This window comes from Schistocerca piceifrons, chromosome X (genome assembly GCF_021461385.2).
Source record: "Schistocerca piceifrons isolate TAMUIC-IGC-003096 chromosome X, iqSchPice1.1, whole genome shotgun sequence".
Taxonomy (NCBI): domain Eukaryota; kingdom Metazoa; phylum Arthropoda; class Insecta; order Orthoptera; family Acrididae; genus Schistocerca; species Schistocerca piceifrons.
The window spans coordinates 204778834-204923012 of NC_060149.1; the positions used below are offsets into that span (position 1 = coordinate 204778834).

Consider the following 144179-nt stretch of genomic DNA (forward strand, 5'->3'; position numbering starts at 1 on the left):
TTTTTGCGAATAGCATCTGGCTGCTCGCTGCTATTGCGTATACTGCCACACTTCTGTAGCCAGACGCGGGAGAAGGTACTACACTTAACGCGACTCAATTGCGCATACGCATGAACTCGTTCGCAACCGCTCAAAGGAATCTAATGTAAACAGTTGTGACGTCACGCTCGTCGGAGGTAATTTGCTGTTACGAAGCACTGCATAGTCTTCCTAAAGCCATCGACGCATTTTGCTGTAGGCAGACGCTTGTATGAGCACAGTGTTTTGTTGTTGTATATGATGCATTTCCCTTCCAACTTAGGTTTTATTTTATTTTTGTTTTTTCTTATTCATATTTTATTGCTGCATAATTATTCTGCAGTAGCGAGATACAGTAATATCCTTTGTTAGAGAACTGGTTCTTACCAGTCAAAGTCAAAAAGTTTAATTGAAAACAAGACAATGAAAAATTTCCAGAATTCTAAAAAAATCCCGGAATTCTCAAAAAATTCTCTGGTTTTTCCCGAATCTCCCGGGTCGTATACACCATGATCTTGTCAAAATCTGGGTCACTTTGGACAATGGGGATGAAATCATCTTCCAAAACCTTCACGTAAGATCCGGCAGTCACTGTGCCATCAAGGAACATCACATCGCTTATTCTGTAACTGGACATTGCAGACCACACAGTCACCCATTGAGGGTGAAGAGACTTCTTGATTGCGAAATGCGGATTCTCAGTCCCCCAAATGTGCCAGTTTTGCTTGTTGACGAACCCATCCAAACAAAAGTTGGCTTTGTCGCTAAACAAAATCATATATGCTCATACTAGTTCCAATCATGGCAGTTTGAACGTCCTACTACAAACCGTTCAGAAGTTATGACAATTTTATTTCATATATTTTAATAATTGACAACCTGTACTACATAGCACTCATGAATCTCTCTACTGCAGTTTTGCACTGCTGTTGGACGTAATGTATTCAACTTCACAGCTGAAAAAGAAATGCTGTAAGACACTAGAAGCGGCAGTTTATGGTGCTCAGTCTGAACACATTGTTCATTTTGTGATATGAATGTAGTTCTATAATTTTGAATCACATCATTTCTCAGCCATTCCAGTTTATTTATCTGCATCACCAGTAAATACGCAACCTGAAATATTTAAGAATAAAAAATTGCCAATGAGCCTTACATATAAACACCTGTTATGAAAACAAATGTGTAATTATTCCTGCTGGAGATAAAGGATAGAAACTGAAGATGGATGTACTAGTGAAAACAAAACACACATTACTTGACTAATATTAAACAAGTCTTGGTTAGAATGTTCTAATTGACAGCATACAGTAGTGAAGTTTTCACTGACCCTTCTCTCGCCCCCCACCCCACATATTTCACATTTCACGGTATCTCCCTTTGCTGACCTTTTACTGTAAGTAGCATTAGCACCATCACCACTAAGGGTGTAGATGCCCTGCTTCAAATTTCTTTTTGTTGTACTTTTTGATTCCACATCACATACCACTTCCATCAAAAAAACCCAACCTACATTGTTTCAGTTGCAGTTGTTCATTCAGCTTCATCTGCTTATTAGGTTGCCAAATACAATCATTCCAGAGTTGTCACAACATTGCAGGCTTCAAGAGAGCAGTTTTACTCAAACTAACAACTCCTCTCAGTTTTATCTGTGAGCATCAAAATAAATCTGAAACCAAACTAGTTTTCATTCTCTATGAAACTGTCATGGAGTAAACAGACAAATGTTCCACCTGTTGCTGATAAAGAGCTTTTCATGTGTTCTTTGTTGTTATTAATCCATAAAAGCATTTGTTTATCAGATTAGTGTCTCCTAACAAACCAGCAGTGCATTTTCATTTTCACACACAAGTAAGGTCATGTACAATGTGACAATTTGGTGAGCTGGAATGAAAGAATGAGAAGCTGTGTCAGGACTGAAAACTGACACTTCTTTAACGATATTCAATAAAAACCCTTTTTAACAAATCTCTGGAAGCCCAAATACTTAAAAAAAAACACACACCCACGCGATTTCCGTAAATGGGAGTTTCATTAGGGTACATTGAAGGAGCAAAACAATCATAATTCAAAAGTGTTTGTGCTATTTACCCATAAAATTACCAATATCTGGTGCTACAAATTTATTATGCTTTCTGCAGAACATTTCATTTTTTTTAATTAAGAAGACTTATTTTGTCTTTCCAGCATATTGTAGAGGAAACAAGTTTTCACTTTAGTTTGTTGACATGGTATTAGGTACACCCAATTCATCTTAATTTAAAGATGCAAGGAAATTCCTGATGGTAACAACTCTTTGCATAGCAACAACTGAACCTGGTGCAACAGTCTCTTCCTCCTCTTCACCATCAGCTCTTACCTCAGTGTTTATTGCATCAGTACCAAGATGTGAAAGTCAGGATGTCATCATCGCAACACAATCCAGGAATGAAACTTCCTGACAGATTAAAACTGTGCCCTGGATGGAGACCTGAAGTCAGGACCTCTGCCTTTTGTGGTCAAGTGCTTTAACAACTGAGTTACCTAAGCACGACTCTTGACCAGTCTTCACGGCTTTACTTTTGCCAGTATCTTATCTCCTACCTTCCAAACTCCACAGTAATTCTCCTGTGAAACTTGAGGGACTAGCACTTCTGGAAGAATGGATATTGCAGAGGTACGGCTTAGCCACAGCCTGAGGGGTGTATCCAGAATGACATTTTCATTCTGCAGCCAACTGTGTGCTGATATGAAACTTGATAGATTAAGACTATGAGCCAGACTGGGTAGTTCAGTTATAGAGCACTTTCCTGCAAAAGGCAAAGGGCTTGAGTTCGAGTCTTGGACCAGCACACAGTTTTAACATGCCAGGAAGTTTCGTATCAGCACACACTCAACTGCAAAGTAAAAATTTCATTCTGAAGCCCTGGAATGTCACTTTTTTCAGAAATATCAATGATCCTCCTCCAGAATACTTCTGGGACAGTTGTCTTCAACAGCAACTGATATATCTTAGCCAATCCCCGTGAAATAATTTAACAGTGTCTGGTGAGACACAGAATTCCAGACAGCAACAAACGTATGCACAGTACAATGCTAAATCATCACTGTCTTCCCCTCAACGAATGAAATTGATTTCTGCACTACTGCTGCTATAGATTTGGCTGTAATAGAGTGTGGCACAGGGAAGGCTCTAAAGGTCAAGTGAAGCCAGCTTCCCGGGTTCGATTCCCGGCGGGGTCAGGGATTCTCTCTGCCTCGTGATGACTGGCTGTTATGTGCTGTCCTTAGGTTAGTTAGGTTTAAGTAGTTCTAAGTTCTAGGGGACTGATGACCATAGATGTTAAGTCCCATAGTGCTCAGATTCATTTGAACCATTTTTTGAAGCCAGCTTCCCTATGGGAGACAACCCCAGCAGAAAATCAGGCACATTGCAACACCTACAGGTAGCAGCTCCATCACACAACTTAACCTCGTGCAGCACTCCTAACACAGCCGGAGGATTCTAAAATTACTGGTAAACTCACGAACAGCCTCAGATACAGGACTGGATCAACTGGTGACAAGTGGAAAATCTTTAAGACCAAACAATTTGGTATTACTGATTCCATGTCTTTGGCTATGTGGTATGTTTGAGGATTGAGAAAGAGAGCAAGTGAAATTGTGTACTCAAAGAGAGGAAAGTAGACATTGCAATAATAACAGAAACTAAGAAAGAACAAAGGAACAAAAGATTTGACAGACTGCTGGATGGCTGACAGTGGCATTCCATGAAGAAAACGAGATAGTGCTGGACTAGCAATTTGTCAGTGGTAAATGTGGAGGAAAGATTCATGAAAACAGCTTCATAAATTAAAGAATAATGCCATTCTTATTTCAGATTCCAAGAGATCACCTAACAGTTATCAGTGTGTAGGCCCCAGGAAGGAATGATTATACTGACACTTTATGATGATCTTCTGAAAGAAGTGAACAAAATTAAAAAGACAAACCATGTTGTCACTTCTGGTGACTGTAATGCAAAAGTCAGAAACCTGTCTATACCAGGAATAGGACTACAAGAGAAAATACACTTAATAACAGAAATGGATAGGAATTTTGCCAATTTGCCTCGTTTAAAAATGTTAAAATTAGCAACACATTTTACAGAAAGAAAGACTTTCACAAGTTTACATGGAGTATATGAGGATTAAGGTCTGAATTCTTATATATTAATTAATGATAAAATAAAGGATATTATGCAAGATATACAAATTTATGTAGGAGGGACATAGGTAGTGACCACTTCCTCTAAGACACAAAGATCAGGCTACTGTCAAAATAGAAGGAAAGAAACTCCAAGAGAATACACAACATGAGTTGTTCACACAGTACAGACTCCTAGAAAAGCTTGCTGCTCTGCCAGTCAATAGAGAGACTGATCTAGAATGGAGTAATATTAAGACCCGCATCATCAAAGCAGTCTCAAAAGCACTTGGCAAAAGGAAGGAAACGGATGAGAAAGAGCAACTCTCAATTTAGAACACAGAAATTAAAGAAGCCTTTAGAGAAAAACATGTAGCTTACTTGAAGTTTCTACACACAGAAACACCAAAGCACTGGGAAACACCAGAGCACTGGGAAACACACAAAATATAAAGGGATGCTGCAAAACAAATAGTGTGCAAATAACACCAAGAGTCATAGGATTCATAAGTGTATTAGAACATGATGTAACAATAGCCAGCAATGCGCATGCAAAGTCATGAAGGTCCTGAACAAGAATAATACACTGCCCCACTGAACATTATACCCAATGACCAATGGATAAATGATTATACAGACACGCGGAGTACACACAAAGCCAAAAATGAGGGTAGTGAAAGTACGTACAATGAAACATTACATCCAGTAATTGTCAAGGGGGTACAAGAGGGGTTAAAAGCTATGAAGAACAGAAAAGCTACTAGAATACATGAAATAAATGCAGATGTAATTAAATATGGAGGGTTATCAATAGATAAAAATTACTTTTGCAAATAATAAATGAATGTTGGATGAACTGCAAGGCAACACACCCTTGGTACGCAGCAGAAACTCTCACTCTTTTCAAAAAAGGGGAACAAAGTGACTAAAAACTACCATGGCATCAGTCTTTTAAACACTGGCTACAAATTCTACCCAAAGAGAATCAATAATCACACGAAGAGTATCACAGAAGCTATTATTTCTGAACAACAAAATGGATTTAGAGGATGTCATTCATGCACAGTGTGTTTGTGATTAAAATCATCATAGAAAAACACACAGCATACAGAAACCCATATGGCCTTTATAGATCCTGAGAAGGTCTTTCACTGTGAGAGCTGTGATTGCCTATGGATGATTATGTCTGATTGTGGATATCCGTATCAGCTAATACAGGTAGTGGAAAGTCTTTACAAAAATACATGCATTGCAATACACACAGGTTGGAATCAATTAGGAGAAATAGTTAACCAAGGATTAAGACAAGGTTGTGGACTATTACCTGCCCTTTTTAATATTTGCATTGACATCATTCTTCACAAATGGAAATGTAAAGTTAACAAAGCAGATAAGATATGGAATAAGGAGTACCCAAATGTGTTTCTGTTTGCAGACAATATCATCATTAAAATGAATGAAGATGGCATCCAGAGATAAGTATACCAGCTAAGTGAAATGTGCACTACATAGAACTTTAAAATTTCTGGTAATAAAATTAAAATAATGGCAACCCAAGGAAATTATCCAGTCAGATCAAAAATTGTTTTAAATAATCCAGTTTTAGATCAAGTCTCTCAAATCTCTTATTTAGGCTGCACAGTAAGTTTTGATTTTGACTGATACTAAATTTAAAAAATTCCAAGCTGTCCATGGTACGATCAGCAGAACATTGGGCCATCAAGTGCAAAACAAGACCATCATGAAATTCTACAAAGGGGTGTCAGTTCCTGTGTTTCCTACATCTGTGAAAGCTGGGCAAAAAATAAATTCAAATGGCAGATATGATTAGAAACAAAGATATTATGCCCAAGGCCAGAGGCTGCAGATGATTTGAGCAATTCAGAGGAATGAACACAACATTTACATCCCTCAGATCAGGTTTCTTTGGGATGTACCAGGCAAAGGTCAATAAGTACAATTTTCCTTCCTGCTGCACCATCTTGGCACTTTTAACACCTGAAAAATCTCAGATTTCTGATGTCACCCACACACAGCTGTTGTATTCCCAAGTATTTTTACATGTTCCTTTTATTAGTGGAAGAAACTTTTCACTTCCATCACTATTTACACACAATTGCATAGTGACCCTGTGTTTACTTTTTTTACCTCCGCAGAATTTTTCTCCTCTCGACAGAGTGGGGTTTTGTGGGACATGAGTTATGAAGCATGCCAATCTTCAGGGTGATTTCATGTCCTTCCTTTTAGATATACAGGTATATTTAGCTTCGGCATTTACGAATGCTTCCTTGCCCGAGAATGCCACACAGGTAACACTGAATTTTATTTCTTTTCCATGTCGAAGTTTTAAGTTACAATTGTCATCAACATCACAAATGATTGCTAGCTTTTGAAGAACTAGATTTTCTATGTTTGCAAGCCTTAACACCACAAAATGCATAACTTCAACAGTTCAGTAAACGACTACACTTCTCACACTACATACACTCAGTGATGGACATCAAATCACATGGTCTACGTAGTTTCATTAGGCAAGGCAGAAATTATTTTTGATTCGATCTGCGTATCTGTTGGTACCAGTATTTTAGGGCTTTAATTACCTATCATCATGCTCTGATATGAGGTACATCCTACCCAAGATCCTTCCCACACCTCGTTAAGTTGCGTTCCGTCACCCACCCAACCTCCACAACATCCTAGTCCATCCCAATGCCACTCTCAACACCTTGTAACGTGGCAAGGTGCAAGACCCATTCAATCCACGTACCAAGCACCTCTTACTCCAGTCCTGTCACAGGCTTACTTTACTCCACACATTGAGCCACTTGTCAAAACACACATTTAACCAAATCTGCTGCAAATACTGCATAGCTTTTTATTTCAGTATGACTGCCAACCAGCAATCCACTTGGATGAATGGCCCCCACCAAACTGTTGCCAAGAATAAAGTTGTCACCGCAGCAGTACAACACGCAGCTGGGCATAAAATTCTCAATTTCAATGGTTGCTTCACAACCTGGACCATCTAGATCCTTACCTCCACCTACCTCTGAACTAAGCAGATGGAAGATTCCTTGCAACATATCCTTCATTCCTGTAATCATCCTGGCCTGAATCTCCGGTTGATACATGTTCCCACACCATGTTTTCCCTTCCTCTGTGAAATTGCCTCCTTCCAATTCACATTCCCACATCACTTACAGTGTGCACCATACCAGACCTACTGTGACACCTGCATCACATGCCTAACCCGTGCACCTGCCGACCCACCCTGTCCCATTCCTCAGTGACAAACTGCCACTCTTTATCTCACCACCACAGCCTAGTTTGCCAGTAGCACTAGCATTGTGCATCCAGTTTGCACCATATAGGGGCATATGCACACGTGTGCATTTGTACTCTACCTCAGGAAAGTACTTACTCCAAAAGCTAGCAACTGTTCCTTATTTTTATGCACAAATCAACTCGACGCTTGCTTTGTGGTGAGTAGTCTCCTTTACTCCCTAAGTATGTTCTCCCATAACTTTCCTACTATAATCACTACAAATGTAATTGCATTATTGACTATGATCTAGGTATGCGTCAACTGATTGTGTCATGTGACGCACTAAATGTTAATTGTGGGAATGAAAAATCAGAAACTCACTTTGACATTTTAGGAATTGTGTAAAAACTGGATTTTAATTTGTAGCCAGTTTCATGTTAACTCCTTAAAAAACAGACTTTCTTAAAGGGGGAAGGTATAATATTTTTCTTACACAAGTTTTGCCGGGACTAACGAATATATTCATTGAAAGTGCATTCCTTAATTTGGGGTTTCACACGAACCATATACTAGGTACTGACAACCTAGGCTTATGTAACCCATGAGTGTATTTTCAGTACCTGAGAAAGATAAAAGAAAGGAATGAATGGAGGTAAGGAATTAGAAATAAAACACACTTTTACAAACCAAGTGTTATATGTACAAACATAACTTTGTTAACAAATTTAAACAGTGCAACCAACAAAATTGTCTCCCTTTAAATGCATAGTGCTTCATATTTTTAATCTGAAAGTATGTCACATTTCAAAGCTAAGTTGTGTTTAATTACATGTATACTATTTTTCAACGAAAGTATGATTACTGTTCAATTTGCAAATGTTCACACTGATTAACACAAAGCACTTAGAGTAAAAGTAATGAAACTAATCACAAAATAAAAATGTTACTCTGTGCTGTACCTTAGATCGTGCTGTCAAGTTAAAAATACTGCATTATTATAAAATAAATCTCCAGGCATAAAGCTTTTATTTGACAGATTTGAATAAAGGATTATGTGACAAAACGAGTTGCTATATTAACTGCCTGAATCAGTTTTTCATTTGACCTATGTAGAGGATTGCCAGTACTAAAAATATGTTTCTCAGCAATTGTATGATAAATACACAGACCAGAGTTAGTAAAAATACTAAACTCCATTTTATAATTTGCAGACAAACACACATTTATATATAAGACTGCTAAAATATATCAACAGCTGTGTAGTATTATTAACCTTTCAGTCCATGTGAATCGTTTCAGGTTTTTGTGGACCATATTTGATCATAAACAAAACTTTCTCCCTGGCTTTTCATATTTTCAAGATCAAGGAAAGAGGTACAATATCTTTTATAAAAAACACTATGCTTAATGACACTACCATTTACAGCATAATTCTGTAATGTGTCATTTCCCTCCACAATACAAACCGAGTCTCTCCATTAGATACCATTTGTAAGTGAAATTTGACAAATATCAGTTTTCTGCTAATCAAAGATTTTACTAACATACGACTCACAAAGAAGTTTTAAACTCACTAATCACTTTACTAGTCATCCAAATGCTGCCTTCCTCTGGCCACACAAAAACAATTCAAATACATAGCACACTTTTTTGATATGAAGCTATTTTATTATTAAAAATCAGCACATTATACTTCAAATGAATATGAAAATACAAAACCAATGAATGCTAAATCTTAGTATTTGGCATGTTAATGACTTGCTGAACATAACAGAAGCAACACTTACTCAACAGGCATCATATCACTAGAATTATGACTGACACACACACACACACACACACACACACACACACACACACACACACACACACAGCAAGCAATTAGAAAAACAATTTTAAAATTGTTACATATTCCGAAAATTCAGACCACTATATTTTCCACCAACTGTAACAAAGTCACATACAAATTTGCAACCCAGTCTATTCATGTAAATCATTTTAAAAGAACAATGATATATATCAATGTAATATGAAAATTGTCATTTTTTGCAACCTACATTAATATCACAAGTTAAACTCAGTCAAGAATTTCAGCATACAAAAATTAATCTTCACAAAACAAAAACACACACACACACACACACACACACACACACACACACACACACACACACACAGTGGTCCATTATAATACCTGCTTTATTGACTCAGTTTCATTAGGCACTGGCACAGCCTCAAAGCTAGAAATTGATCACATACACAGTTTCAGTTTTACTGATAAGCATCTCAACAGTAAGATAATGCAGAAAGCACAATGTTTTTAAGTTTCATACACATGCAATTTTAATTGTCCACAGGCACTTCATAAAATAATTAAGCTAATCAATGCAATGAATTGCTTGCAAAGGGGAAAATGTTTTACTGAGGTGTCACCCAGATGAGATTAAATTGTTTTGAGGATTCTACACTTCTAATTAAATCCCCCCAGTCCTAAAAGCACTTAGCAGAATAAGTATGTAAACCTGCAAACAATCATTCCTGGTGTGAGAGGTACTGGAGTTCAAGTTATCATTACTGTTCAAACTACTGTTTTGTTGCTTCACTACAGTAAAACAGCTTGATGTGTAGCAACAAACCAAAGAAATTTATGGCATCTGACATTTGTGTATTCTAACTTCCAAAAAGTTAATAGACATTCAGCACACCCTGTCTGAAAGTAATAACAGATATGACAATCCTTTCATTCATTAATAGTGTAACATATGACTAATATCTCTGCATTTGAATGCAACTATTAACCATGTAAATGTGGTCAGTCATGTAAAGAATGGAAATTCAATTGTTACAAAAATTTTATAATGATTCAACTTGACAGTTTTATTTTCCACTTCAATAAAATGTAGTGAAAACTTGTTTATTTAAGTTTCTAATATATTTAATGTCTAGAATAACATTACTAGCTCCTGCATCTGAATTTCATTACATGACCAGCATGTGTTTCTGTTTCACCACTTAGGTGAGACATAAGGCATAATATAACAATACTGACAATTGTCAGAATATATTTTTCATGTTTATTTTGAAAATATTTTACAGTGTCAATGACCAAACGCCAATGAAACGGTATAGGGATGACCAATTGGGGGAGGGCGGGGTAGGAGGGGGGGGGTTAGGGGGGGGCGCATGTAAGAGCACTCATTTAGCCACAATTTTCTTTTTGCACTTCACATTTGGATTTTAAAGTCTTCAATTAAGTGCAGCATGTTATTTCAAAAACAAAAATTGAACTGAACACAGTTCCTTTCTCCTACAACAATAAAAGCAACTTAATCTCAATCAACATTCTGCCAGTTAAATATTTTTATAAATATAAACTCATAAAAAAGTCTTTGCTCTTAAACACACAAAAAATTACATTTATATTGTACCCTGAGACGTATTATGGGAATCACGAAAAATATTGAAATTTTACCATACTTCATGAAAAAATAATAATTTGCTGTGGGTTTACAAGAATATACTGAAATTCATTTGTTCATTCTCCTCAAGTTAATGAAGAGAAGTAATAAAATGAAGTAGTCATTTATATTAAACTCAGATGCATATTGACTAAAATCACTGAGAAAGAATTTCAGGATGAAAAGCTTCAAAATAATAAGGTAAGAGCAATTTCATAAAATGTGCCAACTGAAAATCAGTAATTTACTACACTTGTAAGGAATTTACAGTTATTTTCCTCCAGGCATTGCTTGAACAGTATTACTCTTCATTAGCCACTCTAGTGCACAAGCTAGATAGTAACAAACTGTATGCCATACTACTTTAAAAAGGGAGTACCACTTTTTTGCCAGCACATTCCTCTAGATAATGGAAAGAAACTTAAATAAGCATAAACCATCTTTCAAGTATAGTTTGTTACTGAGAATCAAGCTCTTGCTCATAAAATACAAAAGGTTCATCTGTGTTAACAAAATTAAAGAATAGTATCAAAATGAACATCTCAGACAGCATTAGCCTTTTCCCCTCCACAGCTGAATCTACCACATTTCTGCAGATACTTCTGTGTACAACCAACTAAATATCCAGCAAAAAAATCGAAATTTTAAGTAAATTTCAATCACCTTAAAAATCAAAGTTTTCATCAAAACTAACATATGGCTCTTCCAAAGAAATTAATGATTACCACTACACACTACATTGCACCATGTGCATAATCAATGCACAATTTAAACCATCCAGAGGCAGAGATATGGCACTATTTTATAAACTGAAACAAACATATGGAACATAGATACGCCTGATGCCAAGAGAAGACATTTTCCAGTACTTTGGTGTTTTAACTGCATATTTCATTAATGTATTTTAAACTCTAGAGAAACTTTCCTACATTTCTACATATGTTATAACAAATATTTGTAACTGAGGAGAAGAGCTTATTACTCACCACTGGTAAGTTTCACTTTAATAGCTGAAATAAATACTACTACTACTACTACTACTACTACTACTACTACTACTGCTGCTGCTGCTATGAGTGGATAGCATGAAGAACTAACATCAGAACAGATTGCTTAAAAATCAAACCTGGTTAATAAATTTTGCACAAAAGATCTACATTCTTCACCCAGTAATATGTTTCAAGTCAACTTTATTGTTTTATACATGCTGCTGTAGCAGTGTGCACATAAGAAGGCAGGTGGTGGGGTGATGTGCAGTGGCAAGGAGCAGTTTGCCATGTGATACTCCTGCCAATAGTATCTTCAGATGACAAAGCAAACATGATAAGTATTATATTAAGGAGCAACAACTAAAGTTTTTCAAGCATATAAATTTTGCTAGGCAGAGTCTGAAGCAGAAACAGTGGACAGGTGTAGCTATCACTCCTGCATTGCCAGTTACCAGGACAGGTGACAGCTGCAGTGTGAAGTGTGGGACAGACAGAACCTACTGGCGCCGCCACAATGCCTCATCTCGTCCCCCCCCCCCCCCCCCCTCTCTCTCTCTCTCTCTCTCTCTCTCTCTCTCTCTCTTTCTCTCTCTCTCTGCACAGAACACAGTGCTGCCACCTGCTTACATACAGCACACTATTGAACTTAAGTTTGTCTTTCTTCAGACTTATGAGTCAGTTCTTTTAACCCTGTACACAGAAAGCACGTACCACACACACACACACACACACACACACACACACACACACACACACACACACACACACACATACACACACAATTTCACTGTTTGGCAATTTCAAATTACATCAAAAATAAGTTGTGTACATTAAACTACATGTGCAAAAACTTTACTAGAGATAGTACATACAGTACATAAAGAATTAACAAATCCAACTGCATGAAATGTACATCTGAAATCATCTATTTCAATAATAATTTAAAATACAAATTATCAGTCTTTATATAGCTTTTTATATTAACAGCATAAAAATAATCTGAACTGTGTTTTCATATAAAACAGTAACAATGGTAGGCTCAACCAACCAATTTCTTATAAATTTAAAAATTTGTGTTTTATGCCAGTATGTTTCAACACTGTGTACCAATAGGAAAATTTGTTTAAATCACTGCAGAAGATCTAATAACAATGGTAGTAAGTTATGAACAATACAACTTTTTGCTTTTGAACAACTACCAGAGAAATTACGTAAACTGAATGTTGAACAGTATTCCACAATAATAAACAACTGCTCAATCCATTTGGCTGAATGTACCATCAGATACTTGCTGAAGATCAACTGTTAGCACAGAACATGAAAAAGCATAACAGCAAATAAACACGTTTCATCTATTTCTCTCACATTACTGCAACCTCTTCAACATTAATGTTAGTTTGAACACTGCAGTACTAATGGAGGTGGTATGCTCTTACTAGCCTGCTCCTGCTCCAAACTTTGGACTGATTCCTTCAGCCAATTAAAGGGGAACCTACAGTGGAACAACGATTCTGAAATAGTGCAAATCAGTACAAAAATTATTTCCAGATATGAAAGAAGTGATGACAAATATCCAAGGACCAACAGGGAACTGAAACCCATACCTCCAGATTCCTAGTCTGATACTCTCCCACCTCTGCTAAAATCTGAGAAATCCATATCTATGACTCCAATCTAAGAACCAGTCACACGAAGTCAATATTCTGCAAACTGTAAGTATTAACAAAAATGTAAAATATTAAAAACAGAAAATTATTTTCAAAACTTATTTTCAGTTATCTCCCAATTTTTCAGTTTTTCACTGAAGAAATTTGATCAAGTTTAGGTTGCCAATTAAAATACCCAATGAAGAGGGAGAAAACAGCCATACTAAATGCCTGTATGGTTAATGAAAAAAATTATTAACTAGAAGGCATGCTAGATTTAGAAAACTTAAAAGCAACTATGAGCTGGTTCCAAGAGTAACTACCAGTGCCATATTGTGTTACATTTAACTGTCAGGGTTGTTCCTAGCAGTCTCGTCTGCTCCCCTCCCCTTACATTCCTCCCCAAGGAAATTATATACACACAGGAAAAATATCTGAGTATATCACGAATAACATTGTTCCCATAAATAATTCATTTCAGAAAGATCTCCCAGTTAACAGCCATCATTTAGAAAAGATAGAGTACTTCACAAATTTCCTGTTATATGCCTCCATATTTACAAGTATCACATAACCATCTGAACAAAACTGATTTTTAACTCTAAAACAGTGATACTATGTTACTGTCAGACTGGCTGTAAGAGACATCACAGAAGTTTCTGTAAAAATCAACAGGAAATAGACGGAAATATTGTAGCACTTAACCCTACCTGGGAAAAGTGTTTAATAAGCTGACAACTAGACTAAAACTCTGTCATTTTCGTTACATATGCAAAAAGAAAGAACTAATGCAGCTGTTATTAGGAATGAGACAAAGCACAAGGGAATGTGTTATTATCACAGATGTTTCCACGATATTAAAATGAACTGACCAAAGGAGTGAAAATTCTATCTAGACTGCTCAGTGAAAATACCATAAATTCCAGTCAGTCATATCCTACTACATTATGTTATTAAAATCATCGTTTCATAATTTTATACATCTTCATCTCTCGAAATGGGCACAGACAATTTTCACTTTAAAACAAGGCCACATATACAGGGCATCCCTCCTCAGAGTCATAATGCACATTTTCTCCGCTGTTTTGGCAGATATTTGCAATTTCATTTTTGCAATGTGTAGTAGAGGTCAGCCAAAACAAATACTGCTCATCACATCTTTCATGCAATGCACATTGTCAACAGAAAGTGACCATTTCCAATCACAACTAAAATTATTTTTTTAAGTGGACTTTTACATGCCTATTCAATAGAGGCTGCAAATTAGTCTAGCGCAATATTTGTTTTATCAATATGTGTTAATATCAACAATACAACACAAAGGATAACCAGTCCTCCAGTAGTGACAGCAACACCCTCACCAACTGCTACTACCACACAGCAGCACTTCTCATTCACTGCTAGAGTACTGCTACTTCTGGTTTTACTATCACTGTTAATATGTATCAATAAAACAAATGTCACACTAGACTAACTTGGGACTGCATTATTGAATGGGCAAGTAAAATTCCGCTAGCTCCAATATTACTGTTTTCATTACTCATAGGTCCAGTTTGTTAATTACCCTAAGACATAACATTTCAGTAGAGGTTAGTTACCATTCCCTTCAACACTTAATCAGGGCAAAAGCTATCACCTACTCAGTTTCACACCACTTAATGAGTTTCACTGTGTTCATCTTCAGAAAGTGTGGTATTTTAATATACCATACATTCTGATAATAAAGAAAGTGAAACATGTAGGGCCATACACAGTTCTGACAACACAGCAAATTGGTGGGGGCAGACATAATGAGAGCAGCGTAACTACACTTTTTGGGAGCTTAAATAATAGCTAAAGAGGTAAGAGGAACTGTGAAGTGACCTACTAAATTCATGGCAACAAATACAGGGTCACACATCAGTAGCTGGCCTATGGGTCAACATCATTCATTAGGCAGTCCTATCAGGGGCAACAGTAAAGACCGCAACCAAGAGCACATAACATACTGTGTTGTGAGCAGTACTGTGTTACTGTACTGGCTTGTCCCTCATTTGTCAATATCACCAAACAAGCATTTAAATAAAAGATGTCAGTACCCACTTCTCCAATTCTGCTATCCAATTGAAAATTAAGTTTCAATTAGATTCTTGAAAGAGAGACACTAGGAGCACATAATGCAAATGGATGGATAAAAATCCACCCACAAAGTGGCAGCAGGAGAACACACACATATAATGGTTAAGGAAATCTGCAAGATTTCAGACAAAGTGGCTCCTTCTGGCAGAAATGTTGGAGGGAAAGAGAGAGTGATAAAGAAACAGGACTGATGAGGTTTACAAAACGGAGTGTGTTTACAAGTCATCCAGAACCCCAGGTCAGGGGAGACTTACCTGATGGGATGAGAAGGGAATACTGATTATAACAATAGTAGATTATTTATATATCCAGTTACATTACATTACATTTTCAAAATTTGATTTTTTTTTGTATATTTAACTAGGAGCAGGATTAAGCAACACTACAAAAGATGGACATTTGCAACAGTGGCAGAAACGTTGGTCCGTATAACATGACGACCCTTTTGCTCAGCTTGAAAAGTTTCATTGAAGGCATAAAATGATCATAAATAAATTTATTGTGCAATCAAGACCTTGCCATCATTTAAGTGGCAAATTTTTAGTATTTATTAGCTACTCTTCTAACAGCACAGGTAACAGAATCCCTATATTAACAATAATATTGAAGGGGGGAGACATTGGCCCAAAAGTTCAGATGTAGTAGTCCCATAAAATTTTATAACATGTACACAATTTTAAAAGTGACCTCATTTCTGCCATCTACAGTAATTTCTCACATGACAGGATGACAATATGCTTTATACTATGTCTGGACATGTACCAATTTGTGACGTTATTTGTGAAGTTAATTTTGGTTGTTGGATGATTAATGGTTTACATGCCTTTCAAGATATTGGCAATATATAGAGTCGTTGCATACAATACATTAATACTACTCAGCATTTACTTGAGAATGACCCAAAGTTTGAAACTGTCCATCACCGATACAAATAAATAAATTTATTGGTCAGAGTGGAAAATGTCTTTTCTAAAAATTTCAAAGTATTTCAGTCACGGGTGGTCAAATTTAAACTTTACTACACTACCATCACAAAATAAAGAAAACCCTATATTTGTACTAATTGTTTATGTAATTTTTCTCTAGATCACTACATACCTGAAGTGATGTTTCATGGACAGTGAAAGAATAAAATCACTCAGCACTGCAGTTAGACTATTTGTACCTACAATGCCAACAACCCCACTGAAAGCTGTATCATTACAATAAGATTTTTTTGCCACAAACATTTTTTGCATTTGCCCCAACAACTTTAAGTTAAATCCACATTCAGGTTATAGCCACAATATTGGTTAGCATGATTGCTATTACCCAACTGTGGCCAAATTAGTCTTAAAAAAAATGCATTTTGAAGCCTTTAAAGACAATGCACCAGTTTACAATGAAAAATATTACTTTCTTCTTTATAATATAGTCTGGAACATGTCAAATCTCTGCAAAATGTGGAACCACACATCTGCCCATCTTTTCTGCCAACAAACACTGAAAAAGTAAATGAAGTGATAAGGTTTCTGACTTTTCCACAAGCTTCCTCAATTCGTCCCACTTTAACAGGTTATCTGTGTTTATCCCTGTGACCCATATCAGAACTGAAACTATTGGGAGGCTTAACAAATACACAGTTGTAGAGCTATATATATGACGAGAGTAACAAAACGTTCGAACATGTACCGTATTTCTAATCAGATTAATGTTTTTAAGAATTTTAACAGCAGATTTTGGCCTGGAAATAGTGTGTCACTTATTCAGCAGTCTGGCAGACAGAATGCTAATAACAGTCTTACAGCACAGAGCAAACTTGAACCAACAACAACTCATGCAAGATAAATGTATTAATAACAGAAATAATAATTAAAAAATACAATGCCAACACTCAAAGCATTAATGATACAGTCATGTAAAAGGACAATGTTTATAATTTAACAATATGTGACTTCAGCTGGGTAATAGTTTTGCATTCCTTTTGCAAGGCTTTGCTTACACGCAGTCTCAAAATAAAAAAATTAAAAATACTGTGTGACACCACCGCATTAATCTTTAACATTACAACAGCTGCCGAAAAGAGAAAGTGGATCATAAATCACCAGCTAACACATTCCTAAAACAGAAATTAACAGCCACACAACTCCAGTGAAAACTTCACTACGCAACTGAAATTAACAGCAAGCCATATTACAACACAAATAATACTGTCAGCCTGTGTTGCTGAGACATTTAGCCCCCCCCCCCCTCCCCTACCAAATAAATCCACTTTTATACACAAAATAAAACAGCACTCTCCTCACACATTATATCTTTTCCATATTTAACACATTAACTCAACAGTCTGAAGACAGGTTCTGGTTAAACAGATACTGTATGAGAGCTGAGAAATTTTATTGGAAGATTTGTACTGGTGCATCATCCTGTTGCTGGCAGGCACGAGCAGCTGCAGCAGCAGCACGGCGACGATCTTCCATCATCCTGCGACGGGCATCATCTCGTGCCTTACGGATTGCTTCTACAGTTCCACTCGAATCAGCAGATCGTGCAGTTGTCGTCGAGTTGGACTTGCGCTGTGTGCCACGACGACGCTGAGTTGCACCCTTCACCACTGTTGGTTGTTCCTACAAGATAAATTTTTGTACTATGTGATATACTGAGTTTAAAATAGAACAGATAGGAGTAGAGTTTTAGGGGCCACTGAAATTATTACTATACTGTGGTGATTATGAATGCAATGTATGGGGAAGGAACAAAGGAAGGCAGGAAAGAAGAACAGAAAGAAAGGAAGAAATTTAAGTAACTTTAAGGAATATAATGAAAATGTTTTGCCACTCATCTAATTTTCAACTAAAAATCATTTAAGGTTTGTATGAATATATCACAGGCACTTAGCAGCAATTACAAACACAAAGTTAGCAATTACAAACACAAACCAATAAAATATTTGAAAAATTCACTGTGTACAAAATTTAACGTGATCATAAAACTTGTGACTAATAAACTCTTATTGGTGCCCACCCTGGTCATACACCCATTCAATTAACTGCAGTACAAACATAAAATTAAGGACTGTATTGGATTTTATGTGCCTAACCCCCCCCCCCCCCCCCCCAGAGAGAGAGAGAGAGAGAGAGAGAGAGAGAGAGAGAGAGAGAGAGAGAGAGAGACCCCACTTTTTATAACCTACTCCAAACTTCCACAAATGATGATAAATTATTATTGTTTTTAATTACAAATCCCATTATTCTGGGACTATTACAGCATTAATATATACCCAATACTTAAAAGGGCCAAGTTCTTGATACAACATACCTCAATCCAGTTGGCAGCACGAAGCCTCTCAATGTCTTCAAAAAGGCGGTCAACATGATCCACCTGAAGTTTTACCATATCCCAAAAACCCTCCAGGTCTTCATTTGTAGTTGGGAATTGCTCATCTGAACTTTGTGTCTGCAAAGTAGTAAAGAAAATATCAAATTTATTGCTATGCCTACCCATATTTGTCGGCAGAGCAGTACATAAAAGGTACACCTGAATACACATGAGTACACACACTCTTGTGACTTTCAATAGGTCAATCTAACCACTGATTTAGTTTATAATAGGTTGCAGTCACACCATTCCCTGCCAAAAACAATGGACAGTAAAAACAAGTTGTACAGTTACAATTTTTGCAGACAAAGAAGCACACTGATGTTTTGTTCAACTGATTAATTGAAAGACTGTTCACAACAGAAAGAAGAGGGAAGGCATTTCTGAAGACCCAACTTTAGAGACTTACAAACTGAATGCCAATTTACTGAAAATAGCATTCACAGGAAACACTGTACTACCACTGGACAAGAAATACCTGTTTAACTAACTTTTTTCCTCTTTTTTGCTAAGGTTCAGCAATAACATAAAATTGAAGTAGTTCTGTTAGGACTGGTAAAGGAATCAATTGACTTAACTGAATGAGCCACACACACTACCATCTGAAGTGATTTAGGGAATCCAAACCAGGAAGACAGTATCATGAATCAAAGGTGGCTAATTCCCAATAGAAGTAGTTTAACACAGAAACAGCTCATTATTCTTAATGTTTCTGAGCAGAGGGGATAACAGCTGAAAGCTTATTGGTAGCTAAATCTCAAGCATGTGCTACTGCGCAATCTCAAACAGGTTTAATCTCCCAAACACGTTTATCTGGATTTCCACATGCCAGTACTCAAAGGAATGACCCTTTTTCAAAGCAGTTATGGATTGATGATGATGTCCTAATACTATGCACCAATTTACATACCAAATGAAAGTGATGACTGGTGCACACTTCAGGAAATTTGCAAAACTGTGACAAACTGTAATTGTAGCACCAATAGCCTTAACTGTAGAATCCAGCAAAACTAAGATTAGTATTCAAGACAACTGACCAATATGCGAACTTTAAACAAGAGTGTACATGTTGAAAATAGTAATGAAATTGAATTACAGTCCCATTTAGTAACTAAAGTACAATGCAGTGGTGATGAAATGAAAGATGTTCCTGACATAGATAACTAAAGATTACCTGAACTGTCTAGGCTAAATAAACTTTCAACACCACTTTCCCAAAACTGTACAGTCTATCACTTACGAAACACCAATGTGGAGAAAACTGTCTGAAATTTTTAGAAACATATATTTCTGAAAAATGATTACAATTTTACGGTTGGTTACAGCTTAATTGGTGGACAATTTATCAAAACAGGTTTCATTGTCAGCTTACAAGTGTGTGTGTGTGTGCGTGTGTGTGTGTGTGTGTGTGTGTGTGTGTGTGTGTGTGTGTGTGTGTGCGCGCGTGCGTGCGCTACAAACACTATGATATTTACAACCACTGTTTTGACATATACGAGGGCGGTTCAGAAAGTAATCTCCGATTGGTCACAGTGCAGGTTGTGGGGGGAGTAGCGACGCCATCTGTGCGTTCACGCACTCAATAGGTCAGTCGGCATCAAGCTGTGGTCGAGTGAACGTCGTACCCGCGCTAGTTTAGTTTTTGTGGCAGTTTGAAATGTGAGCTGCAATAGAAAACCCCGCCAAATGTGAAGTGCGTGCTGTCATAAGGTTTTTTACAGCCAAAGGATATTCTGCAGCAGCTATTCATCGTGAGCTTTGTGCCGTGTACGACCAAGAGTTATGAGTGAAGGAGTTGTCCGTGAATGGGTACGTTTATTTAAAAGTGGACGAGAAAACGTTCATGATGAAGAGAGGAGTGGTAGACCATCATTGGTGACTGACGAACTCGTTCAGACAGTTGATGCAAAAGTTCGTGAAAATCGACGTTTCTCAATGTCGGAGTTGTCTACTGGTTTTCCACAGATTTCTAAGACTCTCTTGTACGAGATAGTGACAGCAAGATTGGGTTACCGTAAGTTCTGTGCACGATGGGTGCCCAAAATTCTTACCGACCACCACAAAACTCAAAGAATGGCCTCTGCATTAGACTTTCTGTCACGTTATGAGGACGAAGGAGAACCATTGTTAAACAGAATCGTGACCGGTGACGAAAGCTGGATTAAGTACGTGAACCCTGAGACAAAAGAACAATCAAAGATGTGGGCACATTCAAGTTCGCCTACCAAACCAAGAAAAGCCTCGCAAGATTTTCCTGCCAGAAAACTGATGGCAACGGTGTTTTGGGATGCCAAAGGGGTGTTGTTGGTTGAATTCATGGAACGTGGTACGACCATTAATCAAGACGTGTACTGTGAAACAATAAAAAAGTTACGACGGGCTTTACAGAACAAACGCCGTGGTATGCTGACTTCCGGTATCGTTTTTTGCACGACAACGCCCGTCCTCACTCTGCTCGCAGAACAACGGCCCTTCTTGAGTCCTTCAAGTGGGACGTTATCAACCATCCACCTTACAGCCCAGACCTGGTGCCAAGTGATTATCACCTCTTCATGCATTTGAAGAAATGGCTCGGGTCACAGCGGTTTGATGGCGACGAAGAGCTCAAAGATGCGGTCACAGGCTGGCTCCAGGCACAAGCGGGTGATTTTTATGCAGAAGGAATTTCAAAGCTTGTGAAGAGATACGATAAGTGCCTCAATCGCTATGGAGACTATGTAGAAAAATAGTGCAAAGATGTAGTTGTAAGATGTATATATAAAAATATTTTTATTTAACTTGGTGTATCTTTTTAAATCAACCGGAGGTTACTTTCTGAACGGCCCTCGTATTTACAACAATGTTTTGACAGCACTTGGACACGCAAATTTCAGGGATTAATCAGATATTCAATAAACATATCTAACAAGGCTAATACTTTAACATTTACTCACACACACACACTCACACACACACACACACACACACACACACACACACACACACACAACTTACTTCTTGATTTTACAAATCATTGTAATTTATAGTTGAAAATTGCTGAGAGAGAATAAAATACCAATCTGTGAAGGTAAAGCAGTAGAAATTTGTAGTCAACAGTTACGTAGCGTGCGCTTAAGAACAAATATAAATACATCAGTAGTAGTGCACAACATCATTACAGTACCACAGTGCATTCATTAAAAAACAGAAGAAGCATCATGGCAGTCATGGTTCAGGAAAGCACCAGTGGTGTTTTAAAATATTTTGTTTCTCACAGACAATGCAAAACACTTTTGTTAATGCACATTTTTTTCACGTGTTAAGCTATACTCTACAAATGAATTTTTAGTGCAAACTGAACATTCAATATTTGACTACATGATGGTAGGATTGCTATTACACAGTATGCTTTTGTTTTTATTATGCCTTTTGTTTATGATTTGAACTATGTTACAGGATGAATCACTGATTTTATGATCTGCATAAAGTAATTAGTTGTTTTGTGCCATGTCGTCTTACTCTTGAGCTGTGAGAAAGCTTCGAAAGATAAACTTTTGACAATATTTAAAACAATATCGTGCTACTTTGAAATTAAATTTATTACGTAATTGTGGAGGTAAAAACATGTGATGTGATAAAAATATTGAAATCATGGAAAATAACTTATATAATTAAGTACACAGAGCAGCGTTATGTATCACCTGTTTGGTAAGATCTGTCTGATTATTTAAGAAGTGAATAAGATAGACTTCTAGATTTCAACAGTTTCTTCACTACCCAAGCTATCTGGATCCTCCCCTCCGCCACCAGCTTTCCTGAACTGTGCAGGTGGGAGATACTCTCAACACGTTCTCCACTCCCGAAACTATTCGTCTCAACCTACAGTAACCTACTGTTGCCCCATCTTCCACCCATCAGTGTCTACCCCTTTCTGTCCGAACACCACCTCCCCAGTCTTGTCTCTCAACCTGTGTGTTCCACCCTCTGCCAACACATCCACCTGTTTTCCCCTCCCCTCTCTTTTCCTGTTTCACTCCCCATCACCCCCCCCCCCCAAGTCTCAACCCCACAGCGTGCATGAACATTGGGGAGGGGAGCGGGGAGGGAGGGAGTGGTACTTCCTTTTCTGGAGAAGACTTCAGCCAAAAGCTTGTGTGTGTCTTTCTGTTGTGCCTGTCTGCAGCTCACATCATCTTTATGGTGAGCGGTAATTATCTTTCTCCACATACTGCTGATATTCCAAACTGGAAATAGTGCAGGCACATAACTACTACTTATTCACTGTCCTGCAATTCTTCACAAGAGCAGGATGTGGATGTATACCCATTCACCGAGCCAGTTGAATTAAGTAAAAGATACGACTTCATACAAGTTATGACATTTTGTTACTCAGAGCAACACAGATGGTCCATCACAAATGTCGGATCAATGGTCAACCATGAACTCTAATTTGCATCCTTATACACACTTACAGTTACTTCATTGTTGATATTACAATTTTTAGATATTGCAATTAATATCAAGTTAATTTGACATACGTGCAGAAACTTTATAATCTCTCTTACTCATTTCATACAGACCAATCAGCCAGAAAACAATGACATCACTTGAATTTACATCAAATATGATGACCAAACAACAATCCTAACAATTTTATCAATTACGCAATACAGTAAAACACGAATTATTGAACCCACTTTTAAGGACACCCTAAATATTTCCGTTGGTCCTAACAAACTCCCATAAGAACATTATTATTTCTCTCTGCTTTTAACAAATTTCACTTTATTCCTTAAAAGGAAACTTCTCATAAACGTTAAACATTTTGCAAACTGAAATTCAGTTTTATGTAATTCCTAACATATTCTAGCGAGTTTCTGATTTGTTTCCACTTTACAGGTCATAATTTGTCGTGTGGTGCAGTAAATGGTAATCAATTCAACATGCGCCTAGAACGTAGTCAGTAAGTCTACTTCACTTACAGTGAAAATGGCAGATGCGTTTAAACAATTTGAAATCAATTCCCATGTAGCTTAGGTCACAAGATCTTACATCACAGTCACTCAGAAGTATGAAGCACGAAAAGTTTAGTTTGCTTTCTGAAGTGTCAAAGTTGTCACTTTTATTTTTGTGGAGTTTTACAGCCTGCAAACATAGAAAACTTGAAGCTCAGCAAAAGCTGATGACAATCTTAACACGAATCTTTCCAACATGGTGAAGAAATACTATTTAGCAACACCTACATGTGCAGCATATTCAAAGATAAGGAAGCATTCTTCTATGCTCAAGCTAACAATTCCTACTGGTGCACGAAAGAACATCCTTATGTGTGTGTGTGATGTGGAAAATATTCTAAATTAGTTTTCAAGGACTGATAAGTGGAAGAATTCCTAAAAGTAAAAACATACTTTAAGAGAAGGCTCACGAAATCTTTCTGCAGATCGGCACTGAAAATTTCAGTGTATTGAATGGTTGGTTGCATCATTTTTAAAACATATCATAAATAGTCGTTTCAAAGTGTAAGTGGAGAATGTGAGGCTCTGGTCATAGAAAATGTGAACTATTGGAAGAACATTACATTGCCACGATTGAGATATGGTATGAGCTCAGATACATTTTGAATGCTGTTGAAATTTGTGTCTTTTAATTTATTTCCTGAAAAATCATATTCCATTATGGGAGAAAAATGGCATGGAGGTAAAAAGTACAGGAGGGGTGATGCTATTGTGTGTAAATAGAGACAGATGTGTGAAGTAGCCAACACCATTATATCCCAGGTGTTTCCACAACAAAAACACTACTTTGTACTTTAGGGTACAACAGCAGTCCCTAGAGATGTTAAAAGATTTCTGATGACTTTTTTGGGTGTTTAGATGCCAAGATGGTATAGTAGGAAGGAAAACTATACTTATTGACCTGCACACTGTACATACTAAGGAAACAGTTTCAGAAGACTGCAAATTTTTGTTCCTTCCTTCAAACTGCACAAGTAAGCTGCAGCCTCTGGACCTGGGCACAATACACGCTTAACTCCAAATACAAAGTATCAGTTGTATAAAAGTTAATTTCATTCCTTGAGAAGAAGGAAGTGATGAGACTCGGCATTGCTGCCTGGAATTCTGTAAAACGACAGACTTTGTTAAACTGTTTCACCATGGCTAGCTGTGGTACACCAGTTGCTGTTTAAGACAAAGTTCTTCCACAAGAAGAATGGAGTAGCAAAACTGATATTTCTGAAAATTCAACAGTCGAGAACACTCATTGCTTTTATGACGGCGTCCCGACTTCCACATGTGAGACTGATGCAAGTGAAATGCTTATGAAAGAATACAGGTAGAAGCTGGCAGCAACGACTATGAAAAAGGTGAAAAGGCAGGCAGGCTTTGCATCAAGTTTTGCTGCTGCTGTGCAAAAAGTTTATACTAACAGGAATTTCTTTTCTTCTTTTAATGTAGATGACTCGGTTTTAATACCAACCAACTGGAGCAACAACTTCTTTCAGTAAAATATGCTGGAAGGGCAAAATAAGAAAGATATTGATTTTTAAAAAAGAATTTTGCAAAGAGAGTGATAATTATATATTTGCTGCTTTAAATTTGTATCACAGGATGTTCCTAATTTTATAATTAAATAGCACTTACACCACCTATACATGCTTTATGTATGATTCTTGCTCACTGGTTCTGTGTACTCTGGCAAAACCACCCACTTAAGGAAAATCCCTACTTAAGTAAAAAACGTTTGGATCCCAGAGATTAGTTAAAAAGGGGTTTTACTGTAATGAAATTAAGCATAGTGTTCCTACCATGTTTTCGATAGACATTCGATTAGAGCTTTTGACCAATTTAACAGTCATTCTGTCTTTAACATGAAGTATCTTGACAATTTGATTGTACACACTGGGTTTCATTATTTTGCAAAATGTTAATTATTTAGTAAATTACATACATTATTTACAAAGATGGATAATAGCAGTTCTTGTGTTATTCGAAACATTTCTTTAAGTATTCTGGCCCACAAAACGAAAGTGAGACCTATGGCATAACACGATTTCATTATATGTTAAGTAAAACAATGACAATTTCAGATATTGACCAAGTTTCATAGGTTTAATGTGTTGGTATTTCATAGTCAGTTACATATTACATCACTCAAGGGCAGAGATTACTGGTTCTCACATTGTAAGTATCTTGTTAACCAGAATATTTGCAATTACTAGCCCTCAATGAACAGAGAGTTGTGGTACCTCTCTGTTCATTATGCTTTCGAAACTGGTCTGTTGCATTTCAGTACCCCCTGAAGGGCATTGTATATCACCGGTCGTGCAAGACTCTTCCAGGCAATCCATGTAAGAGCTGGCATTGAGAACACATTTTAAGGTAAACAACAAAATTTGTGAATAAAAATGTATACAGAAGATATTATGTACAAAGCATTACACAGTTAGTTACCAATAAACAACTTAGTACCACAGAAAAAAGGTGGGGTTGTGGATTCCAGTAGAACCTCAATTAACTGTTACTCTTGGGAACAGAGGGTGGTTGAAGTAATAAATCAAAACTAAGGAAAAAATTACATTTCTAATAAAAAGAAAGGAAAACAGAAAAATTTGGACACTGGAAATCTTTTTAAAAAAGTAAAATGTTTCTTGTTTCAGTTTCTTAAACCTAGACTTTGCAGCTGTGTTATGCCACTTATTTGCTCACATTATATCAATAAATGTAGCGGTTGGCTGTTGTTCCAGATCTTTAGAGGGCAGTCTCTAACACATCCTTTGCTGCAGAGTGGCTGATCTCTGTCTTCTTCCTTTTCTTCATCATCTGACTCCTCTTGCTCAACACTATATTGTTCCACAACAAGATCAACGATCTGACCACCTTGACAGGTTCTTCACCAGTAACATTTGCGATGTCACCTTCTGCTGGCCATTCCTCTACATCACCAGGCCATGTATTCGGAAGAGTTTGCGAATTAGTGACAAAATCTCCAGTGTCTGACTCATTAGTCTGTCGAAGTTCTTACTGTTGGTTTAAGCAAGGACAAACCGTCTTTCACGATTTTTGTAGAGTGGTTATCTTAAGTTCTTCCCAACCTTAAGCAACTGCATAAATTGCATGAATTACATAGAGAAAACAGAAGAGGGTTGCAGCTGTTCTGAAGCAATGAAAAACCTCTAACAAAAGCTGATTTACTTCCTCCTGTAATGTCGTTTCAACCACTCACCAGCACCCTGGTCCATTGGTTGGATTATTGTCGGCATGTGGGAGAGGGGCAAATACAGCTTTTCTGTCACCTTGTTGAAATTTAGTCTCAGGGGTGTGGCTTTGGGTGTTGTCTAGCAGTACAACTGCATGGAGTAGTAGGTTTTTTTATTTCAATTATTTGTTAATAGCCAGAACAAATCCACCGAAAACCATTCTTCAGACAAATTACCATATATCCAAGCACTTTTTTGAGCTCTGTAATAATAAGAAGTACTTATACTTTATGTTTATGAAGGCTCTTGGTTTCTTGGATTTACCAGTTACTAACAGTAGCAATTTTTGGTCACCACTTGTGTTGTGGCATGTTGCAATGGTCAGCCTGCCCTTTCCTATTTTCATGCCTGAGGCTGATTCTTTGGAGTAAGGGTATTTTGTGATAGCATTTTACAGTTTAGCCCCATCTCAATTTTATGTAACTAATCAGTTACCAGTTTATGTTCAGAGACTATTTTTTCAAAATTTTCAGCAAACTGCCTACCTGCATAGTTTTTCATCCTCAAATGGCAAGTTGTTCAATGACATGACAATTTTTCCACCATCATTTGCTTGAAATTCGTATTCTTCATACCACAGTTTTTTGTGCAAATGAAAAGTTTTTTTCTTTTATGTGCCCTTATATCCTCCCGACAAAATCAAACCTACACAATACAATCCAAGAGCTCACTTTTTTTTCCTTCAACACTTCTAGTTTTTACAGCATTTTTGCCACCTGAAGTTCATGAAGAAGCTTCAAGGTATTTTCGGTTCTTTTCCCAGCCTTTAGTGGTTGTCCTCTAACACCCAGTTCACAGGCTTATTTACTAACAGACTTACCTTTGCTACATCTTTGCACAACACAGTTTCTGTTTGACTGCATGCACAACATTTCCTTTTTTGATTCGTAGCCATTTTTAGCCTTTCAGAATTCCTTACATTTCTTAATCACAAATTAATAAACTGCATAAAACCAAACAGCAACTTTAAAATTAAAACAAGTACAGAAAAACTTGTTGAGTGCACAGATAAAACAGCAGATTAAAGAGTACAGTAAAGCAAACTGTCTGGGAGTAGAGTAGTTGGTCAAAAACACGTGTAACTAACCTGACTCGGATGGACACCTGCTCCAACAGGAATAAGATCTATCAATAATGCTGACATGCTGTTCGGTGCAGAGTGCAGACCGATAGTTGTACATGATTGGATAACCCAAGGAGTATGTTATTCAAAGGTCAGATAATCTAGGTTATATTTTATTTTAAACAACCAAGGCTTAAACCTTTCATAATTGAGCTACTCATTCACATAGTTTCTCTTCTTTCATTGTAACAGGTAACTCTCCACTAATGTAATGTATGTTATTTAGTCCTGGGAAAGATCACTTAAATGGATCACTTTTTCTAATAACACACTTGCAGCACAGGGCAACATATTTTATATATGATTGACAACGAAGGTATAAACTTAAGGTCGAAAACACACTATAAAATTATATAAAAATAAAATACAAAAAGAAACTTCAGAACAAACTACAATTATGTACACTAAAGGTAACATTCCTCGTCTCCAGTTTCAGTAATGTTGTGCATTTCCTTGCAGACTGTTACTTAGTTTCTATTGAACATGAACACAAATCTTTCCAATAATATATAGTGATTAGATTTAACATACAGAATTAATTTGTCCCTTTTTATTACTTCTTACATTATGTTACTACAGCTTAGTAAAAGCTCACAAATTCATATGCAGTAGTTAGTTCTACCACAAAATAAAAATATGCCTCTCTGTTACAATTATCTTTTCATCCTCATCTTTTCTCTCTAATAATTTCCAGTGTCAAATTGTGTGCTATCACAATAATCAATGCCAACAATTCTCTTATATGCCATCATGCCTTACTTTCCATAACATTTTTTTTCCCTTCATCAAATAAGTGCACTAATTGAACAAGAGTATCACTGCAATGAAACTATGAATTAGTAGCGACACAAATGTTAAAGCTGAGAACCTTTAAAATAAATCTGCAGGTCAGGTACCTCAAATGAATGTTACAGTTGAGTTGCTATGTTAACCAGCACATATTCTAAATTATTTGTGTAGTTGTTCAATGTTCATATACAATGACGATTACTACACAAGACTTAAAAATATAGTATTATATGATGATATTATATTATTCACATAGGGTGAGAATGTATCAATTCCCACTGATCGAATAAATAGTAGATATGAGTAAAAATACTGACAGTCTTGTCCACCCTACAGAGCACACACAGTGTGTACACCTACAGGTGAAAGTTGAGTAACAGAATTTATGTTATGCTATTTTAACAACAGTACAGTTTGATCTATCACATATAAAATAACCAGTCATAAGAAATTATACTTTCCAAGTGCTGTCAGTGAACTGAATGGCAGATTACTCAATCTATATACACCTTAAATTCGTCTATATGCATCTCTGAATCAAATGTTTAAGAACAACATATTTTAGATCAACGATTTACGTAAAATAAGTTGTATACAGTAAAAAAAAAAAAAAAGGTAATTTTACAATAAGCAGAAACCAAAAATACCAGGATTCCAAGGTAATATGGATTTCAACCCTCAGTTACAGTTTACATTAGCAATCACACTTCTTGTGCAATCTTAACATAGGTGAATACAAAATGGTATTTTCCATTTACAGAGTGTATAACAGTAATACAACAGCTCACTCATGCATTCAAATTTTGAAACAGCAACATCAGCTGATAGGCAAACATAACTTTTTTAGTGTATAAGGACAAATGTGAATTGTGTTTCACACAAAGAATTAGACCACAACAGATCTGGTGTGACTAAGTAAAAAAATAAAAAATAAATTACATAATTCATTTAGTAGATAAAGTTTTAACTGAATAAAGACATGATGGCAGCAAACAAAGAAAATGCACATAAACTTCAAAACTAAAATCATCAACTATTCTTTTGCTACCCACAGTGAAGCCAGCAATTGAAAACCAGTGATTGTTAGTAAATTTCAGTTGCCAACCTTCTCCTCATAGTTTGAAATATTTAGTCGGCACCCACCTATATAGGGAGAAATGATCATCATAATAAAATAAAGACAAATCAGAACTCACAGGGAAAGATTAAAGTGTTAATTTTTTCTGTGCACTGTTTGCGAGAAATAGCTTAAGGGTGCTTCAATGAACCCTCCATGAGACACTTAATTGTGAATTGCAGAGTAATAATGTAGATGAAGATGCTACGGAATAACCAACACTTGCTACAGAACAACCGACAAGTGATACTGAAAGAAAATGTAGATGGTGGGATGTGGTAACTGCAATAAAGTCTGTGCATGAACACACTGCATTCGACAGTTCATACAGCAGAGTGCTTGATGACGTTTGTGCAACCGATGAGTGTGACATTCCGTGTGGTATGGCAACATGTCTGCAAGACATCATTTGAGTGCTTACAATTGTGGATAAGAAGTTGGACGGCTCAAAGCCAATCAGAGTGTCACTACTGCTGTCACAGTAATGGATGTGTCCGAAAGTGTCATTTCATGATTAAAAAAGGTCGCTGAAGGTGGTTGCAGGCTGACCACAACAGTGCAAGAGTATTGATACGTAGCAAAAAGGAACAGACATCTCACTCCTAGCCAGATAAATTCAGACCCTGCAACCACTATCAGTACACATGCCTCTGTCAGAATCATTTCGCAGCAATTAAATCAGACTGGTCTGTATGCTCTGAAGCCTGTTAAACGCATCCCACTTCAACCATGCAAGCATCAACAGAGTTTGTTGGCTCAGGGAGCATGTTGGTTGGGGTTACATTCTCTCAAGGCAGTTTGCAGTTGTGCATGGCTCAGGGAGAGTGGTTCATTGAGAAACACATCCACCGAGAGCATCCCACACGAATCTCCTGTGATTCTGGCCACCAGTTAGCCTGGAGAGAGAACACATCATACACCACAGAATGTTCCTGGGATCACCACCACTATGGTCTAGGCATTACAGTGTAGGCAGCAATTATGCACAATGGCCAAACACAACAGTATATCTTTGCACGAGGTGCCATTGCAGCACAGCAGCATTGCAGGGGTATATTACTCTAGGGTGTGTTTGCAGCTGACAAGCACTCAATGCTGAGGTTATTGGCACCCTCACACATATTAAAAGAAATGACTGGGGAAAAAATTACTAAAATGTTTATTACACAATGAGGAAGGGACCTATAAAGTGACACACATTCACTCACTCTCACCTCACTTGCATTGACCCCGCACCTCACAGGCCTTAATGCAATAGAGAAGGTCAGAAGGTGCTACACATAGGATTAAAACAGAAGTAAAACCACAGAAGAGCTAAAAGAAAGGCACAGAGAAATGTGACTGGCTGACTATTTACAAAAAAGTGGGTGGGCCTGTCACCCTGTTAATACATTAAGAACATCTCCCTAAAATTTGCAGAACCAAGTTGGACAGATCACAAAACCTTAAAACTATAACCACCTTTGTTTCAATGTCACTTAAAATAGAGGAAAGATCTGCCGACAAATCTGCAATTACCCTCTGGTCCAAAAACAAAACACAGTCTAGTACAATGTGGCCCACAGTGATCTGTACGCCACCAGCACAATGGCCAAACACACTGGAGCAAGAAGCCATGTGTCATAGGACTGGGGCCTATGCAAAGGCAAGTAAGGAGGATCTCTTCCTGCCTCCATGGTTGGAAGGAATTATGCCACGGTCACGAAGTGGGCTTTACTAGATGCAGCTGACGTCACGTGCAGTCATTCGTTTTCCCATTGATAAATCACTCTGTACCTCAACAGCAAGGAGATAACATGCAGGAGGATGGCACACTGCACAAACTGAGGGAGCAGAAAGACACCTCTTTCCCCAGCCATTTTAGTTGGAGGAGGATGTCCTGGATATTATGAACTATTTTATCTGTTGGGTACAAGGGTTGTAGAGAGTGAAGTGCACTCAGAGAATCTGAAGACAAGGAATTAAACACTTTAAGCACATCACATCTGCTCCAGTGCTCCTAAGATCACATATAATTCCACATCAAAGACAGTACAGTCTCCAGACAGTCTGACCTTGAAAACACGATCAGAGAAAACAGAACAACCAATGGAGTCTGCCTGTTTTGACCCATCCATGAAGACAGCTGTAGAGTTGTAATGCTCAGTTAAAAGTTAGGTAATAACATATTAAAAAAGTATGCAGGAGTGCAATCTATCCTGTAGTGCACTGCACTAAATCCAATATTACTCTGGGCCTCTGAAGTAACCACGATGGCGAGCAGTCTGCGGTTGTACGTGCTCCATACAAAATGACTCCACCACTTACTGTACACGAGTCCCAAATGGGCTTGTTGCTCGTGGACGATTGGAGAAAACGTGCTCCTGAAGTGGATGAGTAACAGTACGATATGCACATGAAGACAGAGTTGTGCAAAACTTACACTCCTGGCACATCACGAGGAGATGCCGTCTGACGGTGAGTGGCAGTTCACCAGCCTCAGCACAGAGACTGGGTATGGGCTGGTTCTGTAAGACCCCGTGGCCAACCTAATCCCTCATGGTGGACCGAGTCAATAATCTTTTTTTTTAATGTAGTATGGTATCCTTCCTACACAAGACAGATAAATTAAAAATACAGTGAGAATCATTAACACATTAACACGCATGCGTGCGCACACACACACACACACACACACACACACACACACACACACACACTGCACACAATCTGCAGAAAACTGAAAACCTGTCTTTACAGCCCACTCCCCTGATCTCAACACTGTGAGCTGCGACTGAAAAGTCGCTGTTGCAACACTGGAGGAGGAACAGAGAACATCAAAATTGTTTACAAGTAATTAGCATTGTATGGGAAATGATCCTGTTTATGGCTATGGCAAAGAGGGTAACACTTAAAACATTGCCTGAGAAACACCATTCCCCAGCTTAAATCGATCTGTCAGCATGTCACTGTCAGCATGTCACCAACTCAGGACCTAAAAAACCAGACAGAAAAGACCATATGAAGATGGGGTGGTGTCCATGAAAGGCCAATTGTTGCAGTTGCACAAGAATACTATGTTTCCAAGTAGTATCATACGCCTTATAGATATAGAAGAATATGCCAATACATTGGTGTTTATGTAGGATACCCTGTTGAACAGCTACCTCTAGCAGGATCGGGCTGTCGACAGTGGACCGAAATCTCCGGAATACACACTGAGACTGGCTAAAGAGTTGCCTTGTATCTAAGAACCAGACAAGATGATGGTTATGCATTCACTCCAGGGTCTTTCCTACACAGCTCATTAAGGTGATCCTACATTGACTACTGGGATGTGTGCCCTCATATCCTGGTTTGAGGAGAGGTATCAAAATTGCCTCTCTCCACAAGCGGAGGAACTGATCTGTCTGCCATATTAAATTAAAACCATTAGATAAGGATTCTCTTTGATGCTACTGGAAGATGTCGAAGCTTGCAGTACTGGATTTGGATGTGACTGGGTGCATTATCACAAGTATAAGAAAGGACCGATTCCAGCTTCCACATGGAGAAAGGGCAGTTTTAAGAATTGTTGGATCTGCAAGTCCACTTGCCCCTTTCTACAGTTGCACGATAGTGGCGAAATGCCAGATACTATCTGGCACTGGCAGTAGTTTTTGCGAAACACTGCCAACGTCTGAGCGATGTCTCAGGGTATTGTTTGAAGAAACCCCCATTTCAGCACTGCTGTTATTGGTAAACAAGCGTGTTTACTGGAAATCCTCTGAATAGCTTTCCATACTTTGTAGAGAAAGTGGAAGAGTTGAGTCCACGAAGGCTTACCACAACCTTCTCTCGCTCTCCTTAATTACACATCGAGCATTGGTTCTCACAACTCAAAGCTATGAGGTTGCCTGCTTCTGGGCAGCATTTAAACCCTCTAAGAGCAGTACACCTGTTCCAGATCACTGAATGGCACTTATTAGTTCACCAAGGTAAAGGTCGCCTCCTAAGATGACCTGAAAACTTTGGGATGGGTAAGTCAGCAGCATGACGGATCAATCGTGCAAATGTGGTCCACCCATTCCTGGATCAGCTGTGGTCTTCAGACATCACCAGCTGGCTGAACAGCGTCCATTTAGCCCTGCTGACCATTTTGGTGGCTTCTGTTAAGGTAACACTCCATCCAGTAGGTGACACTGGAATGAAGGTTGTCAATAACTTCCCACTGAACAGTCCACGATGGCTGGAGAGCAGACAGAGAGGCCAATGGCTGAGAATGACCCAGTATCAGCACAGAAGTGAGTACCTGTGTCGAGGATGCACAGCTCACCTGACATCTTGAGGCTTTCCAAAATCTGACCCTGAAAGGGAGTAGAGGTCGAACCCCACAAGACATGACAGTCACTGAAGTATCCCAGTAAGAGAAATCAGGAGAGTTGTTCTATAACGTCTGTGATAGTCTCTGAGCCTACTGTATCTTGGGGAGATAAACACAGAGAGCAAACAGTGATCCTCCAACACACATGCATTTCAACTGCAACTGCTCGCAGGTCAGTAGCCAAGGGGGGAAGCAGAGGAATGGTGGGCGTTATTGATAAACACAGCTATCCTTCCCTCAACTCTTTCCGCAGTCAGATCATCCTTGTGATGTAGGATACAGCACAGTTGCATAGGGGTGTCAGTATCTTTAAAATGTGGTTCTTGTGAATACAAGTACAAGTGGTGTGCCTGTGGTATGAGCTACAGTTCATCCACATGGGTCCTAAATCTATTAATGTTCCACTACAGGATGGGCATCTATTATCATGGTGGTAGCACTTTCATTCTGAGTTTCTGCAACAGAGGGGATCCCGCAACGGGTGGAGTTTCAGTCGGGGGGGGGGGGCGGGGGTTGCACGCCCTAGTCTGTCATCGAGGTCAATCGCCTCTGAACATTCGAGAGAGGAGTCTGAGACTACAATGTCAACATTGTCTGTCTCTTTACTTCCTGTCTCAGCTTGTTGGTGATTCTTCAGCTTTAGCTTCAGTTTTGTTTGGTCTGGGGATGCTTTGGAGCCACAATCGTGGAAGTGGTAGTCGCAACACTGGACGGTGGACCGGACTGAATCTTCAAAGGGATAAGGAGTTCTGCAATGTTAGAAACCATGACCTTTCCTGAAGTTCTGGGGGAGAAAGAGACTTAAAGAACTGCAGCAGCAAAAGTGCATTGACAAACGCAGGTACTAGTGCTGACACTCGCAACCTCTGTCTGTGTAGCAGCGTCAGTTTTCTGGACTGGCTGTTTCAGAACCGAAGCAAAGGAGACAGTGAACGTGTGGGACTGCACAGCCTTGTCCTTTTTGGCTTCACTTATGGGAGCCACTTTGTTGCTTTGATCTCATTTATCTTCCAGTCTTCAAGGACAACTCAGCAGTCCCCACTCCAGACAGAGTGAGCCCTAGAGCAATTCACACACTTTGGAGAAGATGAACATTGACTCCTTTGCATGCAACCTTACTGTATTTGCCACAAATGGCTTCTCTCACATCTGAAAGTGTTGTACCCATAGTGCTGGCATTTAGAACAGTGCATTGGGTTGGGGATGTACGGCCACATGGTTAAGCGAAGGAAACAGGCTTTAATATTCTCTGGGAGTTTAGTGTCATTAAAATTGAGCATGAACAAGTCTGATTTAATCGGCTCACCTTCCACCCTTTTCATGATACGTTCTTGACCCCACTCAACTTTCAAGTCACCTTTGGCAATTTTCACCAGGTCCCTGCACATCATAATACCATTACTGTAGTTTAAGGTGGTCTGGAGCTCAGTCTCCATGGCATATTCCCCTAGGGTTTTTGTCTTCTGCAAGTTTATCACTTGTTGGTTTTGAACAGTGTCCCATTTCACAACATGGTAACATATTTTAATGTACCTGCAACTGCAATCCCCTCTAAACCCATTTAAATGTAAAAAGGCAAGACTTTTTCAAAGCTCCCATATTTCCTTTTACCTGTCAAAAATACATTTCGACTAACAGCGTGTATTCTATTGTTATAAAAACTACAATTGGGAAATATTTTTGTTTTTTGATGACTGCCTACATGAGCCCTCTAATTGGATTGGGTCTCAGTATCTTCCAGCAGCCCAAACTTTCCACTGGGAGGAGGAAAAGAAAATTTCAAGGGATTCACCTCAGTCCCAAGAGCAGCTACGGAAATAAAAGTCACATGTGGCTAGGCAAGCCTTATACAACAGAGACTCTGAACAGAGAAAAATAATTATACTGGCGGATAGTCATGTCTGAGGAATTACAAGTAGACTGTTAAAGTAAATGTGAAAGCTATAGGATTTGTCAAACCTGATGCATGTCTAGATCACTTACAAAATCTGATTGATTCTTCCGGTGTGTAATGTCTTACCAATCTTGATTTTGTGATACTTGCTGGTGGATCTAACGAAATACACAAAAATGAAACTAACAATGCATCTTCATCTCATGTTTTGAAGTTATGTCTCAGCAAATTAACATATACTACTGTGATGTTCATTGATGTGCCACACTATTATGGCCTTCCAAACTGATCATGTGTAAATGTTGAAAGAGTGTCTGATAATTAGAGATTTGCAAAAATATGTAAGTATTTGAAAAATGTTAACTTCATGAACACTTATTTCAGCAGGATATTTCACTAACATCATGGACTGCACCTAAACTGTCTTGGCAAATTAGATATATGCGATGTTATTACAGATTATGTTGAAGTACTACAGAATGACGCAATATCGGGTCATACAGAACCCATTAAGTTGGCCTTCAGACTGCGGAAATTTTTTTTATGAGTAGGTTTGACAAGCCTTATGAAACTAAAGAAACCTTCCATATTTTTTATCACAACTTCCAATCTATATGGAATAAATTTCTAGAATTTGAAATTTATTTCATGTCCGACCTTCCCACTATGGAAATTATTCGGCCTTGCTGAACGCTGGATAAAAGCTGACGAGCACTCATTTTTTTAATTTTCTGAATTATGTCACAAGTGCTAGCTACTTCAGCACCACTAAAAGAGGTGGTACTTGCCAATACTTTTAAGAGATGACATTCAGTCCAGTCAAGTCAATAAAATCATCTAAACGTAGAAAAACACTTTGAACATTATTTACTTTAACTGAAACAACAGTAGTCAGTCATCATTTGCAGCTACAGATCATCAGATGGAAACATGGCTCACTTTCTACAAAAATATGGAATTAATTATTACATTTTGAAAAGAAAAAATATTATTCTGTGCTCTGATTTCAATGTAAATTTAACAGTAGCTTCAAAGGAAGCCAGCAAATTCAGAAATGTGCTAGCAACATTCTCAGTGGGAAATATTGTAGAAGAACCTACTAGAACAACTCCCACTTCCTCTTCTTTCACTGACACAATCCTTGTAAACTCTTACTCTATCCCAGTAGTAACACTTGAGAACTTGTCAAATGGTCTTTCTGACCACCAAGACCACCTCTTTGATGTAGGCCTACCATATACAGTAAATTCCACATCCACCTAACCTAAAATAATTCACGGGAGGTGCATTAATGATCCTGATAATTATATGAAGATTTGTTGAAACAGCAGTCATGGAAAAAATGTTTACTAGGAAGAAGATACTTATAAAAAGACTAAGAATTTTCCAGACAAAGTAAAAGCAACAGAGACGCTAATTTTCATAATTATTTCAAAAAATACAATGAAGTTCTTCAGGAAGTGATATCCAAGGCAAAAAAGCTGTCAGTCAACTAGTACATTAAAAATGCAAGCAACATGAGTTAAGCTGTGTGGAAAGCTGTCAGTGGCATAACAGGAACGAAGCCTAAACAACCAATGCCTGATTTTCTAAATGAGAATGGGAAAAATATTACAACCTAAAGAAAAAGTGTTTTTTTTGTTGCACCTTTCACAAGTAACATAAGCAACCTTTCTTCAGGAATGACCAAACCGTAGAAAACTTTTGAAATAGTACTAAAAAATCAGACAGGTCACTCTGATTAACATCAACATCCATTGCAGAGATTATAAAAACAATACGAGAAACAAAAAAACTCGTGCTTTTGTTGTACTGATTGACCATTTAATAAAAAATATTAACACAGAAACTGCTGGACCTCTTTGCGATGTAATAAACAGTTCATTATGCAATGGCTGCTTTCCACAACTCTGAAAAATCTCAATGTCATCCCAGTTTTCAAAAAGTGCAACCCACTAATGTGAATAATTATCAGCCAATATCCTTCCTATCAGCAGTATCGAAGGTAATTGAAAAAGTCATGTGTAGTCAAGTGTTGGAATTGACCACAAGCATAGATCTGTTAATGATGCCTTTTTGCTCTGTGATCCAATCATCCAGAGTAGATGATATGCTTCAGAAATCAGACACACATGGCATCTGAGGTGTATGTAGTCAATGGTTTGAGTCATACTTAACAAATAGGACACAAGTAGTTGAAATATCTAGCATTAGCAAAGAAATGACTTGTTATAACAAAGTAATGATTACTTGGGGTGTGCCACAAGGCTCTGTTCCGTGCCCCCTTCTCTTACTGCTTTTTATTGATTATCTTCCCCTGAACCTTCCTAAAATTTCTCCTGTACTATTTGCTGATCATACAAATCTGTTGCTCAATAGCACATCACTGCAACAAATGAGAGAAACTGTTGCTGGATGCAAATAAAACAGCACACATGCTCATCCCATTCAAATGACACAAGTAGTAATAGGACATGGAATTGATTAAGTAAAAGAAATGAAATTTTTGTGAATGTGGGTAGATAATACTTTGAAGTGGGGTTTGTGTTATTTCATCATCATTCATGCGCGTGGCAAGATTGGACTGAGCAAAGGTTTGAAGTTTGTACCGGCGCTGATGACCGCGCAGTTGAGCGCCCCACAAACCAAACCTCATCGTTGTCAGATCCATCATCATCTTCACCAAACCACCATCACCTAGACCTTTTTGAAGTAACACTCTGTATGCTGCCTTTATATGTATGATTGGTGACTCTTACTCATTGGCAGCTACCACGAGTAGCTCAACACTAACCTAGCAATGTTTCATAAATACACATTTTCCTGAATTTTTTGAACACATTTTTATGGCCGACCATGTCCAAACTTTGAAGTGTGTACCGTATTTACTCGAATCTAAGCCGCACTTTTTTTCCGGTTTTTGTAATCCAAAAAACCGCCTGCGGCTTAGAATCGAGTGCAAAGTAAGCGGAAGTTCTGAAAAATGTTGGTAGGTGCCACCACAACTAACTTCTGTCGTCTAATATATGTAACGCTACGCAGGCACAAAGACAAATACTGGCACCAAAACCTCTGCGTCAGTAAATAAATAAAAAAAGGTGGAAGACGAGCTTTTTTTTCTCCGCCCCAAGTTTCGACCACTGCATTTTCATACATTATCCAACGAAGTAAATACAAATTCCGTATTGTTCCTCTTCAAATGTAGCAGCATTTCAATGTACTACGAAAATCCGACTGGCAGGACTGTTTGGGATATATGTCAATATGGCCAACTCTGCTTTCTGAATTTTTTCCTAACTTTGAGAAGAAATCGTTGCTAATAGGAACTTTTATGAATTGTGAATCACATACAGTACTCTCTTCACCATAAGAATAATACGAATATAAACATTTTGCCATGTATTCTTTCGTGTTTGCTGCTATCATTTAAATCCTGTCCGCCTAATAAACTACGAAACTAGAGTGAGACAACAGTAGACGCGGAAGAATATACATACCATGTCATGTTTATATTCGTATTATTCTTATGCCTAATAGTGATACAGTCAAATGAAGCACGGCAATTGACTAGATTTTTAAATCTAAGATGACTAATTTCTGGGCATAATGTAATGTACTAAAGAGGCGTCTGCAAAGATTTTCAAACGGAAAAAATTTTCGCTAAATTCTCGTTCAGAACATCATCTATCATACGCAATCTATTATTTGGTTCTTGTTGATCATTATCAAAGAAAGCAGCAGTGTAAGTAGCAACAAATAGCAATCTCTTGCCATCGTTTCGCTAATGAGACGATTCCTCTCTTTGTTTTTTTAAATTGTAAGCGGCGATAGCGTGCACAAAAGCAAGCCATGCTGCGAGCGGCGACAGGCCGTAAATCCTCATTTTCAGAATGCGACAAACAATGCATGACACAGTACAGTAATGCATTTTCAGCTTTGAGTGACGGAAACACCTATAACAAAGAGAACTGCACTTGTCAGATCAAAGAAAAATAAGCAATCAATTCAAACCAGACGAAGCACGTGAAAAAGGAAGGGTACCCGTATAAATACGGACGGAGCGCCTGACGCATAACAACGGCTACCTGGTAAAGCTTAACTGCTAAGCTTACAACTCGAACCAAACTACTACAGCTGTATCGTCATTCATTCAACCTAAATTGTGTCTCACATTACAATGGACCACCTTTGTTTCGATTTGGAAGTGCGGCCTAAAACTTTTCTCTCCCCTTGAAATTCGAGTCTCAGATTTCAGGTGCGGCTTAGATTCGGGAAAATTTTTTTTCCTCGATTTCGAGTCTCATTTTTCAGGTGCGGCTTAGATTCGAGTGCGGCTTAAATTCAAGTAAATACGGTATTTTGTAATAGTTTTAATACATTGCTCTGGCCAGCAAACTTTCCAGCTGTCACTATCAGGACTGCTTTCAAAACAAAATTCCCTTATATGCATGATATAATTTTAAAACCTCTTTTTCCATCTGCAATGCCACTCATCTTCACTCCCTTTCACAGGTAATCTAGATGAAGCATCTGAAATGACATTCTCTTTCCATTTCATATATTTTATTGTACTGTCAAACTGTTGCAGATAAACTGCCCATCTTGTGATTCTACTGTTGTAGAATTCACAGTCCTTTATGTAACATACAGCTTTGTGATCAGATAAAACAATGATTTTGCGTCAAACTAAATAATTCTGAATTTCATAAATCCCCATTCAATGGCCAAAAGTTCTTTCTCAGTAACTACACAATTCTTTTCATGTTTATGAAGTGTCAACTGCAAAGGCAGTTGGTTGATCTTTTTACCATTACCTACCTTCTCTTGGAATAGGCAAACTGCTAATCCAAAATTAATACATGCCATGGAACAAAATGGTAATGAAACACCAGGTCTGTGTAGTATTTCACTTATACAAATTTCTTCCTTTATCTCTACATGGCATTTCTCACTCTCCTCCCATACTCCATTTTTCCTTTAAAGGTTGTTCAAAAATGGTGCATGTAAGGTGGGTGTTTTTAGATATTTTCTATAAAAACTGGCTAACCCAAGAAACAATCTTAATTCTTCCTTCACTCTTCATTTCAAAAATTTTGCTATGGCTAGGATTTTATCACTGTCAGACAAACCTCCCTCAGTTATACTGTGGCCCAGAAAATTGGGTTATCTCACAGCAAATTTACACTTTTCTAGTTTTAATGTCTCCCCCCTTTCCTTAACTTCTCTCTTCTCTTAAGGTTTCAAGATGTTCCATGGTTTCCCAGTTATCAAAACATCCATATAAATAGTCAATTTTGCCAAAAGTTCACTTCCTAAAACAAAGTCTATTGCACAAACAGATTCTGCACAGAATCTAAACCAAATGGTACTACACAATATTGAGAACATCTTCCACACTGTGTACATTGACTGACCGAATGCAACCTGCTGTTATCCAGAAGTCTACTACTAATTAATCTTTTATTCTATATCTTTAAATTTAATTTAATAATTCATCTATACTTTCAGGCTGATATGTTTCTCTCTCCAAACATTTATTTAAATGTCTGGAATCTAAAACTAGTCTCACTCCCCCATCCTTTTTTGAGACTTCCATCAATGGGTTATTGTACTGACTACTACTATACTATTTTCCACTTTTGCATCTTCTGTAGTTTACAATCGCTTTCCTTTTGCATATAGGTACACCATAAGGCTTGATAAAGAATTAATGTGTTTTCTACTTCATCTCACACAGATAATTTCTTACTCTACCCAATTTTTCATCAAAGATTTCACAATATTCCCAAGAAATTTCTTTAGCTCCTCTTTTTCCTTAGAGTTCAACTTCTCACCTTCCCACACCTTTTCTGTAATCAATTCATTATACGACTCATTTACCATATTATGATCACAAAAATCCTCAACTTCATAATAACACCTCTCATCCATCTGTTCATTATCCTCAGTACAAACATCAATAATCTCAATATTCTCCTCATGAATACTATCTGCCCTGTTTTATTCCCTTTTAGTGCATGATCTGCAGCCTCACCACCATCGACCTCAAAAATTACAGGTTCAAACACCCCACCCCTCCCTACATTTTCAGTTCCCACTGATCTTACAAATCTGCATTTATCATAATTATTAGCCACTTTCTCTTCTACTGACAGATTGGCTACTTGATTCATCACAATGTTTGTCAGAAGATCTCCACCCAGTTCCGTTTCACTGCTCTTATTCCCGTCTTCCTTACCTTTCATTCTACTTAGTACAGTTTCCCAGAGTTTCCTATTAAAATCACCTCTATTTACCTGGTATGTTCTATTATTCCCATGGCCAAATATCAGTTGTGGATCATTTCTTCCCCTCCTTCAGTAGCCATCAGCCTAATTTCCGTCCATTTTTCTCACCCCAAACTGGTAGGCTCCCAATGGGGCATCCCTCTATTTTCTGTTCTCCTCTTATCAAATTGCCACTTGTTTCCTTCCATGGTCTACATCCTCTTCATGTTCCCTATTTTCATTTCTATTCCTGTCATTCCAATAGTTCTCCCTCTTATTATAATTACACTGATAATTATTCCCATAATTTCCTGGGTCTCTACTCCTACATCTTTCCTAATGTTAATTTTGAGACCACTCCCCATTCTAGTGATGACAATATTCTCTTCGTATATCTCCTAGTCTTTCATTTCTCTCTCATGTTCTGTCTAACTTGTCCACATATCTTGTAAACTGTTTAACAGAATTGTGATGCCTGTACACCAATTCCCACTGGACTGTTTGGTAATCTCTGCTTTAACACACCAATCAATCAAGTGGTTTATTCAAATGTACTAATGTTTTTCACTCTTGTTTACAAACATCTTTTTTTCACCCACTACCTTCCCTGAAATTAGGCCCATTTAGGAATTCACTTTTTATTCCAACTTACTTAATCTCTGAACAATATTTGTTTAAAAAACATTTTTTCAAATTCACTGAAAGTCATTTTTTTTTAGGGCGCAAAACTGCTATGGTCATTAGCGCCCGGTCCGTGACTTAGGAAACAGTAAAAAACGACAGTGGAAACCAGCAGCAATGGGAACGAAAGTCATAAAATTGGAGAAACTAAAAGCAGAAGGAAGGCTTAAAAATCCACTACAGAAAGGGGTTGGTTGTCCCTAAAAAAAGCTTCAAATGACTGACGTCATTTCACTGGCACTAATAAACTTGAGAACGTGGTCGGCTGAACGCGTGTCATCTGCTAAAATCGACGATATATCAGACGATAGCTGTAGACGGGAGCGTAACGGATTAAAATAGGGGCACTCAATTAAAAGGTGTCTTACCGTCTACAGCTGAGAGCAGTGGGGACAGAGTGGGGGAGGATCGCCGCTTAAAAGATGTCGATGGCTAAAAAGACAGTGCCCTATCCGGAGTCTAGATAAAATTACCTCCTCCCGACGACGCGTTCGGGAGGAAGAGGTCCAAGCACAAGGAAGAGCTTTCACGTCCCGCAATTTATTATGAGGAAGTGTCGACCAATGCGCATGCCATAAATGAAAAACACGACGACATAAAACGCTCCGTAGATCGGCGAAGGGAATCGATTGAATAGCTGGCCGAAGAAGAGAGACTGCAGCCTTGGCTGCAATATCGGCCGCCTCATTTCCACAGATACCAACGTGTCCCGGGAGCCAGAGGAACGCCACCGAGACGCCCCCCAGGTGGAGCAAGCGCAGACAGTCCTGAATCCGGTGGACCAGAGGGCGCACAGGATAAAGGGCTTGGAGACTGAGGAGAGAGCTGAGAGAATCTGAGCAGATAACGTACTGTATCCGCTGATGGCGGCGGATGTAGTGGACAGCCTGGAGAACAGCGTAAAGCTCCGCAGTATACACCGAACACTGGTCGGGAAGCCGAAAGTGATTTGGGGTGTCGCCAACAATATAGGCACTCCCTACACCTAACGATGTTGTCGAGCAGTCGGTGTAAATAAATGTGGTGTCCGTCATTTGTGCACATAGAGCAGCAAATGCCCGACGAAAAACAAGTGAAGGGGTACCATCCTTGGGAAATCAACAAAGGTCACGGTGCAGGCAAATCCTGGGACGGAGCCAAGGCGGTGCTGTACCCCAAGTTGTCAAGAAGGTTTTAGGAAAGCGGAAGGAAAGAGAATGGAGCAGTTGACGGAAATGGACTCCCGGTGGTAGTAGGGAGGAGGGGCGGCCTGCATACCCTACATCAAAGGAGGCATCGAAAAAAAGGTCATGGGCTGGATTAGCAGGCATGGAAGACAGATGGCTAGCATAACAACTCAGAAGGACTGCTCGCCGATTGGACAGCGGAGGCTCAGCAGTCTCAGCATAAAGGCTTTCCACAGGGCTGGTGTAAAAAGCTCCAGACACTAAACGTAATCCACGGTGGTGGATAGAGTCGAGACGCCGAAGAATAGACGGCCAAGCAGAGGAGTAGACTATGCTTCCATAGTCCAATTTCGAGCGCACTAAGGCGCGATAGAGGCGGAGAAGGACCACTCGGTCCGCTCCCCAGGAGGTACCATTCAGGACACGGAGGGTGTTAAGGGATCGCAGACAGCGAGCCGAAAGATAGGAAACGTGGGAGGACCAGCACAGTTTTCTGTCAAACATAAGACCCAAGAATTTAGCGACATTTGAAAACGGAAGGTTGACAGGACCCAGATGTAAGGAGGGCAGAAGAAACTCCTTACGTCGCCAAAAATTAACACAAACGGTCTTACTGGGAGAAAAACGGAAGCCGGTTTCGATGCTCCAAGAGTGGAGGCGATCGAGAGAGCCTTTAAGACGTCGTTCAAGAAGGCCAGTCCGTTGAGAGCTGTAGAAGATCGCAAAATCGTCCACAAAGAGGGAGCCCGAGACATCAGGAAGGAGACAATCCATAATTGGATTGATGGCAATGGCAAACAGTACAACACTCAGCACGGAGCCCTGGGGTACCCCGTTTTCTTGGGAGAAAGTACGGGAGAGAGTAGTGTTCACCCACACCCTAAATGTGCGCTCTGCCATAAATTCGCAAAGAAATAGGGGCAGCCGACCTCGAAAGCCCCAAGAGAACAGTGTGCGGAGGATGCCTGTCCTCCAACAGGTATCGTATGCTCTCTCCAGATCAAAAAATATTTCTACTGTTTGGCGTTTCCGGAGAAAATTGTTCATGATATAAGTGGAGAGAGCAACAAGATGGTCAACTGCAGAACGATGCTTTCGGAATCCGCATTGGGCAGGTGTTAAAAGACTGCGGGATTCCAGCCACCACGCTAAACGGTAATTCACCATACGCTCCAAAACCTTACAGACACTACTCGTGAGAGAAATGGGGCGATAGCTAGAGGGGAGATGTTTGTCCTTTCCAGGTTTCGGAACAGGAACGACGATAGCTTCCCGCCATCGTCTGGGAAAAGTACTGTCGGTCCAAATTCGATTATAAAGGTGAAGGAGGTAACGCAGACTATGGGTTGATAAATGCAGCAACATTTGGACGTGGATACCATCCGGTCCTGGGGCGTAGGAGCGAGAAGAAGAGAGTGCATGTTGGAGTTCCCGCATGGAGAAAACAGTATTGTAGCTTTCGCGATTTTGAGAGGAGAAAGCAAGAGGTCGCACTTCTGCTGCACGTTTCTTCGGGAGAAACGCTGGCGGGTAATTTGAAGAGCTCGAAATCTCAGCAAAGTGCTGACCCAACGAGTTAGAAATTGCGACGGGGTCCACTAACGTGTCATGCGCAACAGTGAGCCCAGAGACCGGGGAGAAACTACGCGCGCCTGAGAACCGTCGAAGCCGACTCCGAACTTCCGAGGAGGGAGTGAAGGTGTTAAATAAGCTAGTAAAGAATTTCCAGCTTGCCTTCGTGCTATCGCGGATGACACGACGGCATCGCGCTCGGAACTGCTTATAGCGGATACAGTTGGCCAAAGTAGGATGGTGGCGGAAAACGCGGAGAGCACGTCGCCGCTTACGTATTGGATCACGGCATGCCTCGTTCCACCAAGGAACTGGGGGGGCGCCGGGGCAATTCAGAGGTGCGTGGTATTGAATGTTCCGCAGCTGTAAGAATAACGTTGGTAATATGTGTGACCTCATCGTCGACGCTGGGAAAGTGACGGTCATCGAATGTCGCTAGAGACGAAAAGTGTGTCCAATCAGCTTGGGCAAACTTCCAGCGTCGCGGGCGCATGTATGGCAGTTGAGGCTGCAGTCTAAGGACACATGGAAAGTGGTCACTCGAGTGTGTATCATCAAGGGCGAACCATTCGAAGCGCCGAGCTAGCGGAACAGTACCGACCGCAGGGTCCAAATGAGATAAATTTGTCATGGAGGCAGACAAAAATGTAGGGACCCCAGTGTTGAGGCAAACTAGATCCGCTTGGTGGAAGACGTCTAGCAATAGTGAGCCACATGGACAAGGATGTGGAGATCCCCAAAGTGGGTGGTGGGCATTGAAGTCCCCAACCAGCAAATAGGGGGGTGGAAGCTGACCAAGGAGATCAGCTCGTGCCATTGGTGTGGATGATGGAATGTATACAGTACAAAGAGAGAACGTGTATGGGAAAGACGGACGGCGACAGCTTGGAAGGAAGTGTTTAAATGGATTGGGTGATAATGGAGAGTTTCATGGAGAAGAATCATGAGTCCTCCATGTGCTGGAGTGCCTTCAACAGAGGGGAGATCATATCGGACAGACTGAAAATGAGGGAGAACAAAGCGGTCATGGGGACGCAGCTTTGTTTCCTGAAGACAGAAGATGACCGGCGAGTAGGATCGCAAGAGGATCGACAATTCATCCCGATTGGCTCGAATACCGCGGATATTCCAGTGGATAATGGACATAGGGTGAACAGAAAATGGAAGAATGTGACCAAGGTCGCTGTCAACTCAACGACTGCTCAGAGCTTGCGACCGACAGCATGGAATGGCATTCAGCCAAAGGCAGAAGATCCTGATCCATAGGTTGGTCACGAGCAGCTCCTGCCACCAGCGATCGGCCGGTTGATCGGCCGCCAGCAGTGTGCCTCGGCGACACAGAAGACGACCGAGGGCGATTTCCGCCAGGTGGTGCTGTAGATGGGACACGCCTTGGCGGAGAAGGAGAGGAACTGGGTTTCTTTGTAGCCTTCCTGGAAGTATGATGTTTAGATGAAGGAGGAACCGATGGTTGGGAAGTTGCGGTACGTAAAAACTCTTCATGAGTATGCTCTTTTTTGGAAGTCTTTATGTCTGACTTTTGGGCTCGAGATTTAGCAGAACCCGACGAAAGGTGAGCCAGAGAGTGGGCAGGCGAAAGTGGTGAGGTTGAACGGGCGATCTTTGCGCTGGCCGATCTGACGACCGTGGTACTAAAGGTGAGGTCGCAAGTCTGCATGGCCGCCTCCTTTGTTGGCCGAGGAGAAGCAAGGACAGTGCTGTATTTTCCTGTCTGAGGCACGGTGGGCTGTCGACTGGCGAATAATTTTCGAGCAGCAAAGGTCGACATCTTTTCCTTCACTAATTTCCTGGATAAGCTTTTCGTCCTTAAAAAACGGGGCACCCATACAGTTGATGCAGCGAGGGGATGGAGGTGGACAAGCACCCTCATGGGCATCCTTGCCACATGTAGCACATTTGGTCGGATTGGAAAAGGACTGGCTGGTGTGATTGAACCGCTGACACCGATAGCAACGCGTAGGGTTTGGGACGTAAGGGCGAACGGAAATTATCTCATAGCCTGCTTTGATTTTCGATGGGAGTTGAACTTTGTCAGATGTCAAGAAGACAGTGTGGGTTGGAATGATGTTCGTGTCAACCCTTTTCATAACCCTATGAACAGCCGTTACGCCCTAGTCAGACAGGTAGTGCTGAATTTCTTCGTCAGACAATCCATTGAGGGTGCGTGTATAAACGACTCCACGCGAGGAATTTAAAGTGTGGTGCGCTTCAACCCGGACAGGGAAGGTGTGTAGTAGTGAGGTACGCAGCAATTTTTGTGCGTGGAGGGCACTGACTGTTTCTAACAACAGGGTGCCATTCCATAATCTGTAACAAGACTTTACAGGACCTGCAATTGCGTCGACACCTTTCTGAATAATGAAAGGGTTGACCGTGGAGAAGTCGTGACCTTCGTCAGACCGAGAAACAACAAGGAACTGTGGCAACGATGGAAGAACTGTCTGTGGCTGAGACTCAGTGAACTTACGCTTGTGAGCAGACATAGTGGAAGGTGAGGAAACCATTGCGGAAGAATCCCCCATGATTACCAGCGTCTCCAATGGCGCGCTCCTCCCTTGTGGGGGCCCTCTCTGAGGGCACTCCCGCCTTAGGTGATTGTTCACACCTCAGATCACACCTCCCGACAAACGGACGGAGGGACCAATCGGCACTTTCGGAAGGTATCAGCTCGAGTAATCACCCCTCCCTGGGCCTGGCCGTTACCAGGGGGTACGTACGTGTCCTACCTGTCTACCCGGGGCGGGGAATTACGCGTTACCCCGTCACAGGCTACGCATGGAAGTGCGTGGGTCGGCCTTCAGACACGCACAGGGAGGAAAAAAGAGAAAGGGAAAGGAAAGAAGAAGGGTCTCAAACGCCGCAGCGGAGAAAAGGGCAAAGAGAAGAGGGAAGGAAAAGAAGGACAGAGGAAGGACGAAGACTTGCAAGTATAGAAAGCAAGGAATTTGTAAGTTTCGAGCGTCCGTCTCCGGACGTAGGCACAAATCATACTCCCAGAGGGGGAGAAAGGGAAGGAAAGAGCCAGAGGTGAGGGGAGGGGTGGGGGGGGTGGAGAAGATGGGGGACAGGGAAGGATGTGGAAAGGGAGGGTATGCAGCCTGGAAAGGAAGGAGGGCGACATTAGCTCGGGGTCCCGTGCTCGCTACGCATGTATCCACAAAAGATTTGTGGACCCCCTGGGGGGAAAGTCATATCTGTGCTAATATTTTGACTGTTCCAAGACAATGCTTCCCCATCCAATTTTTTTTATGAATGTACTTTTAGAGGCTTCAGACATTCCAGAAACAAAATTGTCTTTACACTGCTAAATGAAATCAACAGGGTGTAACCTTTTATCCTGGAAAATTCTTTAATGTTTACATTTCCCCATCCACTGCCACAACCACTACCGAAACACTTTGTAATTTAACTTCCTTGTAATTTAAATAGTGTATTATTACTAATACCTGATTATGCTACTTTGACATGCATCAACATTACTACTTACATCTAGACTGATTAATTTTGTTACTTTCTCCTTCTGTTTTACTGACTACATCTGCAAACTTCCTATCAACAGACTCTTTACTTTAAATTCTTGCACAAAGATTTCCCTTTATGAGATTCAGTCTCACTCCGGCAAACAGTTTTAATCTGCCAGGGAGTTTCATATCAGCACACACTCGCTGCAGAGTAAAAATCTCATCCTGACTTATGTATGATCTTAAAATTTCTTGTTCCTTTCCATTTTATATAACCAAATCATTCTCTACCTAACTGACTTTATTCTTTACTGCACTAATGCGTGTGTGTGGGGGGGGGGGGGGGGCTGATAATTGGTATCGACAGAAAATTTGGAACTGGTTAGTTCCTCCACATTGTCAATCTGTGTGATTCTACTGGCTGACTGGTCTTTCACCCCTTTTACTTCTCTGCTTGCACAATTTTATCCCCTAAGAATTTTGTGAGCTGTTCAAATAGGTTGCTGTTGCTGCCCAACATTTCCGCTGATCAAATCTATGAAATGGAGAGCATACAGTACTTATATCTCTGCCCACAGCTCCCCCTTTACAACTTCAGTAATATAAATTTTCATTATTCACAGAAGATTGCTCATCACCACTATCTTGTTCTGAGGTTACATTCTCACCTACCTCCAGTTAGCGAACAACAACTTCACCTAGATCCTCATTTTTAAAAAGTTAATAATGAACAAATCTGAACAAAAAGTTTCTCCCGTGACCTAATCACACTAAGCTGACCAAAGCAGACAATATTAACTTTTTAAAATCCTTGTATTGTTTGTTGAAGTAGACAATGTTTGTCATCCCACATCTCATTTTGGTTATGCAATTCAATTTCTGTCCTCTTAGTTTGGCTCCAACATTTAGCTCCACAGTCCTTGTTTATATCTGTAGGTTCATGTTCATTCCATTTTCTTTTATTTCTATGATCAGCATACCTGAAACTCAACACAGAATTACTACTTTATCTTGTATTGACTGATCCCAGTTCATTCCACACCATTGTGGCTTAACTCCAACTAAATGTTAGTTACTTCTTGACAGTGAAAACAGTAAGTTTGTTGCAATTTAAGAGCAACAAAATAAAATCAGTTGAGATGGGCAGTGTAATGCAGGTACTTAACTAATACTAATGTGATGTCCTGGAATTCTTCACAAAAACAGGACTTCGGCGTATATCCATTCAGCATGCTACCCGAATTAAGTAAAAGATACACCTCCATATTCTTTATGACATTTTATTATTGAGAGATGAGGTAGTCCATTGTGAATATCAGATCAACAGTGAACCATAAACTCGCCATTTCACACCCTAATGTACACTTACAAACAATTACTCCATTGTTGATAATACAATTTTTAGATATTGCAATTAAAATATCTCTAGTTAATTTGACATACAAGATGCTACCCAAAATATCTGAGAATTTCATTTTACTGGTCAAACCTATAGCAGTACGATATTCTGCCACTAGATGTTTCTAGATACATCTTAGCTACAGTGGCACAAAGGTGAATCATTTTTTATGCACATAGCTGTGTGTTGTTGCAGTGCATGTCGAGACATGTTTCAGTGCTGCTATGCATTGTGAAATGGATAATGTGAAGGAACAACAGATTTGCATCAAGTTGAAGAAAACTGCAGCAGAAGCCCACCACATGCTGACAGACATTTGGCGAGAGTTTACAGAGTCAAGCAAGGACATTTGAGTGATTCAATCACTTCTTGGAAGGCCAAGAATCGCAACATGCACAACACCGGAAATGATCATGAAAGTGTGTGAAGCGGTTCACAAAAGCCGAAGGCTGGTAATTTATGATGTTTGTAACAGACTTGGGCTGTCGTGCGGTACATGTCAACAAATTCTAGGCAATGACCTGAACATAAGAAAAATTGCAGTGAAGTTTGTCCCTCGCCTTCTCAGCACCAACCGTCAACACCTCAGGATTCAGACGTGCACTGAGCTGCAACAAAGAGTTAGAGAGTCTCCAAAATTCTTATCCAATCTTAACAGGTGATGAATCTTGGTGCCACAGTTGTGACCCTGAAATGAAGGGGCAATCATTACAACGGAAAATGCCATCTTCTCCAAGACTGAAACAAGTATGACAGGTTCACGTAACAATAAGTCAATGCTGATCATTTTTTTGACACTCGGCAAATAGTTCATAAGGGGGTTTGTTCTACCTGGTCAAACTGTCAAAGGCAGTTTTAGTGTGAGGTTTTCAGGTGACTGAGGGACAATGTTCTGCACAAACGGCCAGTGCTGTGGAAAAAGAAAGACTTGTTGGTGCACCACGACAATGCACTCATGACACCTTGTGCATTGTGAAGGAATTCCTGGCCAGAAAAAACACGGAAATTCTTTTCAAATTGGAGTAAGTTAAAGATGTCAGAATTTGTCTACATCTACCATGTTTTTTATGGTTTTCTGAAGGAGACACCCTACGTTACTCTAGTAAAACTTCTAGCCACTGCCTGTTTCATACAAACTGATGTGAAAATCTGTAACAGCAGTAGTATCTTCAGTCTTTGTCTAAACTCTTCCTAGATGGTAGCCACACCAAGTGTCTAAAATCTCTCCATAACTGCAATTCATCCAATGCGTCTGTTGCCCAATGTTTAAGTAGTCAAGTCAGTGCAGGAAATCATTCTTTTTGCAGTACATTAACAGCAATGAATATCTGACATAACTGCATACTAATATACTTACAATGTTCTTTTGACACAGGCCTTCAAATTGCTGCAATTTCTGACGCACGAGAAGGCCAGCCTGACCAGCTGCCGCCCGGAGCTTGCCTTTTGCTTCCTCATTCAATTTTTCATTGTTTTCCAGCTCACTTTCAGTCTTTCTCACCAGCGACAGCAGCCTTTCCATTTCCTGATGCACTTGCTGTGACAAAAGCAGAAGAGTAAAGTACTTTCATCTCTAAAGAGCAAAAATATAAAATTTAATGTTGAATTGATAAATAAGAATTTCTGGGAATAGTTTACAAATTATGTTCAATTGTAGAAAAATCTCATTTATGGTAAACCAACAACACACTTTTCATAAATTTCAACTAGTTTGTTCCAACAGTTGGAAACTACTCGTGGGTTTACACTTTTTATTTATTGCATTGCTTCCTAGTTCACTGTTCACACATTAAGACCTCAGACCATAATTTTTTCCTTCCTCAATTTTTTGTCAACATTTGTGATTAAATGATATTAAAGTACAGTGATAGCCTTTGGTGAATGGTGTCTTTAGTTTAATTTTCTTGTGCTGTACTCTTTGCTTGTGTTACAATCAGAACATTTCTATGTTAGTTACTGCTGTCATTTTTACCTTTGTAAACACCTAATATGAAGCACAAGCACAATTCCATTTATCTCAAATGGGCACTGTATAAGGGAGCCAGAGCTTACTCCCTCCTCCTAAGCATGGGACAGAACATGCTTCCTCCACAATCTGCATGCCTCCATTTAAATGGGTCAAGATAAAGCCTGTGAGCTATATCTAGCAGTATTATACGCTTAAAGATCGGAATGTAATTTAACACTAATGAAATACATTTGAGAGGGAAGTGAAGGAAGAACACAAACATACTGACAGTAAGGAGTGACTGGCAGTCACAATGCTGGACAAGAAGAGGGAGAGTATGATTAAAATGCACATAATGTGCAGGCAGCGTGTTCTGGAAAGGAGAAATACTATCTACAGAAGCAGATAAGCAACTACTGGATGCAACAATTTTAAAATCCTGGTAGGGCAATCCTGTGTGCTGGAGTAGGACTCAAACACACAGTCCTACAATGGCAATTTACCCAGAAGTTTACAGTTGGTTGCAGAGTAAACAATTCATTCTGGAACAGGTAATTACCCGACTGACTGGTAAAAATTAAGATTGACAAGAGATAATGAAATGCACAAAAGTACTATCACTACAGTGGAAGTTTACAATGGCAGTTTTTCAGAAAGTTCAATTCTTTGGGGTGAAAAAGAAAACTAGAGATTAAGTAAGACTTTTATAAACACTGCCTATATGTATTCTGGTACTGTTAAACAAGAGTTCACTAACAAGGCTAAAGTAACTACTGAGGGAGAAAATCCTGGTTTCAGAAAAGAATGTTGTAGATATAGTGTCTTTACTATGAGTCCAGTATTGTTACATGATCAGAAGTACAACAGTAGCATCTATATCTTATTGAATTACTAAAGTTTTGATCTCGCACGAATTTCAGGTTTGCACAGGTTCTTCTAAATGCAAAATAAGCCTTACCAAATGTTGATTTGATTAAACATTTCACTCTACATAGTGTATCACAACAGTGAAGACACACACACACACACACACACACACACACACACACACACACACACACGATCCAGTAAATATGGGTCCACAAATGACCCTTTAACAAGACTATAACAAATGTGGTTATGAGCCATCACTTACTTTGGTATGAAATCTTTTCTTAGTGCAAATGTATTTGAAATGCAAACTTATTAAGTCTCCATCTAACTGGGCTCAAATTTCACCCATGGCCTACATTAACAAGAAATACAACACCACTTCAGCATGACAACATTGGTTTTCACAGAGAAATTTTGAAGAACACAAGTTAAATTCAACTCCTCTTCATCCATCTTGCTTCTTTTTGTGATCTTTGTGATCTGGCCACATGGAATCTAAGCTATTCACCTGCTAATTGATAAACACCCTAACATCAAATTCACTGCTGAGATGGGGTGAGGGAGGGAGAGAATGAAAATTACCCTTTTTTTTAGAAATTCTTCTTCAATGAGAATCAGATGAGCAGATAGGACCCCGTTTACTGGTAGCCAACACATAATGACCTATATCTCAATGTGCAGAACTTGTCAACCAACTCAAAAATGGTTCAAATGACTGAGCACTATGGGACTTAACTGAGGTCATCAGTTCCCTAGAACTTAGAACTACTTAACCCTAACTAACCTAAGGACATCACACACATCCATGCCTAAGGCAGAACTCGAACCTGTGACCGTAGCGGTCGCATGGTTCCAGACTGTAGCGCCTACAACCGCTCAGCCACCCCAGCTGGCACCAACCCTAAAGAAAGCAATTTTAAACACACTGATACACAAACCTAAAACGGTTGTGACAAGAATACATGGAGTCAGAGATTAGATTCTGAAACATATTCCACAAAATTTTGGTAGCCATCCTTAAGAAACAAACACAATCATTTGAAGATTATCAGCCTATAGCATCTCCTCTTGTCTGCAGAGCAACACATAAAATAGGCAGAGTCCTGGGCAGAAACTGAACTCGATCCATTTTCTGATTACCCAAGTACATCTAAGAGTAGCTGGAGACAGTTAATGACAGCCTTGGCCTCTGTGTTCCTGAAATTTATAAAATTACTTATGAATGTTGTAGCTGTTACACTTGTCATTCAACACGAATGGTTTCAGGACAATACAGAGCACTGGCATCACATTACATACACAGTTTCTCCAAATCTGTTGCCAAACACAGCCTCATGAACAAACATATGATTAGGTTTGCTGAATTGAAATTATACCATGCATTTATCTACTGGGATTCTGTCAACAACCAAGAATCAAAACAACTTTAGCCGGGACAGCAGCTATTCCCTAACTGGTGCATGGAAAAAGCACTTTATGATCAAGGGCAACAGAGAAATAAAACAGCGAAGCACCAAACAACAGTCACCAACACCAATGTAGTTCTATCACAGACATCTCTGGAAACATATGGAAGTTTATGACTTCGTGACATTTTCAAGACAATTTGGTCAACTAAATTAAGTATGAAACAGCCTGCAGCAAATGCTTGACGATGACAGGTGAAGTGGTTGGAAGCTTGGAGCCTGAATGTAAGTTTCATGCAGCATGAATTCCACGTAGCTTTTATTCGACTACTTCATTATGTTACGAAGGTTGGTACTTTAATGGTGGCAATTATTTGTTTACAACTTTTAAGAATAGATATGTGTTTCAAAGTTTTACTGTTCCTCAAAGTAGTCACCAGCATTCTGCATAACCTGTTGCCAGTGCTATGGAAGTCTTAGGATAGCCTTAGCAGTACCCTTTGTGTTGATAATTTGTGTGGTGTAGTCCACTGCGCAATGAATCTCTAACAATTCTGAAGCAATTGCCATGAAGTGCTTCCTTCAATTTAGGAAGCAAGTTGGAGTCACAGGAGCTTAAGTCTGGGTAGTATGGTGGAAGATGCAGCATTTCCCAGCTGAGCATATCAGTCAACTGACAACATATGCATCTGAGCACTGTCCTGCTAAATGATGGGCAGGTCCTGCAGACAGTGTCACCCATTCCTTCTCTAAGCTGTTTCCATTTTTGAAATGCAGTCTGCGACCAGCTTAGAAAAAGAAGCTATGACACTTTCTGTGTGACCCGCCCTTCATTTTGCACAACAATGCTCAAGTGTATATGACAAGTTTTGTCAGTGATTTGTTCGATCGATCGATGGGGCTGGGAAGTGCTGTACAACCCATCACACTCTCCAGACTCAAGCCCTTATGACAACTTTATTCCTAAATTGAAGGAAAATATTCATGGCATTTGCTTCAGAACTGTTACAAAGATTCATTGGGCAATAGACTGCTCTACTAACTATAAACAACTGGTACAGCTAATGGTATCCTATGACATCCATACCACTGGCAACAGGTTAAGTACAATGTTGGTGACTATTTTTCAAGGACAGTAAAACTTTGAAACATGCTTTGTGTAAGTCCTAAATAAATAGTTGCTAATATTTAAGTTTCAACCCTTGTAGATTTAACAATTTACTGTACATTTGCACAATACTATATTCGTCTCTGCCACAAGTTACAAACTCTTTCAAACACCCTGGTATATCTCAAAGTTTGAAAAGACTCTACAATCAGTTGTTCCAGTTCCTCATTTGTATCAATGTGAGTGCTGTTCATACACACTTCACAGTTCACTTTTGAGATGAACCTGGACAGGAAATTTTAGGTCCAGTACAGGCCTTTCTTGACCCATCAATCTCTGACCATATTGGCATGTTAGATGTCTTCCTACATCGGCAGAAGAATGTGACTCCTCCAACAGACACTTACCACACTCTCCAGCCATGTGCCATGGGTGAAATTTGAGCCCTGACTTTATTAAAGACCATTACATTTCCAACAGATTAGTACTAACTAGGACAATAATTCATACTGAAGCCAATGGCAACTCTTAATCACACATTTACAAATATTTTACAAATGGTTCAGTTGTGGACCCATGTTTTTGCTTCTATCATCATATACTTTCAATCATGTTAGTTATTACTATTAATTATAATACACTATACATCATTCTCAAAAGTATGCAATGCAAAATTTTTACTATACATAATGGTGTAATATGCTGATGTGTGATAACTAAGATTTTCTCACAGAACAGTTCATGTTGCAAGGAAAGCACTATATAGGGTGGTCCATTGTAGTGACTGGGCCAAATGTCTCACAAAATTAGCATGAAACAAAAAAATAAGAACAACAAATCTGTTCAAGCGTGACAAGAGAAAACAGATAGCACTATGGATGGCCCACTAGATGGCACTGCAATAGGTACCCCAATTTTTTATTAAATATTCATAAAGTACATAAATAAATAGGAATGGTTGATTTGGAACATCTATTTCACTTTGTTATGGATGGCGCTGTAAAATTCTCACAAATGTAGCAAAGTACCCAATAGTACTGTGTGCAATTCATTACTTAAATTAGGTATGATAACATGCTTGTCCAGAAATAATAATACAATCTTGTTAAAATGGAATGTTTAACAGTCACAGAAAAGGTAGGTATGGTATTTACTTATGGCTATTGTGATCAAAATGCCCAACAAGCTTGTGCTTTGTATATTGATCGTTATCCTGGCACACAGCATCCAACTGTTCAGACCTTTTGTCGCATAGTTAATGCATTTAAAGAAACCGGAAGCGTTCAGCCAAAGAAGAAGTAGCAACCAAGAACTGCAACAAATGAAGATGCCCAAATAAGTGTTTAAGCTGCAGCTGAGGCTAATCCACACATCAGTAGCAGAGAAACTGAACAAGAATCAAGACTTTCAAAAACATCTGTTTTGAAAATTCTTCATCATCATACATTCCACCCTAACCCTATTTATATGCACCAGGAATTTCACAGTGGTGATTTTGAACATCATGTAAATTTTTGCCACTGGGCACAAAATAAATTACAAGACGATAACAGGTTTCTTTCAAGAGTTCTATTTAGTGACTAAGTGTCATTCACAAACAGAGGTAACGTAAATCGGCGTAATATGCACTATTGGGCAACGGAAAATCCACAATGGCTGCAACAAGTGGAACATCAGTGACCCTGACGGGTTAATGTATGGTTTGGAATTATGGGAGGACATCTAATTGGCCATTATTTTATCGATGGCAATCTAAATGGTGCAATGTATGCCAATTTCTTAATGTTTTACTGATTCTACTGTAAGATGTTTCACTTCATGACAGAATGGCGATGTACTTTCAACATGGACGTCCGGCACATAGCATGCGTGCAGCTGAAGAGATATTAAATAGAATATTTAATGACAGATGGATTGGTCATAGAAGCACCATACCATGGCCTGCACAATCACTGGACCTTAGATCTCCGGACTTCTTTCTTTGGGGAAAATTTAAAGATATTTGTCATCGTGATCCACCAACAATGTCTGAAAACGTGCATCAGTACATTGTCAATGCATGTGCGACAATCACTGAACGCAATCTACTCACTGTTGAGAGGAATTTTGTCACTCATATTGCCAAATGCTTTGAAGTTGAAGGACATAATTTTGAGCATTTATTAATTAATGAGGTTATTATACTTGCTCATGCAGTAACAACATGCATTGCCATAATTTACGATAAGGTCACAGAAGTAAATGTATCACACTGGAACAACAGAAATAAAGTCTAAACATAACTACTTTTTGGGTTGTAATTTAAAAAACCACACTGTTACCAACTGTTTATCTAAATGGGTGAGGCATATTATAAGTGTTAGAATATTACAGCACCATCCATCATAAAGCGAAAAAAATGTTCCAAATTGAACATTCATATTTATTGACGTACTATACGAATATGTAATAAAAAAATAGCAGTTTTTATGAATTTGATTTATGGCAGCCTCATCAAGAGGGCCATTCATAGCACCATCTGTGTCCCCCCGTAACGCTTTAACAGATTTTTTGTTATTTTTTGTTTGATGCTAATTTCGTGATATATTTCACCCGGTCACTATCAATGGACCACCCTCAATAATGCTTGCACACTTAAATAGGTGAAATGAAGCACAAGGTACTTTTGTGGGTAACATTTCAAACACAAATCATCTTGTAGGATGTGATACAACAACACACATACTAAATGATGGTCAGGGTTAATACCGTCCAAGTTAAAACGTCTTAAACAGCAACATTTAACTCTACTCAAACTTACGTGCAATGAAAGTACATATCTAACCTTCAGGAAGAAATGGCCATCCCTGATAGTTGATTCATGAGGAGTCAGAGTGGGACGTGGAAGTACAACGTCAGGAGCAGCTGGTCGTAAGTCAGGAGGAGGTTGTTGTTCTGAGGTAGATCCTGCCAACTCCGACTCTTGGGGAGTCGGTGGTGGGACACGCCGGGTTCTGCCTATAGGAAGCTGAGCACGAAACTCTGGTCTTAGGTGCCTCAGCACAGGCAGAGCTGGGGGTGAAGAACTACATACCACCTTAATATCATTTTCCGAAGGTGACACCTGGAAAGAGTGTACAACTATTACAACACCTGCTACTCTGTGCTTTCTTTATACATTTAGTCACTGATACTATTTATTAGTGAGAATTAAGTTTCTCTCAGTGTGTACCATTAAGCATCACAACATAATTTTAGCTAACTAAAAGTTTACCGACACAAATTAAGGACTGAAATAGAAAAAAGGGAAGCAATCACACAAATAACGAAGGATGGGGAAATATCAGTAAAGAGGAAGGAAGAGTCATAGATTGTTCACAAAACTCAACTTGACATGAACAAATAAGATGATTTGAAAAAACAATGCCAGAATACATATAAGTTACAAAGGGTAACTCCACAAAGTGGAAATAAAAAACAGAAGAAGCAATGTAAATCAATTTCGTTTTCAAATTCATGCAGTGTTCTCTCTCTTCCTCTTCCCTCTTTAATTGGCAAGGAAAACATGAGATTTCAGTATCTCTTGTTTACTTAATCATTATTATTGTGCATTGGCAACTGTGGTGATATATCCCTCAAAAGGGGAGGAGGATTTTTTCATTACTATGGTTACAAAATTTATTTTTACCTGTTGTCAGTCATTTTAAGATCTATTTTGGACTTTACCTCAAACATATGCATTTAAAATACTAACCTGTGAATCATCATCAATGGTAGGTGATTTTGGCACTGAACCACTCATTCTTTTTAAGAAAGCCTGGGCCAGGGCACCAGGCCCATACAGCCGTTCAACTCTCTGCTGAACAACAGATTTTGCAGGAGAATCTGGCTCTTGCTGATGCTGCACAAAACCCTTTTGCTGAGTAGCCAGTTCCAATTCAATAACACGAACCGCTCCAGGCACAGCCATAATGGGATGACTGCAGTCTGGATCATCAGAATTCTGGACATGACCATTGACTCTGGTTGATGATCTCCCATCCTGTTTTATTTAATAATAATAATAATAATAATAATAATAATAAAACTTAAACTAAATGATACACTATTCAGGGCCACACCTACATAAAAATTTCAGAACAACTGCACTCCACAAATGAAGACTGTCACCTTAAGAGAGACATCAAGAGTTTTGGATCTTAAAATAGAACTAGTAATACCATTTGTACACTTATTTTTCAAAATAGTCTCACATCAGTGTTTCTTTCCTTTTCTTACAAAATATATATTTCACACTCCTTAAAAAAAACTGATGCCGTTCTTCATTTTACAAGAAACTACTACTAATCCAAATTTATTTGCTTCCTTAAAAGCTCTGGGGACTAATTGGAAACTGTATGAAACTATCATGAATATTGCAGAGTCTGATAAATTCATGTTTTACTTTCATGGAAATATACAGATTTAGTTTCAACAAAACGGAAAGGTAGTTTTCTGTAATTTTATCTTAAGTTTTCATCAAAATATTAGTGTTCTCTTAGCAGTGAATATAAATTTTATGTCTACTCTATTAACATACGTTTCTTTCTGACAGCAGAGTGTTATCGCCAGAAACACATTATATAATAAGTTCATGCTATGATGTGAAAAATTTGAAATGAACAAAATTTGCAAAAACTTTTGAAGTTATATAGCTCCACACCAAGTTGGTAATAGATTATGCAATTCATCAAATCCTCTACAGTATCAAGGATAAAAGCTTAATCTGCTTTTGCAAGCTCTCCTATAGTAAGATGTTTATGATATTTCAATGTCAAAGGGAACCAATCGTGCTGCTGAGTCACCGTGTGTCACCAGTGAGGACAGGGTGACATCCATAAAAAAGCGGTCAGACTCAGAACACACACACACACACACACACACACACACACACACACACACACACACACACACACACACACACAAATGACAGCAAATAATGATACCTTCAGTGCAGACATATATTAAGTGTGAACTCTAGCAGACTCTGCAAGAGAGGCGCTCTGCATCGCGGTGTAGCTTGCTCGCCAGGTTTCGAGAGGGTGCGTTTCTGGATGAGGTATCGAATATATTGCTTCCCCCTACTTATACCTCCCGAGGAGATCACGAATGTAAAATTAGAGAGATTAGAGCGCGCACGGAGGCTTTCAGACAGTCGTTCTTCCCGCGAACCGTATGCGACTGGAACAGGAAAGGGAGGTAATGACAGTGGCACGTAAAGTGCCCTCCGCCACACACCGTTGGGTGGCTTGCGGAGTATCAATGTAGATGTAGATGTAGAATCTGGTGAAGCTGCCAGCAAAGAGGATCACAGACAGTGGACACTACATATGTTGTGTGCAACATGTTGATAATTTGAGTTGGATGGAAAGCGTGCTTGTATAGTCTAAACGGTTAACACAACCACTCATATGTGGGAAATTTGGCTTCGAATCCTGATCCAGCACAGATTTTCATTTGTCACCACTGGATTTATTTCAATGCCAGATTGTGGCTGAGGTCCAGAGTTTCTCTTAAATCATATAATTTCAGAGTTTACATAAAAGCCTTACCCAACAAACACTTCCATGTGAGATTATTAAAACTATTTGCACAAAATCTTTGAAATTTGGACACGGCTTTAAAGATAATGTGAGTATATCAATCGACAAATTAGAGAGACAATTTTCACTTTTCTATTAAGATTTTATCTTTTCTTCAATTCTCTTTTCTCTGCAAATCTCCAAATTCGAGTTTGACGCAGTCTGCCTCTGAATGTGACATTGTTTTATACCAAAATGTCAAGGAATACTGTTCATCTTTCAGTTATTTTGTGGTTTAAAATGATTTCTGGGTTCAAGCACGAAATCACATGTGTTAAGTCATATTTGAAGTATGATCTTTCTCCTAACTTCTCTAGTATGCCAATATTGTGTGATTGCATGCTTTCTTTTAGCAACAATATTTCTGTTCATATACATTAATTTTTAGTGCACTTTTAGTAGCAAAATCTAGATTGAAATGTCTTCCCATAATCAGATTTGTTACATGCTTCAAGTCTATTTTCTTATAAGAAAAATTTTTGCTTTTTAAGACTTCTTTCAAAACTCACTGCATTAACCCTTTCACTGTTACAGACATGCTTCTTGCATTCTGTGCTGAGAGACTGCGTTCCATCCACTATGAAACACACATCCAATTTTAAGGAAACTACTAGGTGGAAAAAAAATATTTTTGCACATCTTACTGTCCGATTCATTCACTCAATGAAGGACTATTCATAATAGTTACTGTGCTGCATCAAATTAACTAAACCATTGCCCTAAATTTTAAGGAGTTTGCAGAGGTAAAAATGCATTGAATAAACTTTCTGTACGATTTATTTTAGCTAATACATTGGTGCATATGAAATGCAGATAAGGTACAACTTTATGAATGAGGAATACTTTTCTATTTCTTTACCTCAGTAATGTAAGTGTGAATATGTTCAAAAATTTCCACAACCTTCTCAGCTGCATTGGCATCTTCAATGATCTCGTTTCACAAAATGGTGTAGGAAAGGATGCAGATCCAGTTATCACAGTGCATTGTGGCCTCTGTACTTGTTAACGTCATTCAAAACCTTTAAATTCATGTTTGGCCCATCCATTGATAACTGCTTACATTTCACAAAAATAGAATCAAAGTAACTTGCTATTAATGATTTGTCATGGTCCTAAAATCATACATATAAATATCTGCACTGTAGACTGTTTCATTGGTTCATTCTGACACTTCAAATATGTCGTCTTGTTTGATTCTGGAACTCTTACTACAAAAACGCTAATCTATATTCCATAGTCCCAGCCAATGCCCATGTCTCAATCACAATGACAAAACAGGCAGAAAGCTGACAATGAGGAAAGCAGAACATACCGAGATGATATTGCCTTACCTCATGCGAGCAAGAGGGTGGAATCTAACTCAGCAAGAAGACATCACTTCACTAACAACACAGCCCGAGTTCACAAGAGAAAAGTTCCACAAGAACACCAATAAGCTTGCCAATATGGCAGAAATGCAACAACCTGAAGACTTGAAAGGCATCCTTGCAAATTAATCTGCTAATCTGCACAAATGGAGGTATCCACAATCAGGAAAGAGAAAGAAATGCTGATGGGCAACAAGATAACTTCACTCCTTACAGCAATAATTTCTAGATTTTCTATAAAGAATTATTCAAATCTTTAACTAACTCATATGTAAAGGAAGAAAGATGAAAAAATTGTACTTACAAATTTCATGCTACATGCAACACTGAAAGTTTGGGTAACTGCCACCCATGACATTATACAGTAAAAGTTACACAATATTTTATAGCATACATTTTCAGAAAGCATAACAAATAAAAGCTTTCATTTTGTGGCTGAAATGAGTGTTTCACTTGGCAACAAAATATAGGTTTTACTACAATGCATTCTAGTTTACAGCCAGGATACACAGATAATGCACATTTTTCAGTATATGTGCATGTAACTTAGTTCACACTTAAATTTTTATATTACAAGGAGGGATAGAAAGATTCTCTCACTGTTAGAGATTTTTTTCAACATATTTCACAGGACTACTGTGATAATTTTGGGAGAGATCTAGTTTTGTACAAACCAGCCTTTGCTTAACTCTACCTCTGAAACCTCGAGATATATCATCAAAGGTGCAGAATTTATGTGGGCGATGACAGAATGCTAATGCATACTGTGCCATATAAGGCACATAATACCAGTATTTGGCTAAGAATATTAAATAAAAATGATGATTTTTTAACAACAATTTGCAATTCATTCAGAGTTGAATTTTCTACAGCCACTATTTTATAATACCACTTCCCGGCCAGGATGCCTTCAAAGCGTGGCATGGGCAACATAGTTATCTGACACTGTTCTACGCAAAAAATATACAGGGTGTTTATAACTAAACTTTGACTACTTGAGAGGCTCCCATGAAAAATGAGGGATTATAGGACAATGAAACTTTGACAGCATCTGTACGGACATGGAGAAGAGAGATAACGAATAAAGTATTAAAAAATTAATTTACACATGACGGGGTAACAACTGTTAATAGTATAAAATGTTTACATTCTAGGTTACAAACATTGCCCAATGTGACAGCCATCTGCATCCACCTGCAACCATACTAGAGATACAATTTCAGAATTATTCTTAGCATTTCTGAATGGTGGACAATGGAGTGTTCAGCTGACATGACACAGCTCATGCGATACTCCATGATTGCACTTTACATCCAGCATTCTCAGCCATGGCTACAGTAACTTCAACCATTTGTGGTGCAATTGGCCACTGCTCTCGCCCAAGAGCAATTCCCAAATTGCCTGGTAATTCTAACTTCCAAATTATGTTCAACCGCACTGTGGAAAGAGGACCTCTCCATATTCCTTTAATGCATTTACTTACAAATAGCATCTGTACTATAGCTGTTCTGCTAAAACCACTTTTCGGAGTAAAAGCCCTGCTCACCTTGTCCAGACATGACATTGATTGGCTGAGACTAATACACACTGACGCTTGTCTTTCAACCCTATCTTGCTGTACCAGTAGCTGCACCTTACCAGCAAGCCATGGCACACTACTAACAGTGCAAATCCTGCAGTATACAGTCTGAACATCATTCCTAAGAAGTTGATTATCCTTCAAGTATACAGTTTTCCTTATACACTGGCTCAAGAAGCAGAAGTTTAATTATAACCACCCTGTATATTTTTACTTTTTGCTGCACAAGATTTAATTAAAATTACTTTAATTCAAGCTCATTTTTAATTGAGTCTTACCTTCCATTTTCTGCTTTTATTAAGGAATGTATCTGGGATTTATATTCTGTTGTCTATAAATTCCACTACAGTTATTTCAGCTTAGCACAAAATCAGAAAATTTTAGCAAAAAAGTAATCTCATTTTTTTAACGTGTGTTTCAAAATCACCCATTATCATCCCTTATGTTAAACTGTTTATTAGACCAAGAAGTTTTCACCTTTTGGGTCAGGGTGTGAGAATGCTTGAATGCAAAAACTTTGATGGCTCAAAAGCTCGTGTTTATTCTTAAAATAATTCTTTATTTGGATTCCTTTAATATTAATAATTTGTTTATTAATTTTCTGGTTATTAATAAAACTTACAACTTAATATTATTGATCTGACAAAGGAAATTCCCATATTGCAGAACTGTTTAATTACCTTCCATATTGGTACCTCCTATGCAATGAGCAGCTCATTTCACTTTTTGTTCAGTTTCCAGACCAAGTAGCAAAATCTTTGGTTCTTGAAATCTGCATTACACATTATGGACATACTGACATCTATAAAACTAAATTTTCTTTCAAGTAGATTTGGTACTAAAATGATCATGCAAGTAGCTGGGTATGCAATATTTTAAAAGAACTGCAGAAGTTCTTCAGTCTTCTATCTATAAACTTTTTATTGAGTGCTGTAAACTGTCCAGTACAACAATTTTTGTGGGGAAAGAAGTGAAGCTACTTCACCTATGTTTTGTTAAAAGTCAAGTCCTCACAGCATGCCGCAACCTTCTTTTCTGTGAAGTCAAGTGTAAAGTCACCAATGTATCACTAACAGTATCACTCACTAGCATAAGAGACAGCACAGTTTAGCATTTACTAGTAACTACAACACGTAATACTATCTGTTGTGTAAGTGTGGTACTGCCTGCAGACAAAGCTCTACAGCTCTTCCAGTTTGTTGTAACCAAGTCAAAGTACCTACATGAATGGAGTAGTTATTAACATTATGTGAGCAACTAAATGAAGCTAACAACATTTCATTTAAGCATTGAGATTTTCAGGAGAGAGATCAAAAACAATCTGATGAAGACAAAGTACTACAGTGTACCAATGAACAAAGCCACTTACAAAGAGCCTCACAACTGAACAAAGCCCAAATATAGATTGGTTCTAGTCTTTTCTGGTCCTGTCATGACTGACTGCACCAACGCTGATTAAAAGTTAATTGCAGTTAAGTCAGCATGTAAACCTAGTAAATGCAAAATTCCACTTCATCAACATCGGTTAAATGAGGGAGTTGAAAATGGTTCAAATGGCTCTAAGCACTATGGGACTTGACTTAGAACTACTTAAACCTAACTATAACCTAAGGACATAACACGCATCCATGCCCGAGGCAGGATTCGAACCTGCGACCGTAGCAGCAGCGTGGTTTCGGACTGAAGTGCCTCGAACTGCTCGGCCACAGCGGCCAGTGAGGGAGTCAATCGCAATTAAAATAATGTAAGTTGATGCTGCATTTTGACGTTTTAGATGGCATAGATGATGAAATATTATACCTTTACCACAAAGCATCACCGCAACTGTACTGGAGTAGTTGTCGAAAGAGGAAATTCTTTCAAAGATTATGGTAACAAGAAATTTGAAGCAAGATTTCATCTTTCAAAACAGTATTATGGTTACTAGGCCAAATCAACGAAAGCTTGGAATTGCCTACTAATCTAAATAACCCTTCACCTCCCATGAACAGAGTTCGAAAGACATTAAGCGCATATCCAACGGATGCATTTAATATAGATATTGAAAACTGTTTTGTCCACATCAAGTCCGCCCTATAGATTTGCACTATGCAATATTGCTGGTATCACACTCAGGGATGCAGGTTCTGTGTAGCACAAAACCTATGAAATGGCATGCCATATGCGCAAAAAGGTTAGACAGATGTTGTCAAGGAAGCCGTGAGAAGGTGCAGGGCACACTTGTGCTGGCAGTTGCTCTGGGCAGCAGCATCCAGAAGTAGCAAGATACAGCTGTAAAGTGGACACTGTTGTCTCAGTACATTTTGATTTCAACCAGGATGAGAGTGTGTGCGTCCTTGTCATCCAGCAGGACTTTGTTGCAGATACGTACAAACAATAACTTGGTGAGCTGCACTTGGGAACTGTGTGGACTTGTGATGACATGCTAACTTCGTTAAACATATACTCTGTGTTGATTGCAGCAGTTCAAAATTTCACCAACAACTTCAAATAGTAACTGTGGGGTGTGCTGATGGATCAGGAACCTTTCGCTTAACCGTCAAGCATTTGAGCTCAACAAAGGAGAAGCGGTTATTACCATATTGTGACCAAAGTAATTTTCTCAAAGACTGTTTTCCTTAATCATCCAACTGCATGAGGGGAAGTTTGTGTGTGTGTGTGTGTGTGTGTGTGTGTGTGTGTGTGTGTGTGTGTGTAGCTTGTTAAACTAATAGCACTTCTCTGTGTGTTCTAGAAGCCTGCTTATTTTGCCTTTCGTGTGATCGTGGGTTTGACTGTGATGGCAGGTGACTGGGTAGGCTTGACCATTCTGTGTCCGGCCCACGGGAAAAAAGGCAAACTCTAAAACAGCCTATACTGGTTGTAAGAAAGGAAAGCCATTACTGTCTGTAAACTGGATGTTGTTCCTGTAACCTTTTCTATAGTCATTGATGAGTTTTATTTTGTAATTACTTGGGAATTATTGTTGGCCATTTTGAGAACCTCCTAACAAGTTCTAGTTAACTAGTTTCTTTAGGCAACCAGTGTTGGTTAGGCTACCTTTGTTTGCTGAACATTCTTTTAAGATTACAGTTGTTCCTTTAAAATTTAGCCCACTGCCAGATTTTATTGAAAGTTTTTTTAATTGTTAAATTGAATGTCTATTCTTTTATATATTTTCTTAAAGTGAATTCTGTTTTTTTTAATCATATCAAAGTGAAAGTTTCTTAATCATTGGAATGATGAATACCTTTAGAATGATTGAAGCCATTGTAAAATTCCAGTAGAAATTAGGCATCTTTGTGTTTGTAGCAAGTAAGAAAGAATTTAAAAATCGGTCATGAATGGATTTTGTAATAAATTTTTGTTTTGAAAATTTTGTTCCAGCACCTTTCCTCAATGGAACGATGTTTCCTAATCTTTACAAACAGAGTAGCCATTTAAAAATGGTACTAATGTAGATAGGACAACACCGCAAAGAATTATCACTGACTTATCGGTTATCACAGCACCAATGTCTCCACAATACATAAAGCTTCTTCCTGAGCAGAATTACAGTCTGATGTATGGTTTCAGTGCACTGGATGATTTCCTGGTGTCACTGGTACAGCGGATTATGCTCACAGAAGTATTTGGTCTTCTGCGAGATATAACACAGAACAGGAAATCTTATTTTGCATTTTCCTACCACATCATTGGATTCAGTAGAAATGTTGGAACACGTGAGGCAATACTGACCTTACGACTTATCTTAGAAGAAAGATTAAGGAAAGAGAAACCTACGTTTCTAGCATTTGTAGACTTAGAGAAAGCTTTTGACAATGTTGACTGGAATACTCTCTCAAATTCTAAAGGTGGCAGGGGTAAAATACAGGGAGCGAAAGGCTATTTACAATTTGTACAGAAACCAGATGGCAGTTATAAGAGTCGAGGGACATGAAAGGGAAGCAGTGGTTGGGAAGGGAGTGAGACAGGGTTGTAGGCTCTCCCCGATGTTATTCAATCTGTATATTGAGCAAGCAGTAAAGGAAACAAAAGAAAAATTTGGAGTAGGTATTAAAATCCAGTGAGAAGAAATAAAAACTTTGAGGTTCGCCGATGACATTGTAATTCTGTCAGAGACAGCAAAGGACTTGGAAGAGCAGTTGAACAGAATGGACAGTGTCTTAAAAGGAGGATATAAGATGAACATCAACAAAAGTAAAACGAGGATAATGGAATATAGTCGAAGTAAGTCGGGTGATGCTGCGGGAATTAGATTAGGAAATGAGACGCTTGAAGTAGTAAAGGAGTTTTGCTATTTGGGGAGCAAAATAACTGATGATGGTCGAAGTAGAGAGGATATAAAATGTAGACTGGCAATGGCAAGGAAAGAGTTTCCGAAGAAGAGAAATTTGTTAACATTGAGTATAGGTTTAAGTGTCAGGAATTCGTTTCTGAAAGTATTTGTATGGAGTGTAGCCATGTATGGAAGTGAAACATGGACAATAAATAGTTTGGACAAGAAGAGAATAGAAGCTTTCGAAATGTGGTGCTACAGAAGAATGTTGAAGATTAGGTGGGTAGATCACATAACTAATGAGGTGTTGAATAGGATTGGGGAGAAGAGAAGTTTGTGGCACAACTTGACTAGAAGAAGGGATCGGTTGGTAGGACATGTCCTGAGGCATCAAGGGATCACAAATTTAGCATTGGAGGGCAGCGTGGTGGGTAAAAATCGTGGAGGGAGACCAAGAGATGAATACACTAAACAGATTCAGAAGGATGTAGGTTGCAGTAGGTACTGGGAGATGAAGGAGCTTGCACAGGATAGATTAGCATGGAGAGCTGCATCAAACCAGTCTCAGGACTGAAGACCACCACAACAACAACAACAACCACCACCACATCGTCAGGGACCAAAATTTAATAATATGGGATATTGTTGCTTGACAGCCTGGCTCTGTGGAATCATTAAAATCTTGTCACTACTGAATTTAATAACCTGTTACATTATTATGCCACCACACACCAACGTTCAGTGAAATAAGTGAAATCAAATTATGTAGAAGTTGTGGGAATGGTTGATTCCACTTCATGTAGACGTTTTATAAATGATTAATACTATTTGTATTAAATACACTTAATACACCATAGAACATTTACACAGTGAAACATGAAACTGTGCATTTTTTGCATTCTAAAATTCTCATCAAAGCCTACCAGTTCTAAACATGAATCATTTTGAAATTTCGAGAAATTCAGTGTACTTTTCTTGATCTCTGTACTGCAGTAACAATACCCACACTACAATAACAAACTGGGAAGTGCATGTAAGTACCAGAGACAGCAATTATTATCTTTGAATGTACAATAAGCATTTTCCTTTGTAACACAATGAGTTACTGCAGTCAAATTCCCAGTTAACTGAACGCATTTTGCTAACAAGTGTTGAACACTGGTGCAACACAGAGAGAATTTATTGGTGATTAAGCTTTAGCAGTGATCACAGAACCCTCAGTTATCTGGCTTTTTAGTCAATGTTCGTGCAGTTGGCCCAGAGTGCTATTCAATGCAAAACAAGAAATAAGTTTAGACTATTTTTCATTGTTTAATATTTGGAAAAAATTCACAAAATTAACAACAAAGACAATATACATAAGATATGAACCAAGAACATTTTACGCACAGCTAAGTACTTTGAAAGCAAGTACATACTGTAGCAATGTGAGGAACTTTGAAATAACTGAAATCTGTGTGGCACTCCACTGCATTGTGAACAACTCTCTCTAAACTTACAGGTCCATATCTGAAATGTTTCCTCTCTATTTGGTCTTTGTAAACCTTAAGTCAACGGTTTACTACAACGGATGCATCACACCATTCCTGATCAGTTACCACTATGACAAATTGCCGTATCATACCCAGTGCATTACAGGCATACACGGTCATTCCACGTCAAAACACGCAATAATTCGAGGATTTGTAACCCTCTATCTATGATTTTCACAGAACATTGCACATTTGCTTTTACTTATTACATGGGAACTTCTGCAAAATCTTTTTGGTCTCAGACTACAACTTTATTTTTTATCAGATTTTAAATGTAGTGATATTCTGGTAACTGGGCTCTGCGATAGTGTCAAAGCAAAATGGTACTTATCTGCATAAATGCCTATAACTCAGGTGTTTATGAAGCTTTTGATTTGGATTTTTTTCAGAAGTAAGGCATACAGTTAACAGATATCCATTTATTGAAGCAGTAAAGTTACAAAGAAAATTTTTAAAAAATATTAATGTGTGTTAATTTTCAATTTCACAAAAACTGTGACAGTGTGAAAAAATGTTTATATCACATTTCTCCAACCTGCTGGGAACCTGATTTTGGTCTTAAATAATCCCCTAAATTCTAAGTTTTCTAATAAAATAAAAATTTTATGACACACATCTAAAATCAAAATACTTTTTGTTATGATGGAAAAGGGTCATTTTAGGTAAGTTCATCCACTCACTGTCTCACTGCCTCAGATGCAAGGGTATCAAATTAGCATATTTAAGTATAACTCATTCTAGGCAGGCATGTTGACTAAGTTTGAAAATTTATTTCCTTTCATTCAACTAATTCAGTAATTTTTTAAACACTATAATAGATATGATTTGTGTGTTCAGCCAGTCACCTGCTCACAGTGATAAAATAGTGCCCTTAGACAGCAGTAGCTTGTTTGAAAGCTTTCTAGGCATGGAAACAATGCAACAATTGCTGAAATTTACTGTTGAGAATAAATGGCATGAAACAATTAGTCTATTTGGCCTCAGTTGCTCTTTGACTTTCTATGAGACAGATCACATCTGTTTGTGGTGTGGACCTATCATTCCACTTGCATAAAGTATGTTTTACATGCATTAACACTCAGTTAATTGCAATGGAAAATTAATTCATTCACTGTTCAAAAATTATAAAAACACCATGTCATTTGAAAACCTATACCTTAGTAAAAACTCTGCAAAAAATAGAAGAGCTGAGTGAAGACAAATGAGATTTGATATTGCTGTGGTCCAACACAAGCTTTCCACAAAATCAAGACAGTGCAGCTGTATGTGGACATCACAGATACTATTACTTAAAAGTTTTTGAAAGTCATGAAAGAACTTCTGATCCTTTCTAAAAACACAAACAGTTAAAAAAATCTTTGAGGTCAATTTGCTTGTCTGTCTAAAAAGTAAGCACTGAAAGAGTCTAACGAAAACCAGGCCAAAAACTGAACAGCATGTCATAAGATTTGTGACCAGAAAACTGACATCACTGATAGAAATGAAATTATGCAGATGACCCAGAGGTGAAATTTCACGTATCAGTACTAAATAAAGTGTTGAGGGTGCAAATAAAACTTTACATGATTTGGGGTGCTCTGCCTTAAAACTTCACTCCATTCCAAATGACAGCAAGGTTTCATATGGCAAAAAGAAGCTAGAAAAAGTGAAGCACATTTTGGAAAGAAAAGTGTGCCAGGCACTAGACTGCAGTTTGGAAGATTCTGATCATAGAGAAGAAAAATCTGATGATGACATTGTTAATAAAGCCGAAGATTTTGATGCCAATATATTGTTAATAATAGAAAAAGTGCCTAGTGTAAGTGTGCCTGAAAAAATTGCAATTTCAACTTTCGCTCCACCCTCTTGGTCAAAACAAAACAATTTTGGAATTCAATGTTAGTGAGTATGTGGTTCGACAAGCAAGGAAATTGAAAACAGAAATGGGTATTTTATCAATTCCTGAACCAAAAAGGGGGGACAGTTATTCCTGATGAAGTGGTAAACACTGTCACTGATTTCTACCAAAATGATGAATATTGTCACGTAGAAGAAGGTGTAATTAGGTGAATGATGAACACTAACTTCACTTAACGAAGGTTTATTCAGCACTTGCACATACAAGAGTGCAGAGCGAACTGCCTCTGGCCAGTACACACACAGTATATATACAGCTGCAGAACATTCCAGTACAATGATTCTTGATATTTCTGGATACTTCTAGAATGTCCTCGAACTGAATATAGAAATTAAAATTTCACAGTTCAGGTGAGTTTTGAACTCACAACCCTCCATGCAACACTAGTGTCATAACTGCTACACCACAGTGACAATGCTACTCAGCTTCCTCTGCGACAATATAGTCAAATGTTACCAAGCGCAAAAGAAAAAGTTACCGTTCACAAGAATGTGTATATGCAGAAAAGACTCATCCCTTGCAACTTAAGAGAACTGTACTCTCATTTTAAATAGGAGAATCTGAACATTAACTTCGGTCTTTCTAAATTTTGTTCACAAAGACCAAAGTGGTATTTTAGCCGGTGCTGCCAGCACTCATTCCGTGTGTGGTGTGTGGTGTGTTGTGTGTGGTGTGGTGTGTGTGAGCGCACGCGCGAGCACGCGCGAGCACCCGCGAGCACCCGCGAGCACCCGCGAGCACCCGCGAGCACCCGCGAGCACCCGCGAGCACCCGCGAGCACCCGCGAGCACGCGCGAGCACACGCGAGCACGCGCGAGCACACAAGCGCGTTCCACCAAAATTTAAAACTGCTTTTGGATGCAGAACACATTGAAGAAACATACAAAGAACTTATGAAACTTGTTGTATGTGACTCTGAAAACTACCACTGCATGCTTATTCACTGTGATAATTGTCCCAGTGACAGCAAACTGTCAGAACTATTAAAAATAGAAATTCTCTTACAAATATGCTGATGATGAAATTGAGTTCAGCCAGTGGATAAACACAGATCATCGGGCAGAATTGGTAAAGCAGTTTGCAACTGTTTGTGAATACATAGACTTGTTGGTAACAAAATTACAGGCACTTAAACTACACTCATTTATATCCAAGTGTCAGTCAAAATCATTGAAAAAAATGAAAGAAAAATCTAGCTTAGGATAAAGCAATTCTGTTAATGGACTTTGCTGAAAACTACAGTTTTGCAATTCAGAGTTACAGCTGGACAAGAAGCAGCTGTACAATCCATCCTGTGTGTGTTTATGCAGTAAATGAAGAATGTAAATTGGTAATAGTGAATCCACTGCTTTATAAGTTATGATATGGAAGATGATGCAGGATTTGTAAATGCTCTCCAGAAAACAAATGGGTAAGTAGCTGGCAGAGCATTACCTACAAGTGAAGAAAGTGCATTATTTCACTGATGAATGAGTTGCTCAGTATAAGAATAGAAAAGATTTAAAAATTTGTGTGAGCACGAAAACAATGTTTCTATTGATGCTGAGTATTCCTTTTTCGTTGCTAACCACAGTAAATCAGTGTGCAATGGTTTGGGAGGAACTATAAAACATATATTGAAAAGAGCTAGTCTTCAACTGCATCTGGTGTTTGATTTCTGCAAAGCTAATATTTACTTTTTTTCACTTCTTGGAGAACTAAATATAGATTTCCTATGCAAGAACCTCGAGAATAGATTTTTGACAACCTGCACAATACCTGGTACCAGGAATTTTCAGAATTACAAACCACTTTCTTGTGATTCTTTAGAGACTAGAAGAGTAAGTCTTCTGAAAAGCTTTCCATGATTTTCTCATTCAATGAAAATGCCCCCACAATGGACATGCACTAGTCCAACAAAATTCTTTTGCAGCAGCTGTATATGATGACAGATGGTACTTTGCCTTCGTCAGAAATGTCTAAGATGAAGGAGACATTTAACTACTTTTTCTCCACCCACCTGGACCAGCAGTATCATTCTTTTGGCCTGAGAGACAGAAGACTCTTGTTTTGTGCCTTTGTAAAACATTTTATGTACTGTTGGTGTACATAAATCAACATCATTAGGCAGAATGTATTACCGCAATGAAAAAGATATGAAGTTAACAGAATATAATTCGTCGCAGTGGATTAAAAACAGTGATAATCTTAAGACTTTCATTAATAGCTTCAGAGATCTTCATTGCTGAACATGTATATTTTAAATTGACATTAGTGTGGCTAGAATAATTTTTTAAAGGTGCTAATTTGACACCATAAGTAAAGTTAATCCGCAAACTGAAAATGTTTCAATTACATTTATAACTTTTAGTTCCGTACTTTCATGAGGCAGCCTTACTATATGTTGTTGGTTTACATAATTGACGTGAATGATCTTCTGAGCAATGATGTGATTATGTTAAATGAACAGCCAACATCTATAAAAACTCAGGGCTTTTTTTCTTTAAATACTACAAGAGTTGTACTAAAACTAAATCTTTTATCAGCTGCCAGTATTTTACATATTTAAAAATCATTGTTTGAACCACAACAGCTTAAGTTAATTTTCTGTATTCCCATAAATCAATAATAGTAATCTTTTTAAAAAATAAAGATACATCCCTTCTGTGATCTCTAGGAACTATGACAGTAAAGTCTTGAAAATGATATACTTTCTATTATTATTATTATTATTATTATTATTATTATTATTTATTTCGTTTCTCAGACGTTATGTCTGGTCAAAAATGGAAAGTGATGCGGACCTTGATCAAGCATGACTTCCTTTTAACTGTACGGTGTATGTTATATTGCATTTAGGAACTTTCGGGTAATTGAACATTTATCAATAATTACGGATTTCTGTAGTTGTATATGTAAGTTTGGATGTAGCTGTATTGCATTGACGTACTGGTGGATATTGTGTGGTATGATTCCTGTAGTTGATAGTATAATTGGTATAATGTCAACTTTATCCTGATACCACATGTCCTTGACTTCCTCAGCCAGATGGATGTATTTTTCAATTTTTTCTCCTGTTTTCTTTTGTATATTTGTTGTATTGGGTATGGATATTTCGATTAGTTGTGTTGATTTCTTCTTTTTATTGGTGAGTATGATGTCAGGTTTGTTATGTGGTGGTGTTTTATCTGTTATAATGGTTTTGTTCCAGTATAATTTGAATTCATCATTCTCCAGTACATTTTGTGGTGCACACTTGTATGTGGGAACGTGTTTTATTAGTTTATGTTGTATGGCACATTGTTGATGTATTATTTTTGCTACATTGTCATGTCTTCTGGTGTATTCTGTATTTGCTAGTATTGTACATCCGCTTGTGATGTGATCTACTGTTTCTATTTTTTGTTTGCAAAGTCTGTATCTATCTGTTGTGGTATTGGGATCTTTAACAATATGCTTGCTGTAATATCTGGTGTTTATTGTTTGATCCTGTATTGCAATCATGAATCCTTCCGTCTCACTGTATATATTGCCTTTTCTTAGCCATGTGTTGGATGTGTCTTGATCGATGTGTGACTGTGTTAGATGATACGGGTGCTTGCCATGTAGTGTTTTCTTTTTCCAATTTGCTTTCTTCGTATCTGTTGATAAGTGATCTAAAGGGTTGTAGAAGTGGTTATGAAATTGCAGTGGTGTAGCCGATTTATTTGAGTGATTGCTTTGTGTATTTTGCTAGTTTCTGCTCATTCAATAAAGAATTTTCTTAAGTTGTCTACCTGTCCATAATGTAGGTTTTTTATGTCGATAAATCCCCTTCCTCCTTCCTTTCTGCTTAATGTGAATCATTCTGTTGCTGAATGTATGTGATGTATTCTATATTTGTGGCATTGTGATCGTGTAAGTGTATTGAGTGCTTCTAGGTCTGTGTTACTCCATTTCACTACTCCAAATGAGTAGGTCAATATTGGTATAGCGTAAGTATTTATAGCTTTTGTCTTTTTTCTTGCTGTCAATTCTGTTTTCAGTATTTTTGTTAGTCTTTGTCTATATTTTTCTTTTAGTTCTTCTTTAATATTTGTATTATCTATTCCTATTTTTTGTCTGTATCCTAGATATTTATAGGCATCTGTTTTTTCCATCACTTCTATGCAGTCGCTGTGGTTATCCAATATGTAATCTTCTTGTTTAGTGTGTTTTCCCTTGACTATGCTATTTTTCTTACATTTGTCTGTTCCAAAAGCCATATTTATATCATTGCTGAATACTTCTGTTATCTTAAGTAATTGGTTGAGTTGTTGATTTGTTGCTGCCAGTAGTTTTAGATCTTCCACATATAGCAAATGAATGATTTTGTGTGGGTGTGTTCCAGTAATATTGTATCCATAATTTGTATTATTTAGCATGTTGGATAGTGGGTTCAGAGCAAGGCAGAACCAGAAAGGACTTAATGAGTCTCCTTGGTATATTCCACACTTAATCTGTATTGGCTGTGATGTGATATTTAAATTTGTTTGGATATTAAGTGTGGTTTTCCAATTTTTCATTACTATGTTTAGGAACTGTATCAATTTAGGATCTACTTTGTATATTTCCAATATTTGTAGTAACCATGAGTGGGGCACACTATCAAAAGCTTTTTGGTAATCAATGTATGCGTAGTGTAGCGACCTTTGCTTAGTTTTAGCTTCATATGTCACTTTTGCATCTATTATCAGTTGCTCTTTACATCCTCGTGCTCCTTTGCAACAGCCTTTTTGTTCTTCGTTTATAATTTTGTTCTGTGTTGTATGTGTCATTAATTTCTGTGTAATGACTTAAGTTAATATTTTGTATATTGTTGGTAGGCATGTTATGGGGTGATATTTTGCTGGGTTTGCTGTGTCTGCTTGATCTTTAGGTTTCAGACAAGTTATTCCTTGTGTACGTGTATCAGGGACTGTGTATGGGTCTGCAATGTAACTGTTAAATAATTTAGTTAGATGTGAATGTGTTAAGGTGAACTTCTTTAGCCAGAAATTTGCTATTTTATCTTTTCCAGGGGCTTTCCAATTGTGAGTAGAATTAATTGCTTGGGTGACTTCATGTTGCAAAATTATCGCTTCAGGCATTTGTGGTATCATCTTGTATGTGTCTGTTTCTGCTTGTATCCACCGTGCATGCCTGTTATGTTGTACTGGGTTTGACCATATGTTGCTCCAGAAGCGTTCCATGTCTGTTATGTTTGGTGGATTGTCTATTTTTATGTGTGTGTTATCTATTGTTTGGTAAAATTTCTTTTGGTTTGTGTTGAATGTTTGGTTTTGTTTCCTTCTATTTTCACTTTTTTTGTATCTTCTAAGTCGTTTGGCCAATGCTTGTAATTTCTGCTTCTTTTCATCTAATTGCTCCATTGCTTCTTGTTGTGAGATTTTACCTAACCTTTTTTGTTTTTTGTCTGACATTTCATTTCTTATAAATTGTGTTAGCTGCCCAATGTCCTTTCTCAATTTTTCTATTCTGATCTGTAGCCTGTGTTGCCATGCTGGTTTTGTGGGTTTCTTCTGTGTGTTGGTTGGTTCTGATCTGTGCCTAGTGTGTATATTTAGTGTAGTGAGTGCTCCTATATAAACCATTAGTTGTAACTCTTCCATAGTTGTGTTTTCATTTATTTTGTTGTGTATGATTGTGTTGATAGTTTTTATTGTTGTTTCGACTTGTGGGTTATTTGGCGGTCTATGCAAGAATGGTCTAATGTCTGTATTTGTGTCTTTGTATTCTATATATGTCAGCTGAAATTTTTCTTCTATATCTAACATGTGTGTCACTTCATGTTCTATTTGTGCTTGTTCTGGTGGCTGTCTTAAGATTTCGTTTTCCTCTGATTGTTTAATTGATGCGTGTTGTTCTTTGTTTGTTTGCTCTGGGATGTTTGAGTCCATTACTGTATTTTCTTCTTCTTCTGATTGCACATTATTTTGTTCCAGTATTTGTTGTACTTGTTGTTTGATGTTTTCTAATTCTGACTGGGTATCCTGTTATTTTTGATTATTACACGGATCTGATCAGCTAGTCGTTGTTCTGTTAAAAATTTTAATTCTGGGTATTTGGTAATAAATGTTGTGTATACTTGTGATCTGTATCCAGTTGTGTTGGTTCCTAGGTTTGTTGCTTGGTAATAACAGAACATGAGGTGTCTATTAACTTCATCTGACCATCTCATCCTCTGTCTGTTTTCCTTCTAGGGTGGTTGCAGGAAGCATATCCTGCAAAACACCTCTATTTGGATTTAAATCATTTTCCAGTTGGCTAGCAGTGTCGTTACCATTGTGGGCGGGCATAGGGTTCAAGCATCGTCCCCGACCATGACGGCGCTTGTCCGAGGCTTCTTTAGTTCTGTCCTGAACCAATATTATTATTATTATTATTATTATTATTATTATTATTATTATTATTATTATTATTATTACCATCTGAAGTAATGCAATCCAAATGACAAACTTCAGTTGCAGCATTTCTGTTTGTAAAAATTTCCATTTTTTCCCCTCAAATTACATGAAACATGCAGCAATTTTGCACTGACTATTGACATGCAGTAGAAAAGTTCTGTGAAAATCTCAAGCAATGGTTGTCAGGTATGGATGAACTTTCTTAGAATAATTTTTTAAATCACAAAGTATTGTGATTTCAGATTTGTGCATCCATTTGTAGAAAAAAACCATTAATAATTTTATTTTACTACAAAGTATACTGTCTTTGGAATTATTTAAGACCAATTATAAGTTCTCACCAGGCTGCAGAAATGTGATGTACGCACTTTTCAATGTGTGTACTTTTTACAGAAATTCGGAAGTGATGCGTATTAAATTTTTGTATTGTTTTTTGTAACTTAACCACTTAAATAATTACATGTCTTAAGTATGTGCTTCTCTTAACTTATGAAAAAAATTCCAAATCAAAAGCTTCATAAACACCTGACTTATGGGCATTTATGCTGGTAAGTACCATTTTGCATTGACATTCCTGCAGAGCCCAGTTATCAGAATATCACTGCATTTAAAATTTGATATAAAAAAGTTTTAGTGTGAGAGCAAAAAGATTTTGCATAAATTCTTACATTATAAATATAGGCAAATGTGCAAAGTTTTATGAAAATCTGAGATGACCTGCGTGATTTGATGTGGAATGGCCCCAGAATTTCCCAATCTTTCCGAGGGAACTTTTTAAAAAAAAGACTGAATTGAAGATGTCCTTTGAAAATACGTCGGCAACTTACTTCCCATGTTCAAAAACATGTAAACTGAGTTTTTAGGAAGCAGTGAAAGTTAAGAAATCACCAGTTCATTAAATCTGGAATATTTTGGATTACTTGTCCTAAGGAACCTAATAAATGGCTTAAAGAAGGGTTGCCTTACAACCAGTGTTCTGACCAGACAAGTGTTTTCATCAATGTGTCAAAATTTGTAACCTAAAATATAATTGAAAATGGAACATTCATTTAATTCACTGATGTTTACATGCCAATGTTGACAAATTTGGTAACAGTGTACACTTGTGTCCAATTTGTAAGCTATTGCATTCTTTTAAAATTCATCAATGAACCATAAAAATCCATGAAGAGAATATGATTTGGTACACCACTATTTCAGTTTCTTTCATGTTTATTCAACTGCCTGAGCTTGGCAAATTCAAGTATAAAATTACAGCAGTTTATGGCTTCCTAATAATGTCTTCCACACACTAATACATCAGTACTGAAACCAACTAATATCAAGACTAACTTCCATTAATAGCAAAACATTTTAGAGTGCTGCTACTATTGCATGAACCAGACATTATGTTCAATTTTTTCCAAATGTTTTCATTAAAACTACATTTCCTTCAGTAATTTTTGGATAGAACGGATTTAATGGGATGTCTGATAACAGTAATAACATAAAATACATTATATAACAAATATTAGAAGAGAAATTATTTCCCTTATAGAACATGGTGGTGGTGGTGGTGGTGGTGAAAGGAGCTGGTGTTTTAACTCTGAGTGTTAACTGCTAAGGAGAACAATGCAGTTATTTTCATGCACTGTATACCGAAATAATATCAGTGATAGACAATCAGGCATACAGGACATAATACAGTTATTACAATAAGGTATATACAAATTGGTTACACGAAAGCCAATAAATGAACAAATAGATATATTACATGATATAAAGTAACTACTATAAACAGCATTTCGTCAATATGTGATGAATACATGCACAAGAGAGATACCAAAACTATCAGTTGTGAGGATAGATAGCTATCTGTGGGGATTTACTGCAAGTGCATAGATTTTGTGCCACCAAAGACAGCGATTAAACAATGCTAATAGTTCCCAAAGAGACGGCATCATATCGAAATGTGCCATACAGTAGAAGACTATTTCAGAGGTGTGGCAGTAACTGGGTGTTAAATACGCACTGGCATGCAGGCCGACATGTAGAATGCATGCCATGCTAGGTATTACAGACTGCACCTAGGTCGCAGTGCATGTGAAAATACTGCTTAAGTGCTGTGGTCTTTTACCATGAAACCAGTGTGGAAGTGGTGTGTGTTTCAACAGAAAACAAATTCAAAGTTGTGACTGATTAACCACAGAAACAACAACAATAAAAAGACATCACAGTCATTTGAAAGGATCTATACCAAAATTTATACTCACTAGAAAAATAAACCCCTGTCTATACTGAATGAGCAATAATACTTCAGAGACAAGTATTTCCATAATTTTTTTGAAGACATACTACAAAATGTTCCTGCTTTTCTGTTCCTCTTTTATTCTCTTATTCTTTAATAAATATTTTCATGATTGTATAAAACTTGGTTCAATATATTTTAAACTCTTGGCTGCTTATGTTTTTACTTTTTGGTTGGTTGGTTGTTTGAGGTTAAAGGGACCAAACAGCAAGGTCATCAGTCCCTTGTTTCAAATAGACTCCATTCTGCTAACGGGACATCTCAGTATAGTCAGAAAAATAAAACGGATAAAGGGGAAACGTAAAAGGGCAGTCACGTTGTCATTAGTAAAAACAAATGAGGGAAGTTGGCAAGAGAACGAACCCAACACTATGCTGAAACAGCATAGGCAAGACCACCTGTGACTTAAAAGGTACAACTGCTATAATGCAGAAAGTACGTATGGGAATAGAAAAACTAACCAAGCCTTAAAAAGAAGGGGTAAAAACAGAGTAAAAGGGAAAGAAAAGAGGATTCCGATCAGGGAGGTGAATCGGGAATCTCTGAACACTGCCTACAGTGGGAGACACCCAAACACTCACCGCCCTGCCCCAACACCAGAGGGAGATTAAAAACTTTAAAACTGAGAATAAAAACCACTCTCCCGGAGGAAACCTAGAACCAGAGAGACCATCCGGGAATCGTCAGCCAACATCAAAGGTAAAGTGTGGGGGAGTCTGTACTTAGCACGCAGAGCCAAAAGAAGGGGGCATTCAACCAAAATGTGGGCCACTGACTGGAAGGCTCCACAACCACATAGCGGGGGTGGCTCATCACGCAAAAGGAAACCATGGGTCAGCCTGGTATGGCCAATGCGGAGACGACACAGTGTGGTCGAATCCTTGCGGGAGAGGCGAAAGGAAGAACGCCATGGGCCTGTATTCACCTTAATGGCACGAAGTTTATTAGACAGTGGAGTAGCCTCCCAAGAATTGGCCCATGACTGTGCAAAGTGGGATTTGATGTGAAGCCGTAAATCCGCTGCAGGAGGGGTTACAGAAAACGGGGGGTAAGTAACTGCTCCCCCAGCCAAACGATCAGCGAGCTCATTACCCGGGATACCCACATGGCCCGGGACCCATAGGAAGTCAATGGAACAAGCAGCACGGTGAAGATCAGCGAGATGGTCACGGATGGCAGAGACCAAGGGATGGCGCGAAAAACACCGATCAATAGCAAGAAGGCCACTCATCGAGTCCGTACATAACAAAACGCGGTTGTGTTGGGATTGTTTAATAAAGGTAAGGGCCCGGGAAATTGCCATCAATTCCGCAGTAAACACCCCACATGAGGGTGGCAGTAGATGATTTTCCGTTCCAACAAAGGACGTGAAGGCATACCCAACATGATCAGCAGATTTAGAGCCATCAGTGTAAAAAACTACAGCATCCCGAAACTCCCATAAAATTTGGCGGAAAAAGGAACGGAACACCACCGGGGGGATGGAATCTTTCGGACCGCGGCGGAGATCCATCCGAATTCGAGGCCGAGGAACTAACCAAGGAGGGGTGGAGGGGAGGGAGCGAGGAAGACAGGACAAAGAAGGAAGCCGAAAATCACGGGTAAGAGACGCAAGGCGCAGCCCAACCGGTAAACCCGCCCGAGGGCGGGAGTCAGGCGGGCGACGTCCATGGTCTGGGAATAGGATAGAATAGGAAGGATGAGCGGGAGAAGAACGGATAGTAAGGGCATAAGACACCAGAAGCTGGGACCGCCGAACAGAAAGGGGGGGGATCCCAGCTTCAACCAGGAGACTATCAACAGGGCTAGTAGGGAAGGCACCAGTGGCCAAACGGATACCACGATGGTGGACTGGATCCAGCACGTGCAGCGTGGAAGGAGCAGCTGAACCATAAACTTGACAACCATAGTCCAAACGTGACAGAACTAGAGCACGATAAAGACGGAGGAGGAGGGAACGGTCCGCACCCCAGGAGGAGTGGGCAAGGAAGCGAAGGACATTGAGTTTACGGAAACATCCTACCTTCAGGAGTCTGATATGGGGCAGCCAGGTGAGCTTGTTGTCGAAAAGAAGACCTAGGAAACGAAACTGTGGAACCACAGGCAATCTTTGTGCAGCGAGATAGAGCTCTGGATCAGGGTGGACCGTAGTACGGCGACAGAAGTGGACCACCCGCAATTTTAAAGGAGAGAATTGAAACCCGTGGGAGAGGGTCCATGCAGAGGCACGCCGTATAGCCACCTGGAGCTGCCGTTCTGCAGATGGCATCGAGGAGGAACTAACCCAAATGCAGAAATCATCCACATACAGGGCAGGGGCGACCAAGGGACCGACAGAGGCCACAAGTCCATCGATAGCAATGAGGAAAAGAAGGACACTCAAGACAGAACCCTGTGGGATGCCCGTCTCCTGGGTCCGTGGAGAACTAAAAGCAGTACCAACTCGAACTCTGAATGACCGATGGATCAGGAACTGGCGGATAAAAATCGGGAGTGGGCCCCGAAGACCCCACTGATGAAGGGTTAGTAAGATGTGATGGCGCCAGGCCGTGTCATAGGCCTTGCGAAGGTCAAAAAACACTGCAACCAAATGGCGGCGCTGGGAAAAAGCCTGCCGAACTGCGGATTCCAAGCGAAGCAAATGATCGATTGGAGATCGTCCCTCTCGAAAGCCACACTGGTAAGGGGACAATAGATCCCGAGATTCGAGGACCCAAGTGAGCCGACGGGCTACCAGCCGTTCAAGTAACTTACAACCAACATTGGTCAAACTAATTGGCTGATAGCTGTCAACAGATAGGGGGTTCTGACCAGGCTTAAGGACAGGAACCACAATGCTATCCCTCCACTGAGAAGGGAAGTCACCCTGGAGCCAGATACGGTTAAACACCCGAAGAAGATGGTGCCGTTGTGGAGCACTGAGATGTTGAAGCAGCTGGTTATGAATGGAATCTGGGCCAGGAGCCGTATCATGAGAAGCAGATAGAGCAGAAAGAAATTCCCATTCAGTGAAAGGTTCGTTGTAAGATTCTGACTCACAAGTGGTGAAACATAAGGTGACAGCTTCAGCCTGCTGTTTTTGATGAAGGAAAGCAGCTGGATAGGAGGCCGACGCTGATGCCACTGCAAAATGGGTCGCAAGATGTTCTGCGAGAACTAATGGGTCCGTACAAATGCCATCTGGGAGGTGAAGGCCTGGGAGGGTGGACTGCCGATGGCAACCTTGGAGAGAGCGAAGTGTAGCCCATACCCGTGACAGGGGGACAGTGGAACCAAGGGAAGAAACGAATCGTTCCCAACATATCCGCTTGCTCTGTTTGATTAAATAACGGGCTTTAGCGCGAAGGCGCTTAAAGGTAGAAAGGCTGGCTACAGATGGGTGCCTCTTAAACTGTTGCAAAGCTCGACGGCGATCACGGATGGCAATGGCAATGGCCGTACTCCACCACGGGACTTGCCGACGACGAAATGGTCCAGATGAGCGCGGGACAGCAAGGTTAGCAGCGCGAACAATCGCGTCAGACACGTCACGTAGGACGTCATCAATACAACCCGACAAAGAGGGAGAAAACTCGACCTGTGCAGTATATAGAGGCCAATCGGCGCGGTGGAAAGACCAACGAGGTAACCTCTCCATCGGGGAGCGGGAAGGGAGCGTGATAATCAACGGGAAATGGTCACTATCACAAAGGTCGTCGTGTGGCGACCAGTGTAATGAAGGGAGGAGAGAGGGAGAAGAAAGAGAAAGATCAATGGCAGAAAAGGTACCATGACCAGCACTGAAATGAGTAGGGGAGCCATCATTAAGAAGGCACAGGTCGTGGTCTGCAATAAAGTGGTCGATAAGAAGACCTCGTCTAGATGGAAAGGCACTGCCCCACAAAGGATGATGATCATTAAAATCCCCAAGGAGGAGGAAGGGAGGAGGAAGTTGCTGAAGAAGGGTGGTTAAGGCAGCAGGTGTAAGAGTCCTGTCAGGAGGGAGATAAAGATTGCATACTGTGACTGCAGAGTCTAAGTGGACCCTAACAGCAACTGCTTCCAATGTAGTTTGGAGAGGAATCCACGTGCTAGCAATGTCTGTACGGACCAACGTACAAACGCCACCAGAAGCCCGCAAGGGTCCGACCCGATTTCGACAGAAAACACGGAACCCACGGAGGGTCGGTGAGTGAGCATCAGTAAAATGAGATTCCTGGAGAACCACACAAGCTGCTGAGTAGGACGAAAGAAGGGATTTCAATTCCGGAAGGTGACGATAGTAGCCATTACAATTCCATTGGAGAACCACAGAACGATGGTTTAAATGAGGGCTGAACACGCTAAATCCAGTCATACCGCTGGGTCCCCACCCGTCACCGACAAGGAGGGGGCGACATCCATAAACGACAGGTCAGAATCCGGTTGTGAAGCCGGGGAAGGGACCTCCGGTGACACCAGAGGCTCTTTGTCCCGGGACTTATGTTTCTTCTTCTTTTCAGGCTGAGATCGAGGAGGGCTGTGTGGCATAATGGAGCCAGCTGCAGCAAGATCAGGAACAGAAAGAGACCGGGCGACCTGGGGGCCGATAGACCGCGGCTCTCGCGGTCGCCGCGCTGCAGCAGACCTTTGACCTGGAAGGTGCCCGGAAGGGGCATCCCGGGAGAGGCGCCCTTGACCGGCAGACGCTGAAGGAGTGGGACACTTCTCCGGCTGGGGAGGGGGAGCGGCGCCCAGAGGAGAAGGTGTGGGAGCCGCAGGGGAGGGGGGAAGGAGAGGGGTCCGGGACGGGGGTAAGGAAGGGGGAGGAAGGGATGAAGATGTAACCAAGGCGTAACTAGATGTCATGGACACAGGGTGCAATCGTGCATATTTCTTACGGGCCTCTGTGTAGCTTAAACGATCAAGAGACTTATACTCCTGTATCTTTTTTTTCTTTCTTATAGACTGGGCAATCTGCTGAACATGGAGAATGACTACCATGACAATTTACACATACAGGAGGGGGAACACAGGGACTCCCCTCATGGAGTGGACGTCCACAGTCACCACAGAGAGGGTCCTGGGTACAGCGAGAAGACATGTGGCCAAAACGCAAGCACTTAAAACACCGCATAGGAGGTGGGATGTACGGCTTCACATCACAGCGATAGACCATAATCTTAACTTTCTCAGGAAGGGTATCCCCTTCAAAGGCCAGGATAAACGCACCAGTATCAATACGATTATCTTTAGGACCCTTCTGAACACGCCGAACAAAGTGAACACCCCGCCGTCCGAGATTGTCCCGAAGTTCCTCATCAGTTTGAAGGATGAGGTCTCTGTGAAAAATCACACCTTGTACCATATTTAGAGACTGGTGAGGGGTAATGGACACGGGAATTGTGCCAAGATGGGTACAGGCACGAAGGGCCGCAGATTGGGCAGCCGAAGCAGTTTTTATCAGTAATGAACCCGACCGCATCTTCCTCAGGGAGTCCACTTCGCCGAACTTGTCTTCAATGTGTTCCACAAAGAATAAAGGTTTGACACTGGTGAAAGTATCTCCATCAGTCCTGGTGCAAACTAGATAACGGGGGAAAGGTTTTGCCCCTAGACGACGGGCCTGACCCTCCTCCCAGGGGGTAGCCACGGAAGGGAAGGCCGAAGGGGCAAGAGAAGCAGCACTTGAGGAATCAGTACCACGCAGAGAGACGGCCGCAGAAGAGCGGCCAGAGGTTTGGACCCTTATGCGTTTCATCTGCATAGCGTCCGCCCTGATACCACCCACTCCGATCAGGGGCTCTCCTCACGGGCGCCACCCAGCCACAGCAAGGGCCGTCTGGCACGGCGGCCATTGCCGGGAGTTCCGATGCTCCAGGATGACGAGCAACCACTCCAAGGCATGCATGAGGAGGTCACAGCTCAGGTATCAGAAGTGTGATCCCTGTGTGTTCAGGGGGCTCAACCAAAAGGGTACATAGCGACCCCACCACACGGGCTGGCTACCGTGCTGGCTATGCACCCTAGCATCAGACAACGACGTAGAAGAAAAGGTGGAATATACTAGGAGGGCACACGTCGGAGACACTAGGTAAGGTGCTCTTCCCCAAATGGCTCACACTACGGAAGAGAAATTTTGGAATGGAGGTCAAACCCCAGAGGGGGACCAAGGAATGCCAAAAGGAGGAGATGATTACGCAACAAAGCCAGAGTGTAAAACCAACAGAACCAGGAGGATAGCGGGGGCCAACATAAGCAAGGACACCAATAGAGGGAGAGGAGAGGGCGAGGGGAAAGGGGTATGGAGGGGAAAGGAGGGGAAGGGAAAGGAAATGCAGCCCGGGAGAGAAAGAAGGCTGCAATGGCTCGGGGCCCCGTGCTCGCCACGCACGTATCCACGAAAGAGTTGTGGACCCCCTGGGGGGTTTTTACTTTTTATTCATTACTACCTCCATATGCCTAGTTTTGTGGTAATTACTGTGCAGTACCTCCCTTTATGTAATATGTGGATTTTGCTCCAAGTTAACTAAAAAATGCTGTTCTGCTTCGATTTTTATTCCTCTTTTCTTCCTCCAAATAATAATTGTAACTTCATGCTTATTGCTATTTAATGGACTTTATAGTTGTTTAGTCACACAGTATTTTTGAACTGTTGACTGCTTATGCATTTGTTTTACATTTATGACTACTTAGATGGGTCTGATGTATTGTATGGTGGTAGTGGTGTTACCTGTATTTCTATACATCTGACATGATGTATGCTTATTTTATGGAATTTCATGGAATATTCATCTGTAAACAACTATATTCACAGGTTTTTAAAACTTCAATTTCTTAAGGTCATTGTTTAACATTTTCGAGTTTGCCAGTATATATCTAACATCCAGTCACTGTCACTGCTCTGATATCATTTGCTGGATGTCGCATATTGATACACCGCAGCCCCATGGGAACCATTGGCGTCACTTAATCGCTGTCTTTGGTGGCATAAAATCTGAGAGTTTGCAATAAATCCTCCACAGATGGCTATGTGTCCTCATCTCTGATTATGACTAGTTATCTCATCACATATTGAGGAAATGCTGTTTACATCAGGGAAACATTCCACGTGGGAAAAATATATCTAAAAACAAAGATGATGTGACTTACCGAACGAAAGTGCTGGCAGGTCGATAGACACACAAACAAACACAAACATACACACAAAATTCAAGCTTTCGCAACAAACGGTTGCTTCATCAGGAAAGAGGGAAGGAGAGGGAAAGACAAAAGGATGTGGGTTTTAAGGGAGAGGGTAAGGAGTCATTCCAATCCCGGGAATGGAAAGACTTACCTTAAGGGGAAAAAAGGACGGGTATACACTCTCGCGCACACACGCGCACACACACACACACACACACACACACACACACACACACACACACATCCATCCACACGCAAGTTCCCATCTCCGGAGTTCGGATAGGTTGGTGTTGGTGGGAAGTATCCAGATAACCCGGACGGTGTAACACTGTGCCAAGATGTGCTGGCCATGCACCAAGGCACGTTTAGCCACAGGGTAATCCTCATTACCAACAAACACTGTCTGCCTGTGTCCATTCATGCAAATGGACAGTGTTGCTGGTGGCTAAACATGCCTTGGTGCAAGGCCAGCACATCTTGGCACAGTGTTACACCGTCCGGGTTATCTGGATACTTCCCACCAACACCAACCTATCCGAACTCCAGAGATGGGAACTTGCTCTTCAATATATCCTCTCTTCCCGTTACTCGCCAGGCCTCAATCTCCGCTAACTTCAAGTTGCCGCCACTCATACCTCACCTATCATTCAACAATATCTTTGCCTCTGCACTTCCGCCTCGACTGACATCTCTGCCCAAACTCTTTGTCTTTAAATACGTCTGCTTGTGTGTGTGTGTGTGTGTGTGTGTGTGTGTGTGTGTGTGTGTGTGTGTGTCTATATATATGTATATATACCCGTCCTTTTTTCCCCCTAAGGTAAGTCTTTCCGCTCCCGGGATTGGAATGACTCCTTACCCTCTCCCTTAAAACCCACATCCCTTCTTCTTTCCCTCTCCTTCCCTCTTTCCTGATGAGGCAACACTTTGTTGCGAAAGCTTGAATTTTGTGTGTGTGTTTGTGTGTCTATTGACCTGCCAGCGCTTTCGTTTCGTAAGTCACATCATCTTTGTTTTTAGATATATTTTCCCATGTGGAATGTTTCCCTCTATTTTATATTTATATATATATATATATTTTACAATAACTGTTTTACTTGTTGTACACCTCATTAGCTACAGCTGATGTAATTCGGTATGCAGTGGGCAGAGCATCACATATTTAAGCAACAACTGTTTTGCTCTCCTTAGCAATTGACACCGAGTTACAACACCAGCTTCATTCACCATCACTGCCTGCCGTAAGTGTTATAATTTGTTCTTTTAATATTTGTTATATATGATGTATTTATGTTACTGCTATTATCAGACATCCAGCTAAATCCATTCTACATTTAAATTTCAGTATGATGGTCTGAGGATGTTCAAAAACTGACCAAGACTGTTTACCATCAAAATAAATGTTTTTACAGTCAAAATTGTGTCCACATTTAAAATATTTCCTTCACTTACCACATAATAGAAACCAATAATCATCCGCCAAATAAAAGTAGCATGTAACTTACAAGGAAAAAATGACAGCTCAATTTCTTTAATTATAATCACTAAATACTGAATGTTAAGTGTCTACCACAGTTTCACCAGTGAGGTAAAACATGACAATAGTAACAAAAAGCAAGTGCCAGAAATTTAACGTACACACACTGCATCATCCATGGTTTGCACTGGTGTACCAAGTCTAGGCTGAACAGATGTTGGTGCTGGGCTGTGATCTCTCGAGCGCAGTCCGTATGCAGATGCCCTCCCGTATCCACTCACAGAGCATGACAAGCCAAGATACGAAGGTTTGCGTACACCACCAGATTCTGCTGCACTTTTTGGAACATTTTTACTTGCACCTGAAATAAAGTTTTGAGATACTAATCAAAACAGTTACTAATGTAATATCTCAAAGAATTCTTCCAGCAATATTACATGTGGATGATTCATGCCCAAATTTTATATGCCATTTTTCAATTTCTCCTATATCTGTTTCAGAACTGTAAAACTGTATGACTGTATTTAGTCATAATAATCATTAAAAGTGGCATTAAAACAAAGCACATTTTTCATAAATTACTACTCTACAAGTAATCTGCAGCACATGATCGAAGTATCCAGACACCAACCTAAAATAATTCACTTATCGAAGAGACAAGCTACTGATTTTGTAGGATGTGATTTCCATTAATAAGTACTTGGCCATGGCCTTTAGATTACCCAGTAGTAGGTACTTCATAGCACTTAACACTGCCACATATCTGTGCCATGATGAATCTTATTATAGCAAATAGTGAATGGAATTTGCAGTTCTATCTAGTGCCTACAGTAAAACTTGCCCTTTCTCACCCTGCCATCCCACAGAAAGGGCACTCATAATGAGGCGGAATGCCAATCCAATAGTTTTCATAAATATACCGAGTGCTTACTGACTGTCAAAGTATTGTTCAATTGTGCACATGGAGTGCATGGACATGAAGAAACTTTCATACTGCATGGTTTGCAGAGGAGTAATCTGCTGAGAAGGCAGTAGTGTGTGTACCACATGATTTGAACTCATTTGAGCTTTAACAAGATATCTGGGATTGTTAGCTTTGTACCAGACAACCAAGGCAACCAGCGAAATCTAAAAACCTTGCAGTTCTCCAAGAAGAATCAATTCAACTTTAACTACAGATGTGAGTGTTGGCTGTCAGGTTATAGAATTGGTCAACCCATCTGACACACCAGAGGAATGACAGCAGCTTTACACAGCTGTCTGGATACTTCTTACTGCATAATGCAGCTAACTTAAAGGTGTTTATTTAGTATGCACAAAATCAATAATCATGTAAACATAAAAGGTTAAGTCAAACAATAGCAACTAACAAATGATAGAAACTTTTTTTTTGTTGTTGTTGTTAACAGAGTGTTAGCAACTTGATCAGTCAACTAGAATGATATCAAATCCAAACTTGGCAATATCAGTACTGCTAGTGTGTAAATAACAAGCATGCACACACGTGACTTCAATGTAACATGCAAAGGGCAGTGCATCAACAGGTGGGAACAGGGCAGTGAAAATGGATTGAAATGCCAAGCAAGAGAACTTCTCCTCAGTATCTGCTCACCTCTCCTACCAGAAACTATTGCAATCCACTGAGGACTCTGCATTACCATAAATTACTTCTGGCTATTTTAGGCCTCTGATACTCCTCATCCGCATAAAATTATTCTATAAAGCAAAACCTAGGTGAGTAAAAAAAATCCTTGACCCTTGTACTGACAACGTGCAATAATTTGTTCTGCAATTGTGGAATGTATATGCACACAAGGTGATGTGGGAACAATTACAAGCAAAGAATCATGCGTTTAACGAGTTTTTGACGTCTAATACCTGGATCGGCTCCACCATTACTGTAAATACCCACAGAAGGGTTGTTTATAGAAGCCATGATGCATGACTTCCTCACCTCGACAGGCTTACCTGTATAAAAAAAGTATTTAGCACATTGAAAGGCGAACACCAAAGAAATCACCAAAATCTGCACTGGAGGAGAAACACTCATCAATAATTGTACTTTGATGGAAACACTCTTACGGGTATACTAATAAGAATGGCAATATGTGGACAGCAATTTTTCCATTAAACACGAAGGCAAAAACATTATGCAGTATCGAGGTGAATCTAAGAACATAAATTATTGCATAGAGTTCAGTCATGTTACTGTATTGATATGAAACTCACCTATTACTCTTTTTTCACCTGTCAATTTGCTTCTTTAAAGTGGAAATACCCTATTTGAAAGCCAGATAATATTCCTTACTCCATACCAGTTTATTTCTTATGGCAAAGAATCCTCTTTAAAAGCACGCACACACGCACACCGTGCCCCCATTTAGTAGGGGTGGTTCTCTCTCTCTCCCCTCACTATTTGATGTTCAAGATACCAACCAGAAGAATATTTTTTATTATAAATGTCATTTTATACAGTTAATCATTCTACTGGGGTTGTAAACCTTCTTAAAGACCAGGATTAATTATGTATAATATACACTGAGGTGAAAAGTCATAGGATAGCGATATGCACAGATACAGATGGCAGTAGTATCCTATACAAAAGGTACGAAAGGGCAGTACCTTGGCAAAGCTGTCATTTGTACTCAGGTGATTAATGTTTAACAGTTTCCCATGTGATTATCACCGTGCTACAGGAATTAAGAGACCTTAACATGGAATGGTAATTGGAGCTAGATGCGTCTGACATTCCATTTCAGAATTCAATATTCTGAGATCTTCAGTGTCAAGAGTGTGCCAAGAATACCAAATTTCAGGCATTATCTCTCACCATGGACAATACAGTGGCTGCCGGCCTTCACTTAATGACCTAGAGCAGCAGCGTTTGCTTAGAGTTTACAATGCTACCAGACAAGCAACACTGCACAAAATAACCACACAAATCAATGTGGGACATATTATGAATGTATCCATTAGGATAGTGCAGCAAAATTTGGTGTTAATGGGCTATAGCAGCAGATGATCCATGCGAGTGCCTTTGCTAACAGCACAAGGTCGTCTGCAGTACCTCTCCTGGGCTCGTGACCATATCGTTGGACGCTAGATGACTAGGAAACTGTGGCCTGATCAGATGAGTCCCAATTTCAGTTGGTAAGAGTTGATGGGAAGGTTTGAATGTGGTTTGGTTTGGGTTTTGTTTTGCTTTAGGGCACAAAAATCAACTGAGGTCATACTCGCCAAAGTCAGAACTATAGAACACAAAGACAGAGAGCAGTTAAAAAATGACAATATGTTAGTCCCTACTGACGTAATAGAAGACAGCTAAAAACAGCATGTGGAAAAAGGGCTAAAAGAGACACCATACTGAAACAGAGGTCCAAAACTAAAAATTAAATGGGCTTCGCAATATTGCTTTGGCAGATAAAAAGTAAGATGCAGTCAACAGCCAATGCGTCATTTGCTAAAACAGCCGATAACTCAAGACGGCAAACCCAAGCGGGAACGTAAATGGTTAAAAAATAGGCATTCCATCAGGAAGTGGTGGACAGTTAAAAACTTAGGAGCAATGTGTACAAAGTGGTGGGGTAGCGCCACTTATTAAATGACAATGGCTAAAAACACAGTGCCCAATATGCAGCCTAATTAAAATGACCCCTCCCAGCAGGAGGGCCAAGAGAAGGTTGTCCAAGCCACTGGGAGAGGCTTAATAATCCAGAAATTATTCCTGTGAAAGCAGGACCATTTGCGGTGCCAAATGGACACCACCTCCTGACAGACGGCAACACAGAGATCATCGGAGGGAACATAGGAACTTGCAGGCTGAGGGAGGACTGCAGCCTTGGCAGCAGTGTCAGCAGCCTCGTTTCCTGTCAGACCAACATGACCAGGAACCCACAGAAGCATCACACTGGCTCCACCAAGAGTGAGCAAGTGAGTTTTGTGGACCCACTGCACTAAGGGATGGGCAGTGTACAGCACACATACTTTGAAGGGCACTGAGTGGGTCTGAGCAGAGAACACAATCGAAAAGGCTGTGTCACCAGATGAACTCCATGGTCTGATACAGGGAGAAGAGCTCGGCTGTAAATACTGAGAAGTTTGCCGGAAGCCGAAATCTAAAGACACAGGTGCCAATGATGAAGGCACACCCGACCCCATGGTTAGTCCGAGAGCCATCAGTGTATACAAAGGTACTATCACGAAGTTCCATGTGAATGTTGTGAAACTGAAGGTGATAGACCAAGGCTGGAGTAGTGACCTTAGAAAGCGAATGAAGGCCAAAGTTAACATGGGCCGCTTCATGAAGCTAAGGTTGTGAAGGGTTCACACCCACTGGGAAATTTGCAGGTAGTGTGAAGTTAAGCCACTGTATCAAGTACCGAAAGCAGACTCCAGGAGGTAACAGAAGAGAAAAGGGAACACCACACACTGGCGATCAAAGGAATCATCGAAGGAGGCAGCATAGTATAGGTGGCCACACATGGCACACAAATGGCATGCATACCTGCTGATGAGAAAGTGATGGCAGTAGAACAGTGGTAGTTCAGCAGTTTCAGCATACAGACTCTCAAACGGGCTGATGTAAAACATGCCCATGGCCAAATGGATGCCACAATGGGGGATAGTGTTGAGACGACGTAAGAGAGATGGACGTGTAGACGCATAGACAAAGCACACATAGTCTATTTTTGAACAGACACGGGACTGGTACAAACGGAGGAGGGTTGTTCAATAGGCACCCCAGGAAGTACTATTGAGGACATGGAGATTGAGGGACTGCATACAGTGGGCTGCCAGGGAAGACACATGGGAGAACCAAGAGTGTTTCCTATCAAGCATGAGCCCTAGGAATTTCGTAGTTTTAACTAATGGAAGGGCAACAGGCTCAAGATGTAAAGATGGTGTGAGAAACCGTTTGCGACGCCAGAAATTCATAGAGATGGTTTTGTCAGTGGAAAAGCGAAAGCCATTGTCGATGCTCCAGCAGTAAAGATGAGAAGATGATCAAGACATCGCTGAAGATACTGCTCAGTGAGACAGGTCTGTGGATAACTGCATAGATGGCAAAATCATCAACACAAAGGGAACCGGAGATGCCCAGCGGGAGACAGGTCATTATAGGGTTAATGGCGATGGCAAAGAGGACGACACTTCTCTGGCTGAAAAGTGGGGACTGACGTCCCCGAGGGTTGGGGGCGGGGGAGGGGGGGGTGTTGCTCCTGCACAACCTACTTTAGGAGCAACGGGGAGGCAAGTAATCCCACTATCAAGGGGGCAGGTGAAAAGTCTGACAGCTCTGAGAGCCAACTGTACACGGCAGAATGGAAGATGGTAGAACCGTTGCCATAGCGGCGACGTAGGTTGACATATGCACAGGATGTAGCCCCCTCTCTCTCTCTCTCTCTCTCTCTCTCTCTCTCTCTCTCTCTCTCTCTCTCTCTCTCTCTCTCTCTCTCTCTCTCAGCCTCAGTGTGGGTCGGTCGGTCCAGGGTCTTGTATTCCATTATTTTTCTTTCTTTCAGGAGAATCCTGCAGTCTGGCGAGCAAGGCAACTGGTGCTCTCCGCAGATGACACAGATGGGAGGCGGGACAGAGAGAGAATTGGGATGTGAAAGACGTTCACAATGCCGACAGGTGATGCTGGAAGTACAGTGGGAAGACATACGGCCAAACTTCCAGCACTTTAATTAAGCACCCATCCGGGAAGGGATCTATGGCTTTACGTCACAGTGGTAGACTATCACCTTGACCGTATAGGGTCATGTGACACCCTCTAAGGCCAAGATGACGGCACCGGTGGCAACTCAAACCCCAGTGGACGTGCCAGACAAAATGGACACCTTGTTGCTCTAAATTGGTGTGCAGCTCATTGTCAGACTGGGAAATAAGGTCCCTGTGAAATATGATACCCTGGACCATATTTAAGCTCTTATGGGGCATCAAGGAAACAGAAACATCCCCCAGCTTGTCACAGGTGAGTAGTGCCCATGTCTGGGTAGAGGATGTTGTTTTGATCAAGACCGACCTTTACCACATTTTGGAGAAGCCCTCCACCTCCCCAAAATTGTCCTCCAAATACTCCACAAAAAATTGATGTTTCACTAACAAGAAAGATTCCCCATCAACTCTTTTACATACATGGTACCAGGCTGATTAAGCTTCGCTGCCATCCTTAGGCGGGTGTTCCTCACATGGTGTGGCCGGGGGGACGATGATTTGGGGTCGTATTTCTTAGCATTGAAGTTAGCCCTTGACCGCTTAGAGACTGCTGGTGTTTGACCACCAGCAAGAGATGACATACTATGCTTCATGGCGTGTCCTCTGCCCTGATGCCACCCACTCTGACCAGGGAATCTCCCCACGGGCACCACCCAGCCGCAGCACAGGCCACCTGGCAGGATGGCCATTGCCAGGAGTCCCAATGCTCCAGGGTGACTGGCATCTACTCCTTGGCATACATGGGGAGTTAACGGTGCAGCCATCAGCAGAGAGATCCCTGAGTGGTCAGGGGGATACACAACCAACAGGAAGAATGAGCAGAAGTGCAGATCCACGTCGACGTAGGATGCGGGAGGTCTCAGTGCATGATGGACACTATGCACCATGTAAGGCGCCCTTCCCCAATTGGCTCACTCTTTGAGATAATCTTAAAAATCGAGGTCAAACCCTACAGGGGACCATCATATAAAGGCCAAAATGTGCGAGGCTCCTTTTAGTCACCTCTTATGACAGGCAGGAACACCTTGGGCCTATTCTAACCCCCGGATCCACAGGGTGGGGTAGATGATGATGATGATGGTCACCTTCACGAAGAGCTTGCAGTAGCTGAATTTTGTATGGTTTCATGTGTAAATGTCGACATAACAAATGCTAGACAGACATTCGAGGCATACTGAGTTGTCGAGCTGCACAGTGAACGTATTTCTGGGGACCCCTTGTTGAACTATGCAGGATGCGTTCGACGTCTGTGTCAGACACTAGGGGACAATCTGGCGATTTTCCTTTACACAAACAATCTGTTCCTCAGAATTGTTCATGCCATCATCTACTGCTCTTTGCTGTAGGAGGATTCACACCATACCTAGTATAAAAGTCACGCTGAACAGTTATTACTGACCCACACTGCACAAAACTTAGAACACAAAATGCTTTCTGTTCTCCAGACATCATTTTTACTAGAACTGAAGTGGGCTCACATTGCTGCTACCTAGTGATAACCCTGTGAAATTCTAGATTCTGCTCTTTCCAGCAGTATGTTGTTCACACACATACCTCAAACAACATGATAGTTACGATTTTTTTTTAAATCCAATGTTTTTTGATACACCCTGTTTTTCTGCCACATTTAGTATGGATATGGATTGTGGTTGTTCTGTTCACATGTGAGTCAAGCTGGTGACCCTCTGCTCACAGTTCCACGTGGTAGTCCGTTTGATTACACAGCTTGAGGCTGTTACCAATGCACATGACCATAGGGGACCCGATATGAAGATCCAAGAGACATCTGGCATATCCCATGTGTCCTCCAATAGGTTCACTACTGTGGCCACCCTGGGTACTGCCCGCACTGAGGTTGGCCTTGGGAAGGAATCCATTGTACACTGTGTGCATACCAGAAGGAGTCATTCCAGACATTGAAAGGGTGCTTTTGGATGCCATGAAGAGCACAGTGTGCAACAAGCTGTAGGTGGTGGTTCATGTCTGAACTAATGATATGTGTCACTTTGGATTGGAAGCAATTCTCTCGTTTCAGATGGCTAGCTGAGATGGTATTGCCTGTTACGCGAAAGCGAAGTTCAGCACCTGTAGAATAATCTACAGGATTGACTGTGGACCTTTGGTAGTGAGCCTAGTAGTAGACATGAGTCAGTCTAGAAGGTGCAGAGCAAACAGCACAAAGGTAGACCTAGCAACTATTGGTACTTCACTTGGAAACTGGTGTAACTGTTGGGAAAGAAACAAAGCTCCAGGCAATAATAGAAGCACTAATCATTATACATACTAGAAAGCTGGCTAAAGCTGAACATAAATTTAGCCGAAACTTTTACAAACAACCTAACCATGTTCAGAAACGATAGGTTAAACACAGTTCATGGTCGATTGTCTACTCCTGTCAGAAGTAATTTACCTTGTGAAATTGAAGTAGATAGTTCCTATGATTTCGTATGGGTAGAGGTTATACTTGACAATTGGAATAAATTAGTAATTGATTTGTTTTACCAACCTCCAACTCAGAGGATCAGTTCCTGCACAGTCATTTCAAACAGACAGCAACACGTACAATTATATTTTGTGGTAACTGGCTCATTCAGCACAAAATGAGTGAAATGGTGATTTTTACAAAATCAGGAAAGAAGATTTGAGCACATGAATGCACTAACAAAACATAAGATTTAATGATTTCAAACTCATTTTCACTGTATTCAAGATATTTAGTTATGAATTGTAACCACAAAGATTGTAGTTTAATGTACTCCATGAACACCAAGAAACATATATTGGCTGAACTGATTTGCTTTCTGTGAAACAGAGGGTGAAAATGAGCAAATTATGTAACAATAGGTTTCCTACACTGAGTACTTTTTTTCACACAAAGCCCATGCCTACTACAGTAGTACAAGTTTATATGCCAACTAGCTCTGCAGATGATGAAAAAATTGATGAAATGTATGACGAGATAAAAGAAATTATTCAGGTAGTGAAGGGAGACGAAAATTTAATAGTCATGGGTGACTGGAATTCGTCAGTAGGAAAAGGGAGAGAAGGAAACATAGTAGGTGAATATGGATTGGGGGAAGAAATGAAAGAGGAAGCCACCTTGTAGAATTTTGCACAGAGCATAACTTAATCATAGCTAACACTTGGTTCAAGAATCATGAAAGAAGGTTGTATACCTGGAAGAATCCTGGAGATACTAAAAGATATCAGATAGATTACATAATGGTAAGACAGAGATTTAGGAACCAGGTTTTAAATTGTAAGACATTTCCAGGGGCAGATGTGGATTCTGACCACAATCTATTGGTTATGAACTGCAGATTAAAACTGAAGAAACTGCAAAAAGTTGGGTATTTAAGGAGATGGGACCTGGATAAACTGAAAGAACCAGAGGTTGTAGAGAGTTTCAGGGAGAGAATAAGGGAACAATTGACAGGAATGGGGGAAAGAAATACAGTAGAAGAAGGATGGGTAGCTTTGAGGGATGAAGTGGTGAAGGCAGCAGAGGAGCAAGTAGGTAAAAAGATGAGGGCTAGTAGAAATCCTTGGGTAACAGAAGAAATATTGCATTTAATTGATGAAAGGAGAAAATATAAAAATGCAGTAAATGAAGCAGGCAAAAAGGAATACAAACGTCTCAAAAATGAGATCGACAGGAAGTGCAAAATGGCTAAGCAGGGATGGATAGAGGACAAATGTAAGGATGTAGAGGCTTGTCTCACTAGGGGTAAGATAGATACTGCCTACAGGAAAATTAAAGAGACCTTTGGAGATAAGAGAACCACTTATATGAATATCAAGAGCTCAGATGGCAACCCAGTTCTAAGCAAAGAAGGGAAGGCAGAAAGGTGGAAGGAGTATATAGAGGGTTTATACAAGGGTGATGTACTTGAGGACAATATTATGGAAATGGAACAGGATGTAGATGAAGATGAAATGGGAGATTAGAACTACTGGTGGCCTTGGGAGAGCCAGTCATGACAAAACTCTACCATCTGGTGAGCAAGATGTATGAGACAGGCGAAATACCCACAGACTTCAAGAAGAATATAATAATTCCAATTCCAAAGAAAGCAGGTGTTGACATATGTGAAAATTACCGAACTATCAGTTTAATAAGTCACAGCTGCAAAATACTATTGCGAATTCTTTACAGACGAATGGAAAAACTGGTAGAAGCGGACCTCGGGGAAGATCAGTTTGGATTCCGTAGAAATGCTGGAACACGTGAGGCAATACTAACCTTACGACTTATCTTAGAAGGAAGATTAAGAAAAGGCAAACCTATGTTTCTAGCATTTGTAGACTTAGAGAAAGCTTTTGACAACGTTAACTGGAATACTCTCTTTCAAATTCTGAAGGTGGCAGGGGTAAAATACAGGGAGCGAAAGGCTATTTACAATTTGTACAGAAGCCAGATGGCAGTTATAAGAGTCGAGGGACATGAAAAGGAAGCAGTGGTTGGGAAGGGAGTAAGACAGGGTTGTAGCCTCTCCCCGATGTTGTTCAATCTGTATATTGAGCAAGCAGTAAAGGAAACAAAAGAAAAATTTGGAGTGGGTATTAAAATCCATGGAGAAGAAATAAAAACTTTGAGGTTCGCCGATGACATTGTAATTCTGTCAGAGACAGCAAAGGACTTGGAAGAGCAGTTGAACGGAATGGACAGTGTCTTGAAAGGAGGATATAATATGAACATCAACAAAAGCAAAACAAGGATAATGGAATGTAGTCTAATTAAATCGGGTGATGCTGAGGGGATTAGATTAGGAAATGAGACACTTAAAGTAGTAAAGGAGTTTTGCTATTTAGGGAGTAAAATAACTGATGATGGTCGAAGTAGAGAGGATATAAAATGTAGACTGGCAATGGCAAGGAAAGCGTTTCTGAAGAAGAGAAATTTGTTAACATCCAGTATAGATTTAAGTGTCAGGAAGTCGTTTCTGAAAGTATTTGTATGGAGTGTAGCCACTTATGGAAGTGAAACATGGACGATAACCAGTTTGGACAAGAAGAGAATAGAAGCTTTTGAAATGTGGTGCTACAGAAGAATGCTGAAGATAAGGTGGGTAGATCACGTAACTAATGAGGAGGTATTGAATAGGATTGGGGAGAAGAGAAGCTTGTGGCACAACTTGACTAGAAGAAGGGGTCGGTTGGTAGGACATGTTTTGAGGCATCAAGGGATCACAAATTTAGCATCGGAGGGCAGAGTGGAGGGTAAAAATCGTAGAGGGAGACCAAGAGATGAATACACTAAGCAGATTCAGAAGGATGTAGGTTGCAGTAGGTACTGGGAGATGAAGAAGCTTGCACAGGATAGAGTAGCATGGAGAGCTGCATCAAACCAGTCTCAGGACTGAAGACCACAACAACAACAAGCTTTCTTTTGAATTTCTCTCTCTTTCTGGAGGTGTCCAATGAATGTCACACCTGTGACAAAAAAAAAAGTTTGCTTCTTGTTTCAACAAGTACTTAATAATTTTTAATATTCTGTGAAAGTGAGGTTAAGAATATATTAATTAGATATATATTATAATAAATATTTAAACTTTGAGACTATTTTATATTGAAATGTTGTCACAGGTGCAACAGTAATTTTTGTCACAGGTGTGACAAAATGCACACTTTTTTAAGATATTCCAGCATAATGAAATACCAGTATATAAAATTTGAAACAAACTGTTTCTGTTGAAGATGCAAAATAAATGGCATAATCTGCATCACTTCAGGCAGAGCGGTTACCTTCATAGTCTCTGATGTTACTGAATGTAGCACATGTTAAAATTCAGGAGTAAGTAAGAAACACGTATCTTTTTGTTTTCTCCATAAAAATTCCTGCCCTGAGAGATAGGCCTCCAAACATGACACAGAAACCCATTCTGAACATGCAAATTTTGGAAAAATATGCAAATGCTGTATCCCTGGAACAGTTCTAAATTTTTTTTTTTTTTTTTTTAAAGGTAATTGCTTTATGAATGCAAAGAAATCCTCCATTTGTACTTATCTGACAACGTTCTTTTACTACAATGTTCTGAACTTTATAATTTATGGAAAAAATTTTTTTTCAAAAATGCCAATCCATAAAATTTATTTTTTTCTGTTGGTTAGTACCATATAGTTCTACATTCCCTGAAAAGGAGAGCTTCCACTTTTAAGTTGGACAGGTTTTTCTCAAAAATCATTTTGTTTACTTTCAAGGGTAATGTATGTCTTCACTGTAGTTGTTTCTAACTAATTTCTTTGTTACAATGTTTATTTCTATTGTCTTTGTTGCACCTACTTCTTTTCACTTCCATTGTTGCACCTACTTCTTTTCACTTCCATTGTTGCACCTACTTCTTTTCACTTCCATTGTTGCACCTACTTCTTTTCACTTCCATTGTTGCACCTACTTCTTTTCACTTCCATTGTTGCACCTACTTCTTTTCACTTCCATTGTTGCACCTACTTCTTTTCACTTCCATTGTTGCACCTACTTCTTTTCACTTTATTGTAGTTTGTCAGTTTCTTTGTTGTGGTTGTTCATTGCAGGTTTCTGTATTGTAGTTGTTCAGTGCTAATTTGTTTTCTGAAGAAGCTTCTAAGAAATCTGAGACCATCCAGTGAGTTCTGTGTTTTTGTGAGGAATTTGCCAGTTGACACAGATGCAGTGTTTTGTGAAAAGGACTGAAATTTCATCTGACTGGGGCCACAGCAGAGCAAATGTCCTATTTGCATATCCGTAAAGGAATGGTATGTAACACAAACAAAAACACAGACTTTGTTCAGGTTGGGAATAAGTGTTCTCATTTGAAGACTCTGTTTCAAAGTGAACATGTTTCCAGTGATGACTGTGTTCTAAATGTTTAGACATAACAACAACGATAGTATCTGAACAAGGTGGATAAACCAAGAAAACTGTGGCTTTTGACTGTTTCATTGATGAACTTGGTAAATGGTCAGTGAAAGCAGTAACACACCAGCATCCTAAGAAACTGCAACAACAATACAGTGCAGAAGTGAAAGGGTGTGTACAGGCTGAACTATGTTTAGTGCTTCACAGTGATTTTGCTGAGAACTGGTCTGTATTTCTCCACAAGAAATACAAGGGTATCATTGGAGTAATGACCAGGTTTCAATTTTTTTCTCCTACCCTGCCTGAATTGATATGGACTATGCCAAATATAGATCTACTGACATAAAAATAAATGTAAATAATATGTCTTACATTCTCAGATAATGAACTTCAACAGAAATCATGAGAAAGCTGTGGGATAAAATGAAGGAAGATTCACTGAAACATGAACACTTAAAAAGGTACAGAAAAAAGGACAAAATGAGAAGAATGAAGAAAAAAAAAAAGATAGAAGGATGAAATTAGAAAAAGGTGATTCACGGAAAGAAAATATAAAAATATTGCAGAAACAAACAACACCAGTGAGTTACGGTCCTACAAATTTTGCAGATATTGGGTAAGACTGCAAATAAGGTGAAGAAGTCATTCCCATACAGTCCAAGGAAACAGACTGCTGCTGTTAGGAAACTAATTAAGGGACTGGATTTTTCTGACAAAAAAAATTAAGATACCCCAAGAGGTTCAAGAAGTTTGTCAACTGAAACAAAAAAGTAACTGAGTATTTCTGTCACAATGATGACAGTCAATTTACTCCCATTATTCATAATGTAAAATCTGTTAAAGACTCATTAAGTGGAAAATGAGAACAGGTTCGGAAGCAGCATATGATTACAACTGTTGGTGAGGCCTATGAGGAATTCAAGTCAACATTTTACGAACCAAGACCAACTCGTTTACTACCAAGATCAGGGACACCTCAGAGGACTAAATGTTAACTTTTAAAAGGCATTTCTGGATAAAGGAGTAACAAGCCGAATATTTTTAATTCTGTATGAAGAGCTTACAAAGAATGATGTTGCCATGCAAGCTGACTTCACCAAGAACTTATCTTAAATGTCACAAGATGAAATTTAGGTTGCACATTGGAGCCATAATATTTAACATTTACATGGGACAGTGCAAATGTTTCTTCTTATGCAATTGCAAATGATTACCTTTCTCATGTCAAATTTGCAGTTTGATGCTTTCTTGAAAAAATAATAGTACATCTAAAACAGTAAAATCCAAATTTACAAAAAGTTTGCATGTTTTCTGACAAATACACTTCACAGCACAGTTTAAAAATAAATTTACTCTGTCCTACTTCTGCCATACTATATCATGTTTGGGAGTTGCAACTGAGTGGAACTTCTTTGCTGCTTCACACAGCAAAGAGACTGTTGATGGGAAGGAGGGGGGGGGGGGGGACATTGAAGAGAACCATATGGAGAGGAATCAGAAAGAGACAGTGACTAATGCAAAGGGATTTTCTGATTGTGCTAGTGATAAACTGAATGATGTTCAAGTTCTCTTCAGTTGAAGTAGTGATGTACACGTGACAAAGGAAAGTCCTGAGACAAGGTCATTCCAATTCCTGATGTGCATTCTAACCATTATTTTAGGAACTATGACAGTCCTAAATATTTTAGCTACAGAAACATCTGGCAGTGAAATGGCAACATATGAAATCTTTCAGGAGGTCCCTAAATCCAAGAAACAGCTGAAATTTTCTGATGTTTATTCAGATTCAGAAGTGATGTTTAAGATAATCCAGCAACATCAGAAAAAGTACATGCAACCATAAATCCAACAAAGTAAATTAAAGCAGGAATCTTCCTGAAGATCACAGAGATTCAAAGTGAGGGAAAATGGACAGAGTTTTGTTGCTGTTTGCCAATCAGAGTGTGTGGAGAATAATATCAAGGTCATGTTTTTAAAATGCTGCAAGAAAGAAAAGAAACTCTTGTGCTAACGAAAATAACATTTCAATTTTTTCTTCACAAAAGAACATTGTTACAATTTTGTATCCCCCTGCAATCCAATGGAAAAATCTAGTTTTTATTATTTTCATGAGAAAGTTATTTACAAGTGTTTCTGTGTATACTTCTTTATTTTGTTAACTACTGAATCCTTTGTTTGAACAGGACACTGCTTAATTCTCCATATTGTGTAATACGCTGAAGAACCAAGAGGGTGTTTTAGTTAAAAATGAGTTATTTCTTTTAAATAACTGAGTTTATTAATTTAACTCCAACACCACTTAATTAAGCAATGTGATTTTTTAACTGCCAAAAATGGGATTTTAATACATTTAAAATTTTTGTTTTTCTGAACTATTTAGAGAAGTTCATACACATCATACCCATGACAACAGAAAATACGCTATTATTTTGAAAATAATGTTATGTTCTTTCTGATATTTTCATCGCTAATAAGTTTTCAGAATTATGCACTTATTAATTTGTTTACATATAATCATTCAATTCACAGAATTTTCCCTGACAGGTCAAAGTATTAAGTTGCACTTTTGAATTTCGTGACGCTCATTACACATGGTTTTTGGTTAATAACAGATTTTCATTAACTACAAAAAATTCTTTATTCAGACTTAATATAATCAATTTCCTTTTAAATGATATATGTTGAAAGAGGAATCATTAATTTGGGATATTTTAAAATTGTTTCACAGTTAATTTATACAGTTCACATGTCACACCCAAGACTACGGAATCAGTCAACTTCTATTATTTTTTTTTTATGGTTTTAGGGCACAAAACTGCGATGGTCATAAGCACCCATTCTGTGGCTTAGGGAAGGGCAAAAAACCAAATGTTAAATCAGCGATGTGACCGAAACTCAAAAACTAGGGAAACTAAAAACAGAAGGAAATCTCAAAACTACTACTGAAGGGGGGGGGGGGGGGGTTTCCCAAAAAAGGGCTTCAAATGAGCGATGTCATCTCACTGACACTGATAAAAACAGGGACGCGATCGGCTGAGTGCGTGTCATCTGCTAAAAGGGAAGATACATCAGGCGACATCTGTAAATGAGCAAGTAGCAGATTGAAATAGGGGCACTGAAGTAAAAGGTGTCTCACCGTCTATAGTTGCAAGTAGTGGGGACAAAGAGAGGAAGGATCGCCACTTAGAAGATGTTGGTGGCTATAAAGACAGTGCCTCATCTGGAGTCTAGTTAAAATTACCTCCTCCAACAACGAGGCCAGGAGGAAGAGGTCCAAGCAAAGGGAAGAGGTTTCACATCCCATAATTTATTATCGGGACGTGTAGACCAATGTATGTGCCATAAAAGAGCAACATAATGCAATAAAACACTCTGTAGATCAGCTAAGGGAGCCATGTGAACAGCAGGCCGAGAGAGAGACTGCAGCCTTGGCTGCTGTATCGTCTGCCTCATTTCTGTGGGTACCAATGTGCTCGGAGGTCCAGCGGAATGCAACAGACACAACCCCCAAGTGGAGGCAGTCCTGAATCCAGTAGACCAGAAAGTGGACAGGATAAAGAGCTTGGAGGCTGAGGAGAGAGCTGAGTGAATCCAAGCATATAATATACTGTAGCTGCTTATGGCGACAGATGTATTGGGCAGCCTGGAAAAAAGGGTGAAGCTCCGCAGTAAAAACCAAATACTGATCGGGTAGCCAAGATCTATTAGGGGTGTTGCCAACAACATAGGCAGTCCCAACACCAAATGTGGTTTTTAAGTCGTCAGTGTAAATAAATGTGGAATCCTCCATTCGTGTGCATAGAGAAGCAATTGTTTGACGATAAACTATGGGGGGGTGGGGGGGGGGCACATACTATCCTTGCGAAGCTGACAAAGTACATGAAGCAGGCACGTCTGGTGACAAAGCCAAGGTGGCGCCATACCCCCATCTGTCAAAGTTTTAGGATAGTGGAAGGAAAGAGAATGTAGCAGTTGATGGAAGTGGACTCCCGGTGGTAATATTGAGGAAGGGTGGCCTGCATACCCTAAATCTCAGGAGGTGTCGAAAAAACGAGCATGGAATGCATGAGCAGGCATGAACGACATGACTAGTGTAACGACTCAGGACAGCTCGCCGATTGGACAGCAGAGGTTCAGCAGTCTCAGCATAAAGGCTCTTCACGGGGTTGGTGTAAAAAGCTCCATATGCTAAACGCAGTCCATGGCGGTGTACTGAGTCGGTCACCAAAGAATAGACAGCCATGCAAAGGACTAAACAATGCTTCCATAGTCCAATTTCAAGCACACTAACACGTAATATAGGGGGAGAAGCACCACTATCCGCTCCCCAGGAGGTACCACTCTGAACACAGAGGGTGTTGAAAGATCACAGACAGCAAACTGAAAGACATGAAACGTGAGAAGATTAGCACAGTTTTCTCTCAAACTTAAGTCCCAAGAATTTGGCGATGTCTGCGAACAGGTCGACATGGTCTAGATGTTGGGAAGGCAGAGGAAACTCTGTATGATGCAAAAAATTTACACAGACTGTCTTACTGGGAGAAGAGTGGAAGCCGGTTTCAATGCCCCACGAGTGAAGGCGATCGAGACATCCTTGAAGACGTCGTTCAAGAAGGCTGGTTTGTTGAAAGCTGTAGTAGATCACAAAAATGTCGACAAAGAGGGAGCCCGAGACTTGTGAGAGATATGGGGCGATAGTTAGAAGGGAGATGTTTGTCCTTTCCAGGTTTTGGAACAGGAATGATGACAACTTCCCGTCATTTTCTCTGAAAGGTACTGTTGGTCCTAATTCAATTATAAAGGCGAAGGAGGTAACGCAGACTATGGTATGATAAATGCAGCAACATTTGGGCAACAATTGGACATGGATGCCATCTGGTCCTGGGGAGGAAGAGCGAGAGGAAGAGAGTGCATTTTGGAGTTCCCACATAGAGAAAACAGTATTATAGCTTTCATGATTTTGAGAGGAGAAAGCAAGAGGCCACACTTCTGCTGCTCGTTTCTTCGGAAGAGAGGCTAGCGGGTAAAGTGTTGACCCTATGGGTAAGAAATTGCGACTGGATCCACTAAGGTATCATGCATGACAGTGAGCCCAGAGACTGGAAGGGAGAAACTAGACAAGCTGGATAACCATCAAATTTTACTCCAAACTACTGATGAGGGAGTGAAGTTGTTAAGGGAGCTGGTAAGGAAGTCCCAGCTTGCCTTCTTGCTATCGCGGATGATGCTACAGCATCGCGCACGTAACTGCTTACAGCGGGAACAGTTGACCAACGTAGGATGGTGGTGGAAAACGCAAAGAGCATGTCTCCACTCACGTATTGCATCACGGCATGCTTTGTTCCACCAAGGAACTGGTGGGTGCCAGGGCAAAGGGGAGGTATGAGGTATTGAACGTTCTGCAGCTGTAAGAATAACTTCTGTAACATAAGTGACCTGATCGTTGACGCTAAGAAACTGACGGTCATTGAATGTTGCTAGAGAGGAGAAAAATGTCCAATAGGCTTGGGAAAACTTCCAGCGACTTGGGCACATATATGGCAATTGTAGCTGTAATCGAAGGACACATGGAAAATGGTCACTTGTGTCTATCGACGAGGGTAAACCAATCAAAGTGCTGAGCTAGTTGAACAGTACCGACCGAAAGGTCCAAATGAGAGAAGGTTGACGTGGAGACAGACAAAAAGGTAGGTTTCCCAGTGTTGAGACAAACAAGATCCACTTGGTCGAAGAGCTTCATGGACAAGGACACAGAGGTCCCAAAGCAGGTGGGAGGGGGCCACTGAAGTCCCCAACCAGCAAACAGGGGGCAGGAGCTGACCAAGGAGATGAAGGAGATCGCCTCTTGTCATTGGTGTAGACAATGGAACGTATACAGTACAAAGAGAGAAGGCGTATCCAGAAAGGGGAAGACGTACAGCACAGCTTGGAAGCAACTGTTTAAGGTGATTGGGTGATAATGGATAGTATCATGGAGAAGAATCACAAGTCCCCCATGTGCCGGAGTGCCACCAACAGAGGGGAGATCATACCGGACTGATTGGAAATGAGGGAAGACAAAGCGATCATGTGAATGTAGCTTCGTTTCCTGAAGACAGAAGATGACCAGGGAGTAGGATCATAAATGGATCAACAATTCATCCAAATTGGAGCGAATTCTGCAGATATTCCAATGGAAAATTGGCATAGGCAGGACAGAAAAGGTAAACAGCTCATCACAGCTGTTGTCAACTCAATGACCGCTGAGAGCTGGCGGCCAACGGCGTGGAACGGCATTCAGCCAAAGGCAGAAGATCCTGATCCATAGGATGTTCAGGGGCAGCTCCTGCCGCCAGTGATCAGCTGTTTGATCAGCTGCCAGCTGTGCGTCTTGGCAACATGGAAGACGGCTGAGGGCGGCTACCGCTGGGTGGTGGTATAGAGGAAACACGCCGTGGCAGAGAAGGAGAGGAACTTTGTTTCATATGAGCCTTCTTGGAAGCAGGACATTGAGATAAGGGAGGAATCAATGGTTGTGAGGTCAGGGTATGTAAAAGAATCTTCACGAGTAGGCTCTTTTTTTGGAAGTCCAGGCATCCAATTTTTGGGCCCATGATTTAGCAGGAGCCGATGAGGGGTGAGCCCTAGAATGAGCAGGTGATAGTGGAGACACTGAATGGGCAATCTTTAGGCTGGCTGATCTGACGACTGTGACTCAAAGTGAGATCCTAAGTCTGTGTGGCTACCACCTTAGTAGGCAGAGGAGATGCACAAGGACAGTGCTATATTACCCACCGGGGTTTTCTACTGGTGAATAACTTAGGAGCAGCAAAGGTAGACACCTTTCCCTTCAGTCAGATTTCCTGAATAATTCATTATCATTAAAAATAGGGCAATCTCTAGACGAAGCAGTGTGGTCGCCCATACAGTTGATACAATGAGGGGATGGAGGTGGACGATCACCCTCATGGGCACCCCTCTTATATGTAATACATTTGGCCATATTGGAACATGACTGGTTGGCATAATTAACCACTGACACCGATAGCAACATGTAGGGTTGGGGATGTAAGGGCAAATTGAAATTCTCTCATATCCCACTTTAATGTTTGATGGAAGTTGAACTTTGTCAAACGTCGGTATCAAGTCCTTGTCAACCCTCTGCAGGACTACGTACAGCCATTATGCCCTGGTCAGAAAGGTAGTTTTGAATGTCCTCGTTGGACAAGCCATTGAATGAGCATGTATAAACCACCCCGCATGATGAATTTAAAGTGCGGTGCACTTCAAACCGGACAGGGAAGGTGAGTAGCAGTGTAGTTCACAGCAGTTTTTGTGCCTGGAGGGCACCGACTGTTTCTAACAACAAGGTCCCATTTCATAATTGGGAAAAAGACTTTACAGGACCAGCAAATGTGTTGACACCTTTCTAAATAATGAAAGGGTTGACTGTGGGGAAGTCTTTACCTTCATCAGCCCGAGAAACAACTAGCAACTTTGGCACTGATGGAAAGATTGTCCGTGGCCGATTCTCATCGAGCTTTTACTTGGGGGCAGAAGTTGTAGACAGAGGAAACCATTCCGAAAGTATCCCCTAAGATTACCGACGTCTCCGATGGCATGCTCCTTCCTCATGGGGAGCCTGTCTGGGGGTACTCCTCCCATGGGTGATTGTCCACACCTCAGGTCACATATCCGGAGAAACGGACAGTGGGACCATTCCGCATGTTTGGAAGGTATCAGCTCGTGTAAGCACCCCTCCCTGGGCCTGGCCTTTACCAGTGGGTAGATACATGTCCTGCCTGTCTACCCAGAGTGCGGAATTACGCATTACCCCATCACCGGTTACGTGAGAGTCGGCCTTCAGACACACACAGGGAGGAAAGACATAGAAAGGGAGGAACAAAGAAAAGGAAAGAAGAGGTCTCAAATGCTGCAGTGGAGAACAGGGTAAAGAGAAGAGGCAAGGAAAAGAGAAGGACAAAGTGAGGACAGAGACTTTCTTGCAGAGAGAGCAAAGAAGAAAAACTAGTCTTATAGTCATAAGTGTCCGTCTCCGGACGTAGGCACAAACATACTCCCAAAGACAGGGAGAAGGGGAAATGGAAGGGGAGAGGCGGGGAGAGCAGGGGGGAGGGGGGGGGGGGGGGGGGGAGGATCAGGGACAGGGAGGGATGTGGCAAAGGATGGTATGCAGCCCGGAAAGGAAAAAGAGCTGCACTAGCTCAGGGACCCATGCTCGCCATGCACATATCCACAAAAGAGTTGTGGACCCCCTGAGGGGCCTTGATATGTTGACCAGAACAAATGTTTAAGGTCAGTGGTAGGCATTAAATGTAATGTAAAATCATACTAAATGTTTTCTTCAAACATTATTTTGAACAATTATATCAGGAGCCAACTCAAAGCGTAAATGGTTGTGAAAACATTTTACCTCCTAGCAACAAATAAACCTGAGCAAATACAGAGCTTTGTAACAGATACAGGGATTAGTAAGTAGTATCTCGAAATAAGACAGTCTTGGTCGCAAAATCTTTTTCATTTACAGGAAATGCTTTTCACCCTTCTGGGACATCATCGGACTGACCTAGGGGTGAAAAATGATGACAGTGAGGCATAAACAGATTAAAATGAGGAAATGAGGTTGATATAAAAACACAAAAGAGGCAAAGTTACAGGCTGTGCATCCAACTCTACAATTCACCCTAACTATGTACTTACGTAAAAATAAATGTGGAAAACCAACATTTGTCCATTAATGCCCACATACGGCACTAAGATAAAATTTTAGGAGGAACCATCATCCTATTGTCATGGGATGAACAACAGCACTACAGTACGTGGAACAGAGTACAATGCCAAGTATAACTACACTGTCTGCTGGACAGGAAAATTATGACAAACCAAAAAAATTTAAGAAATCTTACTTAACACAGAGCCAACAGCGTTCCGGCGTACACAGCATGGAGTGTTGCGTACAGCTGACAAATAGTAGATAATGCAGTTGAGTACAGGATACATCAGCCCTCCAAGCCGGCCACACCCACAGGGCCATAGAAACGAGATTATACACGCCCGTAGTAGCAGACATTACAAATTATTAAAACTGAATTTAGTGCAAGAGTATTAATAAAACAGGTGCAAAACTACAAATTTTTTACAGCTAAAAAGGTATCAATGAAATGTCAAATTTTTAAAACCTGTCAAGCAGTAAAACCTAAAATGACACTAAAACCTTGATCAGAAATGAAACCAGTTAAAAGATAAGGAATAAAAAAGTAGCATCACATTTACAATGAAAGCTATTGGTGGGTTGGAATAGTGGGTACCATATCATAATAAGACTGGTTTCTGCTAACCAATGGAACACTGAGCAAAATGCATTTCCCAGTACCAGAGTGTTTCAGAATTTCTATTCCCTCTCCAAGATTTCTAAAGTCCTTTCCCTCTGCTGGCAGTATGGTGTACATGTGATTTGCTCAACGTTGGAGAACAGTGCCCACTATATTTTAGGTGCCCTGCAGAGACTAAATTCTGCTCGATTTGTCCATACTTGTTAAGCAAATTTTCACCAAATCTGGTTCAAAATTTCCTACCACTCTGGCCCACATATGAAGCTTCACAGTCAACATGCTATTGTGTAAACCCCAGATTCCGCGTATTAGTCTTTAGTAGGTATTTTATTATGGATGTACTGATGTTGGATTTCGTTTGTTGATGAAAAGGCAATGTCCACACCATATTTTTTAAATAGATTTGCAAGGCCATATGATAAGGTGCCTACAAATTAAAATTAATGAAGACTTCTATGACTATACAATTTAGCAAACAGTGCCTCCATGGGCATTTACTTCCTGTATATATTCGTGAACATTTGAACATATGCAAGGATCAGTGCTCCAGTAAAGACATGGTGAAATGTAGTAAAATCCTTATTTCTAACGAAATCAAGAAACTTTATTAAGGAAGAGGTGAGCTTGATCTCTTATCTTACAGAGCCTATTTTATTGCTGTAAGGATTTTAACTAGTGATCTTTTATATAATTCATTTAAAATCCTTAATTGTGTCTTATGGGAAGTTAGCCAATCTATCACTCAAACACACACTAAGAAGTTGCGTAAGTTAAAAGAAGCTGACTATAACTTCACTAAAATGCGATATGCTAGCACAGCAGTGCATTTTCCCTTTGCCTAACTAAAATAAGAGTTTAGTACACAAGAAATGCAGCTACTGAAGAAAGGTGTAAAGTATTGCAGTCAACCAAAACTTAATGAAAAGACCACTACAGGTCTAGATGTGATTTGAAAATGGCACTTGATACCACCCCATGCAGTAAGGCCAACAAAATAAAAGTATCATATACAGGATGTTACAAAAAGGTACAGCCAAACTTTCAGGAAACACTCCTCACACACAAAGAAAGAAAATATGTTATGTGGACATGTATCCGGAAACGCTTACTTTCCATGTTAGAGTTCATTTTATTACTTCTCTTCAAATCACATTAATCATGGAATGGAAACACACAGCAACAGAACGTACCAGCGTGACTTCAAACAATTTGCTACAGGAAATGTTCAAAATGTCCTCCGTTAGCGAGGATACATGCATCCACCCTCCACTGCATGGAATCCCTGATGCGCTGATGCAGCCCTGCAGAATGGTGTATTGTAACACAGCTGTCCACAATACGAGCACGAAGACTCTACATTTGGTACCGGGGTTGCGTAGACAAGAGCTTTCAAATGCCCCCATAAATGAAAGTCAAGAGGATTGAGGTCAGGAGAGCATGGAGGCCATGGAATTGGTCTGCCTCTACCAATCCATCGGTCACCGAATCTGTTGTTGAGAAGCGAACGAACACTTCGACTGAAATGTGCGGGAGCTCCATCGTGCATGAACCACATGTGTCGTACTTGTAAAGGCACATGTTCTAGCAGCATACGTAGAGTATCCCGTATGAAATCATGATAACATGCTCCATTGAGCGTAGGTGGAAGAACATGGGGTCCAATCAAGACATCCCCAACAATGCCTGCCCAAACGCTCACAGAAAATCTGTGTTGGTGACATGATTGCACAATTGGGCCAACTGGTGGTGAATCAAGGAAGTACAGTACATACTGACAAAACTAAAATGAGCTTTAACGTGGAAATCTAGCGTTTCCGGACACATGTGGACATAACATCTTTTCTTTATTTATGTGTGAGGAATGTTTCCTGAAAGTTTGGCCGTACCTTTTTGTAACACCCTGTAGAGCAAGTGAATTCATCCAAAGGGCTACACAAAATAGTCATAGAAATAAAGAATATCTTGCACTCACTATCCTCAATGGCAAGCTAAGATCTGATTATACAATGATAATTCGTGCTGACAATGGTAATACTTCAGTCATTCTTCACAAAGAAGACTATATAGCTAAAACACACTTTCTTTGAACATAATAACATTAAAGAAATAGACACTGAGGCATAGCTAAAGAACTAAAAACTTGTCTTGAGGCCTGCCCTAATAACACAGGTTCTGAGGTCACCGCAAAGTTGAAAATCATGAACCCTAAAGCTTTAGTGAGGATGCAAACCAGGCTACAAGATTCGTCCAATTTCTAATGGGATAGGGAACCCAGGAGAACCAATTTCTAAATATTTACTGCAGCTGCCGCTGCTGCAAAATGTTTCTGAAGAATGTTTTGCTATTCGTAACAGGAAAGCTCTTGTTAGTCTTGTGTGGACAACCCCCCCCCCCCCCCCCCCCGACTGCTTTCTGTTGTCTTTAGATATTAAAGAATCTATATATGAATATTCTCATCAATGAGACTATTACTCTTACTGAAAAATCTTTGTAGACAGCATCAGCTCACATTAGATGAGACCACTGAAACCATCTCCCTTCTTAAATTACTCACTTCATATAACTATTTTTCATTCAATCATCAGTTTTATAAGCAACACAAGGGTTTAGCCATGGGTAGCTGTCTGGCGGGCTTTAATACCAATGTTTTTGTTAATTATTTAAATGGTGACTATCTGAAGAACAATACAATTACATCTAAACACACACTTTTCAATAGGCATTATGTTGATGACATTTTTATCATCTTTGAAGGTACTGTGGACAAGGTTCCGTGTCTAGTTGACGATTGTAACCACCTACACCCTAACTCTCACCCTCAGAGGGCCTTCGCCCATGAGGTAATGGTTGACAAGATTATCAATTACTTAGATTTACAATTACTATTAGAAGTTGGTTATTAATTCCTCTTCTTGTCATTCATATCATCATAAAGTGAGTTTCTTCAAATCAGTGATTCACTGCATCACAGAACTTTCCCCAAGTCAGTATTCCACTGAGAAAGAATTGGTAACCTTAAGAATATTGCTGTCAGCAACAAATACAACCCTAATATTATTGATCTGTATGGGGAAGAACCAATCCTGATGAATCCAAACTCCTATTAGGTCTGTTACAGAAGATTACTAGATTTTTTAAAATCCTTTTGTAGGCACCTTATCTTACAACCTTGCAAATCTATTTGGAAAATACTTGTTGGATGTCACCTTTTCATCAACAGAGTCCAGCATCAGTACATCCATAATAAAATATCTACTAAAGACAAACACGCTGAATCCATGGTTTGCACAATAGTGCGCCGGCTGTGAGACTTCCTATGTGGGCCAGACTGGTAAGAAATTTTTAATCAGATTTAGTGAACATTTGCTTAACAAGTATGCACAAATTAAACAGAATTCAGCCTTTGCACAGCACCTAAAATCTAGTGGGCATAACTATCCAATGTTGAGCAATTAACATGTACTCCCTAAGCCAGCAAAGGCAAAGGGCTTAGAAATATTTTGGAAGGAATTTACATTCTGAAACCCTCCGGTACAGGGAAATTTATTTCGTTGAATGGTCAACTGGTTAGCAGAAACCAGTCTTATTATATTATGGTACCCACCAATAGCTTTTATTGTGAATATGATGCTACCTTTTTTTAATTCCTTACCTTTTAACTGATTTTATTTGTCTGATTAATGTTTTAGTGTCATTTTAAGTTTTACTGCTTGATAGGTTTTAAAAATTTTACAAGTCAGATACCTTTTATCTGTACCAAATTTTCACCTATTCTATTAATATTCTTGCACTAAATTCAGGTTTAATAATTCATTGTTCTACATAATCTGCCTTCCACATATGTAATTGCTTTTTGTAAGCACAATGGTTAGCAAATGCCATCTGCCTTGTAATGTCTGCTACTACAGGTGTATAATCTTGCCTCTACAGCTCTGTTTGTGTGGCCGGCTTGGAGGACTGACATATCCTGCTCTCAATCGTATGATCTCCTGAAGTAAGATTTCTTAAATTTATCTTGGTTTGTCACATTCTTCCTGGCCAGCAGACTAATTATACTTGGCACTGTACTCACAGGTCCAGGTCCCGTAGTGCTGTCATTTATCTCATGACAATAGGATGACGGTTCCTTATAAAATTTTATCCCAGCAACATATATGAGCATTAATAGACAAATGTTGGTTTTCCAAATAATTTTTACGTAAGTTCCTAGTTATGATTAATTGTAGAGAAGGATGCACAGCCTGGAACTTTTGCCTCTCGTGTTTTTATATTAACTCCAGTTTCCCCATTTTTATCTGTTTATGCCTCACTATTCATCATTTTTTACCCCTACATCACTCTGATGATGCCCCAAAAGGGTGAAAAGCATTACTTTCTGTAATTAATGATTTTGCAACTGACACTTGTATTTCAAAAGACTGATAACTGTTTACTGTACCATGCGCCCAGTACAAAATAGAACCAATTTACACAATATATCTATTTTAAAAAAGCAGATAAAAATTCACTTGGTATCTTCTTAAGCCTCCACACCTTCCCATCTGACTGAACATAGACCATATGTGGCTTAAATTCAAAGGAATAGTATGGAGAGCAATGGAGATATCTATACCAAAGAAATTAGTAGGAGATGGAACTGTTTTTCCATTGAATGGGCAGATTTACTTGAGAAAACAACCCAATCAGGAAGACTACCTGGGTTACAGAGTCGTAAAAGATCGAACTACAAGATGGTTCAACAATGATGCAATACTGTAGCCGACAATTTTTTCAGTAGTGTACTATTAGTGATAGGACTGCTAGCAGTCAAATCCACTATGTTAGATCTCAGCTGTGTTTGTATTTTCCAATTCCTTATCACTAGTATTATCACACGGACCAAAGAAATCATAAGCAGTTATACTTGTCTCCTCCCTTCACTCAGCAACTGTAGTTGGTGATACAAAAAGGCGTTCTGTAATGGAGCATTAGAATAAACACAAGGGGCATTGACATCACGGATCAACTTGTGGGCACATATAGAGTGAAATTCATCACCAGGGGTTAGCTTGTCTTACTGTTGCACATACATTGCTGGTATAACTAATGATTAAAGGGGTGTTACATCACCCACAAGGACTTCAAATCAGAACAGATGGCAATTCCTGTTGCTGTTGTGATGACTGCTTGTGCACCTTAATAGGAGGGAGTAAAAAGTGATCTTGCCCTCATGAGCCTGAAGGAGAGAGTGCACCTATGAATCACCAACACACTACAAGAGACAAGGGCATTCCTTGCGTGCATGAAATGTAGACAAAATAAAAGCAATCTGTAACAACTGTGTAAAATTTGTTTGCAGTTTCCATTCCAGCCAGACTGTAATGTGATAAAAATGATTAAGTTGTTGTGTTGACATTAACATTTCTAAGCATACTGAAACCAGAACAAGTACTCCATTGCATTTTTTTTTTTTTCACGTGAAGTTTTGGCATTTCGTACTGTACATTTGGCCGAAATTCTTGTATTAAGTGAAGGTTCTTATCTAGTACCTTATGGTCCATTGTCACTTAATTGTAGGACTAGGCGTAAGATTAATTCTGACGAAAAAATTTATGTTTGGTCTAAAATAAGTGGTACATCTAATATGGAAGATTGTAAATTTGTTGGAGATTGTATGATATATTATCATTAATAAAAACTACACATTGATCTTGCCAAAAGCCAAGAAGCGATTCTTCTTAGTGTTGTAGCTCCCTGGGGCACCCTGGGATGCTCTCTGCCCCCCCCCCCCCCCCCCCTCAGGGGCCTCTCACAGTAGATATTGCATGTGGTTATGCAATCAACGATCACTACAGAAATAATCAATAAAGTCCACTAACTGGAGAGATATCAAGAATTCTTTAGTCCCTTATTGTTCTTAATATATATTAATGACTTGCCACTATATTCGTGAAGATGCAAAGCTAGTTCTTTTTGCTGATTATACCCAACAAACATGTTCCGCACCCATGAGAATCATCTCATTTTTTGGGTCCATGGAACGAAAACTGAATAATCTAATCAAGAATTAGCTGAGGAAATTGCAAGTAATGTCTTTCTGAAAATTGCAGCTCTGCAAGTGGCCCCTCACTAAATTTTGAGACAGCACAGTATACATAGTTCTGTACCGTAAATGACATAATACCATGGATAAATATAGACTTTTAACATAAGTCTGCTGCTAAGACAGAATATCCCAAATTTTTGACTGTGCACATTGATGAACTGCTGAAACATTTGAGTACAGCTACTTATGTTTTCTGGGTTATTACAAATTTTGGTGATAAACATATCAGTAAATAGGCCTACTTTCATTCACAGATTTCAAATGGCATCATATTTTAGGGTAATTCGTCATTAAGAGAAAAGTATACTTCGCACAAAAGCGTGTAATCAGAATGATAGCTGGAGCCTACCCAAGGTCACCTAGTACACATTTATTTAAGGAACTCTGGTTATTCACAGTTTCTTTGCAATACACACACTTTCATGAAATTTGTTAATAAATCATCCCAGCACAAAAATAATAGCAAAGTGCATAGCTACAATACTAGAAAAAAGGCAGATCTGAATGACAACCCCTCCTACTCAATAAATGAAATTTTAGATATGAAGGAGCAAAAAAATTATTGGCTAAAGAAAACGTATCTTAAGCTGACACATTCCACATCATTACGAAATATCTTATTCGTGATCAACAGCCCAAGCAATAATGTAATGTAACGTAATGACAAGGTCTTTAGAAAAAGTGACACTCAACTGCAAGTATGAAGGAAGTCTACTTTCCTTTTTAGTGGAACTACTCCATCTTTTGCCTTAATAATTTTGGAAAATCAAAGAAATTTTAAACTTGGTTGACTCAATGGGGATTTGGACTACCATCATGCTTAAACAGTCTATGTCACCCTATGTGTACAATAACTAACAAATCCAGCTCACAGACCTGTTACAATTATTGCTACACTATAATAACTGTAACAACACATACAAAATAAGGGCCCTGCCATGGAATCCAGCACAGCACGAAGAAACACAGTTTTATGTTCCACAGATTATATTTCATTTTAAATCTTACAAGGACTTGTCAAGGAAAAACTTTTTCAATTTGTTTTCAGATTTTACTTTGATATCACTGGGTAAGTGATCAAAAATTTTTGTTGCAGCATTGTGCACCCCTTTTTGTGTCAAAGACAATCTTAATGTGGAGTAATGAATGTCATTTTTCCTTCTGGTATTATAGTTACGCACATCATTGTTCCTTTAGAACTATAGTGGATTATTTACAACAAACTTCATGAGGGAATAAATATACTGTGAAGCAGTAGTTAGAATGCCCAACTCAAACAGGTGTCTACAATATGATCATGGGCAAGAACAACATATTCTTACGGCATGTTTTTGCACAATGAACACTTTCTTTCTTAAAGATGACATACCCGAGAATATTATTCCATATGACATTATTGGATGAAAATATGTAAATTTACTGATTTGTCTCTCCCCAAGATTTGCAATGATTCTACAAGAAAATGTGGCTGAATGAAGTAGTTTTAGGAGTTCCAAAATGTGCTTTTTCCACACCAAAGAATTCCGTAACTTCCACCATGTTTATTATTTCCTCAGCACATGTTACGCTTTTCACTGAATGTGTTGCATCTTTTTAAAGCTGAGGGTGAGACCATTTACAGAAAACAACTCAATGATACTTTTGAGAACATTGTTTACTATTTTTTGTATTTCTGTATGTACGCTTGGATTGATTACTATACTAATGTCATCTACAAAAATAACTAATTGTGCTTGTTGTCTATTAGAAGATTGTTTACATATATGAGCAACAATAGTCGATTATGAGTAAGCCTTGGGAGCCCCATACTTTATTTCTCCCCATTCAGAATGCCACCTAATTACATTGGTTGAACTACTAAAAACAGCATTCTGCATTCTATCTGTAAGATATGAGATTATCCATTGGTTGGCTATACCATTAATTCCATAAAACTTCAGTTCCTGCAGAATACTGTGACTCATTCAAATGCTTTGGACAGGTCGCAGAAAATTCCAAACGGCGCTATTATTTAATGATTCTAAAATTTGGCGAATCAACACTTAATCAGTATAGAGATTATGCTCACTTCCATACACAATTGATAAACGCCGCTTACATACCCGATTGACGTCAGTGAAACAGCAGTATTGTGAGTAGCGACCACATGATAAACAGTATAGTTCATCGTTTGTTGTTTCCTTCAGGTTACTGCAACTCAGTACCTGAACTACCTGCGTCACAGGAGCCCGCACCAAGTGTATATCTCGCTTTCAAGCGTACGCTACCAAATGAAAATAACTAAAACACTGACGGAGATTACATTTCTATATTAATTAAATTACACTCTTCTCATGTGTCATTCAACACAAACAATTCTGTGTAAACACCAGAACCTCACATTATGTATTCTCCCTTTACGATTTACGTGAAATATAACAAAATGACACGGTATAAATAATATACATTAACCTCAACAGATTAATAATCTAAAGCCATACAACGAACTTTCAGTTTCCAATTTCATTCACCAGTGTCAGATGTAAATGTCACAAGGGTCAAATGAGACAATCCTACGATTAGAGAAGATGTGATGTCATCTACACACAGTTCAAACCGGAACCAGCCTTACGTCTGTCATACATTCAATACAAATGAGACAACTATACATGACAGGAAGATACATGTATCAATACACTACTATATTTGAACCCCGAAACAAGCTATCGTCAAAGTACATTTTCCATGGTGCTGGGAAACAACCAAATTACTTACAATGAATAATTCCTTGTCAGTTGCAACACAAACTCCGACTAACAGCAACAATGTATGCACAGCGTCTCCCAGACACATTAACGTCAAAGCAGGGTGTGACCCATTTCCCGAACTGTTCAACCCACACATTCAATAACAACACGCCCTAACATTGTACTTCACAATCTTTGACCAATTTCGTTCCACCCAAAGGTGGTGAGTCCTAACACCAAAGATCACCACTTCAAGATTCGGCATATCCATGAAGGTAAGAATTTTTTACCTCCATGGGCATATCACTATGCTTCAATGTCATCCGGTTGTACGAGGATTCGTGGAAGAGGTTAACTACAGCATCACTATGAGTACACGTTTTATGACTCCTTTTTATTTTCCGATGAGTTATAACAGGATACGATTCCATGTTATTTCCCGATCAGCTACAGCAGAAGTAGCGCTTTCCTTCAACTTTCGGTTTGCAATGAATATTGAATGCGCTGATTATAATTGAGGTAGGAAGTTAAAGGTCAATTCACACCTAACGAACGTGACGTGAAAACATTGCACAATGCCTTTCAAATGGTGACTGTGATTTTTATTGCTCCCATTCATTACAGTTTGTACAGGTATGTAATTGTACCACAGCACATGTCATTACGCTTAAAAAAATCTCACTCTCTTTAGTGCAGTGGTTAGAACACTACACTGGACTCGCATTTGGGAGGACTACAGTTCAAACCCACGTCTGGCCATCCTGATTTAAGTTTTCCGTGATTTCCCTAAATCGCTTCAGGCAAATGCCAAGATGGTTCTTTGGAAAGGGCACAGTCGATTTCTTTCCCCATATTTCCCTCATCCGATGGGACCGATGACCTGGCTGTTCGGTCCCTTCTCCCAAATCGACCAACCGACCAATATACAGTAAATAGATGTAACAGCTTGCACAGTACATACATAATGTTAAACGATTTAAGTACATACACCAGATTTTAAAAAAGCATTTTTGTGAATCTTATATGGTACGTAAGTAGTCTAAATTCTAGTTTACTTTTCAACACTAATTTCTGTTTCTAGTTTTTCATAAAGTGGTGTGCACAATTTATCACTCACCAACTGAACTTTTGCTGATTCTCTGCTCATGAACTGAGCCGCACTATAGAGTCCTTTTTCTATTAAAAACTTTTTTAGGGTTGTAGGGAACATCTTCCCAGTTAGAGGTTTTGTCTCTTGCCAATGCTTGTAGTAACTTTCTACCAGAGTATTTAGGTTTTTTTTCGAAAATTCGAGGTCTGTGTGAAATGCATGGCAATTATTTTCTGTTCATTGTGTTATGTGGATGAACAGTTTCACTGGTCTCTAGTTTTGTGGGTTTTCGTAATATAGTCACAATGGTCTATTGTACATGAGTATACACTAATGGAAATGTCAAAATACTAAGATCTTTGAAACAGTTTCTACAATATTCTTTTTGCTTCTTTTTCAATATAATTCGAATGACTTTCTGATGTAGTATGAACATTATTTTCATTTCTGTGATGGCTGTGTTTCCTCATACTGTGATTTCGTTTGCATGTGTAGTTCGAAAAGTCAATGGTAGACAGTAACCCAGAGGCCTTGATGTTCATACTGACCCATTTGTTTCATTGTAGGTATCACTGAGCTTAGCTTGTTGGAAACACTGTTTATCTGTATGTATGTATGTCTGCTGCTTCCAATTAAGTTCGTTGTCTATTGTTATGCCTAAAAACTTAACTGAACTTACTTCTTCCAGTTCCTTTTCTCCTAGAAAAACATCTATGTGCTGTTCCTTTTGGTTAGTGTTGAAAGCCATGAACACAGTTTCTTCTCACATTAATAATTAATTTGTTTTCCATGTGCCATTGTGCTGTGTGAAAGTGTTTTCCTCAAGTGCTTCAGAATTGTTTGAAAGATTTAGTACAGTCATGTCATACACATACAGTTTTTTTCATTGTGATATATTTTTACATTATTTACAAATAAAATGAAGAGGATAGGCCCATAACATATCTTTGAGGTACACCATACTTAAGGCTTCTAACTTCTGGCATTGGTGGCATTCGCACAGGCCATCAATGGAACGAATCAGAAAAACAATGTAAATGTTTCTCAAGAAGAAAGTTTGATGTTGATGTTTGGGAAAGGATTGTTGCGTCATTTTCTAACGTCAGAAGTTAACCCATTCCCCCACACTTACTCATGTTACAGAAGAAGATTCGTGCTTTTGTTTCTCATGAGCTAGATGGCGTCAAATTCGAATAGTCAGTCACAATACTCGACAAATAAAAGTAAAATTCACGTAAATAAGTGTTGTAAATGTAACTCATATATTGACAAGTGTAAATATGTGTTTAACATATAGCAATATGGTGGCCAGTGTAAAAGTATGTTGTGCATCTCCTCGGAAAAATGTAAATATTGCAGTTTATTATCAGTACACTAAAAATGGAAATTACTAAACTTTAAACACCAAAATGTGAACCGCTGATAAAGAAAAGTGAGCCGAAAATACCGCCATAAACAACGTCCTTTTCTGACGAGTGGTCTCAAGTGATCAAGAACGAAATTAAAAAACTGTTGCAAGAAGAAAACAGTGCTATGAGGATCCAAATCAAGGATTCAGAAGCACAAATACCCCATAATGAGCAAAATGCAGTGAAAAACGGTAATGATGTTTCGTGTGAAAACTCGCGATCTGTTAGGCCTCAAACAACTGCTACAAAAGGAAATAAAGTTCTTGTTTTAAGCGACAGCCATGACAGAAACTGTGCGAGTATACTACAAGACGAATTAGGCAAAAAATTCAGTGTGCAGGGTTTTATAAAACTTGGGGCGCCAGTTAAGGAAGTTGTGAAAAACGCAGACAAATTAACTGATAACTTCTCCATCAATGATACTTCAATCATTAATGGTGGCACAAATGACACTGATAAACCTCTAGAAGAACTGCAGTGGACCATGAAAGATTCTTTGGAATACATACTTAAATTCATGCAAAAAACAAATGTAATAATTCATCCAATACCGCTTAGACATGACGCACCACGTCTAAATGGAAAAATCTAAGCTGCAAACCGCATTATGTTAGAAAAAATCAATACTATCACAGGCGTGTGTAGGAAGAGATTATCTGTGAGTTTCCAAATCGAACGCCTGAAAAGAAATGAATATACAACTCATGGTTTACATCTGAAGAAACAAGAAAAGATTTGCATTTGTAATAGGCTTGCTTCTTTCTTACACACTGCGAAAATTGAAACGCCAAACCACACACAAACCAACTATCCGCCAAACCAACACAAACCAACTATCAGATATAAAGTACCAGTCTCGAAGTGAAAGTGCCACTCACGAGAAAACGGACAGTTATGGACCATTTTATAACAAAAAATAAGCCCAATTAAAGTCATAACAACTTACTGACTAGGTCGAATTTCAGGCCATCAAATGCAGCAACAAGGCAGTCGTTAATGGACAGATGGGTGAAAAAGGACGGAAAAAAGTAAAAATTGGGAATATTTCGACAGAAGAAAGGCAGGAACCCACAAACGGTGAACCACCAAGCCACACGGCAAACACCATGAAGACCATCCCTGGGAAACAAGAGGATTTTTTTCCACTAAGTACACTAGCTCAGATAGTGAGGTAAGTGGTCAAGAAAAAAATGATTCCCTCCCTGTCCCTAATTTTGAATTACTCCATCAAAATCTTCAGTTGATCCTGAATAAACTAAATGAAAGAGAAATAATATTAAATGATCTAAATGATATTTCTGTACTATGCTATACCGAACACTGGCTCAAACAAGATGTGTTACAGCAAACACACCTTCCTCAGTTCAAACTTGCAAGTATGCTTTGTAAGAAAATGTTGAGTCATGGGGGTACTTGTATATGTGTTAAAGAAAATATTGAATTTAATAGTGTAACTAAATACCATAAAGTGTCCTGTGAAAAAGATATAGAACTCGCTATAGCTGATCTACCAAGGCAAAAATACAGTTATTATTTCTGTATACAGGTCACCAAATGGATACAAAAAAGTGTTTTACAATCATGTGGAGGAACTCTTGGAAGAAATTCACTCTCCCAAGAATAATATAATTATATGTGGTGACTTCAATATTGATTTCTCGAAATCCAATAAATTCAGAGATGACATTATAAATTTACTACGATCATTCAACATCAGTCCAACAGTAACTGAACCAACTCGAGAAACACCTCTCTCTACATCTATTATTGATCAGATCTTGAGAAATATGTACAAATTTGCCTGTGGCACACAAGTTGTAAACATGGGTTTTAGTGATCACTATGCTCAAATTCTTGCAATCAATGTTTCAGGATGCCAAATTCCCAGTCGAATAAAACACACTGTAAGGAACTTCAGTATAAAAAAATGTGGAATATTTTTGTTCTCTCCTAGAGTGTGAAAGTTGGAAATCTGTATATGACTGTAATGAGACCAATGAGAAATATGATAAGTTTATGGCTACATACAAACATTTTTTTAAAAAAAATGGCTTTACCCAAGAAAACAACTATGTTGAACTCTACTCAAAAAACAAATACGTGGATTACAAAAGGAATAAGGATATCATGTCAAAATAAAAGGATATTGTATGACTAAGCATAATACCAGTCCTAACTTTATTCCACGTTTCAAAAGATACAAAAGAATACTAACACGAGTTATTTCAAAAGAAAAAACTAGAAAATGACAAAATATTGTGTGACTCCAAGAATGAAATTAAAGCAACCTGGCAAATTATAAGGACAGAAATGGGTACCAGGCCAGTTAACCACAGTATTATAGAGCTGATTATGAATAAGAATAAACTATCTGACCCCAAACATGTTGCTGGTGCTTTCAACAATTATTTCTCAAATACAGTACGGCAACACACCATGGCAAACAGTCAACCAGTCACTCAGATAAAAAAATTCATTCAAACACATTATTCCTGTATCCAGCAACACCTGAGGAACTGTCAAGAATCCTAAAAGAATTACATAATAAATATTCAGTGGGTGTTGATGAGATACCAGATGCTATTATCAAAGCTAGTGCAACATTTATTGTGGAACCACATTTATTGTGGAACAGACATAGTAAATTTCCAAATAATCTAAAAACTGCAAAAGTAACATCTTTGCATAACAAAGGTACAAAAAGTGATATTGCTACTTATAGACCAGCCTCAGTCTTGTTAGGCTTCAGCAAAATTATGGAAAAAATGTACCTTATAAGATTAAGTTTTCTTAAATAAAGAGAGACTAATAAGTGACTCCCAACATGGGTTCAGAGCTGGAAAGTCAACTCAGTCAGCAATTTATGCCTACTTAAATGAAATATTAAAAGCAGTGGATGATAAACAATATGTATCTGGGATATTTCTGGATCTATGTAAAGCCTTTGATGTAACTGGTCATGGCATACTCTCGTGTAAATTAAGTAATTATGGAATTAGTCTGAAAAGTGGAGCCAGTCGTACTTCTGTAGTTGTCAGCAGATTATAGAAATAAAACACAAAGATAGTGAAACAGAAAAAATTCTAGTTCTTACAGTGATCAGCAGAAAATCAAGTATGGACTCCCACAAGGGTCAGTTCTAGAACCTGTCGTATTTCTGCTGTATGTAAATGACTTTGCTAGTAAAATACATTATGGAACAACTGTACTGTTTGCAAATGACAGTAATATTATAGTTAAATGATAGAATTAGGAAAATCTGCTGGAGGCTGCAGTATCAGTTATGCATACCTTAATACACTGGTTCAAGACCAATAGGCTCAACATAAATTCTGAAAAAACAGTGGCAGGTAACTTTCATACCACACAAAACCTCCATCCTGCAAACCCTGTTTTCGCTATCGAAGGAAGAAATGTGTTGAAAGCTAGTCTTACAAAATTTCTAGTAGATCTGAAGTAGGAGGTACACCAAAACAATTTAAATAAGACACTGAATTCACTAGCATATGCTGTTAGGATCCTCAGTCAAAATACAAGCTGCACATCAGTGCTGACAATGTATCATTGCAGTATACAGTCGCTACTTATGTGTGGAATAATTTTTTGGGGGAATTCCACAAATGCTACAAAAACATTTAAAATACAGAAAAAGATTATGAGGGTAATCAAAAAAGCTAAATGTAAGAATTCCTGTAGACCTCTTTTTAAAACTCTGAAAATATTGCCAGTGTCTTGCTTGTATATATATGAAATACTAATTTTCAGAAAAGGGAGCATCTTAAAAAAGGAAAATCTCTTCAGACACAACTATGATACAGACACATATGAAACTAGACAGAAGATGAACCTACACAGGAACACAGTAAATACAAACTTATTCAAAAGAGGAGTGTATCATTCTAGAGCTATATTATATAACCATATGGTTTCTTACCTAAAATGCATACCAACATTAAATGCATTTAAAATAAGGTTAAAACAGTTCTTATTTGACCACTGCTTCTATTCTTCGTCTGAGTTTATGGAACATCATAATAAGTAAACCTCATTTACCAAATTTCACTAATTGTCAATTCATAATATAGTTTACATTGTGCTTATCACATCATCTCACTTATTAACTGCTATTACCACATGTAGAAGAAATGTAGTACACCAACCCACATTATTATGCATTTTTATTATGTCATCAATGCAGTCAAATTGACTACTGTATTGTAAACTAACTAGGTTTACCACTGTCCTATATCACATGTACAAACAATGTACAAAACTGATTCTTGGAGCAATAAATAGACATGCTTTATAACATCAAAACTTATGGAAAAGAGACGTGAGGAAATGGTCAAATTAAACAGCATAGCAACAGCACCTTACCAGCAAAGTACAATTTCACCTCGAAAAGTCTCAGGACTCTGTTATTGTGGAAAGCATGTGTGCAAGGGAATAATGTGTATCAAACACAAAGCTGTATTTCATTCCACCTGTGTAGATATGAAATCGAAACAAAAACTTTGGTTATATATGGAATACGAATTAGGATTAAATTTGAATAACAAAGAGTGTTCTTATGAAGTTATTAACGTGCTCATTGATGAAGTGAAAGAACTAAAAAGTTAGCTCGATGTTCTTCCTCGACAGAAGCGACAAAATGATAGTGAAGTTCGATGAGAGAAAAAATATATTGCTAAATCATGTGAAGATCAATGATATGTTAAAGAAACTGTGATGAAAACAAAACAATACATGGTGTCTAAAAAGAGATTTAAAACAGTGAGAGGCGTTTCAAAAGATCGTTCATCAATTAGAAGGACAGGCAACAGGTTTGAAGTTCTTCAAACAGAGGACGAAAATAACATTTCTGCAACTAGGCCAAATGTAACAGTTTAGTGTTACAGGAGAGGCCACAAAGAAATCAAACCGTGGTAGACCTAAAAAATTCATCCTCCCAACATAACACACAAGAAAAGGCTGTAGGTTTAAGCACTGACAAATCCAGTTTATTAATGACCAAAAAAGTGTAGACAAGGACATCGTCACAAAAGTATCTGAGACTGATAATCACGGATCTGTATTGAAATTATGTCACAGTAACACTGTAGACAGAAGTTTAATTATTAATTTTGAAAGCAGGGACACTGTGAAATGTAATATCAACGGATAAAAAAAGATTCTACTGTTGTCAGATGCTCAAGGCAGACGTTGAGCTTCAATTTCAAGGAAAACTCTGGAGTCACAGTTCAATGTGTCTGCAATGATCAAACCAAATGTATTGTTTGGGAAACGGCTGTGATAAAAGCAGTAACGATCTTATGAGTACCAATACCAGAATTGTGATATGTACAATTCCCTATCGTTATGATAAACCAGAATACAACGTAGCAATATATACACTAAATAGTGCAATACTGGACTTGGAAGGTGTGTACTCCAATGTCAGTGCCTTGGATGTGAATGCTATATTGCACAGGGGGCACTTCATACATCATTTTACTTATTTAAATAGAAGAGCAAAAAGCAAACTATGTGTAAGCATTGTCATATTAATAAGGTCCTGCTGGAAGGTAAAACGTACCTTATAAACAACTTCACCTACAAAAAGTAGTGAAGACATTAGAGAATTAAGCCTAGCAGTACCAGTAATAGTAGTATTAAATGAAAAACAAGAAACAACAATGGAAATGGTAAATACACTAGGAACGACAGCTACAGTATCAACAATAGCAGTAGTACAACCATCAGATGCCACAACAGAATCACCATCAGAGCAGAAGTCAGTCAAGCCACATCAGGAGTGGTGGCTTCCATTCAGAAAGAAGTAACTGCAACAACAGCAGCAGTACAAATATCAGATGCCACAACAGAACCACCATCAGCAGGAGAAACATCAGCAGACAGTCAAGCCACAGGTTCACCTCATAAAGAATTAATCACAATAGAAACTGTGAATCACCAGGAGCACCAACAGCAACAGTAGACATAGTCACAACAGTAGCTGAAAATCCAACAGCAGAACCGCTACCACCACTACCACCACCACCAGCAGCAGAAGAATCAGAATCATCACTAATCCCAGTAACAAGACCAAATACTAGCAGGGTGAGTAAACTAAAAACGGTGCTTCCCTCCAATATAAATGATTTTTAGTGGTAAGCCGAAGGGGGAGGAAGATATCCAGCTAAACAGACTCAAGCACAGATCAGACAGTTTTAATGTCCTTCACTGGAATGTACAATGTTTATCTACTAAGTTGAAAGTAGTGGAAGATGTCATAGAGAGTTACCACATAGATGTAGACAGTCTCGTAGAACACTGGTTAAAGCATGATGAAATAGATCTGTACTCCCTGAGGGCTACAGCCTAGCTGACAAATATTGTAGAACTAATAAAAATCATGGTGGGTGTGTGATATTTCTAAAAAAAGGGATTAAATATGAACCAATAGCAAAAGTTAAGCCATTATTTTTAGAAAATATTCTGTGAAATTGCAGCTGTTAGATTAAAAGATCCAAATGTAATAGTTGTAGCTTTGTATTCAACTAAGACTGGAGGCAATTGAACAGATGATTTCGTTAACAAGTAGTGTCTTTATGTGACACTGTCTGTAAGTATAACTGTAGGGTAATAATCTGTGGAGATTTCAGTTTGAATTTTCAGTTGTCCACTATCTATAACTCATATGTAGATAATTTATTAAATTCTTTTGGTCTTTATATTACAACCACTGAAATAACAAGGCCACATTATAAAGGAACAGGTACCTGTATTGACAATGTAGTTGTATCAAATGATCTAATGCGTCTCAAGTCAGAGGTAATTAAGACCTGGGTATCTGACCACTGGCCACTATTTCTTGGAACAGATATAACAAGAAATTGTAACACTGACTCAGTGCACATGGCAGTAAAGAAAGTATGTGTGGGTAATTATCTAAATATGTTTAAGTCTCATATTGATAAAAGTAATTGGTTGCAGGTTTATCGAGAACATACAGTAGATAAAAAGGTGGAAGATCTCGTATCTACTCTTTCTGTATATGCTAAGATGTCCTCTCCCATTAAGTTACTAAATAGTAAAAAGGCACTTAGAGTGAATACGGTCAAGGATGAAAAGGTGTTGAAGATCAAGAGGGAGTGTGACTAGTATTATGACCAGTATAGAAGTACAGGTTCTCAATTAATTAAAAACATGCTCACAGTGAAAAAGAAAAGATGAAGACCTGCCTTAAAGGAAGCTACGTGTAAAAAAATGAAGATATAATACTAACATCTGAAAATAAGACACATGCAATGTGGAACATCATTAGTAGTCAGTGTAATTGACTTCACAGGCTGAAAGCAGTAATCTGAATGCTTCACAGTTAAATATATTCTTCACTGAGAAGATGCCAGAAATAATAAAGGTGATTGGCACTTCCAATATAGCCAATATAGCCACTGACCGTAATTATTACCTGAGAAACACCACAAAGCCTGAAAGTACATTTAGCTTTAAACTGGTCAAGGTACAGGATGTTACTAATATACTGAAGAAATTGAAGATCAGTTTCAGTAATGATGTTTATGGGTTAAGCTCAGCCATGTTAAAGTGTGATTCAGTTCAAGTGCCAAATTTGATAACACATGTAGTAAACATGTATATTGGAGGATCAGTTCCCAAAGACACTAAAGTTTGTTAAAGTCACTCTAATACACAAATTGTGCCAATCTTGAGTAAAGTGATAGAAGCTATGCTAAATAATCAAATAGCAAAATACTTTGAAGAAAATAAAATCTTCACTGATAGTCAATTTGGCTTTAGATCAAGGTTAGGAACTGTTAAACTGGCCTTATTACTTTTAATACAGTGTGTGAAGCAACTAGAAAGCAAGCTAGTGGTTCAGAAGAAACTCTATGATTTATCAAAAGCTTTTGACACTTTGTCTCATGAAATCTTATTGTACAAACTGCAGTTATATGGCTTTACAGGTAGTGCTCTGGAACTGATAAAATCAGAAGGTGGTTTTTAATGGTGCAGAATCAGATTACTTACCTGTGGACACGGGTGTCCCACAAGGTTCTGTACTTGTCCCAATTCCATTTATTATTTATATAAATGACTTACCATGTAACATAGTTGGGCCATAAACTAGGACTTACTTACTTACAGATGATCTTGCAGTCTGCATAGCTGCAGAAATATTACAGAAGCAGACCAGTGCACTGTCAAAGTTGAAAATTGGCGTAAAGCCAATTCCCTTTGTGGCAATCGAAAAAAATACAAGACCTGTATGCATTGTGGAATAATAATACTGAATTTGAGCAATGCTCTAATGCTGTTAATTTCCTTGGAATCTCAATTGATTAAAAATTATACTGGGGCAGCCATGTAGAAAAAGTGGGAAGCAACATTAGCAAAGGAATATTTGCTCTAAGGAAGCTTTGTATTTGTCTAAACGTGCTAGTACTTAAAGTGGTTTATTTTGCTTTAATACACAGTCACATTTCCTATGGCATAATACTGTGGGGGCATCAAAGCAAGGCAGCTAATGTCTTCAAACTACAAAAGAAGGCAATAAGACTGATATGTATCTTGGCACGCAGAGCTCACTGTAGGCCAAGCTTTAAGAAATTACAGATTATGACCCTAACATCAATATTTATACTACAGTGTGTAATGCATATTAAGGGAAACTATTCCAGTTATCAACAGTATGACATGCGACATAATTATAACACAAGAAACAAGCAGGACATAGTTTCCTTCCAATGTAACTTCAAAAATACACAAAAGTGCTTCCTATAGAAGTCCATAAAAATTTTAATGCCATACCCCAACATATCAGGGATCTTCCAATTCAACAATTAAAAAAAAAGTAAAAGAATATTTCTTGAGCTCAGCATTTAAGAAACATGAATTTTTGAGAGAGGCACAGAATATGGTATGACTACACTTTATGTGATCAGTTTGTACATGCTTCTATATCTGAGTTAGTCTGTAATTGGCTAAATTTACTGTGCAATATCAATTTGTACCAGAAGTTTCTCTGTTTCTGTGTGAAGGTACTATAATTATGTGTGTAATATTTATATTGTGTAATATTTTTCTTGTTTTGTAATTATTTGTGCAACATTTATACTGTGTAATATTGACTTTCGTAATGCCTCAGATGATCTCTGAGGTCTCTACAACAATAAAAATCAAATCAAATATTGTTTGCTTTGTTTCCTTGACACATTACAAATTTCTCATAACGACTTGGATATTTTTAAAATAAGTTTTCTTTCAAAAGAGAGACTAGATATTTGGAAGCGAAAAATAATTCAGATTTTCCAATAGCTCGAGAGAGAAAATATCTATGCTGTGCATAGGTAAGAACATAAACTGATGAAAAAGTTCTCGATAAATAACTTTTCTTAACAGTGAAAAAAGTCAGCTCTACTGAAGGAGAAGATTGCACACGTTTTTAACGTCATTCGGTAGTTAGAAAGAAAAAAACACAATAAATAATGTAAAGAGGCTCTATTTACTGCCTTAGAAATATTGTTTTGTGTGTTTGCTTGCATATATTTTAGCTAGCAAATAAATGTCAATCTTCTAAAATGTTTTGATGATACTTTCACTGTTGTTTCACATCTTAGCGTTTTACCATACAAACTCTGCGAAGAATATCAGTTATGAAGTTCGCTTTGTCCCATAATAAATGTTATCATTTCTCGTTTCTAATTTTTGAAACTATATTCCACCTTTTTATGTGATGGTTAGTATCTTATGATCTCACTTTCATCATTCGGTACTAGTTTAAGAGAAGCAAATTCGTGCCGACTCCCCATCTTGCGTGAACACATCACCATTTGATGGTGACAGTGCTTCCCATTCTATTGACTTCGCTATGAGTGGCTTTTATGGTATTTAGCTGATTCTATCCTGATCTAAAAAAGTGCCACTTTTTGTAAACACATGTGAGAAGCATTCAAAAGATCAGCATTTCGAAGTTAAGACACTCCAAAACTACTAGTATACATCGAGGCATAGTTGATGCCCCAACATGTATTGAAATGTTAATGATGAACATTTTACAGAGGTTGAAAGATGTACCTGTACATGTGTCACAACACCTCTCTTGAAATCAGTTAAATAAAGGATGTGATGTATTCTTGTTTGGGCAGTGTGGTGTAGCGGTATACTGTACATTGAGATTAGGATGCTGTAAGATTCATTTTGCTGATGTATAGTGGCCTGGTGGCCTAAAAAGCACATTTTCCCACTGGGAAGCTGCCATCTGCTCTCTTTGCTCGAATGCTGGTTGCAGTTCTAGTAATGCACAGACACAATGTAGTTCATTAAATTTACACACAAACCTGTGACTTAATAAAGTCATTTACCACACACCAACCCAGATGAAATTCTATAAGGCCTTTCAGAATGACAATAGTGAACTGATGTATGAATTCCAGTCCCATACTTGTAATAATTTTGCATACATAAAAAGACCTAAAACTAGATTTTTACAACTTTCCATTAAAAACAACATCCTGACACGTTCATAAGTTTTGTAAATACATAAGACGATAGCTTGAACTCACCACTTTTTCAATATATACTTAAATAGCGAATATTTTGTTCAGAACAATTTATGTTATGTAACATTTTAGTTTACAAGCAATAATTTAGAGTTTCAGTTCTTTGATATAATTATTTTCATTTGTTATACTGTCAGAGTGAGTTAGGGGATGAACGCAACATGTATGTAATGTACAAATCTGGAAATGTATTGATAATTAGTGATGATTGGAGTGTGAATCATACTGTGTAATCGAGGAGTGTGTCACATACATGGTACGATATGCTTAATATAAAGCAGCCAGTTTAAGTATCATAGAAGCAAAGGTGTACTTCTGTTCTTAAGACTAGCAAAGATAATATTTATTCAAGTTTATTTGATTTTTGGGAAGTATTAAGTTTGTAAAATGATTAAAATAAACTCAGAATTGATGATTAGTGAAGGAGGGAAATTTTCATACTGTCTACAAAAAGCTATGTTGCCAATCAGAACCAAGAATGTTTGTGCATTCTGCAGGAGAGATCTGGAGGAGAGAAAGCTTGTGCACACTCACAATGTGAAATTATAATTCAGATTTAGTAGAGTGAGGACTTGTGTTTCACTATTTGAGCTATTTTCAAAAATATTATAATTTACTTTCGTTAAGACATAGAGAGTTTCGAAAAATGATTGGGCTCTACCATCAACAATGTTTCTTTCAGTAAATTTTTGACTTTCTTCCAATGGGGCCTAGAAGATTCCCCATTGGTAAGCTATGCAGTCATATTTATGGAAATTTTAGATTACTGAATATTGATGAACTTTATAGTATTGAACAAGTATCCCACAATTAATAACCATCACGTAAAACTTTCAACGAAATTTGTTGACTGTTAAAAGTTCTTTAGACAGCATGTACTGACCCTATAATTACGCCAGCTACTATTGACAGAATGTGATATGTGAGCGGTACGTGATAGTACACACTATGAGCAAGTAGATGTTTTTACATTACAAACTGTGTATTAGAATTGATTTGGTATCGGCTCATGTAGTATTAAAATGAGAATACAGCCGGGAAGTTTCATACCAGCGCACACTGCGCTGCAGAGTGAAAATCTCATTCTGGAAATATCCCCCAGGCTGTGGCTAACCCATGTCTCCGCAATATCCTTTGTTACAGGAGTGCTAGTTCTGCAAGGTTCACAGGAGAGTTTCTGTAAAGTTTGGAAGGTAGGAGACGTGGTGCTGGCAGAAGTAAGGTTGTGACGACGAGGCGTGAGTCGTGCTCGGGTAGCTCAGTTGGTAGAGCATTTGCCCGCAAAAGGCAAAGGTCCCGAGTTTGAATCACGGTCCGAAGAACATAACATCAAAAGAACATAACATTATAAAGAACAAATCATTCATTATATTATGGCCTTTGCAATGAGCACTCCCACAACATATTGTCCCAAATTCTGGTGCGTTCAGGATGGTGCAGTGGTTAGCATTGCTGGCTGACATGCTATGGGTTACCAATTCAAAGCTGACCACCAGAAGTTATTCCTTATTTAGTATTTATCATTTCTGCAAGTTTCTCAAAAATCTTGTGTTTGTATATTCTACATCTACATCTACATCTACATCTATACTCCGCGAGCCACCTTACGGTGTGTGGCGGAGGGTACTTATTGTACCACTATCTGATCCCCCCTTCCCTGTTCCATTCACGAATTGTGCGTGGAAAGAACGACTGCTTGTAAGTCTCCGTATTTGCTCTAATTTCTCGGATCTTTTCGTTGTGATCATTACGCGAGATATATGTGGGCGGTAGTAATATGTTGCCCATCTCTTCCCGGAATGTGCTCTCTCGTAATTTCGATAATAAACCTCTCCGTATTGCGTAACGCCTTTCTTGAAGTGTCTGCCACTGGAGCTTGTTCAGCATCTCCGTAACGCTCTCGCGCTGACTAAATGTCCCCATGACGAATCGCGCTGCTTTTCGCTGGATCATGTCTATCTCTTCTATTAATCCAACCTGGTAAGGGTCCCATACTGATGAGCAATACTCAAGAATCGGACGAACAAGCGTTTTGTAAGCTACTTCTTTCGTCGATGAGTCACATTTTCTTAGAATTCTTCCTATGAATCTCAACCTGGCGCCTGCTTTTCCCACTATTTGTTTTATGTGATCATTCCACTTCAGATCGCTCCGGATAGTAACTCCTAAGTATTTTACGGTCGTTACCGCTTCCAATGATTTACCACCTATGGCATAATCGTACTGGAATGGATTTCTGCCCCTATGTATGCGCATTATATTACATTTATCTACGTTTAGGGAAAGCTGCCAGCTTTCGCACCATGCATTAATCCTCTGCAGGTCCTCCTGGAGTACGTACGAGTCTTCTGATGTTGCTACTTTCTTGTAGACAACCGTGTCATCTGCAAATAGCCTCACGGAGCTACCGATGTTGTCAACTAAGTCATTTATGTATATTGTAAACAATAAAGGTCCTATCACGCTTCCCTGCGGTACTCCCGAAATTACCTCTACATCTGCAGATTTTGAACCGTTAAGAATGACATGTTGTGTTCTTTCTTCTAGGAAATCCTGAATCCAATCACAAACCTGGTCCGATATTCCGTAAGCTCGTATTTTTTTCACTAAACGTAAGTGCGGAACCGTATCAAATGCCTTCCTGAAGTCCAGGAATACGGCATCAATCTGCTCGCCAGTGTCTACGGCACTGTGAATTTCTTGGGCAAATAGGGCGAGCTGAGTTTCACATGATCTCTGTTTGCGGAATCCATGTTGGTTATGATGAAGGAGATTTGTATTATCTAAGAACGTCATAATACGAGAACACAAAACATGTTCCATTATTCTACAACAGATTGACGTAAGCGAAATAGGCCTATAATTATTCGCATCTGATTTATGACCCTTCTTGAAAATGGGAACGACCTGCGCTTTCTTCCAGTCGCTAGGTACTTTACGTTCTTCCAGCGATCTACGATAAATTGCTGATAGAAAGGGGGCAAGTTCTTTAGCATAATCACTGTAGAATCTTAAGGGTATCTCGTCTGGTCCGGATGCTTTTCCGCTACTAAGTGATAGCAGTTGTTTTTCAATTCCGATATCGTTTATTTCAATATTTTCCATTTTGGCGTCCGTGCGACGGCTGAAGTCAGGGACCGTGTTACGATTTTCCGCAGTGAAACAGTTTCGGAACACTGAATTCAGTATTTCTGCCTTTCTTCGGTCGTCCTCTGTTTCGGTGCCATCGTGGTCAACGAGTGACTGAATAGGGGATTTAGATCCGCTTACCGATTTTACATATGACCAAAACTTTTTAGGGTTCTTGTTTAGATTGTTTGCCAATGTTTTATGTTCGAATTCGTTGAATGCTTCTCTCATTGCTCTCTTTACGCTCTTTTTCGCTTCGTTCAGCTTTTCCTTATCAGCTATGATTCGACTACTCTTAAACCTATGATGAAGCTTTCTTTGTTTCCGTAGTACCTTTCGTACATGATTGTTATACCACGGTGGATCTTTCCCCTCGCTTTGGACCTTAGTCGGTACGAACTTATCTAAGGCGTACTGGACGATGTTTCTGAATTTTTTCCATTTTTGTTCCACATCCTCTTCCTCAGAAATGAACGTTTGATGGTGGTCACTCAGATATTCTGCGATTTGTGCCCTATCACTCTTGTTAAGCAAATATATTTTCCTTCCTTTCTTGGCATTTCTTATTACACTTGTAGTCATTGATGCAACCACTGACTTATGATCACTGATACCCTCTTCTACATTCACGGAGTCGAAAAGTTCCGGTCTATTTGTTGCTATGAGGTCTAAAACGTTAGCTTCACGAGTTGGTTCTCTAACTATTTGCTCGAAGTAATTCTCGGACAAGGCAGTCAGGATAATGTCACAAGAGTCTCTCTCCCTGGCTCCAGTTCTGATTGTGTGACTATCCCATTCTATACCTGGTAGATTGAAGTCTCCCCCTATTACAATAGTATGATCACGAAACTTCTTCACGACGTTCTGCAGGTTCTCTCTGAGGCGCTCAACTACTACGGTTGCTGATGCAGGTGGTCTATAGAAGCATCCGACTATCATATTTGACCCACCTTTGATACTTAACTTAACCCAGATTATTTCACATTCGCATTCGCTAATAACTTCACTGGATATTATTGAATTCTTTACTGCTATAAATACTCCTCCACCATTGGCGTTTATCCTATCCTTGCGGTATATATTCCATTCTGTGTCTAGGATTTCGTTACTGTTCACTTCCGGTTTTAACCAACTTTCCGTTCCTAATACTATATGCGCACTATTTCCTTCAATAAGAGATACTAATTCAGGAACCTTGCCCTGGATACTCCTGCAGTTTACCAATATTACGTTAACTTTTCCTGTTTTTGGTCTCCGAGGACGGACATTCTTTATCAACGATGATAATGATAATGCCCTCTCTGGTAAGCCGTCAGGTATTTTATCGTTTCGCCCAAGGGGGGGTCCCTCTAACCTAAAAAACCCCCGTGTGCACGCCACACGTACTCTGCTACCCTAGTAGCTGCTTCCGGTGTGTAGTGCACGCCTGACCTGTCTAGGGGGGCCCTACAGTTCTCCACCCAATAACGGAGGTCGATGAATTTGCAACCATTATAGTCGCAGAGTCGTCTGAGCCTCTGGTTTAGACCCTCCACACGACTCCAAACCAGAGGACCGCGATCGACTCTGGGCACTATGCTGCAGATATTAAGCTCAGCTTGCACTCCGCGTGCGATGCTGGTTGTCTTCACCAAATCAGCCAGCCGCCGGAAGGAACCAAGGATGGCCTCAGAACCCAAGCGGCAGGCGTCATTCGTTCCGACATGTGCTACTATCTGCAGCCGGTCACACCCAGTGCGTTCAATAGCTGCCGGAAGGGCCTCCTCCACATTACGGACGAGACCCCCCGGCAAGCACACCGAGTGCACACTGGTATTCTTCCCCGACCTACCCGCTATTTTCCTGAGGGGCTCCATAACCCGCCTAACGTTGGAGCTCCCTATAACTAATAGGCCCGCCCTCTGTGACTGTCGGGACCTTGCCGGAGAATCGGCCACTGGCCCAACAGGCGAGGCACCCTGTGGCGGCTCGGAAACGATGTCATCACCACTAGGAAGCACCCCGTACCTGTTGGAAAGGGGTAAGGCAGCTGCCACGCGGCCAGATCCCACCTTCGCCTTTCGGCCAGGCACGCGCGAGCCCACCACTGTCCGCCATTCACCCTGGAGTGATGGCTGACCGGTAAGATGCTCACTGCCGGAAGACGCAGCGACATCAGGGGTTCCATGTGATTCCAAGGCCACCGAAGTAGGCATAGGTCTCACCACAGTTGCCCCAACGCCACTACGAGCCGACGCCTGCGCCTCGAGCTCGATGAGCCTAACAGACAAAGCCTCCACCTGCCCCCGAAGAGTGGCCAATTCTCCTTGCGTCCGCTCACAACAACCACAGTCCCTACACATGACTATGTTTACCCTACTCTATAAGGTGACAAATTCCCAAGATAATCTTCTGATGAGCTACTCTGATAATCAAGAAACACTCACTGAAATACGAGACGCGAAAACTACGCTAGGTTTTCCCAGAAAAACTATTTAAAAGCTAAGCGCAGCAAATAAGTACAAAAACGCTTTATACAAACAGTACTCGCTGCTGCTGGTGCTGTCGCTCTGGCTGTCACAAGAGAACTGCTGATTCAGGTGACTAGTGGCTAACGGCCGCGAAACAAACAAAAGACGGTTTTAGGGCGCTTTCTGTTCTAAACGATCAAGAAAACACTAAGAAATCTAACACGAAAACTACGTAAAGTTTTATCAAGAACTGTTAGTTACTATGCAGAGCAGATAAACACAAATAGAATCCCTTCCTTAGTGGAAGGTCGTAAACAAAACGCAAAATAAACGCTTTATACAAACAGTACTCGCTGCTGCTGGTGCTGTCGCTCTGGCTGTCACAAGACAACCGCTGATTGAAGTGACTAGTGGCTAACGGCCGCGAAACAATTTAACGTCTGTATGAATACAAGCATTCTCAAATATTCTATGTTTGCATAAATTGCTGCACTTCGTAACACGATTGTCTGTAATTTATGTTTTGATGAGGTTTTTTGGTGAGCAGACTTTAAATGGCACACACACCTCGACAGCAGGCTGGCCACTGAGATGGTGTCGATGGAGTCTGCTCCTAATGAGTGGGCACCCTGGGGTCCATAAGGTTAGGTATATAAGCCAGTAGCACGCTAAGTGCTTAAAAGGACCACATTCCTCTGTCAGACTTTGAAAGTAGCGGACACGATGTCAGCTCAGCTGTTAGTGGGTCACAATCGAAATCAGCTATTGTTTGCATTTGTACTCACACCATGCAAATGTTAATTCGTATAGCGAAGGACAATACATCAAGATGGAAACAGTATGATTCAGCTGATGTATGGATCTCATTTGGACTCCATGTGCATCAAAAGATACAGCACCAACTAGTTTTATGTAACTTTTATTCAGTAAATGGTTTATAATATACGTAATGTTCTAAGTGCCATAAAGAGCGAGCACTTAGACTGCAGGCGTTGGAGAGATGCAACAATTGGTGTATTCATGTAATATATATCATAGGTGGGCAATGAGACAGCCGCTCTCCCAGAGCCATCTGCATGAGTGCAGGCAGAGCCAAGGAGCCAAGAACAGCCAATGTCTATGTAATACTTTGTGCTGTAAAGACTAGATGGCAATATGCGGAGTCAAGCTGCAAGCACAGTCACAGTAATGTACCTGACTGAGTACCGGGTGACCAAAAAGTCAGTATAAATTTGAAAACTTAATAAACCACGGAATAATGTAGATAGAGAGGTTAAAAATTGACACACATGCTTGGAATGACATGGGGTTTTATTAGAACAAAAAAAAACAAAGATCACAAAATGTCCGACAGCAAAACGTCAGTGACTGCGCATGACAATCGTGTATAAAAGGAGCTGTAATGAGAGATAGAATCAGATGCGCCAGCAGTCGCAGCATGTTGACATTACCTGAAAAGGTGCTTCTTGTGAGCTGTATTATCAGAATGGGGAAGTGTACTAGTTCAGCGTTACGATCCTATCGCCATAGGAACGGGATTCGAACGGGTAAAGGTCTGTTCAAACAGACACCACATCGGGTAAAGGTCTGTTGACAAATGCAGTTGTGGCGAGAATGATTTCGAAGTTCGAAGCCACGGGTTGTTTAGAAGATGGACCCCGTAATGGCCGACCGAGCACAAGGCGTAATGCTGCTGAGACAGAAGGAGGAAGAAATGGAGACTGTTCAAAAAATGGCTCTGAGCACTATGGGACTTAACTGCTGAGGTCATCAGTCCCCTAGAACTTAGAACTACTTAAACCTAACCAACCTAAGGACATCACACACATTCATGCCCATGGAAGGATTCGAAACTGCGACCGTAGCGGTCGCGCGGTTCCAGAAATGGAGACTGTAGCGGGTTCGTCTATGCATGGGGAAGTCAGCGCTCGTGCAGTCGCACGTCGCACCAGGATTCCATACACTACAGTTTGGTTGGCACTGAGGCGTACCCTCCAATGCCATCCGTACAAACTCCATCGGCATCATGAACTGTTACCTGGTGATTTAGTGAAGCAGAGGGCATTTGCGGTGTGGGCGTTTCAAAAGATGGCGGAAGATGACGATTGGTTGAGTAACGTGTTGTGGACCGACGAAGCTCATTTCACGCTCCGAGGGTCTGTCAACGCCCACAGCTGCACAATTTGGGCTACCGAAAATCCTAGAGCTCGTGGAAACTCCATTGCACGACGAGACAGTCACAGTATGGGTTGGATTTACCACATCTACCGTTAGCGGGCCTTTTTTCTTCGAGGAAATGCGTGATTCTGGTTTTGTAACTGCTACCGTGACGGGTGAGAGATATGCCGATAAGTTACAGAATCGCATCATCCCCAGCCTGGCTGATAAACACCTGCTCGAACGTACGATGGGTATGCAGGATGGCGCTCCACCCCATATTGCTAGACGCGAGAAAGATCTCTTGCGCGCGTCGTTTGGTGATGATCGTGTGTCAGCAGCCACTTTCGTGATGCTTGGCCTCCCAGGTCCCCAGACCTCAGTCTGTGCGATTATTGGCTTTGGGGTTACCTGAAGTCGCAAGTGTATCATGACCGACCGACATCTCTAGGGATGCTGAAAGACAACATCCGACGCCAATGCCTCACCATAACTCAGGACATGCTTTACAGTGCTGTTCACAACATTATTCCTCGACTACAGCTATTATTGAGGAATGATGGTGGACATATTGAGCATTTCCTGTGAAGAACATCATCTTTCCTTTGTCTTACTTTGTTATGCTAATTATTGCTATTCTGATCAGATGAAGCGCCATCTATCGGACATTTTTTGAACTTTTGTACCTTTTTGATTCTAATAAAACCCCATGTCATTCCAAGCATGTGTGTAATTTGTACCTCTCTACCCACATTATTCCGTGATTTATTCAGTTTTCAAATTTATACTGACTTTTTGATCACCTGTTATATTATGTCATGGTACAGTGCATTGTGTAGTTGAAATGGGTAGTCAAAGTAATCGGGTAAAGTGATGTTCTATATTACAGTTCAATTCTAGTTGGGAGTATGATTACTTGTTCACCAAAAGTGAAGGAGGAGCACAATGGTTGGTATGTAGTAAATTATTAGACATAAAAAAGTACAAATTAGAACGTCACTACAGAAGATATCACTTCATCCACTATGGAAATGCAGAGGGTGAAATACGACTTACTCTTCTTAATAATTTATGCGAGCAAGGAACTAAAGTACCTACATATGATATAACTTAATTACTGTCCATAATAAAAAAGAAAATTTCCTTTGAAATGACAAATCTGTTAATTTCTTACACAGAAATGTGATGACTCCTCTTCCAATGCAGCTGTTAGGATTTTCCATCTGACTGAGAGATATGGACGATTTATCAATAGATTTGAATGTCTTTGCTGCACCCTTTTCAACTGCTATAATAATTGATGACGCTGTGTCTGCTCTACAGTGCGAATTGCTCACAATTTAATGTGATAGTGAATTGAAGGCTAAATATTTATCACGAAAAAGCCTATCACATTTTTTGAACATTTTTTTGGAAACAGATTTCTCAAATATGCTCAAAATGGCTGCCAAACTGCTATCAATGTTTGGCTCAACTTATCTGTATGAAAAACTGTCTCTTTAATGAAGATAAATAAATCTCCACGAAGAACCACTCTAACTGATTCACATCTCAATGTAGTTCTGCAAATTGCAGCTGTGAGATTTTTAACACCAAATGTAACTTGTCTTCTTCAGCAAACAGAGATGCACACCTTAGCATCATCTGCTGAGTGACATTTCAGATTTGTAAGAACATATAACACCTTTTTTTTACAGTGAATTATATTTATTCGTTTATTTATTTCTGTGCTTAACCTATAGTTAATTTGTCATTCATTGGTTATGCGGTATTCTAAATAAGCTTTTATGTTGACCTATTGTATTTTCATGACTATACATAGTAGTCAAAGGAGTATTTTGTTATCAGATGTCAAAGTAATTACTTTTGTTTCCTATGCATAATCTAATAAAAGGAATACAATTAAATGTATTTATTTAGGACTATAATCTATTGCACTGTCCGCCCCTGGTGGCTGAGTGGTCAGTGTGACGGTATGTCATACCTAACTGCCCGGGTTCGATTCCCGTCTGGGTCGGAGATTTTCTCCCCTCAGGGACTGGGTGTTGTGTTGTTCTTATCATCATCATTTCATCCCAATCGACACACAAGTCGCTGAAGTGGCGTCAAATAGAAAGACTTGCACCAGGTGAACGGTCTACCCGACGGGAGGCCCTAGCCCCACGGCATTTCCATTTTTCATCTAATGCACTGAATAGAACGAGACATTAATCAATACAACAATGTCACAAGTTTACATCTGGTTTGATATGCATCCCTTCCACAGTTGTTATGGAAATCTGTACAAGCAGCTATAGATTAACCTTTGCCAGAGCGCAAAACTCTGTTCTTTTTCCTGCCTGAGATGGAGAGCTGCTCATTGAGTCGATTTGTGCCCGCCTCTGATTTATATTATAATTAATTCAACAGTAACAGATATTTTAATTGAAGTTTTATCGGATGCTGATTTAAAAAATTACCATCATACAATTATACATACAACAAGGCAGTGTATGTTGGCAGAAATTGTATTACACATTATGCAATCATTAGTTGTTAAGATCTGTATTTTTTGTATCATGTTTCTTTTTTTTCTTGTTAATTTAGAATAGTTTCGCCAGTGGTCTCTGAAAAATAATACTATTCAGATTTTGATTAGCGCAACATGAAGAGTGGTAAAAGTCTCATAAGGAGGTGGTGCCATTTATTGATTCTGAAAATATTTAACGGCACAATGAACAAGGAC

The 144179-nt window shown here is 39.4% G+C and overlaps 1 protein-coding gene across 1 annotated transcript; it reads right to left on the reverse strand.

Annotated features, from left to right (window-relative positions):
• Positions 1–16716: 16716 nt before the first annotated feature.
• LOC124722127 lies at positions 16717–120836 on the reverse strand. Its single transcript, XM_047247332.1, has 8 exons — positions 120686–120836; positions 91837–91926; positions 90120–90319; positions 60151–60438; positions 59242–59520; positions 52440–52619; positions 18956–19093; positions 16717–18264 (listed from the first exon to the last, which is right to left on the reverse strand). The coding sequence occupies exons 2-8, from the start codon at positions 91892–91894 to the stop codon at positions 18034–18036; spliced, it is 1374 nt and encodes a 457-aa protein (XP_047103288.1). The 5' UTR covers positions 91895–91926; positions 120686–120836; the 3' UTR covers positions 16717–18033.
• Positions 120837–144179: the final 23343 nt, after the last annotated feature.

Bases quoted from the DNA above. Each gene is read 5' to 3' on its own strand.
- LOC124722127 (XM_047247332.1), bottom strand. From the start codon at position 91,894: ATGGCTTCTATAAACAACCCTTCTGTGGGTATTTACAGTAATGGTGGA. The intron at 90,320-91,836 runs GTATTAGACGTC...ACTTTATTTCAG, and splicing joins TAATGGTGGAGCCGATCCAG to GTGCAAGTAAAAATGTTCCA. The intron at 19,094-52,439 runs GTAAGTATATTA...ACTACTTTGCAG, and splicing joins GCCTGTGTCAAAAGAACATT to ACACAAAGTTCAGATGAGCA.